A 126,284-nucleotide genomic window follows, 5' to 3' on the forward strand; every position below is an offset into this window, starting at 1 on the left:
TTTCACACACTGGGGTCCCCAGACTGGTCCAGTAAAAACAGGCCTGCACAACTTGTGACCCACCAGGCTAAATGTGATCTAGAACCAGGCACATATTGCGGCCTGTGATAGGGTGGCCAGGTGTCCTACTATACAGAGGACAGATCTCTATTTTACAGAGTTGTCAGAAGACAGCCCTCTATATGAAGGTGTCCTCTATTTGAAGAGATATCCAATCCAAGCCTGGTTTAAAGACCAAGAACCATAAGAAGGGAGCACAGGGGCCTTGAAGTTGTCCATCAACAGTTAGTACCTGGACAGCAGATTGATCAGGCACATAGGTTACCTTTGGCAATCCTCATTAGTGAGATAAATTCTATTTTCTCTCTAAATTATGGTTATTTTTAAATTTGTACCTATACATATACATTCACATATTCAAATGTTATGCTAATCGGTGTCCTGTTTTGCCCTTTTTTGTGATGCATTTCCTCTTTTTTGGTGGTATGTAAGTAGCCAATTCTGTCTTACCCACCCACCCCACCCTATTTTTGCAGACCCATGTAGGCAGCAAAGACCGGATGCTTAAAGAGTTCCCAGTGGGCTATCATACATGTCAATTGGGCAGCATTCTGCTTGGTAGACCAAATTGTGTACAAGCCTGAGTAAAAAAATTACTGGGAGTTTTCTAATATAAACTAGTCAGGTTGATGGTTTGTGCAAAGTTGTATCATCAACCCCAGTTTTTGTGGTGGTGTTTTTTGAGAGCCAGTGAATGGCTTTTGGTCATGCTCAGGAACTATCACCATATTTGGGGTACAGTGGCCACATATGAATCACCAAAGAAGCAGACAAATGGCATTGATTTGCATATGATATTATTATTATTATTATTATTATTATTATTATTATTATTAAAAATGAAACACAGTGCATCTCACCATAGTGTGGGAGACTGCAACCAGGGGGGAGTCTACACACCATTCCGAAGGCGCCCCGAAGCCACTTGAGGGCACCCCAAAAATGCTCGTGTAGTATGTATTTTATTTATTTATTTATTTATTTATTTATTTATTTATTACATTTTTATACCGCCCAATAGCCGAAGCTCTCTGGGCGGTTCACAAAAATTAAAACCACAGTAAAACACCCAACAGTTTAAAACACAATTACGAAATACAGTATAAAAAGCGCAACCAGGATAAAACCACACAGCAAAGTTGATATAGGATTAAAATACAGAGTTAAAACAGTAAAATTTAAATTTAAGTTAAAATTAAGTGTTAAAATACTGAGTGAATAAAAAGGTCTTCAGCTGGCGACGAAAGCAGTACAGTGTAGGCGCCAAGCGGACCTCTCTGGGGAGCTCGTTCCACAACCGGGGTGCCACAGCGGACGATTAATGTACCTTAATCGTCCCCAGAAGTGGCGGAGGAGGAGGCGTTTGTGTGTGTCGCCTGAGCAGCCCTGAGCGAGAGCAAGGAGGACAATGGATCGCGGAATTCAAAGGAAGACAGGAGAGAGAGAGAGAGAGAAGAATCCCTCCCCGTGGGAAAGGCTGGGACGCAGTGCGCGCCGCCGCCGCCTCTTCCTCCCCTTCGCCCTCCGCTGCCAGCAACAGTTTGCCTCGTGTGTCCGTGTGTGTGCGTGCGTGCGCGCGGGTGTTTCCAGCCTGCTTCCTCCGCCACCCCCTTCCACGAAGCCACTTGCTGTGGCTGGGGATCTCCCCCGCGCACGCTCCTTGGAGAGGCAGACTCCTTGGAGAGGCAAACTACGGAAGAAGCCGCCGCCGCCCCCCTTTCCTCGCCCTTCGGAACGCCGAAGCACGCCTCCTCCTCCGCCTTTTCTGAGGACGATTAAGGTACATAGTACACGAGTGTTTTCGGGGCGCCCTCAAGTGGCTTCGGGGCGCCTTCGGAAAGGTGTGTAGACTCCCCCCAGGTGACCTGAGTGCCTTGCTCAGTCTGTTCAGGTGCTGTTGATGGGCAACTTCAGGGCCTGACTCTTCCTTCTGGTGGTTCTTTATCTTTAAACCAGACTTGGACTGGACTACCCTTCAAACAGAGGATGTCTTCAAAGCAGAGGACTGTCCTCTATAAAAAGAAAAGACACAGGCCCACCAATTGGATAATCCCTTTACTGGGTGTTCTTGTTTTAAGTTTTTGTTCCTTTTGTTGTAGCTTGACTTTCCCTTTATTATGTTGTTTGTTTGCTTGTGTAAACCAACTGAAGCTCTCTGCACATTTCTACAGTACTGCCATTCTTTGCTGGATGGCAGCTCTTGGTTGGTGATGGATGGATGCTTTATGGGCAGGCTTTTTCTCCATGAGGTCTTTTTGGCTCTTATAACTCTGTGAACATACTCTACTGTCTTCCCGAAAGTGTTATATAAATATGTGTTCCGAAATTGAGAGTTTGAACCCAATCCCAAGTCTTCTTGTAAGTTCAACAACCCGTCAGCAGTTTGCACTGGGTAAACACTTTACTTCTAACAGCATAACAATCAGGTATTGTTGGCCACCATCACTACCCTGCTCAAGTCCATTTTCCATGTTAGCGAGACCACCCATAGACACACACACACACACACACAACAAAGAATGGGATGGTCCAATAGAATGCAAGGACAGCAATACATGGGAAGGAAGAGTGCATTTATTTTGCATGGAGGGGAGGAACAGACTTTCCCTGCTCCAAAAAGAAACAAAAAATGGAGAAGAGGCAAAATGAGTGCAGGACAGGGACAACATCATGTGAGTACTGGGCTGCAATTCTGCATACCAGGCATGGCGAGTGTGTAATAAATTGCTGTTGTAATGGAGCTCGATATCTCTGTCTGGTCACTGAAATCTTCCCCCATGGTGCTGTTTAATCTCAGCAAGGAAGTTCTGCCAGCTTCTACACAAAGAGTCAATGCATATGCAGATGCCGTACCTGCATTGCAATCCTCATCTGAGCTCCACTGAAATGGACTATGTCATACATATATTTTGGGTAGAATTCAAAGAAAATTAGGCGCTTTTAGGTACCATTAAAATCACTAGGATTTAAAGTGCTTAACCATATGCTTATGCCACATTGATTTCAATAGTCCCAAGATATGCCTAACTTTCTCTGGGTAATGCCTCTGAGCAAAAAACATACAACACAGCCATGGTTTCTCCAGATGTTGAATTGTACGAACAAAATGTATGGTGGATTCATGTTCAGACAAGCAACTGCAGCCTTTATAAATTATTTGCTGGCTGGGCATTGTTGAACTCTCAGAGCTCTGCTGCAGCACTAAGGAGCTGAAGTGGGGCAAATCCTGAAGTGAGTTCTGTATGTACATTGATGGTGCTATATAAATAAATAAATAAATAATAATAATAATAATAATAATAATAATAATAATAATAATAATAATAATAATAAGGAATCCAATGTCTCCTTTGGTTGTTCCAAAGCCCAGTCAACATTTTGGAAGGAATTTCCCCCAGGAGAGTGAGCATTGCCTATGCATACAGTGATAAAGCCAACCAAGGAAACAATGAAAACTATGTTGCCTAGTAGACATTATCTTATTTTCTCCAAATATTTTCAAACCCAGTTTCCAGTTCTCCTCAGTTTGTGCAGCAGCAAACTGCAACCGCTGCAGCAGCGTGCTTAGCCTGGTAAATAATGCATACAGTCCTTGCCGCGATGCAGACAGACAAAGGCAGGTACTGTATCAAAGAGTAATATGGAACTGCAAATTGCAGCATAATAGCCGTAATTTAGTGCCCCGTAGGTGATCAGGATTCAGAAGGTACCGTAGCCCTATGATCCGTGCTGACTGGCAAGGTGACCGGAGATATAGCATGGAGCTTGACCTTTGGATTGTCTCCAACCTAAGTGAAGCCATAAAAAATTCACAAGACCATGCTGTCTCCCAGCAAACGGGTGGTGGGATAGATAAATAGAATTTGAGTTAGCATACTTGTGTGGAGAGAGCAAGGAGGAGATAGGGAGAATCTACACAGTATACAATATTATCCATTATATCCATCATCTATCAGCCTATTGATCTATTTATATAGCCATGCAGCTTATTCTGGTAAGTGCACAGAGATAATAAAAGAACTGATCAAGAATCAAGTTAGCTAGATAATGTCTGGGCCCAGGGTGGTGAGTGGTTTGTCTAGGTTATTTCGTATTAGACGCATGCTCGACTGAGAAGGGAGTTTTCATTAGGTCTCTGGCAGGGTGCTAGCTGGGGGATTTTCTCAATTAATTTCACAAGCAGGCTTATGGATAATGATATGTCAGTGTGCATTGGGGGGTGGGAATTTCAGCCTGTTAAGCCTTCATGGACTGGAGGGCATTAACATTCCTTGTCAGGTTCCTATTTTTGAGCGCGCTTGTCGCTGTGTTGATCATTCTGGTTGCAGTCATCCTGAGCTGGAGAAATGATATCAGGAGAAATATGCTATTTTCAGGCTCCCTACTAACTTCTTGATCAGAGGCAGCTGGAAGCACTGGAGCCAGGCGTTCCCACAGAGCTCAGCAAAGACCTGGAAGGATGTAATCACTCGCCCCTATTTAGAAGATACACTACTACCTTGGACTGCAGAAAAATGTTGCTTTGCATTTGCTGAGGGGTTGATGTGCAGGAGCTATGCCCTTCTTTGTTTTCCATTTATCTGTACTCTCCTTATGACACCACACTAATGCTTAGTTCACTCAGCAGATGAGATGGTAAAATCATTCCTGGACTGTATCACTTCCAACTGCAGGTGCAGCACCACATGGTGTAATGTTTCCTGGTTGGAAAAAAATATCTACTATATCAGAGATAAGACTAGGCTATAACATTTCTCTCCGAGATGTTTTTCTATGAATAATATTAATAGGCATTCATTCATGCAATATGTTGCCTGCGGTCTAAAATGGTACAGTCCAGGAACAGTTTTAACATTTCATCTGCTGCTTATGTATAAGAGGAGCTGATATGAATAAATAATAATAATAATAATAATAATTAATAATAATAATAAATTTATTTCTTACCCGCCTCTCCATTTTGATCGAGGTGGGGAACAACAATAAACAATAAAATACATAAAACTGAATTAAAACATAATATACATTGTTAAAAACATCCTTAAAAACATTCTAAAAACATCTTAAAATTCCACTGGATAGGCCTGCCCACAGAGTTCAGTCTTTATAGCATTCTTGAATGCTAGTAGACTGTTAAGTTGACGAGTCTCCTCCGGCAGGCCATTCCACAGTCTGGGAGCAGCAGAAGAGAAGGTCCTCTGGGTAACAGTTGTTAATCTAGTTTTTGCTAGCTGAAGTAGATTTTTCCCAGAGGACCTGAGTGTGCGGGGCGGATTGTACGGGAAAAGAAGAAACCAGTCATACTGACACTTTACATAAGGTGAACAAAAGTTTGGTACAGTGGAGTGGGTGCACTGAACTGTTCTACACCAAGCAAGATATTGCACTATGAAAGCAGTATGAAAGTGGTATATAAAAGGCAGGAGCCACACCAAGCAGGATATAGTGGTATGAAAGTGGTATATGGTATGTGTCAATGGGCCCCAACAGTAGTCAGTGCACTTCAATACTGCTATAAAGCAGTAGTGTGGCTCCAGCCTTTTATATACCACTTTCATACAGCATTCATAGTGCAATATCCTGTTTGGTGTAGATTAGGCCTGAGACAGGCCTGTTTTTGTCTGGCCTTCAGGATAGTGAAACTCTGAGGACCTGTGCTTACCCTATCAGCATTCTATGTATTAATAGCGAACTCTGCAAGTGTAGCCAAAATAGTATCATACATGCATTAGAAGGAGTCATCAGGCTTGGGGGAAGCACGCTGTCTATTGACAAAAACACAAAACAACTTTAAAGGGGAAACACCTAAAAGGACAGGACGCGAAACAGTCCAACAAGGACTGAATAGGTTCAGGGGGCATGGAATGCTGATTGTTGTAAGGCAGCAAGGAGTGGGGGATGAAAACCCAGACAGGAGGAGGAATGGATTTCAAAACTTGGTTTGAATTGTGAAAATAATAAAAGCTCATTACAATTCCAGGGAATTATGACCTTAATAGATTTTACCTACGAACCGACAAATTTCAGGTTTCAGTGGCATTCCTACTTTCAAGAGGTGGTATAAATCGTAGGAGCAGAGGAAACTGCCTTATACCAAGTTCAGACCATCAGTCCATTTAGCTCAATATTGTCTCTAGTGACTGGCAGCCGCTCTCTAGCAATTCAAACCAGAGTCTTTCCCAGACTTGCCTGGAGATGCCAGATGTTGAATCCAGGACTTTTTTTCTAGCACTCTACAGTCCTTCCCCACGATTGGCCTGGAGTCTGGATAGAAATCTCACATTTGGTCTTTCAGCCATTGCCTTCCTCATTAGACATTTCTTTTTATCTGATTATATGTTTTATTGTGAATTGCTTAGAGAAGCTTAGAGTTTTTAGACCCGCTGCTGTACATGTCATAAATAAATTTAAAATTATTCCCACCGCCACCATTTTTAATTCTGAAGTGAGTCAAGCAGCCCAATCTAAGACGCATTTATCCCAAATAATTCTACCTAACATTGCTGCCTAAGAACTTTATTTAAATTTGCATCAAAAGGTCACATTGAACAGGATGTGATGTTCATATCATTTTAGCAATGGCATTCTTTCCATTTTTCCTCTCTCATTAAGAACATTTAGAGGTAACACACTGGAGATGAAGGTTCTTCCTGGACATGAAGTTGTTATTCCATTGTTGTGAAGGTTCCAGACGTCTTTTCCCTACGAAATGGATCTGAAATGAATATCCAATTTCCACAGACAGGCTTAAGTCTCAGAGACAGCATTATATTCATCATAGGCATTTCCTTCCTAATTTCTTAAATTGTCCCCTTCCTATTAACATGGTCTCCCCCCCACCCCCAATATATAGAAAAGTATCCCTGCTACACACCTTTTAGAAGATGTTGAATTTCAGACCTCACCATAGATTCCAAACATGCAACAGACAAAACCTCATCAAAATGAGAAGTGTGTGTTGACAAGCATGATGAGCATCAGCCCTGGCTGTGGAAACACGTCTTAAGAGAATTGCTCACTTTGTGGAACCAGGCAGCCTTGTGGTGGGTGTACTGATTAATTTAATTCTAATTAATTCTGTAATCTCAAGCTGTTCCTGAAATCTGTGCATAGCTGTCAAGGTGGAAGCATGGAAGGTGACACAGAGACAAACCAGAGGCGGAGTTCATGGATTTCTGTATATTTATCTCACCAGAGGTGTGGAAGCGGGATGAGGGGGGGACATCAACAGAAGGGGCCATCCAGCCTGCAGGTTTCAGATAGCATTTTCTGCCATTCCCAGACTTGTGGATACATTGAATGTGCATAGCCCTAGGCTAGCTATATTGGGGATGTGACTTGAGTTCATACCACTCATGGTTTAATAATCAGTGAACAGACTCTTTCTTGGATTTCAATGGGCAGGGCTAGCTGGCTGTAGGTGATTACAGGAGGTAAACAGAAGAGAAAAAGAGCACATGAACACAAAATAGCTATATGTTGACTATACCATTGAAAGATTATGTATTAGCACAATTGTATCCCACCTTTCCTTAGGGAGTTTCAAGGTGGTGTACATGACCCCTTCCCCTTTTTTAGCCTCACAACAATCCTGTAAGGTAGGTTGCTCTGAGGCAGGCCCAAGGTAATAAATAAGCTTCATGCCTGAAGAGATTTGAACATGGGTCTCCCCCATCATAGTCCAACACTCTAACCACTACACTGATTACAACATCCACCTCTAGTGATGGAAGTAATCTACTTCCCTGTCATCTAGGTGGCATAGATTCACACTCTCCTGCCAACAAATGGCAGAAGACTTCAGTATATTCTTAGTCTAGATACCGTAGTCCAGCCTTTCCCAAGTTGATCCCCTCCAAATGTGTTGGACTGCAATTCCGATCATCCAAACATCTGAAGGACCACCTGCTTGGGGGGAAGCTACGATAGACAGTACAAGCAGAACCTGCAATGCAATATTACAATGTATCCTCACCCTACAGCAGGAATGCTCTTGCCCTCCTGCAGGATATTAGAAGCTATAAGGGATTCAAGGGGAGCATTCTATTCCCTTTCCCATTTTCTGATTTTCTTTTTCAACATTCCATGTTTACTGAGCATGCTCAGTCCGGTTTTGATCCCTTAGTAGGTCTTTTTTTAAGACTGTTTATAATTCTGCTAGTCTCTGGGTTCCCTTGAGCATGCCTCCCTCTTGTTTCTTGATGCTCCCATTTTGGCTACAATCCTGCTGGTCGATTAGCACTCATTCCCTGATTTCATTAACAGCTGCTGCTGTTTCTGCCAAAACCAGTCTTAGTTTTAGGAGCCAATGTGCAGGATCAAGCTATTAGTTCTCCCATGACAGAGTCATAGCAATGGACCTTTAAAGGCAACTTGTCCCTGCCTCCTAAGAGGAACAAGTTAGACATCTTTAGCATCCCAGAGTTTTTTTTAAGAATCTTGTCTCATACCCAGATGATGTCCTAACGCTTGTGTATATTCTTTCATACATTATTGTTTTTAAAATAAAGACTAGGGTTAATCCAACACTAGAGGCCTTTAGCACTGTGGAGGTATAACATTTCCACAATCCGCTGGAATCAGCATTAAAGTGGTGCTGCCACAAAGCGTGTAATATAGTGCAATTTTATCCATAACTCATTCATTTCATGCTCATTCGTTTCTTTAAAATTTTATTACTGTAATTGCACTTTATTGAATCTTTTAAAAAGGAATCTTATATTGGGACTCCTGTATTTTATTGCAATAATGAGATTATTATCTATTTAAAAAGGGGAAGGTTCCACATAGGAGGACATCAAAAGCCGTGGAACCAAGAAACGCAGGGAAAGGAAAGGCAGGACGTTAGCAGCCGCATCACAAACTGTCTTACAGACCCATCCTTCCAAGAGGTGCATCTACAGTGGTTTGCCTGGACAGGTTGGCACTGTCCTTCTGCCTGATGTCAGAACATTTTTCACAAAACAGGCCTGAGTGCTGGTGCTGGTGGGGACAACACAGAAACCACAGCTTCTCCTGATTCTCCATAATAAGTGAGTTCACAGATTACTTCAATTCTGAAGAAAAAGGCTAGTGTGGAAGTAATCCTGGAATACCATGTTTGTTGTTTGTTACACCCATGGATCATCTGGATGGTTTTTGTTTCCTGTACCTTGGTTTCATAAGGCCAAAGATCAAGCAGAATATTTTCTTTCTCAAATAGGTACCAAGGATAATAAAAATGCCTCCTTCACTGCCTTCTTTCCTCATCTCTTCTTATACAGATCTATTTATACAGCTCCCATTACCTGTGTTAAAACTCCAGCCGTTGGGAACTTATTGCCAAGGCACAGAGGATATTTACCCATTTTTCATGTCGTATATCTATACATTTTTAAATACAGGATTTGAGGCCTTTGCCTGCCACAAAATTGCAAGCTATTATTCAAGAATCAAGACAGAAAGTGACAGGTATTCCCCAGCACCACCACTACCCCAATCTCAAAACTTCCAGCATCCTTATTTATTACTGGATGCACAGAAATTTGAATAAGACTGAAAAATACATTTCTAACACAGTAGCTACATTATCCCCAGGCAGAGAGCAAAAGTTTCACTTTAGGGCAGACCTGGGAAATATCAGACTAAGGGCTGATCTATACCAAGCAGGATATAGCACTTTGAAAGTGGTATGAAAGTGGTAAATAAAAGATAGGAGCCACGCTACTGCTTTATAGCGGTATTGAAGTGCATTGACAACTTTTGGTGCTCATTGAAACATACCATATACCTCTTTCATACCACTATATCCTGCTTGGTGTGGCTCCTGCCTTTTATACACCACTTTTATAGTGCAATATTCTGCTTGGCGTAAATTAAGCCTAGATGAACATGAAGTTTGATGACTCTTAAAGAGGCAATGACAGAAACAACAAAATTAAACCATTAATAATTTGTGCAGGTGTACTAAGCTGTTTCTTTTATAATTGTATAAACAACTGTATATAAAAAAGGAGTACAAGTAACTCCTGCTCTTCTCAGTCCCATCCCATCAGAGGACAGGACACTAAAAAGTCCCACATGTATTTTTACAGGAGACTGTACGAGAGTTCTCCATCACCCTTGAATCAATACGTGCTTTTCTAAGACAGAAATTTCTGCAGGATTGATGGATATTTCATCCTATTGAGGACCAAGACAGATGTGTTGCATTGAGACCTCTATGCATTTTAAAATTGCATTTACACTCACTAAGCAAACAAGCACAGTGTCTGAAACAAACCTGCCTCTCGTTTTATGGCTTCTCTTTCTTTGCATACTGTGCTTCAAAAACTCGGTTGGGAGCCGTAGTTTGGTTTTAGCTTTGAACCTGCTGAGTTCCCCTGATTATTTATTTTGTTTTAGCCTAGCTTTTGCTATGTTGAGAAAATGCTCCCGATTCCATTATTTATTAACTAGAAAGCAAGTTACAAATGGGAAGCCCTACATCTGTTCTAAACACAGTTCCCTACAGTCCAGTCTTATAATGTTCCCAGATGTCCTGTTCAGTGCAATGAGAGTTACTCCCAAAGATGCACGCGTAGGATCACAGGCTGCTTTCAGATGCAGTCATTTCAAAGTAGCATTTTCCTCATAGGTACATCATGTGGCAAGTGATGATCCTGGTTCAGATAGGTTTTTAATCCGGTGAATTAGCGTTGTAATGTTTGCTGGGGGGGGGGGGAGATTTTGCAAACGTTCATGGAAGAAAAAATATGATGCAAGGTATATAGTATGAATAAGGCAAGATGAATACTGTAATATCTAACATTTATATAGCTTATTTAAAGAACTTCACAAACCTGATTCTGGTAACCCTTACATTGTATAGGAATGTTGTGCCTGTGTGTGGACAAGCACATTAGCAGGGGATGCCAGCAGTGGGGGCACCCACTGTTGGCAGGCAACTGACCCTTGACATGCTTGCCCAGAGCCAGTGCAGAACTCCGCCCCCAAAACATCCCCACCGCTGCCTTACAACAACCTTTTAAGAAATGTTTTAAGTAAATAAATAAAATAATGTATGTAGTGCTTTGCATACTCATAACTAATGGCGGCTGGTGCCCACTGGGATGGCGGAATATAGGCCAGGATCAGCATAGGTGGAGCACGTTTGAATTCCCAGCAACCAGTAACCCATACCAATTTAAGTTCACGAGTGCAGTGTGTGGGTGTAATCCACAATCAGACAAAAGAACTCCTTTGGATCCACATTCTCCTGTTCCAACAGCAACCCCATTGTACAGAAAAGGTGAACTGGATCAAGTAACTTTAAGATCATGAGTGCAGGAGTGTAATCCACAGAGCCACACAAACAACAAGAAGAAGTTATGTCTTCAGAGCCACACAGAAAAAATAATCTCTGGGTCAGTGGTGATACAGCAGCGCAGTGCCTTTGATTTAATAAATATGTAAAAGGGCCTCAGAGTGATTTGCTCATCAATGTTTTAAGAGATAATAAGAGTCACATTTTGGTAGCCCTTCAAGTTAATTTTAAGGTTGTTATCAATTCACTTTGCCTAAACATCTTTTCCTTTTCTCTACTGTCCTAAGCAGTATTGTTGCCTTCATTTTCATTTCAGGTTGCTGCTGTTATAACAGATGATTATGTTCCACTCAAGAACTCAAGATGGTTGTATTTCAGTGGCAGCTTGTGTTGTTTTGGATGGATTTCACAGGCTTACCCAGAGGTGCTTACTTGTCTAGTTTAATTATAAGATTCATAATTTTAAGAGTTTCTAGGTGCCTGAAATGATAAGAAATCTGCTATAAGACATTGGGGAGTTTGGCTTTCCTTTAATAAATATTCTACTTAAAACTCTGTGTTGCACTAGGGGGAAAGGTGAGTGAAGTGTATACTAAAGGTTTAGAACAAAAAAACATGAAACACTCCTTTAAAAAAAAAACACCCAGAATTTTAATGCAATCTTGTAACTTCTAAGTACTGACTTGTGCTTTTAGATATTTAGGATTTGTACTCTTCAGCTTTCCCACCCCCTCCACTCCATTGACCTTGCTACAACTATTGTCATAGATCTTAATGGTACTGACAACACTGCAGCATGTCCAGTTAGGGGCCTTGATAAAAGTTGTATCCACGCTGCTCCTATTAATAATTGAATGCTACATGAAGTCATCCATGTCTTGCATGCCTCTGTTCTTCAACTGCATGATAAAAATAATAGCTCTAGTGCCTCATGGTGCTGCCATGACACAAAATCCTAGATCCCTGGGGCACTGATGCTCATGATTTGTAAACGCAAGACCCCCAAAACCAGTCTAAGCACAGCTCACACATCCCCTAACTGCATTGCAAACATCACAAATCCAGCACATCTAGAGACCACAAAAGCACCACCCCCAAATAAAATAAAAAACACTTTCGCAATGTGGATTTTCATGTTTTTATAGCCTCTAAAATATTTTGCATCTTCCCTTTCTGACAGAAGCACTTAAAAAATCCCAGACTCAGTGTCTCATGGTGGAAAACACCACATCTAGAGCATGATTAAACACAGACTCTAATCATTCAAATGCACCTCCTAAACACAAATCTCAATTACTGCCCTTCCCAATATTAATCACAATCTCTCCCCTAGGATTCCCTCCAAACAAAAAAAGTGCTATATTAAAACCGCATTCTGATGTTTTTTTATTCATATCCTTCCAATCATATCTCACAATCCTATGCATGTTTATACAGAAAAAAGGTCTACAACTCCCAGCATGCTGCCTGGGCCATACTGGGAACGTGGGCATTTTTTTCTGTCCAAACATGCATAGGACTGCACCCTTATAGACCATAGGCCTTATAGAATACGGAGATAAAATATGCATCTGAGGTATCCTGTATTTTAAAAGAGAGCCAATACCCATAATTCACATTACAGTTATTTGTAATAGGTATCTGGCAAAAATATTTTCAAAAGCTTCCTTGTTTTAAGAGAGATGTGGGCAATGATGACAGAGGAACTGAGATGTGGGCAATGGTGACAGAGGAAGAATCACCAGATGATGATGATAACAACAACAGCATCATCAACAACAACAACGATATGAATACACGCCCTCTACCCGACCCGTTTCGTTTGCAGTGAATTTATCATTCAGCCCATTTAAAGCCAGAAAGACCTGGCATATATCTAAGATTGCATAATGCCCCCCCAACCCGTCAATCCACACTCTTGACTCTGACGCTGCTGTACAGCCAGAAACCCGGAACAAGACGCGGCGCCCTAAGCCACGTTTCTCCCCGAGTCTGACCCGACTGATTTGCCCCTTTCCAACATGGCGGCCGGTGCGCGCGTGAGAGACGGGTGGGGCAAAGGGCCGGAGTACCCCTGACAAAGATGGCTGCGGCGGCTGCTCGAGTCGCGCGCCTCTGTCAGCCCAGCGGGTGCCTACGTGGCTGTCCCGCGCCTGAACAGGAGGAAGGCGAAAGAGGAAAACGGTGCGCAGGAGCTCAGCCCTGAGCAACGTGCAGGAAGGAGATGTCCGAGAAGCAGCCAGAGACGATGAGCGTGGCCCAGCAGGTGAGAAGAGCGGGGCAGGGCGGGGCGTCGCCTGGACAACCAGGAGGCGCTGGGCTCCGGGACGCGGGGGGGGGGGGGGCGCGGAGGGGATGAGCGTGGGTAGGACGGTGCTGCGGCATCGGAGCGAGTCCTACGATGGTTAGGCCTGGATGGGGGTAGATATGGGTGAAGGACCGGAGTGAAGCAGCTGTGGAAATCTCTACGAAATCACTGTGGGATACTGGTTAGCACTGAGAAGAGGGGTGGACAACTTGTGGCCCTCCAAATGTTGGACTGCTGACTCTCCTCAGCCCTAACCAGCATAGCCAAAGGGGAGGGTTGATGGGGGTTGCAGTCCAACAACATCTGGAGGGCCACAAGTTGCCCATCCCTGGTACTAAATGGATGACCACGCTCTTGTACATTGTGTGAGTTGCTGTAGCACACTGGTTAAGACAAATACACAATGAGACTGAAGCCCGAAGACCAATCTCTCCTCAGCCATAATTTATGAGGAGACGGTCTGTCATACCCTCGGGTCCTCTGCACATACACACACACACCCATTTGTATATGGTGATATAAGAGCCACAGTGATGTATTTCACGGGTGGAGAACCTCAGGCCCAGGGGCCAAATCTGGCCTTCCAGGAGCCCCAATCCAGCCCTATGGGTTTCCCAGAGGCCGTGTCCCCTTCTCCTAGCCCCGCTATTCACCCAACCAGGGAGTAAGAGCATTATGTGAAAATGTGATGACCCCGTTCCTTTTGCCTTTAGCTCCCTCTCCCCCCCACACACACACCTGTGCAAATGCAGCTCCCGAGTGTTTCTCTGAAATGAAATTTATCTCTCAGCCTGAAAGAGGTTTTGCACCTCTGGTGTCAGGGCTGGCCTTAGGAGTGGCAAGCTGAGGGGGATGCCAACATCACACCTGCACCAGGCCCCATAAACCTTCTCGGTAGCCTTCCAAAGCTGACCATGAGGGGTGGCTGGTACTAAAGGCAATCCTTGCTAAGGCTGCTATTTATCCTAAGGCCGGTCCTGTCTTCTGTAGTGGCTAGACAGAGTTACTTGGACTAAGGGTGCTTCTGAACAGACAGCTCTTAGTGCTACCAATCAAAAGACATGGTGCAGCTTTTCCGTCTTTTTCTCAACAGATTTTTGTGGAAAGATAAAAAGCTGGAAAAAGCAATGGGAAAACAAGAGGGTTTCAAGTTGAAGATGGCATAGTCTGCACCTCTTGTAAAATTCCGTGAAGGAGGCAGGACAATTGCACAATAAAAGCCTGGTCTGGAAGCCCTGTAATACTGGGAGGGTTCATGTCGCCTCTCAGTCATGAAGCACACTGGGTGACTTTGGGTCAATCAGTCTCTCTTAGCCTAACCTACCTTATTGTGAGAATAAAACTAGTGGGACGAAGGGAAGGAACCATGTGTGCTGCCTTGAACTCCTTGCAGGAGAAGTGGGATGTAAATTTAAAAATTATAATACTAGCCTACTTCAGTAGCCCTACTGGAAGAATTACAAAAATAATGAATGTGAAACACTTTGAACACTTAGGAAAAACATATTGGGTTGGACCGAGGCTTGGCATTCTATGAATAGATGGGCTCCGCTCTCAGGAGGTGCTTCTATCTAATTTTTGATAATCCACACACACATACCACCGCTCACCCCATTAAGTAAGCACCCTCAAGTCTCTGTGTAGCGTTTTTGGGGGGCTGGTGGGGCTGCCATGGGAAGGAAAGGCTACAGAAGCCCTCTTCTGCCAGCCAGGATGCATGCGCCTAAATCTTGATCCAACCCCATGTAAGCAATAAGTATTAAATTCTTGTACTGAAAATTAGAGGATTAAAATATATATATAAAGGTAGACTGGGAATGTGGAACCATGGGCAGTGCTGACCAGAGGTTTTACGGGGCTCAGAGTAGGTGTGATGATGGAGGCTTTGCCACTGCCTCCTGCAAGGACCCATGTGTGGGGCTCCAGTGTGCAATATGGCAGAGGCTGAGATAGGGAGGGTTGCTTTGTACCAGTTGTTCCCCCACACACAAGGCAATCCTGATCATAGGAAGTAATTATTCTCTATTAAAAGAGTGTGATTTTACTTACTTAGAGAAGGGTTGACTGAGCTCATTGGACTGAAAATAGTAAGTGACAATATGTGTGTCTTGCAGCTGCAGAGCAAAAAGGATGAGTGTATAGTCCTGTGATATGCAGTCTGTAGAGCAAGCATTCCCCAAACTGATGCCCTCTAATTGTGTTGTTCTACAACTCCCAGCCTGCCCCAGCCAGCATGGTTGGCTGGGACAGGCTGGGAACTGTAGTCCAACACATCTGGAGGGCACCAGGTTGGGGAAGCCTGTTCTGGAAAATAGCAGGGAGTGAGTAAATTAAATTTGTTGTGGATATAGTTGGACAGAAGTTGTTGATGCCATAGGGAAGCTCACTAGCAGAGCAAGAAGGGGAATGCGGTCTCCTGATGACTGTCATCAACATATAGTAATGGCAATATGGAGGGGTTTTTTTAGAAACGAAAAACCACTGTTCTTTAAAAAAAAAAAACACTTCAAAGCATTTGCAAATAATATCATAATACAAAAAAAAAAAAAACCCACCACCCCGATTGAAATTATTAAAATCTACAAGAGCAGAATAAAAAAAAACCAGCATGAAAACTGAGAGGGAGAAGTTAAGTTCCATTTTCCTATACCAGCTTGGAGCAATTAATTTCCTTCAGCTGGGGTGGGGGACTTGTGGCCCACCAGACGTTGTTGGACTCCTACTCCCAATACCCCCAGCCAGTATGACCAGTGGTCAGAGATGATGGGAGTTGAAGTCCAGCTGGAGGGCCTCATGTTTCCCACTTCAGCCATAAGTGAGTGCTGTATGAAGGACAGATTTTTGTCTGTTCTGAAACTATGGCCAGTAATACCAGGATTTCAATCCTGTGCACAGTTACTTGGCATAAACCCTATTGAACACAATGGGTCTTACTTCTGCATAAACAGATTGAGGATTTGGGCTAAAGAAGTTACACCATCTCTCCTGAGCATGCATTGGGTTTTCCTGCTCTACTACGTTGCTGTTAGTACTACTATGGGAGCATGAGAAACAGCTTTTGTAAAAGAAGGCACCCTATGGCAAAGGAGAACCCATGGCAAAATCACAGCACCATGTACATTGATGGTGCTATATAAATAAATAAATAAATAAATAAATAAATAAATAATAATAATAATAATAATAATAATAATAATAATAGGCAGGGCCTTATGAACGACCTACTTGCTTGCAAAATGCTTTCCCAGATTTGTGGTAGTGATGTATAGGGAACCAACATGGTCCAGATACGGATGCTTTTTAAGGGTTGGACACACTGAAAAAACACCCCCAGTCCAGAAATTTGGCAAATGAGCCATTGTAGGTTAGATAGGATCAGCATGAGGAAAGCCATAGCTTTGGCCTGAACTATTTATGCAGAACATTGAGGTGGTAGAATGAGCTACATAATTTCAGACTGCAGGTAGGAGATCACATTTTCTAATGCTCCCCATACACCCCATGCTGCCATGTTGGAAATTCCCTGAAAATCATAACCAGTAAAGCAGGCATAAGGTTGGCTAGAACCTTTCTTCCTGATCTGCTAGTTTTCTGTTTCCAGGAAATATTTTACATGGAGCATTCAAAAGATGTGTCCCCACCTGTTTTCTGAAATTGTCCAGTCCATTCTATCACAGAATACCTGCCTCATTCTGCGATGTAGACTTGCGCAGTCTCAGCGGTAGAGCATATGGTTTGGATATTGGAAGGATGGAAATTTCTCCGTTGTCATGGTCAGACCACTTCCTGGTGAAATTTGGTCTCACAGTGCCATTCTCTCCCTGCAGAGGTGGGGGAGCCATTAAGATGGTCTGTGCCCAGAGACTTACGGAATTTGAGCGATTCTTGAATGCTTGCGGGGGGGCGGGGGGGCTCAGTAGCCAGCGCCGGTGATTCTGTCGAGGCCCTTGTTGCACTATGGAATGGCGAGGTGCAAAGGGCCATCGATATAATCACTCCTGAGTGCCATCTAACATATTGTGAAGCTTGGAAGGCTCCCTGGTTGACTGGGTAGCTCTGGGCAATGAAACAGGTCAGAAGAAGGCAGGAGCGTAAGTGGCATAAGATTTGTCTTGAAGGTGACCAAACACGTGTAAGAGCGTATAATCATGCTTACTGCGTGGTGGTGAAGGCAGCAAAGAAGGCTTACTTTGCTGCCTCCATTGCACCCTCAAACTCGTCCAGCCAAGCTTTTACAGGTGGTTCAAGGATTACTTGCATCTAACCCACTCAATCCAATACTAGAACCCTTGAGGGCTCGCTGTGATCAGTTTGCAAGACACTTCAAGGATAAAATCACTTACCTTCATACTGACTTGAACGTTGCTATTGATTTAGTGTCTGTTGAGGTGTCCATTGCATCGTCTTATCCTGTTTTGTGGGATCAATTTCAGGTTTTGGAGCCTGAGGATATGGACAAGACACTAGCATCTGTTCAACCCACCACATACTCTCTCGACCCTTGCCTGTCATGGCTTATTCGAATGCATCATTGCATGATGGGGTGGTCCCTGCTGCCTTGAAGGAGGCAGTGGTACAACCACTCCTGAAAAAAAACCTCCCTTGACCCAGAGATTTATGCTAACTATTGTCCACTTGCAAATACCCCGTTCTTGAGCAAGGTGCAGGCAACTGCAGGCACTCTTGGATAAAACTGATTTACTTGGATCCATTGCAGTCTGGGTTCAGGTCTGGTTTCGGGATGGAATCTGCCTTGGTCGCCCGTCTTCAGGAGAGAGATAACCCTGTTACTTCTTCTCAATCTCTCAGCAGCTTTTGATACCATTGACCATGGTATCCTCCTGGACTGCCTTCTTGAGTTGGATGTTGGAGGCACTGTTCTACAGTAGTTCGACTCCTACTTGCGAGGTCAGATCCAGAGAATAGCATTGGATGACTGTATTTCAACTTCATGGCAGATGAACTGTGGCATGCCACAGGGCACCATCTAGTCTCCAATGTTATTCAATATCTATATGAAGCTGTTGGGAGCAGTCATCAGGAGATTTGGAGCAAAGTGTCACCAGTATGACATCCAGCGCTATTTCTCTCTAACATCTGAATTGGGAGAGGCCGTGCACGTTCTGAACCAGTGCCTGGATGCAGTTATAGCTTGGATAAGGGCCAATAAACTGAAGCTGAATCCCGAAAAGACAGAGGCTTTGTGGGTTGGTGGTCCGGGAATTGGGATGTTCGCCTGTTCTGGCTGGGGTTGCACTCCCTTTGAAACAGCCGGTCCATAGGTTGGGGGTGCTCCTGGACCCAACTTTGTAACTAGACACCCAGCTGGCCTCAGTGGCCTGGAGCACCCATTATCAACTTCAGTTGGTACACCAGCTATGCCCTTTCCTGGATAGGGATAGCCTAGCCACGGTCATCCATGAACTGGTAACCTCACGATTAGACTACTGTAACACGCTTTATGTGGGGCTACCCATTGCGTGGTTCGGAAGCTGCAGCTTGTGCAGAACGCAGCAGCTAGGGTGCTCACCAGGACACCTAGCTCTGCCCACATAAAACCTGTGCTAAAAGAACTGCACTGGCTGCCTGTTAGCTACTGAGCCATGTGCAAGGTTATGCTATTATCCTATAGCATATAGTTTTTATACAGTTGTTTTTATGTCCCTGATGGTTTTTAAATTTTGTATACTTCTAATGTTTACTGTTTTTAGCTTTTGTGAACCGCCCAGAGAGCTTCGGCTGTGGGGCAGTATATAAATGTAATCAATTAATTAATTAATTAAAGCCCTAAACAACTTGGGACCAGGATACCTAGCAGACCGCCTTCCCTTATACACGCCCAGACGACACCATCAGAGGAGGTCTTGCTCATCATTCCAAGATGAACAGACTGTTGTCACAAAGAACCTTGACAGCGGGCCTTCTCTTTAGCGGCAACCACCCTCTGGAAAACCCTCCCTCGTGCGGTTCAGGAGGCGGAAAATATAACATCTTTCAAATGTCTCCTGAAAACACATCTTTTTAGACAAGCTTTCCCTGGATTATAAGTTTTTCTGGTTTTATATGACATTTGAAATTTTTTATAGTTTTAAATTTTGACCTCTGTATATTATGGTTTTAATTGTGAACTGCCCAGAGAGCCTTGACTGTTGGGCAGTATAAATATGTAATAATAAATAAACAAACATGATTTGGATACATGGGTTAAATCTTTAGTATCTCCTGTTGAAGGTTGAGAAAAACTAGGATTTAGACTACTGTTACCAGTCACAGTCGACAACACTAGACAAAATGGACATATAATCTAATAGTATAAGGCAGGTTCGTTTGAGTGAATTTGATAATAGGAATGGTGAGAATGATGTAAGAGGAGAGGACTTTAGAGGAAAGGTAGGTAACCTGCAGGGAGCAGTTCCTTCTGGGAAGTGATTTCCCTCCCTTCTTATGCTCACTGGTTATCTGTTGAAGAAAAGTGGCGAAAGGAAGAAGCCTGTAACTTTCTTAGCAGCTATCTGTGTAGAAAAGTCTGGTTCTTGGGGAAAGGCAGTATAAATCGTTGGGAGAGGTAACTACACTAAAGATATCTAGGTATCTCTGGCCAGCTTTGTCCCATCATTGAGGATGCTCCCCCCTAAATAGGCTTCCCTTTATGCTATAGACAGTTGTTTCACCATTTTGCAAGCTGCTTCAGAGGTGTTATGTCTGAGCTTCTTACATTTTCTTCGTTTAGTTCCTTGGCTTGGATTTCAATGTGTTGTCCTCTGTGTAATGAGTTAAGTTTATGGAATAATATTGAAAGTGCTAGCTCTGTCTGAGCCAAGAATGAAAACAAAAATGGCAAATTCCTAGGAGCCAGTATTTGTCATGAGTTAATATCTCAATCAGTGGCTGGAAGACAAGGCACCTGGGACTTTCCCCTGGGTTTGTGTGCGCGAATATTGTTGTTTTTCACCCCTTGTCACTTGCCTCAATCACTAGTCCCTGCTCCCACTCCAGCCTGGAAAAACAGGATGAGAGATGGCTTTTGGAATCTGTTGGGTTCTGCTTTTGCCCCATTTCCAAGCCCTCCTCCTTTTCCCGCTCCCCTATGCTTACCCTCTCAGGGAGTCACTCACTGGTGTTCCTTCCCTGTCTTGCCAAGTCTTCAACTCTGGCTGCTGCTGTTATTTTGAGCTTATTAAAACTCCCCCTGCTCCGAGGCAATGATGTGTTGATTTAATCAAAAGTATCTGCTGATCTGAGCAGTGCAATAGAACGTTCATGAATGGGAAAACCTGGGATGTAGGACCTCAAGCTCCGCTAATCGTAAGTGGCTCAGCCTGCTCAGCAGTAGCTTTAGCCATCCATTGCAATAACAGACACTTTCCTCCTCCTCATGAAAACCTGCCTGGGGCCATGCTGTGAACGGAGTTATTTCCTTTCTTGACACACTTTTCCCCCTTCAATATCCTATGCAAACAATGGTGAAATTTTTAGGTTAATGCCAATGGCGGTTTGCGCAAACTGGCCCTGTTCAGAAGACACCTTAAACCACAGCTTTAACCATGGTGATTAACGCTTTTTGCCTTAATTCCATGGCATCTTCTGAACAGGGCCACTGACTGGTAAAATGGAATTTATTTTTACATGAAGAATCTCTAATATCAAGAGTGAAATCTGTTTGAATGAAGGGTTTTTAAGTAGTCCTCAATGTATTTATTTATTTATTTATTACATTTTTATACCGCCCAATAGCCAAAGCTCTCTGAGTGGTTCACAAAAATTAAAATGTAAAGGTTCTGATCATGAATAACGACATCCCAGTGAACAGTCAGAGAATGAAACATGAATATGGTTACAGCAACCCTATCATTATCGTCCTCATCCCATCTAACAGAGAAAGTGATAGATTGATGGCTTATTTGAGAGAGCCAGTGTAGTGTAATGGTTAGAGTGTTGGACCGGGACCTAGGAGATTCAGGTTCTAGTCCCCACTTAGCCATGAAGCTCACTGGGTGACTTTGGGCCAGTCTGTGACCCTGTTCAGACAACATGCTAAGCCATGGTGATCAAGCATTTTGAGCTAAACATGGCTTAGCATGTTGTGTGAACCATTCCTAACCATGGTGGCTATGACAGATCCAAATTATTTTGGTGACCACCAAAATATGAGGCACAAAATACGGCAATTTCTGTTGGACCAATTTCTGTTAGTGCAGATTGTAAAAAATGTCCTAGTTACACATGGCTTTTCATGTAGAATAATGGATTGGCATCTCATTTTACCTCTGTAAAGCGATCAAGGTGAAATACTCATGCAAATATTTTAATTGTTTCAGATAGATAGAGACTAAATGACAAAATGATTAGCAGTTCAAACACATGCAAAACAGTGACCAGCAGGACATAACAGATTAGTGCAATGCAGTTGAAAACTAGCTGCCATTCCAAATTGTGTATAGTTAAGAGATCTGTGTAACTCAAGTTCACCAACAGTGATTCGCCAGTGAATAATACTGCTTTGTCTATCAACATTTTATTAATAAATATTCAGAGAAAGTTAAGAGGGGATTTTGCAGCAATAATTTATTTGTCAAAGTATTATCTAATATCTAGGATAGTAGTTTTGTCTGCTGTTTGCATTGACTTAAACATCTACATTGGGGTAGGTAGCCCCTCCCATAATCCTTAATCATTGGTCATGCTGGCTGGGGCTGATGGGAGCTGTAGTCCAAAACGTTTGCCTGCCCCTTATCCAGATTGTCTTAATATTTAGCATTAACATTCATAACAATTTACCATTCAGTGGAGAAGCTCTGACTCATTCTTGCAGATTAAGGACATTTGGGAGAAAAGGGTTAAAAATTACTGTGTTCTTAAAAGGCAGTCAAACAAGAACAACTATAGAAAAATAGGAAGTGACAGCATCATGAGTGAGTGCTTAAAAATTAACGTGTAGAGCCAAGCAAGAGCTCCAGCAAGCAAGAGTTTGAGGCTGCCGCATGTGGGCCATGTAGGATTGTGACCAAAAAGACATTATTGTATTAAGATTCACTAACAGGAACAGCGTGTTTAGTAGTTTTCTGCTCTAGTTAGCCCTGGCTAGACCTCCATGGAAGATAGCATGCGTTTCTGGGCAGATTGTTTCAACAAGAACAGACAAATGGAAGGCAAAAAAAAAAATAGTATTCAAAGCAGGCTTTCCTGCCCTTTATTTCCTTGGGTTTAATTTTTGGTTGTAAACTCCTTGGGGCAGGGACCTGTCCCCTTTGTAAAAGACTAAGCATGTTGATGGGGCTATAAATAATGAATAATAGTAATAAAAACAGGCATGTCCATGCTAGGTCCTTCTGATTGTTGCCATATGGGCCACACATCCTACCTGCCATGTTTAAACTGTAATTTCATCTGCATAGTGTAATTCACACTGAAGTTGTATGAAAATTCAAATAGCTATGGAGGAACGTAGTACAGCAATACTGCAACTTGTGGTGGACTGAAATGAGCAAATATCTCAACTTTCTCCATTATGGAAGTGTTGTTTGGACAGAAATCCTCTAAATCCAACATAAGTGTGATTGCTCTTCCCACTCTCCTGTAAGTCAATATGGGAGGTATGCTTAATAATAATAATTCAATGTACAGTATGTATATATTTCATTTATATCCCACCTCTTTTCCATGATACCCTCCTAGCGGTGCTCAAGATTTTGGAGATCCAGTCCATGATGGCTTGGAATAGGGCTTTAGTATTGTAGCGCCCACTCTCTGAAACTCGCCACCGCTACAAATTTAACACTACAAATCATCCAACCTATCTGGCTTTTCAGCACCTACTGAAAACGTACCTTTTCCAACAAACATTCACAGGAAGATAATCGTGTCTTCTTTATAGAGTATTTAATTATGATCTTATACCGTATTGCTTTGTGTATCACATAGTTCCTAGGTGTTCTTCCCATCCAGGCATTGATCAAACCTAGATTGCTTAGCTTCAGCAAGGCTCCTGCATCATATGCCTCCAGTTCATCTTCCGGGTATAGTGCTTTAGGGTGGTCAATGCATGTCACCTACATTATCACAGGAATTGGTCCTGTAAGCTAGTTCGGTATTACTAGCATTGGCAAATTATACATTCTTACTCTAGCCTTTGACCCCTTTTGCCCTCAGTGCTGTCAGTCATCTCAAGAGGGTGATGATCAAGATAGATCCAGTGGCACTATTCTTTGTGAAACCTTTCTTAATATCTTTGACACAAATGTCTAATAAGGAAAATGTTACACATTCTCAAGACTGCTTGTTCCATTTTGCAGCTGTGTTTTCAGTAGAGCATTGAAGGGCCTGGACTAATTACAGGGAACACGGCAGTGTTCCCTGTGTTAAGGATGCTCAGTAAAAAGAGCATTCCACCATGTTAAAAGGAGTTATTGGGGGATGGGTCATTCTAGCATCCTAAAATGAAAAATATTTCACCAATCTTTCTGAAACGGAGTACTGCCAGAAAGAAATGCTAGTTTTACATACCCTGCGCGTTTCAAGAAGATTGATGAAATATTGAGGGCAGGATGTCACTTTAAATGACAAAAGGGGAGGAAGCATCTCTGTTCCAAACTGGCACAGAAATGCTTCTGGGTTGGCAACCATTTTTTTGCACACTAATAGCTGCAAATTGGGAGCCTCCCCATGCAATCCAGTTGTAGGATCGCATTGCCCTATCCTCCCCATTGATGGAATGGCCTTTCTTTTTTCAAAAGACCATTCCATCAATTTTTAATTTATATTTTAAAATTCCTATGTTTCCCTATGGGGAATCTGATAAGGGAACATGCACCTCAGATTCCCCAGAGGGAAGGGGGGAGAAGAAGGGAGAGTGCGGCCTGCGCTCACACCCAAGAGATCAGGTAAGTGGGGGGCTTGCCTGGAGCCGCCGCCACCACAGTTTGTGCGGCAGCGGGCCCAGGCGGGACGGGGAGGGAGGGCAACTTACCTGCTCCAGCGGCGGCAGGCCCGTGTTTAAATTGAGCCCCCGGTTCAACCAGGAAACAAGGCTGCAATTGCGGCCTTGCTTCTGGTGGGGCCAGGGGCTCAATTTAAACCTGGGCCTGCTGCCACCGGAGCAGGTAAGTGATGTTGGGGGTGGGTGGGCTTGCCTGGGGCCGCCGCCGCCACAGTTCGTGCGGCGGCGGGCCCAGGAGGGAAGGGAGCTCTACCTTCTGTGGCGGCAGCAGGCCCAAGCGGGACGGGGGGGGCGACTTACCTGCTCTGGCAGCAGCAGGCCCGGGTTTAAATGGAGCCCCCGGCTCCACCCGGAAGCAAGGCCAAAAATTGCAGCCTTGCTTCCGGTGGGGCCAGGGGCTCCATTTAAACCCGGGCCTGCTGCCGCCAGAGCAGGTAAGTGAAGTTGGGGGGAGGCTTGCCTGGGGCCGCCGCTGCAGTTTGGGCGGCGGCGGTCCCAGGAGGGACGGGGGAGCTACCTTCTGCGGCAGGCCCGGGTGCTCAGTTGAAGCCCGGGCCCGCAACCGCCAGAGAAGGTAAGTGAAGTGGGGTGGGTGGGCTTGCCTGGAGCCGCCGGCGCCGGAGAAGGTAAGTGAAGTGGGGTGGGTGGGCTTGCCTGGAGCCGCCGCCGCAGCTACAGTACATCTGCCGCTACAGTACATCCAAGTCATATGGGATATGTGCTTTGGGATAGCCAGGTGGAAAGAAGCTAACCTTTTGGATGGATTTCTCAATGTGAGCTAACAGTGTAAGGTTGCAGCATACAAGGCAAATGCAGTTTTTGGAAGCAGTATTTTAAGATTCATTTAAATCTCTGATGTGGCTATTACATGTGACTTCCAAGTCATATGTAATAGGTACGTCTGAGATTTAAAAGATATCTGGTCATCAGTTATACAAAGCCATGAAATTCAATAAACAAAAAACCTACGGTTTACAAAACAACGTTAAGGATGTACACTTTTCAACCAAGCACCAAAAAGTGGGGAAATTGGGAGTTAAGGATCACCAGCCTTAAAGCCACATCCTCCCTAAGGAGGCAGAAAGTACCAGTGAAATTCTCATTCTCCCAAAGCAGATAAACCATGCATTTAACCATGAATTTACATCTAGGTTGGTACAAAAAGAATCATAGAATCATAGAATAGCAGAGTTGGAAGGGGCCTACAAGGCCATCGAGTCCAACCCCCTGCTCAATGCAGGAATCCACCCTAAAGCATCCCCGACAGATGGTTGTCCAGCTGCCTCTTGAAGGCCTCTAGTGTGGGAGAGCCCACAACCTCCCTAGGTAACTGATTCCACCGTCGCACTGCTCTAACAGTTAGGAAGTTTTTCCTGATGTCCAGCCGGAATCTGGTTTCCTTTAACTTGAGCCCGTTATTCTGTGTCCTGCACTCTGGGAGGATCAAGAAGAGATCCTGGCCCTCCTCTGTGTGACAACCTTTTAAGTATTTGAAGACTGCTATCATGTCTCCCCTCAATCTTCTCTTCTCCAGGCTAAACATGCCCAGTTCTTTCAGTCTCTCTTCATAGGGCTTTGTTTCTAGACCTCTGATCATCCTGGTTGCCCTCTTCTGGACATGCTCCAGCTTGTCTGCGTCCTCCTTGAATTGTGGAGCCCAGAACTGGACACAATACTCTAGATGAGGCCTAACCAGGGCCGAATAGAGAGGAACCAGTACCTCACATGATTTGGAAGCTATACTTCTATTAATGCAGCCCAAAATAGCATTTGCCTTTCTTGCAGCCATATCGCACTGTTGCCTCATATTCAGCTTGTGATCTACAACAATTCCAAGATCTTTCTCGTTTGTAGTATTGCTGAGCCAAGTGTCCCCCATCTTGTAACTGTGCATTTGGTTTCTATTTCCTAAATGTAGAACTTGGCATTTATCCCTATTAAATTTCATTCTGTTGTTTTCAGCCCAGCACTCCAGCCTATCAAGATCACTTTGAAGTTTGTTTCTGTCTTCCAGGGTATTAGCTATCCCACCCAATTTTGTATCATTTGCAAATTTGATCAGTGTTCCCTGCACCTCCTCGTCCAAATCATTAATAAAAATGTTGAAGAGCACTGGGCCCAGGACTGAGCCCTGCGGCACCCCACTCGTTGCCTCTCCCCAGTTTGAGAAGGTTCCATTGATAAGTACTCTTTGAGTCCGATTCTGTAGCCAGCTGTGGATCCACCTAATAGTTGTTCCATCTAGCCCACCTTTAGCTAGTTTGTTAATCAGAATGTCATGTGGTACTTTGTCAAAAGCTTTGCTGAAGTCAAGATATATGACATCCACAGCATTCCCACAGTCCACAAGGGAGGTTATCCTATCAAAAAATGAGATCAAATTAGTCTGACAGGATTTGTTCCTGACTAATCCATGTTGGCTTCTAGTAATCACTGCATTGATTTCAAGGTGTTTACAGATTGACTTCTTTATAATCTGCTCCAGAATTTTCCCAGGGATGGATGTCAGACTGACTGGTCTGTAGTTCCCAGGTTCCTCCTTTTTGCCCTTTTTGAAGATAGGGACAACGTTAGCCCTCCTCCAGTCGTCCGGCACCTCACCCGTCTTCCATGATTTTGCAAAGATAATAGACAAAGGTTCTGAGAGTTCTTCTGCTAGCTCCTTCATTACTCTTGGATGCAGTTCATCGGGCCCTGGAGATTTAAACTCATTCAAGGAAATTAGGTGTTCTTTGACCATTTGTTTATCAATCTCAAACTGTAATCCTGCCCCCTCAACTTCTGCTTCACTTTTTCCAGGGGGGTCATAGACCCGCTTTTGGGAGAAGACCGAGGCAAAGTAGGAATTGAGCATTTCAGCCTTTTCTTTGTCGTCTGTTATCAATTTGCCATCCTCATTAAGCAGTTGAACCACCATTTCTTTCCTAACTTTTAAGTACTTTTAAGTACTTTTAAAAGCCTAACTTTTAAGTACTTCTTGGAACTTCACAGGTGGCCCTTTCGCTTTGCCACAGTTCTGGTCATAATGGCAAAAGCTATTTTTGTGAGACAGAAGGACAAGTATGCTAGAATAGGAAAGAATTGCTCCCTGGGGAGAAGAAAGAGCAGATGAACCTGCCTTCCCATATGGTGTGGGGCCTCTAGTATGGAGATGTAGGAGAAACATTGCAGAAGTCTCTCTTGTGGGTGGACTCTGACAGGGAGTACTGTATACAGGCAGTAGGCCTGCATGCACTAGTTGTTGGGGAACATGGGCGGGAGGGTGCTGTTGCGCCATGTCCTGCTTTTGGTTCCCTGGTCGACAGCTGCTTGGCCACTGTGAGAACAGAGTGCTGGACTAGATGGACCCTCGGTCTGATCCAGCAGGGCTCTTCTAATGCTCTTACGACTTTGAGCAATATCCAGAAAATTAAAGGACACATCCAAACTATCAGGGCCAGGGAACCTGGTACTCGCTTGATGCTTTGGACTACAATGCTCACAATCTCTGACTGTTGGTTATGCTGGCTAGGGCTTGTGGGAGTTGAAGTCTGAAGCATCAGGAGGGCACTAGTTTGCTTATCAGGCTAAAATCTTCATTATCTATAAAGAAGTAAGGTGCTTTAAACTGAGAAACAAGTGTAACTGTTGTGGATGTTCCTCCCTGACTTAATCTGAACCACCCAGTAAAATTGTTGAACTGCCCAAACAATGCACACATTTCGATGGATCTGGTAGTGTGACACAATGAGCCAGTTTGCACGATTGTCGCAACCCACTATGGCTGAAGCATGTGGTGTGTGCTGGCCACTTTTTGAATATTCAAACTGCATTTGGTGGGTGCCATGGCTTACCGGGTTGTGCAAACCCAGCAAGGGAGGCTAACCCTCACATAACCCATGGGCTATTTAACCCTCGCATAAAACGAGTTCACATGATACGATAAGCTGTGGCAACCCACCACCGCAGCTTGAATATTCAAATTGGCTGCTGGCACGTGCTGCAACCCACCTTGGCTTATAAGCCACAGTGAGCTGTGGTGATCATGTGAACTCGGTCAATGAGAAAGCCCTGCTGGTAGAGGACATGGGGCGAATCTGCTTAACAGGCAGTTTCATCTGTCTCCTCCTTACAAGCCCCCTCCCTTTTTGTTTGGCTCGAATCTGTTTTATGAGGGTCAGGAGGCGTAAAACCTCATTATCTAACTCCATTGGATGTCAGTGTATGTGTGATGTGGCTGAATGCCAGGATCTTAATTAGGGAATTTATAAAGACAGAGGCCGGATGCCATTTCTTGAAAACTGCTTGTAGTCTTCCTGCAAGGGAGAATGCTTTTTTATTAATTCATTACAAAAGTTGTTTATTTAAAGAAGAATAAAAGAACGAACAAATCCAGCCCACATCAAGTGGCATCCCTCTGTTTTCAAGTCTGCCTCTCAGGCTCTTCACCCAGAGACTGTATAAATAAATACCAGTAATAAGCTTATATCTCTCTTTGGACTGACTTCTGTTTCCCCCTCCATACACCCACCCAAGGCTCTGTGTTTTGGGGCGTCTCCAGAGTTTCCCCAAATGAATCCATATTTCAGAAGAAATGGACGTTGTGCCTTATGGCACCCTCCCTTCTAGGGAGATGCCTCTGGCTTTGGCACTTCACAGCTTGCTCGTCTTAGACGAAGGGGGCCATCCGTCCTCTCTTCAAGTATGTATTGTAGCACCAAATAGGTGGCTGCGGAAAGGCATTACCAGAGTCGATTATGGGAACAGCTCTTGTTGTTGTGAAGTGGTACTAGATATTAAATACCTTTTAAGTAGCTGTACTCCTTGCTCTGTGAAAGGATGAGAAATCTTTTGAATCAGCTTGCCTGCACAATGGATGTGGCAATTGCGCCTGCTGCAATTGTATTGGTGTTATACCAGTGTTCCTTGCAGCAAACACATCAAGTGTGAATGACAGACAGGCATCCTTTAACACTCAACGCCAGTGTATAGACATCAGGGGACTGTGGCACAGTCAGGGCTCCCTGGTGCATCTTCCATTTACATTGTACTCTTTTCCTGTGAGAAATGCTAGGGCAGGCATGAGCTGCATGTGGCCTACTAAGGTTGTTTGTGCGCTCCCCCAGTTGCAGCCACCACTATGCCACTGAAAATCATGGTTGTACCACTTTAACGATTCTGCAGAGGAACTGGGTGAGTGGGGATCGCACACCCTGTTCCTCTGCCATGTGGGGCTCCCCACAGCCCACGAAGCAAGCTGGAGGGAGCCTGATTTTGCTGGGATTCCACCACTGCCACCCCCTCTGGCAGAGGCACAGCCACTTCTACTGCTGGCAGGGTGAGGCCCCCTGTAAGTTTCCGGGAAGGGCGGCAGTGCAGCCCCGCAACCCTCCAAAATTGGCCATCCTGGCACTAGTAGTGTAACACTACTGTGTGCACCAGTTGCTGGGGAACATGGGTTGGAGGGTGCAGTTGCACCATGTCCTGCTTTGTGGGTCCTTGTCCGACGGCTGGTTGGCCACTGTATGAACAGAGTGCTGGACTAGATGGACCCTTGGTCTGATCCAGCAGGGCTCTTCTTTTGTTCTTAACACCAGTGTACCTGCAGAGACTGTGATTGCTGCATAAAGTGTGGAGCCAGTCTCTGCCCTTCAACACTTCCTGCCTCCGTGGTTGCCTTTCTGCGCCTTATGCATCTTCTCCCCATTTCTGCTCACCCACTGGCCAAATCATCTGGTCTCCATCTGGTTCCCTGGCCTGATGATCTGCCAGTGACTTTAGAAGTAAATTGGGTGGCAAAAAGGCTCTTTGCCCCCTTCCTGTGCAAAATTAGTGAAATTTTCAAAGAGCAGCCCAAAATCACTAGTGCATCTGTGGGGAGACTGCAAAGAGGGTGAAAGTAAAATGGCCGTAGTCCCTTAGCAGCAGGTTGGGGAACTTTTGGACTCTAGAACCTCAGCTTCCCCAACCTGGTGCCCTCCAGACATGTTATACTACAACACCCAGCATCCCCCAGCCAGCCATGGCTGGCTAAGGGATGCTGGGAGTTGTAAGCCAACAGGTCTGGAACGCACCGGGTTGGGGAAGGCAGTGCTCTAGATGCTGTTGGACTGCAACTCACATCAACCCTTCACCATTGGCTATGTTGGCTAGGGCATATGGAAGTTGGAAGTCCAAAAATCTGGTGGAGCAAGGCTGCCCTACACCAAAGCTGTGGCCATTTCTGACACCTTATAAGAAAGTGGGAGGTAAACCCAAAGCCAGCGCTTCCCATATCCATCACCATCGTGCCCCGTTTGGGGAATGAAGTTAATTAGTCTGTGTCTGCAAACCTGTGCTCACTTACTTGAGAGTAAGTGCTGTTGAACTCAGTGTGACTTACTTCTGAATACATACGCAGTATCCCATTGTTTGTGACCCATTCAGTCTTTGGCTGAGATTGCCAAGAAAATGACTGGCAGGAATGAATGGTGTACCAGGGCTATTTTACAGTAGCCTATGCTGGCTTGCCTCATCTAAGCGTTCTTTAGTGGGAACAAAAGCTTTCCATCTGCAGCAGGATTCAGGTGTACAGCAGTTTCAAAGAGCACTCTGTGGAGAGTTTCCTCTGAGGATTCTGTAGGAGCCTTTTGGTTTCTCAAAGGCTTGTGGTTTTTGTACAGGGAAGAGACTCTTGGGAACTCCCTCCCCCCAGTCCGGCCCAATCTCTCTCTATCTCTCTTTCCTACCCTGCCCACCCCTTTAACTAGGTGCAGGAGGTCTATTGGATTGAGAAAATATACTCTGGGGTGGCTGGCTTTTTAGCATTCAGGCTTGTCGTGCATGTTTTACAGTTGCATAGATGAGGGACATCAGCTTTAGGGCACAATCCTATACATGTTTAGACAAAACAGCCCTACAACTCCCACCATGCCCCACCCAGACGTACTAGGAGTTGTAGAGCTTTTCCCCCTGTCTAAACATGCATAGGATAGTGCCTTTCATGTTGAAAAGTTGTCTGACCCTGACCTAGCTCAAGCCTCAGGAATACGAAACTGAAAAATAGCGTTGAAATCCAGGATAACAACTACCGTGGTGGTTTCCAGTATTCCATGTGTGTGTGTGAGATGGTTCATACTAGTCAGATGTTCTATTTGCAGCCTTCCTGACACTAAAGCAAGATCTGGATATTTGAAATTGGTAACGGGGCTGGATGAGGGCCAAGAAACAGAATATTCCAAATGGATTCTGGAACGTACGGCAATCCACCATGACTTAAGCCACAGTAGGCTGCAGCGATCATGTGAACTGGACCAGTGGCTGTATACGTCTTCTGTAGTAAAACAGTGTCTTGTGGCACATTGAAAACCACTGCTACTAATTGTTAATTATTATTCAACATCATCATTTGTACAACACATTTCAAATGTTCAAAGTGTTTCATATACCTTATGTTAGTAATCTTTGGAACAGATGTGTAAGATAGGTCAATACTATTTTTCCCCATCTCAGCATGCTTTTATTGCTATAAATTGGGTCCTTATGTCTTGATTTTTCTTCCCTGTGCCTTGCCTGAGGCTGGCTTTGCTTGCTTTCCTTGAGCAGAGTGTGAGGATTGCTAATTAGCCTAGAATTGAGCCATAAAGTGGTTAATCAGGGGATCAGTAGAATTGATTTCCCAGTGTAATTGTTGGAAGGGATGTCCTTCCTTAAGACTTCTTTTCTTCCTGGGATGGGCTTCTATGCAGCAATCGGAAAAATCTCTCTTTTTTCTCTGGATTCAGTATATCTCATCAAGCTAATGGGATTGCTGACCCAGGTGGGCACTTGGCCTTTCTTAGCCCAGCTTCTGGCTGCTTGTGCACAACATTGCATGCAGTGCCAAAGAACTGGAAAAGGGAGCATGGGCTGAGTGGCCAGCTTTTTCATTCGCTTGTCAATCGGTACAAGCTCCCCATTCCAGTTCCCCTGCATGGGAAGGAGCCATCGCTCAATGGCAGCTGACTTGGTTTGCATGCAGAACGTCCCACGTTCAACCTCTGGCATCTCCAGTTTAAAAGGTTGTCCGGTAGTAGGGCTGAGAAAGACCTCTGCCTGCAACCCCCAAGAGCTACTGCCACTTTGAAGAGGTGTCATGGGGAGAGATGGACCATCGCTCTGACAGCATAAAGTTGCTTCCTCTGTTCAGCAACAAACGCACCATTTCTATCAGATCCCGACAGAGTCTCTTTCCTGATGCTTCACCCAGAAAGGATTGCAAACCAGAGATTCCCCCTGGGCTCAGTATGAGCCGAATTCCCTGGGGCACTTCTTTTCCCTGCAGAGCCACCCCAGCTCGGAGGCAGTCTCTCCATCCTTGAAATCCTTGATCACCTGCGTTTGTGAGCTTCAGTGGTTTGTCTCCCTCTCTTGTCTCTCTATTTTACTGGAAAATAAATTAGCAGGCTAATTAGATGACTATCTTAAGCAGCCAGCAGTTGCTTCCTGCCAGAATGCCAGCTGAATACAAGATGATCACAGGCATTAAAAGTATCCACTTGGGACTCTGAATTGCCCAAGTTAATTTGCCTGCTCCACCTGGGGCAAGTCCCTGGGCCCCTTTCGGGTTTTGGGGAAGAAGATTGTGGCTGCATGAAAATGTGTAACAGTAGCAAAGGTAGTTCCTGATGCTGTCTTGTTTCCGGTAGGAAAATACAGGCAGCTGTCCCACCTGCATCCAAAGGTTTGCTTCTGCTGCATTTTACCTAAGCAATGGATATGAGTGTTAATTTCCCCATATTTTCATAGGGAGTCATGGTAGTGTGTATGATGTTAAACATTAACACAGGAAGAGTTCTTCTAGATCAGCCTTCCTCAACCTGGGGCGCTCCAGATGTGTTGGACTGCATCTCCCAGAATGCCCCAGCCAGCTGGCTGGGGCATTCTGGGAGTTGTAGTCCAACACATCTGGAGCGCCCCAGGTTGAGGAAGTCTGTTCTAGATGATCTCCATGCAAAGAAAAAGCTGGGGAGAAGAGGATTCTATCTTTTCAAGCTGAACATTGGGAGATTGAAGACAGATAAAAAGGGAATGCTTCTTCATCCCATACATTTAAAATGGAATTTGTTACAAGGTGTAGTGATGGCTTTAAAGGGGGATGAGACAAATGCATGGAGGATAAGGCTGTCAGTGGCCACAAGTCACGATAGCTGAACACACACTCTTAATCTGCAGCATGAGTATGTATTTTGCTACAGATACATGGACTGAGAAGCAGCCATTTGCTTCCCAGTCTGTGTACAGGTGGCAAATGAACACTCTTGTCCTCATCTAGCTCTAGTTATGCACAACTAATAATGGTCCACAGATGGAGATATGTAATCTCCATCAACAAGTATATACATCCAATTCACGGGGGCCTGAATTATGATTACAAGGCAGATCCAGATGTACATCCAAATCAATTCTGTGTATGTGTAAACCTGCGTCTTTGCAACGGTCTCTTTTGCTGGATTGGGACTTCAGTCTTCAGAGGTTTTCAGTTTTTCCTATATGATTATCTGGGTAATGTAAAACTACTCTTAGTGGAATATTTTTTAATGCGACTGCTGATACTTTAATGCCAGCCTCGGGTTGATTTTATTGGGACTTGGATATCTAACTCACATTTCTGCGTTTTGAAAACCTGTCCCTTGATGCAACAACCCTTTGAAAGTTTTAGGAACGTAGGAAGCTGCCTTGGACTTGGTTTATTTACAGTATTTTTACTCTGCTCTTCTGCCAAAAAAGGCTTCCAGATTAATAAGACACTGAGTCAGACCCTTTGTCCCTCTAGCCTAGTGTTGTCAGCACTGACTAGCAGCAGTCCTCCACCGTTTCAGGCAGGATTTTTTTTCCTAATGCTACTTGGAGATGCCAGGGATTGAACCTGGGACCTTCTGCATGCAAAGCAGGTGTTCGATCATTAAGCTACAGGCCCTCCAAAAGGGGGACACTAATGGTAATTAATGTGAAACTCACCTCTTCCTTGATCTTTATGCTGTTTTGACCTCAACCTCTATTTCCAGTAGCAGTGGAGACGCACCACAAAGAAAACTTGCCCGATTGTTTAGGAATTCTCTGCCTTGGTGTGTTCTTGCCCCATTTTCCCCCTTTTAATCAAAGTTTTTTTCTGCCTCTCCAGAATGCTCCTATATATTGTGGCACTAAATACTACTTTAAGAGTAATGTCATGAGTAGGTTGAGCATCTAAAGCCCTGGTCAGCCACCAATTTTATTGGATGCCCCCTTTGAGGAAGAGATGCATAGTAATGGGCCAGGGCCTCCTTTCATCCCCCAAAGTGGATAGCTAGCAAGTTTAATTGCCATGGTAACCACTCCTTTCACACACCTCACTTGGCCCTGGATTGATAATAGGGTGGTGGCGGCGCAGGGCGGCTGAACTTATACTATAAAACCCTAAACGACTTGGGACCAGGATTCCTAGCAGACTGCCTTCCCTTCTGCCTTCCCCAGATGACACTTCAGAGCTTCAGAGGTGGTCTTGCTGATCTTTCCAGAATGAATAGCATGTTGCCATGAAGAACCTCGATGGCAGACTTTTTCTGGAGCGGCACTCACCCTCTGGAAAACCCTCCCTCGTGCAGCTTGGGAGGTGGAAAACATACCATCCTTTAAACGCCTCCTGAAAACACATCTTTTCAGACAGACTTTCTCTGGGCTGTAACTACTGCTGGGTTTATTTTGGTTTTACATGGTATTTTTACACTCTTAAAGCTTTATATTATGTCTTGATTTGCTGTGTTTTATGTTTTTAATTGTCAACTGCCCAGACAACCTCAGCTATTAGGCAGTATAAAAATGATAGATAGATAGATAGATAGATAGATAGATAGATAGATAGATAGATAGATATTGAGGCCTGTGGCCAAAATTTGGCCCTCTGGGGTTCGCCAGATGAGCACAGCCGCTTCCTCTTCCCATCCCCTTTCCCCAACTGCCAATTGTTAGCTGGTTTTTGCACATTTTTCCCCAGCTAAAAGGTTGAAATGTCCCTCCTAAGGCTTAGTTCCTGGCAGTCAGAGTTATCCATTAAAATATGATGGTAGTTTGGTCCTGCCCACCCTTGGAATGGAGCCCCCAAGAGTGTTTCTGAGTTGAATTCAGCCCTCGGGCTGGAAGAGGTTCAGCATCCCTGCAGTGGTGTATGGGGTGGTCTGGTATTCTTCAGGAATTGGATTATGGCCCTGAGATTTCCAGTCACTCATCTCCTATCTAAAGGGCTCCTTTTCTCCTTATTGTTAGGACTGCTAACAGGCTCTACCTGTTTTGTTTAAAGGGCTTGGAGGTAGTGAAAAATTAATCTGCAACTGTGTCTTCTGCCTTAATCCTGGTGGGATGGTGGGATAGCGGAAGCTGTCTTTGACAGAGAGTCTTATCATTCTGGGTGGGGTCTCTGTGTATTTCAGATAGATTGCCTGGAGGACAAGCTGTCCCACTGCAGGCAGGCCTTGGAAGAGTTGGATTTTAAGTTGCGGAGAGAAGAGCTGACTCCTGAGAGAAGGTACTTGTGGGGATCCTTTCCTGTTTCATGGAGCTGCAGCAGCTGTATGTTTCTCCTGCAAACCACTGGTGGGCGAGATGTGTCGATTGTAAACACCTCTGGACAGAGCAGAGATTTAATGAGCTCCCCCGGCTGCACTTTGCTTAAAAAGGAGACGGTTTGGCAGAGAGGAAGTGGAATGAGAGCCGAACTGAATTTGGCCCTCTGCCGCTTTCTTTGCCCCCACTGCCTGTGTGGACACACTCTGAGCCCTAATAGGCTTTTGATTTCTCCCTAGTCCCCGAGACAGTCCCTTTTTATACTGTCCTTCTATCCTTCGGTGTTTCCCTCCCATTAACATTTTGGAAACTTCTTAAAGTTCCCCCCCCCACACAAAAGTATTTTCCCTCTGCTTTCTGGCTTCTTCGTGGATTATCTCATATTTGCTGGCCTGCTGCAGCCTAGAAATGCCAGATTTTGCAGCACCTTACCAGTTTTATCTTCTCTAAATGAAATATTCTCATTCCCAACTTCTGTAGTTACAATAATATGTATACAGCATACTAAAGTAAAATATAGATCATAGCATGGAATAGGCTTTTAGGCCATCTAGTCAAACCCCTCACTTGATACGGAAGATTCAGAACTAAAGAATCCCCAAGAGATACCTGTCCACCCTCTGTCCAAAGAGCCCACCACTCTTCTAGATAATTGGTTTCTCAGTCAACTGCTCTTACCATCCAGACATTTCTCCTAATGTTCATCTGAAATTTACCCTCCTCTAACTTAAGCCCGTTAGATTTAATCCTGCCCTCTGGAGCAGCGAAGAACGTGTCTTTGCCCTCTTCTGTGTGACCTTTCAGGTATTCGAAGAGGGCTTCATGTCTTCTCTTTTCCAAGCTAAACATATATGGTTCCTTCAACCTTTTCATGCAGGGTTTGTTTTCCATCCCCTGACCTTCTTCCTTGCCCTCCTCTGAACCCGTTTCAATTTGTCTACACCCTTCTTGATATGCGGCACCCAGAATTCGACACAGTACTCCAGATGCGGTTGGACTAATGCAGAATAAAATGGAACGACTTCTTGTGACTTGGAAATATGGCACTGACCAAGTTCCCGAGTTCAGGTTGCACTGGAGGAGGAAATGAGCCGAGACGACGATCTTCAAGTTCTCCAGACAGTTCCCAGTCTGCAGGCACGGCTGTGTGTACTCTGTGCTTTAAAAAAGGGTGGGGGGAGCATTGCATGTGTTTGCTGTTTTTGCACATTTTTTCGTAGTTCTGTAGTCATGGGGAGTGGCAAGCTGCTGTGCAGAGCACAGCATGTCTCTCTTCTGGTCATTGGGCATCTTGAGCCAAACAGCTGCAGCCATGCAACACGTGGGAAGGAGAATGCTGAATCTTTCCCCTGCGTACTGCTTTTGTGCAATTCACACACACACTCCGCCCCACTGCTCCTCCCTCCCTGGAACAGCGAACACCTGTCTGGAGACCAAGCTAGGGGGAAGGGGCTAGAAAGGAGATGGCAAGAAAGGGGGGGGAATTTCTTGCGACTTCTTTGCTGAAAATTGTCCCCTCTGCTGCTTTGCAGCTATTTGATGAAGATGCACGTCTGCTGCCAAATGGGTGGTTCTGGCCTTATTCAGGTATTCCTTTGGCTTTGGAGACTTCAACAGCATTTCCCCAGGTGCGCTCCAGCCCATTTGCTGCCGTAAGGACTAGCAACGTGCTGTATAAAAAAATAAAAGCAGAGATTTGCAGGAAGCTGCTTCACAAAGATGATGTCTTTTTCTAGTTGTAACGCTTTTACCCAAGTTCCTCTTCTCTTCCCAATCTTCTTACTTAGAGATATGGCAAAACGGTGCCTCTTATTATCATTCCAATATACCAGATGCTGTTATGCTGCTTTTACTGTTCCAGAAGCATATGCATGACCAGTGAAGAAAAAAACCCACCTGTTTCTTGACCAGTGGTGGAATTTGGATCTAGGCTATTCAAAAGCTGTGCCTGGGGATTAATACTGGATCTGCAGCACATTCAGTGATTAAGATTTAGGCCATTCAGCCCTAGAGAGAAGCATGCATTTTGATGTGCCTTGTTCCATTTGTGGTTCCTTGCTGTCTTTCCATAGCGCCAACAGTGTCTTGGGAATCTAATCCACATGTGTCACCTGCGGGGCCACTTCCTCCCACCCTTTTCTTAAGGAAGAACAAGAAACTCAGGCTGCCACTACTGGGGTTTCTTTCCTGCATAAACATTAGTTAAATGCATATGATGTAGTGTTCTTGCCCTGTGCATGGCCCAGTTCCCAGCCTGCATCACTGGCTGTTAGCAACAGGGCAGAGTAAAGCAGTGTGATGCACAGGGCATTAAGCCAGACCTGATGAAGAAGTGGAAAAGAGACCCCTGAGTGGAAAGGGTGCCATCCCTCTTAACATCTCGTTCGGCCCTAGGAGAAAGCACATCGTCCACCTGGAAGAGGCTGGTTAGTTTGGTCACTTATTGAACACATTGCTAAGAATTTGGCTGCCTTTCTAATCCTCAAAGCGTCCGCTGCAGTTTTCCCAATCTCTTTTCGTGCAGTGGGCGTTTAGAAGCTGCTTTAGAATTGGGTGGCTGTGTTTGTTTTCTAGCAGACTGATGTCTCTTTCCTCTGATGTACTTCTAAGCATCCTCCTCTTTTTGCATTTCCCAGCGTTAACACATCCTGTGCTCTTTCCTTAACTCTGCTCTGCAGTCTGGTTTGGCTCCATTTCCACCCTGGCTGCTTGTTTACTCTCCAGGGAAGCAAACCCTATTACACTCACTGCCTTTCCCAACTAGACCACAAAGCAGCTTGCTCGGAACTGGCGGATAATTTGCTGGTGCATGTTTATTTCTAGCCACACGGAAGCTGCTGTAATGGAGCTGTTGCTGCAGGTGCTACTTTCTGGCCATTTGTTTCATCCGCATGCTTTAAACTATGGATTAGTTAATCATCTTGTGCACAGCTAACAGTACAAGCCTTGGACTGGCTCCAATCCTTGGAAAAGGTAACAGAGCTGTTAGAACAGCTTTTCCCAACCTGGCGTCCTCCAGATGTGCTGGACTACAGTTCCCATCATCCCTGGAATGAGGCTAGATTATCCAACCTGATGTGAAAGAGCTGGGCATGTAGAATCATAGAATAGCAGAGTTGGAAGGGGCCTACAAGGCCATCGAATCCAACCCCCTGCTCAATGCAGGAACGTTGTACGTGGAAGTAAACTTAAGATTTTGCACAATTGGCTACACAGAAGTGAATTCCAATCAAGACATTTCATTTTGGATGAAGCAGCGTTGAACCTCTGATGGAGGTTTGAGGAGAGGAAAGGAAAGGGCAAGAATATTTCCTCTGAGGAAAGAGTACCTCTGGGGAACTTCCTTGTATTCAAGGTGACCCCCCCTTCTTGTTTTAGAACCCTGTAGAAGGGGGCAGACTTAGTTGTTGCTCTCACAAACAGCAAATAAAGTAGTAAATTCATGCCTGGACTATACCACATCAGATTGTAAATGGAGAAATCACATAATGTTCCTGCATGGAGTTTAAAAAACAAAACTCTTCACAAGTCTGAGAGAAGACAAGACTAGGACCCTTCCCCGGGACATACCCATTTTTGTGTGGAGAAGCGTTCAGTCATACGAGCGCCCACCAAACATAAGATCATCAGAAGAGCCCTGCTGGATCAGACCAAGGGTCCATCTAGTCCAGCACTCTGTTCACACAGTGGCCAACCAGCCGTCGGCCAGGGACCAACAAAGCAGGACATGGTGCAACAGCACCCTCCCACCCATGTTCCCCAGCTGGTTGGAGTGGTACAGTCCAGACACAGGTTTGCCACCTAGTCTGCAGTTTGTGAGAACTAACTTGAGTTTTAGTCTATGTGCCAGAGGACCCTCTCGAGTAGGGATGGGAAGACTTTTGTTTTACTTGACTACTTCTTCCAGATTGTCTAACCATCTTCCTCACATCCTTGCAGAGAGTCACTGGAGAGAGAGAAAAACCTGCTAGCAACCAAAGCTGAAGCTTATGGTAAGAAATGCATTCTAGTAGATTTGCAGCTTTTAGGGATGCTGCTGGAGGATCGTGGGGGCTGCTGGTGCCAGGAGCACATTTCTCCAGCTCTGGCTGGTGTGCCAGCTGTGCCCTTTCCTAGGAAGGCCTCCCAGCCTGCTCATCTTGAGCGTTTTACAGATACTTCCCGTGTTGTTCAACTGTCCTTCCACTATCACTAGCTTAATTTTCAAGGGGCAGCAATGGTAGAGCATCATTAGAATTTATGTATATCTTGGCAAATCTGTATAGTAATAATACTTATGGAAAGTGCTGTATAAACACTAAGGAGTCAAAGCACTTTACATACATTTTCAATCATTCTTACGCTATCTAGAGCTGGCCGGTGTTATTATCCCCATGTTACCGATTTGGGAGAGGGTGGAGCAGCTGTGGATAAGTGATGCTCTCCTAAGGGCGCCTAATAAAGTACATGAGTTTTGAAGCAGATTCTTCTGCTGATTCTCTTAACCCCTCACTCTGCTGCACTGCTCCAGGGGAAACATAACTATGAACTTAAATACAGCTCCAGCCTTTTGCACTTGCACAGGAGAGGTGCGGTTCCTGTCACTTTTGCATCTAATATTTTTGAATGCTGTGGGATGCTTTTGGCCTGTTCTCCAAAAAAGTAATTTTAGTTCCCCTTATATTTGCCAGTAAAAACACACACACACCAAAAAACCTACACCCTTAACAGTGAAGAGAGAACGTTCTTTTAACGAAGCCTTACAAATTAAGGCCATTAACCTCCTTCATAAAACAGGCTACAGGCTGTACCTTCAGACGCAAGAGGCCAAACACTGTTCATTGCAAAGAAATCCTGCACTGTGTTTGCTTTGTACTAAAGGAGATGCAAGACTTCTGTCAAATCTTGCCCATCAAAGGGAGCTGAGAATTAGTGATCCCATCTGAGGACCTGGCTTCTGCAGGCTTGGATTTGTTTTGTATGTAAAGATTCTAAAAAAGGAAGTAGTTTTACAGTAACTAGGCTTTTAACTTCTAGTGCCCCCAGTGAGAAAATAAAAAGGTGCTTACATTAAATCTCTTCTGCATCAAACATTGAAAAGCATAGACAGAGTACCCTCCTGATAAGAAAATGGCCCTTGAGAAATTGAGTTAAGTGTTCTCTCTTGCGGGAACTGTTATGGGAATGAAAGCATATATGTGACAGAGAAAAAGGGGAAACGGTTTGGATAAAGCTTTTGGTAAAGGAGATTCTACATGTTTAGCAGGATGTTTATTTTGCACTTTGTGCGGGTGCAAAGTCCTGTCCTATGTAGGTGTATGGTAGCATCCTAGGTCCGAGAGGTAATTGGCAGACAGAGCTGCAATAAGCAATTGGCAGAGACAGCAGGCAGTGGTTCCAGGAGGAAGCCAATACAGCTTAATTAGGGCAAACAAAAACACAGGAAACCCAGCAGCACCTGGAAGCAATGACATCAAGGGATGCAAGTTGCTGGGGGAGAATGAAAATGTCTTTCCCTGTTTGTCATCATAGCAGGAGAACTCCATTTCCCCAACATCATCCTCAGTGTCGTGTGATGGGGAAATGCCATTCTTCCCTCAGTTAGGCACATCCATTACATTTGAAACAGAGGTGTATACCATATTGCACAAGGATTGGTTACTGCCCATGATACCACTATTTCTGAGTGACATTCTTTCTCTCTCTAGATTTTCTGGGTAAGTTTTATGCTTTCATGATTCCACACACCCACCCCCCCCCCCCGCTCTATAGGCTGAGTGATTCCCCACTGTATTAATAGAGCCTTTTGAAGTGCAAGAAAAGGAAGCCAGGGTGGCTACCCTCTTTGCCAAGGCTCTCTCTTGCCACGTTGCAGCCTTTAGTCCTAGTTCTAGACTATTTAATCCTGCTCTGCAATACATATATATAGTCTTAAAGAAAGAAAGGTTGCAGAGAGGCAGTCTCCTCTGCAACAAGTCTACAATACTACTAGCCTCGACTGGATGTGTGCTCCTTTAATCCTTGCTCTTTTGCCTGCTTTCTGGAAAGGCCCCAGTAATAATTCCTTGGTTAGCTCCCGATCTATCCTTGACTATTTGGGTTGTGCTGCCACCTGCTGGATTATTGTAAATCTCAATTGTACCGACCTTTCTTTTCTTCCCTTATCTGGATTTGAAAATAACCTCAGGGCCATGTCTCATAAAGCCATTGCAAACTTTTAAATACATAAAGGTCTACACCTAAAGATGTGAAAGCGGCACACTCGTGTTTGCAAACCCAAGTGCATAGCACAGAGGTCAACTCACCAGGGAGCTGTGATGGAGTGCGGCTGGGTCCCTGTTGAGTTTACATTCTGTGGAAAACCCTGATTTGGCAATGTGTAAAATGCCCCTTGGCATTAGAAAGGCCCCAGTAGGATCACAGCCTCTGGTTGCAGTAAAGGTCCTACTATTATTCATGATAAATGCCTGAAAGTCTTTAAAAAATATATCTTCAACGGAATGACATTTCATAGCCGCCTTGCCACAGCATATGTATCAAGAACAGTTCAGCACTGGAAGGTTCTTCCTAATGTTTTTCTCCAGCATTCAAGGGCAGGGCAGGGCAGGGAGCTGTGTGCCATGTTGTCGCAAGGAGAAGCATCCCATAATAACGTAGTTGCAATGGGAGCTCCCCTTCAGCCAAGGGGCTAGAGTCTGTTTGCCTGTGTTCTAATGCGCGGGGCTCATCTTGTAAAGCTGCCTCCATCGGGGAGCTGGCAAATACAAAGGGACGTCCGCCTGAGCTGTTGTATTAACACCCAAGCCTACCCATTAAAATCACACTCCTCTAGCAGTCGCCCGCTGCGCTGCGCTCTGACCTCTGCCGCCAAGGCAGTCAGCCACAATGATTCTATTGTCACATAAGCAGTCCCTGCAGTCTCACCTCTCTCAGGAATTACAAAAGCACCAAAATTGTCTCTGAATAAGCTTGACTGCTGCATAGGAGAAGAGAGTAGGTGTACAACAGCAGCTGCAGTGCAGCTGTTGAATAGCCTTTGACTTAATCTTGAGCTAGGTTTAATTTATCACATTTATATCCCATCCTCCCTCCTCCAAGGATCTCAGGATTATCCCACTTTATGCTCACATAGTCAGTTAGGCTGAGATGCCCAATACAGACTGGACCCTCAGCTCTGGGGACTGGCCAGGCTTGTCAGACCTGCAGGGAACTCACACAGCTGTTTCTTCTGAAGAATTAGCAGAAGTGCACACCTTCTTTGTAAAGTAACCAAGCTGCCAGGCAACATAGACACTCCACTTTTTATAGTCAGCAAGGACATGTTGGATCTAAAGATAAACAGCCTAGAAAATGCTATACGCAATTCAGAGTGGTCCTGCGGTTAAGTCAGTGAAGCTTACATCAACCAATAATTATTTTTGCAGCGACAGGTTTGCCTCTGCTTAAGGTAGTCTTATGACCCACACATCAATAAATAAAACGTTTATATTCATCTGTCAGGTTAGATAATTATACAACTAATTGCTTTTAGCCTAACCTTCCAAGTTGCACAGAGTTCTTTTACAGGTAGATCTAAGAGTCTTGGCTCTAAGGAGTCATAAGAATGTTGCGATTCCTGCTTAAAGATTCCTGGGCATCTCAAAAGTTTGTCTCTTCTCCTCATCCCACCCTTTGTCTTAAGTAACTGGACTAGCAAAACATTGTTTTGACCGTTTGAGATGCTATCTCAAGTATGCTTCCGTTGAGACAGATATTTTATTCTCACACACCAAAAGGAATCCTACCATCACAATCCTCTGTTATTTCATGGATTAAATTAAAGCCTCATATTTGGGTTGTGTGCAAGAGCCCTTTTCTTTTGTCCTCTGGTATCCCTGAAAGGATTAAGCAGAAGCTACAGGCTGATTGTGAAAGTCATGTCAGTGAACCAGGTCTAATTGTATAGGGAGTCTCTGTACATCTGAAGCCCCCCACCACCACCAAAATGGAGACCATTATTTTTATTCCATTTTTGTAAAGCAGTATGGAAATCTCAGGCAGGCACACATCAAGTGTGAAGTGAAACCTTAACACAGTGCTTAGAACAAGGCCTCTAGACTCTGACTTGACATTTATTCCAGTCTGTTATTATGTTTCAGGCCCTGTCGTATTATTATTATTATTATTATTATTATTATTATTATTATTATTATTATTATTATTATTATTATTTTATTGGTTTGAAGAAGTTATCCACCTGCAAGGTATGCAGCAGAAAAAAAGGAGCACATATTTGTAATAAGAAAAATGCAACCCCCATTCCAAAGGGCAGTTGAAAACCTTAAAGAACATTAAAAGGGTTATACGCTTCAAGTTCTACAGCAGTAGTTGGTAGAGGCAGCACTGAAAGAAATAGAAAATGCCTGTGGTAGTTGGCCACTGCATGGGACTGCTTGAGAGATGTTGAAAATCCTGATTCTGACAGATTCGTGGTAAGAAATTTGAGGCTTTGACTGTCCTATTTTGAAGTGAAAGTAGCACCTTGACTGTGTTTTGTTTTTTCTTCTTTCAGAGAAAGAATTAAAAGTGCTTCGCCGTGAGAATCGCAAGATCGTCGTGCTCTCAGCAGCCATTGTGCTGTTGGTTGTCGTAGTTTACACCTGCTGGACAATGTAACAGCTGGTTGCAGAGATCTGCTAATGATTTCACTAGGATACCTCTTTCCTCCCTCACCAGACTGTCTCATGGGTGTGATCAGCTTTCCAAGCCAATGAATTGTGACACCTCTAATTCACCATAGGAAATCCTCACCATCAACATCTGAGGAAAATTAAAACAGCACAAGGCAGTTTTGGAGAAGAGGCTGAAGTTTGGTTGGAGCCCTCCAATTGGCCACTAGGGAAGTGAGGGCCTTTACAGGAGTGGCACCCTAGAAATGGAACAGCTTTCCTAGAGAGATTCACCTGGTGCCATTTTATGGGGTTTTTTTCAGTGCCAAGAGAAGACAGTTCTATTCACACAGGCCTTTTAAATAACTTAATAATCTGGGTCTCTCAGTAACGTGTATTTTAATTATGTCTTCATTTTTAATAGTATTTATTGTATGATGGATTCTTTTACAGCAGGGGTGCAGAACCTCAGGTCTAGGGGATAAATCTGGCCCCCTCCAGTGTTCCTCAGATGGCCATGCCCCTCCCCACAGTGCCAAAGGCATTGTGCAGTCCCGTCCATCTGTACTCCCATTCCAAAAGCCTGAGATGGCTCCTCTAAGGCTTAGTTCCTGGCAGTAAGAGCTTTAAGCTACAATGTGTGCTGGTATCTTTGGCCCTGCCCACCACTGGAATACAGCCCCCAAGAGCTTCTCCAAAATGGATTTCGCCCCTCGGACTGAAAGAGATTCTGCACCACTATTTTATGGGGTATCCATATAAACACAGTTAATAAATGCACATTTATTCTAAGTGGAATACTCAAGGAATGGTTCCATTTGCCTTCATTTAAGAAACTACCCAAGTGTAAACAGCCCCTTGAACTGTTCCAGTGTCAGGCCTTTTGAAGATGAAAACTTCTTTATTTAAATAAGGCTTTTCTCCAAGTAAGCCTCCCCAGTCTCCCTCTCTTCCCTTTCCCACATCCTTCCACTTTCCTCTGCTGCTGCCCATGTAGAGGTGGAACTCCTGTAGGCAGCACAGGACATGAGGGCTTCCTGGGGGTAGCAGGGCAGGGAGCATGCTAACCAATCCCAAAACTTGAATAAATACTGCCCTTAAGCTCAGAAGGGGGTCATCTGCCTTCTACTTCCCTTCTGTTGCTGCCTAAACAAATAATAGTGCCAAGTAAAAAGGCTGAATTAGTTTATGTATTTGTATAACAGAGTTCAACAGAATGGTCCATCTTCTGCAGACCAAAGTGAGTTTGATATGATAATTATGATAATGGGTGAATGGTAGGAACGTGCTGATAGGTTTCAATAGCTGAAACGATCTGTATTCTTATACAAGCTAAAGCAGTCAGCATTCACAAACTACCAGGGTTTATCTAAACTCAGAGAAGGCGGCAAGATGAGCAGATCACAGCCTCTCTATTCACATTTCTTTAAGAAAATATTCAGGCCGGAGCAAGGTTTTCTTCCTCGGGCCAGTGTGCACAGCAGAGCTCTGGGAAATTCATCTCAGCCAAGAACAAAGGATATTTCTGAATTATAAGGATTGTATTGGCAATGCACAGACGAAAAAGGAAGAGAAATAACCACAAGTGATACACAGCTTCACAGAACACATTGTGTAAACATTCCTTTCAGCAAGACATTTTTGACCTTCTCCCCGCTGTGGGCTGGTAGGAGAACAGGCGAGGGCAGGTTGAATTACCCACAGGGACATTCCATTCTTTTTAATATCCCCTCCATGCTAAGGGTATTTCTGCTCTGAATTACCAAAAAGAAGTCATTCTCAAATACTGAAATTAAGCTGTTAGGGTCTTTGTCCTCTTCAGGCATGCAGCCTTTAAAGAGTTAGATTTTGAAATGCCTTAAAAAGCCAGAGACCCTAGTAGTATACTTCGGAATGGAAGAATCTTGACCCCAAGATGACATTGCAGCCTTTACTAACAGCAATTCCCAGCCCTACAGAAAAGGAACAACAGCTATATAGCAGTGGTGAATAAAGTGAGGGCAGACATTTCCGATATTATTGTGCCTCCCAATACATGACCTTCCTTTGCCTCTTACTCTCCAATAATATAGAGAACAAAACAGGGGCCCTGGTCTTGCGGCAGTATCTTCTTTCTGAAAGACTCTATGCCAGCATGCAAGGAGGTCCTGAGCTGGGAACATGCCCCTGAAAAATCAAGAACACTCACTGTCAGTTACAGTAACGAATCAAGAGCAAAATGGTTCATTTTGGCTTATCAGATATCACATGAGGCTCATAAAAGTAGGTGGCTCAAAATCTCATCCTGCTGCTCCTTAAAACAAATACTTTTTAAAACCAATACTATGAAGTTCACATTGGAGGCATTGCAGGTTAATGATTTACCATTGTCTCTTCCCACTTGAACTAAAGCATCTCTTAATGAGTTGAGGTTAAGCTTGCCCTGTATTCTGCCCAGGCTTCAGACAAAGACCCAGGAAGGCAATCGGATTTGAAACCTGGCCATTCCTGTCAAAATCAACTTGAAAGCAGAATATTAGCTTTGGGGCTACGTACTGCATACTGGACTCCAATGATGAACCTCCAATATAAAGCGGCCTCCCCTGCTGATGCCTGATCCACAGAAACTAAACCCTTTCTACAAGGAGGGCAGCTTTAAATTCCAAATTAGAATTGCTTCCATTACCATTTTCCAGTAAAGGAATCTAGAAACAAGGGGCAATCATAAAAAGCACTGATAATTAAAGTGAAGTCTGAACATCTGTTGACCTTGAATAGGCTCAGAAGGCTGGACCTATTCACTCTTGACTGGGATTCACTCAAATTCAACGAACAGCACAAGATCATAGGAACTACTTATAAGGAGGCTTATTTGGGATTGCGTGCAATTTAAAATGGGCTCTGTGTTGCCCAGTTTGGATAGAGCTGTACCTTGCCTAGAAACTTATATTTCCCCACATCTGAACTCTGTATCCCTTGTCCATTTCTTGTTCTGGCTGCTTAGATCTGAGAGGGGCTGAGACTTGGATGGTGCTTTCAGTTATAGGAGGTTTCACAAATTATTTAAGGCACAACCTAGCCAAACCCTGCCTCGAGTCAATGTTCCCTTCTTGCCAACATGGGCAAATATTTCAGTGACTTCACCAATTCTAGAGCCTTTTGCTGTATATTAATGGCTGGCTCACATTAGAAAACAGTACCCAGGTTTTCCGAAGATCCTTAATAAAATGACAACATGGGGAAAGCACAATCTTGCTCTTTCAGCTGGCCTCCTGGCCTCAGCACCTGGGAACCCAAGTGCTGAAATACAGCTTGCAAAGGCAGAGGTTACATTGTAAGGGTAATTAGAGAAAATATGAATGATTCCCTAGTCACAGTTCCGTGACTTCATTCCAGACAGAATTTTTGATCTAGACATACAGAAGTTTCCCTTCCCTAGTTTAAGATTTAAAAAGACCACGAGGAAGCGATCTCTCCCCAAGAGGGCTGGCTGTTACACTGGATCAATCCATACGCTTCTCAAAAGCACCAATCCTCTAAACCCCAAACTTCCCCAACTTTCTGAGCAAAGGAAAACCATTGGGTATGCCTCAAGCACAGACAAAGGCACAACATCTTCCTAGATCTAGTCAGAGCCTGTGGATTTCAAAAATGAAACTGCTTGGGGTTGCATACCTGCATGTGGGGAGTGGGAAAGAGCATAACAGATTTACTTTGCATAGAAGCATAACATCCAACTTTGAACAGAGTCACAAGACACTGTTGGCAATAAGTACACCTAAACTATTACAATCAAGACCTTAATTGCTCTGATTTCTTCTTGCTAAGACACCAGCACCCCCAGGCTGGAGCCACACGCAAAGGAGACAGGTATTGCAAGAGTCAGAACTTCTCAATGGGCTCACACTAAGCGCAACATGCAGAGAGGAACCAAGAGATGAAAGCGAGGCCATTAAAAACACCTACTCTTCCCTCTGTCCACATTTCCCCACTTGAGCAGACTTGTCGGCAGCCACGTAGTCCTCCACTCTTACAGATGCTACCGGGGAGCTGTGTGCATCCTCTTCTTTGCTGTGCTACCTGCTACATGGGAGTCCAAATGCCAGGTGTTCAAAGCACGGGTGGGAAAAGCCCTAGAAAGGTATGGTGAGGATCAATCCAGAAGAATGTCCACTGCTCCAGGAGTCTTGCCTCTATGGAACCAGCAGCATAAGCTGCCCGGAGCAGACGCTTATGTACAGTGCTATTTTGCAGTCTGAAGACTTGTTCCATTGGTTTTGCATTGAGTCCCCTACCACCCGATCTGGCCGTGACAACAGTTTTCCTTCATGGCTCACTAAGTGCTTAGAAGAAACTCGTTCTAATCGGCTGCTGAAGATTCCAACCGAGGCTCATTCCCTGGCCCCCAGGACCTGATGAGAGACTGGTCGTAGGGTGAATGTTGTCTGATGAAGGATAAAACTGCTTCTTTGGATAGCTTCTCCAGATCTTCCCTTTTTTGAGAGTCGTGCACTTTAACGCCATCCCCCCATTCCCAGAAGAGGCGACCAAAGTAACAAATGCTGTGGATAAAGAAGATAAGAAATCAGCACAGAAAACTGACCCGAGTGATGGAGGCAGACTGTATACATACAGATATATAGATATATCGCCTTCCAACCCCTGGTTGCAGGGCAAAGACCTCTGCTTGAGTCACTGATGAAGAAGGAATGCAAGTCAAAATGGACGGTATCAGGTTAAATGAGCCTGACGCAGAATAAGGCAGGTCTTTAGGGTCAACCTTCATAGGCCACACAGGTGCTCTTTTTGAAGACATTTGGTGGTGTGTGTGTGTGTACAAGAGGATCTCAGAGAAACCTAGGGGGAGTCCACACGTCGTACTGAGGCCATGCGGCCCCAGTGCACCCTGAAAACGATCGTGTAGCTTGCCTGTAAAAGAGACGAGGAAGAGGCGTCCTTGCCGCCGCCACCCACCTCCCTCCTCGCTGGCTGGCTCAGAGCTCGGCAGAAAAAGGAGGGGTGGAGAGCTTCTTCCGCTTTCCACCCCGCCTTCTTCCGGCGAGGAGGGAGGTGGGTGGCGGCGGCGGCAAGGCCGCCTCTTCCTCGTCTCTTTTACAGGCAAGCTACACGATCGTTTTCGGGATGCACTGGGGGCGGATGGAAGCGCCCTGAGTACAACGTGTGGATTCCCCCCCAGATTAGGTACTAAATCATCTCTAGTGATTTTTTAAAACCTGACTGAATGCCAAACAGGCTCAAATGCTGTGTACAATTTGATACAAATTAGTATGTTATTTCTTATTGTTACATTTGAATATTTTGTAATATTCTGACAAAGATGGTCCCCAAGCATCCCTTCTCCCTTTGCTACCATGATGGGTGAGTAAAGGAAAAAGCAAAGGAAAAGTGAAGGACATGGGGAGTACAAGAATATCCCCTCACTACTCAAAGCCTGGCTAGATGACTGACTCTTCAGCCAGACTTTGCTGCACATTTTCCCAAGTTGTTCATTGGCTTTTCTGCAGAAATATTATACTGTGACGTGACATAGCTGAGGCTCAGTCCTGGATGAGGGAATTTCAGACTTACAGGCTGCATCTCTATCTGCTGGGCCTTCTGTGTTATGCAGTTTTCTCGGCTGCCTCCAAAGTAAACATTCAAGCAGCCCACACAGGCTTACCTTCTGCTGCTTCTAGCAACTGGATGCAGCTGATAAGGTACTTCATTTATACTACGGCCATGTCTTTGTTTCACACTGCATTGATGCAGTAGGCATTATGGCAGACTTAGCAAGAGGGAGAAGGGATCTGCTGGTTAACTCTAAAGTGGGAATGTTCATCTTATGCAGGAGTACTGGAAGTCAGTCATATGGTAAAACAAAAGTTTTGCTACTTTTACACCTATGGCTTAAGAGAAGGCCTAACTCTGCCAAGACCATCGATCATTTCTGCATGATACAAAAACTAAAGGGCTGCTGCTGCAGACAGAGACACCCCAGTGAGGCCTATAAAAAGAAGTTGTTTTAAGAGAAACAGCCTTAGTATGGCCTCGAGTCAAAACACTGACTAGAAGGAGAGAATCAATGTCTTTTGAGTGGGAAGGAAGGGAAACCAAACACACACAGAGCTAAAATATATATATATATATATATATTTAGGCTTCTTCTAGAGTGAGGAAAAAGAGGTAATCTCGCAAGGATCCATAAAAGGCTTTACAGGAGACTTCAGAAGGTCCAGCAATCAGAACGGACACAGCAGGAGCCGTAGCAACACTGACTGCTCAGCAAACTTGACATTTTAGATAAAAAAAAGTTTAGTACATTCTAACATTTATTTATTTTTTAAACACCTTCTCTTGGATCTGTCACACTGTCACCTGCCTGGGCTCAGAATCTCTTCCTAGTTTGCTGTTTTCTCATGCTGGAGAAAAACTCAGTACCTAATTGTCACAGACACAGCAGCCTTCGAGTCCAACAATTACTGTCATTTAATATTCACAGCCTATTTAGCTACACTGTTCTAAGGGAGTGATATTAGCAATGTGACAAGAAAACACATCAGCATCCAATTACAGCAACATTAAAGCTCACAAATGATAATGCAATGCATCCGTTGTCAAAATCACACACAAGCTTTTCCTTCTCATTGTTTTTAGAGCCATGCTTAAGTTTTCTGCCGAAATGCTGTCATGGGATATATGTAATGTGGGGGTAGAGGGTGGAAAGAAGTTTGTGAAAGCAATTTATTTTATTTATTTATTTATTTATTTATTTATTATATAAATAAATGAGTTACTGCTCTCTGCCTGCTTAGCGAGCTGACAAAAGGAATTCAGAGGGCCCCCGCAGTTTCTCTCAAAACCCATCGGTGCAAGAAAGGTGGAAACTAGAAGTGAGTGAGCAGGACTTCCCAGGTCTCAGGCACTCTCAGATCGGAGAGCTAGGCTGGCTTTTTTTGGAGAAGTGAAGGGGGTTGGTTTCTCTCCTTTCCTGAGCTTTTGCAGAAGACACTTCTTGTACATTCTGCAGAAGCTCAGCACAAGGGTAAACATCCCTCCTCCAAGTTCCCTGCACAGGCCACAGGATGTGGGGAATGGAGGGTTTGCTAGCAACCACAAACATTGGCTTGGAGAGTGAGCCACCAAAATATGCAGGTCCTTGGGGAAAGGAATAACTGGGGTTGGAGATAGAGACAGAGAAAAACAGTAAGAAGGAGCCAGAATAAAGAACTTCAATGTAAGATGAGATTAAATTTTATACAAAATAAGTGAAATCTAATGAAGAAAAGTGGGTGAGAAACATGGTTGAAGCTGCAAGCAAAGCAGATGCAACAGGTGGCAGAATTTATAACTAATGGACAAAAATTAAAAGTTAGGAAAACCAAAGAGAAGAGAATCACTAAAGTAGATTCAAGGAATTACAAGTTACTTCATTCTTACTTCTGTCTCGCTACCTGCAAGGCCTCGAATTCAGAACCTAGAAGTCACTTCCTGTCACCACCAGGCTACAGGGCAGGTCACAGAATAAAAACCTTTGGTTTGGATTCATAGATAAACTGCACTCCTCTACTTTTACTCATGGGTGCTCAAGTGTGCTTTGAAGAGTTGTTGTCCAAAAGTGTTGCAGGTATCCAGAATTCACCTCCCCGCACTCCCCATCCCACAAGCCTTGATATAATGCTACCTTTTATTGGATTTTTAACCAATTTCTTCCAGCACCAAAAAGCCAATTGCATGCCTTTTAAATGAAGGTTTTTCTACACTACAAAGTTAAGGTACTTTCAACTGGAACCTAAGAACTGTAATTCTTTGAAGAGGCCAGAGGTCTAATCAAAAATATCTCGGCATCCTTATAAATATCATCCCCAGGGTTGTCTGAGTCAAATCATGACGTATAATCCAGTCTGAAACCAGTTTAGGTCTGTAGTATCCCTGAGATCTAAATTTCTCAGTGCTTTTGCAGAAGGATAGAAGCTGCAAGGAATCCAGACCGTCCTAGCACACCTACTGTGAAATGCAATCCAAGTCATGCTGGGGGACCTTACCACCATGGACAGCCAACTATAAGGAGTACAATGCCTTGTAAAGTATAGAGGTTCAGAACGTTTTCAGTTTCCTTGGATAATAAAGCTTCTGTGGACATTTATGAGTCATCACCACACAGTTTAAATAATACTGGAGAGAGATCCATGTGCTGATACAGAAGTAAGAAATGCTGATATGATGCCACTCCTCGCCTCTCGCCTCATGGATAACATGGCTATATTTGTTGGATGGTACTCACTGAAATGGTGCAACAGATTCTGCTGGCAGCTCGTATGTGGACAGATGCGTTGTCCTGTTGTAGAAAAATTTCCTGTTAGAATTTTTGCTGAATGCCATGGTCCAGGGATCTGTGAAGATCAAAAACAGAAACATCAAAACAGAAATGAAAAATGAAAGATTGAGTACACACACACACACACACGAGCAGTGGGAGGACGGGGATAGGAGCTCACACATGCAATGTGAACTCTAAGAGCTCACACTGCATGTGCAAACTACTACTATGGCCAATGTGCCACTACATTTTCCATGGAAGAATCCACAAAGAGGGAGTTTGCTGGAACTATCTGTGAACAGGACAGTTAAGGAATTTCCTTCCTGTTCACTAAACTATCCTGCAAAATCCATGTTGATTGAGCATTCTATTGTAAGATTTAACAAGTATTCTTGCATGAAGGAAAAATGTAAGATACATTTTCTGTGCCAGAGGGAACCGGTCTTCTAAAGCACATCTGGATAATTCCCTTTGGCATTGCCTCCCTTAAGAAACAGTTCTAGCAGTTGCAGGGTAGCTCCCGCTACCCCCATGATGCTTTACAAGGATTACCGCTGTAAAAACCAAATTCAATGTGTCCCCAAAGAGAATCCAGCTAAAAATCACTGGGATGGCTCAAAAGACAAACAAAATATGGTTTGGAGAAGTGAATACAGACAACAGTTTATTAATTCAAATACTTCAAGAATTAAAATGTGCCCAGCTAAATTCATAGAAAGCTAAAGAACAATCTCATTTTTGAATATGGTTCACTATCAGGAGTGATGGGTTTTTAAAAAATCAGTAGACAAGCTCATGAAACACAAATAGCAATGGCTATTAGCTAAAAGTAAGTGGGAAGTACATGTTTCAGTTTAGAATAAGAACATTAAGAATATAAAAGCCATGGTGGATCAGACCAAGGTCCATCTAGTCCAGCATTCTGTTCACCACGGGCTCACAAGCAGGACACGGTGCAACAGCACCCTCCCACCCAAGTTTCCCAGCAACTGGTGTACATAAGCATACTGCCTCTGATACCGGAGGTAGCATATAGCCATTAGGACTAGTAACCATTGATAGTTTTATCCTCCATGAATTTGTCCAATCCCATTTTAAAGCCATCCAAATTGGTGACCCTGACTACATCCTGTCGTAGTGAATTCCATAGTTTGACTATGCACTGTATGATGATGTACTTCTGTTTATCTATGCTGAATCTCCCACCAATCAGCTTCATCAGATCACCCCGTGTTCCACTATTATGAGAGAGAGAGAGAAATGCCTCCTTATCCACTTCCTACTTCGGACATATAGTGAGAAGAAATAACTCATCGGGGCGGGGGCGAGTAACGGAAAGTAGAAGGAAAAGAGGAAGACCAAACAAGAGATGGATTGACTCCATAAAGGAAGATGCGGACATGAAGTTACAAGATCTGAACAGGGTGGCTTACAACAGATACAACTGGGGATCGCTGATTCATAGGGTCGTCATAAGTCGAAGACAACCTCAAGGCACATAACTAACTAATCCACTTCCTCCACACTTCACATAAATTTGTACACTTCTACCATGTCTCCCCTTACTCTTTTTCCCAAGCTAAACAATCCCAGCTGTTGTAACCTTCTCTCATTGGGAAGTTGCTCCAGCCCTTTGATCATTTTAGTTCTACATTTTTTCCAACTCTACAATGTCCTTCTTTAGGTGTGGTGACCAAAACTGTACACAGTATTCCAAGTGTGGTGGCATCATAGATTTGTAGAAAGGGAATTTGATGTTTTACTTTATACGTCTGCTTAGTGTGCCAGCTACCTATGCCATGCCATACCTTCTTCATTCTATTATCCCCACCCTGGATTTCCATTCATGCCTCTCTGCAAGCCACTGAAAGTTCAATCAATAGACACTGAGCATGCTCAGTCCTCATTGGGATGTTTTGGGGTTATTTGCCCCATTTGGTTCTTGCCGCTTAAGCCTTTTTAGTACTTCTGCCATTCTGGGATTACCCCAACTGTGTGATACCACCCTCTTCTTTCTCAGTGACCCCATTTTGACTATAATCCTCTTGGCATTCATTCACGAGCTGAGCTCGCTATTAGAAGGAGTGAGAAGTAGGGAAGGCAACCTCATGTTCTAGGTGGCTGATGGAGGACACTGGAACTAGGCAGGCATTTGGCTTGCCTTTGTGGCTTTGCAGTGCCCTTGTTTCAATAGTGGCAGGGGAGGAAGAAACACTTAAAAATGATATTATAGAGCTGGAAAAAGTGCAGAAAAGGGCAACTAAAATGATCAAGGGGCTGGAGCATCTCCCCTATGAGGAAAGGTTACATCAACTGGGATTGTTTAGCTTGGAAAAAAGGAGGCTAAGGGGAGACATGATAGAGGTGTACAAAATTATGCATGGTATGGAGAATGTGGATAGGGAGACATTTTTCTCCCTCTCTCAAAATACTAGAACCCGGGGCCATCCCATGAAACTGATTGGTGGGAGATCCAGGACAAATAAGAGGAAGTATTTCTTCACACAGCGCATAGTTAAATTATGGAACTCACTGCCACAAGATGTGATGGCCACCAATTTGGATGGCTTTAAAAGGGGGTTGGATAAATTCCTGGAGGTGAAGTCTATCAATGGCTACTAGCCCTGATGGTTGTGTGCTGTCTCCAGTATTCAAGGCAGTAAGCCTGTGTGCACAAGTTGCTGGGGAACATGGGTGGGAGGGTGCTGTTGCACCATGTCCTGCCTTGTTGATTCCTGGCTGATGGCTGGTTGGCCACTGTGTGAACAAAGTGCTGGACTAGATGGACCCTTGGTCTGATCCAGCATGGCACTTTTTATGTTCTTAAGGAAAGCATAGGATGAGAAGCTGACTCTGGATGGATGACTTGGTGGCAGGAAGCACATGAGAGGAAGAGACTAACTACAGCAATCTTCTGCAAGAATTCTGCACACCTCATTTTATTAAAGCAAACAGGAGAATCCATCCTCCCTCACTTTCCAACATTTCATGTGTAGGTTACCTCAGCTAGGATAACAATTTCAGACAGAATGGGAGAGGCTACAAACCCAACAGTAGCATCCTATTGAGGCTATGCAGTCATGAGACCCACCGCTTGTGGAACGAGGCTTTTGCAGTTCTAAGAATAACCCCAAATAAGTAGAAATTCTCTTTTATGGGACAGGTCAGCGGAGCTTGCAGAAGGGAGTTCCACTGATCTGTCCTGATCTGGAAATGAGCATTTTTGCTTGAGTCTGGGGTTAACAAAAGTCCTGTTGGACAAGTGATGGGTCCCACAAACGCAATATAAGAAGCAGAGGCAGAGCAGCCCCAAAACATACTGCCCAAAGAGATAACAACACTCATTTTAATCTTTCTAAAAGCAAATGAAAAAAACTAAACATTTCCACATAATTTATTCAAGCCGAATGAACAATAACGATCCAAGCAGAGCACACACATCCCAGGCCTTGGGCTTGATTTTCACTGCAAGCAAACCCAAAATAGAGAAGGACCTACCGCTGACTGTCCGAACGATGTACAATCCTGTGGGTACAAAGTGCCTGTCGTCACGGCCAGTGTAGGACAGCCGTGGCATTCCACCTGAGCTCTTGATGATCTTCATCTCTAATCTGAGCCACCAAAAAATGGGAAGAGGGAGCATTCAAATACAAAATGCACAAACCACAAGTCTCAGCAGCTTGAACCAGGCAGCCCAGTTTAACCTGCTCAGTGTTGCGCAAGGACTTAAACTCAGTGTTGGCCAAATCACGAACGCAACTGTAGCTCTCCATCAAAAATAATAATGACTTGGTTCAAACAACATGATAATCTACACTGAAGTACTGGGTATGGTTTGAGTGTGGGTTGTCATTGAACCATGGGCTGTTGTTGAAACGTGAATTATCTTGTGGTCTGAATCCAGCTGCACTAACAATGTTCACCACAAAAAACCCATGAAGAGAACCCATGGTTTGTCGTTGGAGTGTGAACTCTGGGTTGTTTGGATTGTGAACTGTGGGTTGTTTGTGGTTAACAATCCATGGTTTGTTATCACAGTTGGATTCAGACAAAAAACAAATCCCAGGTTTCTTCCCAACATTGGGCTGCCAAGGGGAAAGGGAATTATCTATCCCTTACAGCTCCAGTGTTGGGTGGAAGCCTGAGGCTGGTGGCACTCACCATTGTGTGGAAAATGAAATTGTGGAGCCCTGAATGACAGCATTAAGGGACACTGAATAATATAAAGAGCTACAGAAATGGTTAAAAAATAATTTTAATGCAGCGTACCAGACCAGAAGACTCAGTGGGGAACTTTGTGAAGTGCTAAGACAAAGCAGGCAAAACTCTCTTATGTTATGCAAGCCAAAACCACAGAGAGATTTAAAAAAAAAATGGGGAAGGCATCACAATCTATGGATTCCATTATGCAAAACATGATTGTATTGATCTTTAAAATATTTCTCCCGGCAGGCAACCACCCATACAACTCTTTTTTATGCCATAAAAGTGAAGAGGAGAGAACTCTGCAGGCCTGAGAAAAATAATGCTGGAAGCTGTAGACGTGGCCACAGGAAGCCAACTAAGTTTCCTCCTGGCCAATATATGTATGCTCCTTTTGTGCAATCCAACCATTCCTACCAGAAATGCAGAATTTATCAATGTCGTCTGAACAGAGTGGAACCTTGTTTTCCAAAGAGTAACAGAACCCTCCTTTTATGGCCAGCAGAATAAATCCTGCAGGTCCAGATTTTCTGAAGACTTACCTTAGAAAAATCTTTTCCATGTCCTCTAGCCTGTACACTTCCTTCACTCTGTGGAGAGAAGTCAATTAGCTGGATAATATACTAGCTCCAACCTCTCACTATAACTAGAGTTACTACATCCTCTTCTGAACTGGAAGTTCCAGAATGACAAGGAAGCTATGAAAGTGTTGCTGAATTTACATTTAAAAATCTTACTCTCAGAACACTCTTGCTGGACTCCTAAATATTGCTGGACTCCATAAAATGGACTCCAAATTAAACTCATTATCCTAAAAAAGGAAAATAAGAAACCTGAAGAGGTTCAACCTGTCTTTTATGACACAGTCTGCTCCCAAGGTGATCTTTTGCTGCTGAACAGACTGCTCTCTCCTGTGCCCTGGCTGATCTACCATCCTTTTGCCTCTGTAGAATTTACAGCTTGCTGATCTTTAGGCAATATCTGTAGTGCTATGTCAAAAGTGTATGCTGGCGTGATGGGACTTGTGGGAAAACCAGCCCCAGCAGTATACACTATTGGTGCGGCACTAGAGGACGCATGTATTAGTGCTACATCAGTGGCTGAAGTAGAGCAGCACCATTGGATACTGTACACAGAAACAGAATCTTGTAGGCAGCCCTTGGTCTGATTCTTTTGTCCAGGAGCCAAGCCAGTTTATTTCAAGTCTGAGATCTTCACTTACCAAAATGAGCAGAAAAAGTGTTTCTCAGAAATTTTCTCATCCTTGCTGGCTTTCTAATGAACAGATCAACATGTAGGCCTATTGTGAACTCGACTCATCTATGAAATATTTTTAACCACTACAACTCCAGAAGCCAGCAAGAATTCAACTGGTCTCACTCACCTGATGGGGTTCATATCTGGCCGGCTAGGTTTAGAGACGGCTTTTACAAACTTCTCTGCTAGTTGAATTCTGGAACCAAAAAGAAAGATTTCTGCAGTTTAGGGTCCTGGAAATGAAGGATAACAATAGGGATGGGTTCTCCATCAACTTTGCTATACAGTTAATCCAGTAACAAATCTAAAGATTGGTGAGTTTAACAGTTCAGCCCATTTATCAAAACTTCAGGAAAGTGTAGATAAGGCTATTTGCTCTCTCACAGCAAAAGCATCCTTTTAGTTCTGGTCTATTCCCAAAATTTTAATATTTGCTTCCTCAGTGCTAACACTTGTCCTCTCTGCCATAGATTCACCTTCTTTGATTGAGTGGAGACCAAGAAAAAAGTGTACTATATTCAGACGCTTGATTTCCTCAAGATCTTTTAGTGTTTGTTTGGGGTACTGTGTTCAACAGTGCAGACTAACAAGTTAAATAGCACACATACACCCTCAAAATATATGTGCAAGTATTTCCCAAGCTCTACTTACCGCTGATTGAAATGCTGTTCTCGGACATCACTGCCATTTAGTATCAGGGCATCCAGAATGTGGATGGCATTAATTTTTCGCTGTGCTTTCCCCTAGGGAGAAGGAAACAGGGAACTCACACAGTGCTGCTGCATTTTGCAAATGTTGCAAAGAACACATGTGCCTGCATATACCTGTTTTCCATCTCACTGTTAGCGTCAGTAAGGGAAACTATAGAATTTTTAATCAAAGAGTGTCATGCTGTTTATCAGATAATCAGGAAACAAACGAGGAGGTAAAGAATATTTATTCAAAGTAAATTGACACGTGATCCTAAGTTCAATTTGAAGCGTGCCAAACCATTAAATGCTATAATTCTTACCAGACGCCCAGCCTGTCCTGTACATTAAATTGCTGACAGAAGAAATTAGCCCCTTCTAAAAGAAAACCAGTCTCTGACCTCTCCTTTCAGCTCATGAACTATCTCCACAGATAGAAGGGTGTCTCGTGGCAATTCTGTTTTCAAGTCCAGTTTGGTCCAACGATCTGATGGGCGACCAGCCCAAGTATATATCTGAGATTTCTGCATGTAAACAAACAGGAAAGTGGAAAGAGTAAGGACTGGAGGTCTTCACTGAGGAGCCACATGCTCTTGAATGCATTTGGTAGTGGGGCAGCAGAGAGATATTTCCACGGTAGGATATACTTTAAAATGAAGCATCTAAAAAGGATGTCAGCAGCAGAGGAATAAAAATATAAAACATTCAGCTTGTTTAGTAAGCTTCTCTTCCTATCTTCAGGAGTGACAGACTTCATTTCATAGAAGAGAAGTTAATTATTAGAACAACAGGATGGATCAGGTAGTTAATTTATGAAACAAGCTTTTACTTGGCTTGGAACATATCAGAGAGAGACTGGCAAAGGGATCCACTCCCAAAAAACAACCTCTGTAACATTAGCCAGAAAGTAGAACGTATCTATTCCAGAATATAAACAGCAGAAGCAAGGGACTAAATGAAATTCTAAATAAAGCTCTGTGTTGCTGTAAAATACACTTTTTTTCTTTCGCACTGAAACTCACTAATGCATTTAGTTATCACCACTCACCCCTAGTGCTAGAAGGAACTTTTGTTCACTTCCTGATACCATACATCTGTAATCCAACACAGGCCGGATCCTCTCCAAAGTTTTTGAGTTGAGAGGGGTTGGTTTGTAACTGAAGACCTCTATGTCAGCACCCTGAAGCAAAAAAAGTAAGAGAGGTAGTACTGTCCTATACAGGGATACCATAACAACCGGCATTAAAAAAAACCCCACCATAATCTTTTGCTTTCACTGGCCAGTTGCCACAACACCTGTACAAGAGCTGATCCTACCACAAAGATACCTTTGTGCAACGTATTCCTTAGTTTTTGGTGGTATATAGGCAGGACAAATGGATGCACCTCACCATAATATTCAAGTGCAAACCTACAACTGTGCACACCATAGGACAATCTATTGCTGTTAACTGAACAGCAGCCAAGATAAAGCCTTGTAAGGTTGTTTTTTTACCTTTGCTTTCTACGGTCCCATGATGAAGGGCATGTATTTCATCTGAGCAAACAAAACCAACAAAAGCTGAAAGTCTCACCTGAATTAGCTCAAAGAACTTGGACTTGGGATCAGAAGAGGATGGGGCGACTCGGGCCTGGTCTGGAATCTAGAACAATCAAAGAACCAATTAGTCCAGAAGGATTTGGCTCTCACATGATGTTTATTTCCCCCATCCCATCTCATCTTTTGCTATCAGTACATCATATACAAAGGGTACGTAAGGGGGAATGAAAAGAAAGGCAAGGCAAATACAGGTTAAAATATAACGTTTTATGATAAAGAAAAAAGTTAGGGAACTTGACTTTCTCCGATGCTATTGTGGGATCAAAGTCTCCTTGTACCACAAGTAGTTTTGTCCTCCCACTCTTTCTTCCCCATGAATGGGAGATTCTAACACAAGGAGTGGTGGGGGTTTGCAAGCGTTATTACAAGCCACCTGGGTGGCTTTTGTACACGCCTGCAAAATGCCCAGTAGACTTTGGCAGTTCGTTCAAATGTGAATAATGGGAACAACAGTTCCTTTTCAAAGAAATAAAATAGTTTTTCATGCAATACATAATTAGCCTATAAAATATATTGCCATAAAAATCCCCACAATTCAAGGCTCATGCAGAGAAATCAAGCTCAGCTGAACTGGCTGGGTTTTTTCAGCTCTTGAGTTGTAAAATGTACCTAATCCTACGGCACCATCTGCAGGGTGGTTTTAATGAATGGTTGTTACATTTGGGGGGGGGGAATTGCTCTGGCCTAAAGGGTGTAAATGTTGGATTATCCCAAGTAACTATTCATAGATTAGAGACAAAGTTATATCTCTAATCATTTTGATTTTAGGTTAACCTAACAAGAGCAGCACAGCACCATGATTCTCTACTCACAATCAATAATTTAATTAAGAACAGAGATAGGCAAGCTTTTTTGGGTTGAGAGCCACACTTGGTGTTGGGTAACCTGTCAGGGGCTGAATGCCAGTGGGGGAAGGGCCAGATCGAAAAAGGGCCAAGGGCCAGGCCAGATCCATCGAACCATTCTCAGAGTAAACTGCACTATTTTACCTTTGCTCCCCGTTTGAAAAGACAGGCACTGAGAAAAGAGTCGTGTTTAATGTTTGCATAATTCATGTTCCTACTTTTTTTTCTCGGCTCCCTACCCCCAACCCCACCCTCCAGGATGAAACACACACTTCAATCCTCTTCCCAACACCTCTGTGATCAGCCCTCTTGAGTCAAACTGCATGTTACTTTAAATACATAGCTAGCAGTTATGCCTCCCACCCCCTTAGTAAGTGCAAATGACCTGATCAGAACCTTAGAGTGGGGACAGGGAGGCATTAACCTTTGCCCCCTACTGTGGTCCCAATTCAGATCAGAGGCTGTGACTGCAATTTGGTTTGCTAAAAAAAAGTAACCCATTAATGGGTCAGCACATATTAAGATGTGATAGATCAATTCAACTCAATCATGTCAGTAATCATGTTCTGGGAAATGGAGGCTTACTGTCCAAGATACCGCCTTATTTTCTTATTCTGTCCTATGAGTCAGGGATAGACATTTAAAATATGGGTGCTACACATAGGAGACTGCTTACATAAAGCTTGAGTGACTAAAGTGAGCTCTGCTTTAATTGGAGGCATACTTTTACAATTAACTTAGTATTAGCAAATGTTTTCTATCCCTGAAAATCATTAACAATTTCAGTTCCACTGCAACCCTGTCTTTTGGGAAATGGACAAAGATTTATCTCTCTCCTCATATATAAACAGGAACCTGGGGTCACCCCAACAGTAGATTCAGGATAAACAATATAATGTACTTCTTCATACAATGCATGGTTAGTTTATGGAATTCATGACCATAAAATAAATATAGTGATGGCCGCTTGCTTAGAGACAAATTGAGGGACCTCTCCTCCATCATTGGTTATGAGCCTTGATACCTAAATGGAGCCTTCATGTTTGAAACTCCAGATTGACCTTGGCATCTGGTGTTGAGATCAATCTATGAGGGAGGGCTGCTGCTTAATCTCTGTTGGTGAGCTTCCTAGGGGCATGTGGGTGGCTGCCATGGGAAACAAAATCCCCCCCCCCCCCAGGCCTCACAGAAGCCATCAGTTCCATCTGCCCCACAAGGAACAGCAGCAGGGCCACTGGTTCTGGGAGAAGATTATCAACTGAGCCCCTAAGCCTTACCTGCAGTGGCAGGACTGAGAAGAAGCTGGTATATTCTAGCTGGGCCCCATCCTGTAAGAACCGCAATGTCCAGCTGCATCACAGTCATTTCAAGGAAGGTTGGATCACCAGGCTATTGTTTGGAGCCCTGCCAAGGCCTGTTTGTGAACTGTGAGCAGCCCATTTCCACTATAACTGGTATACATTAAGTATAACATTAAGAATGGAAGTTTCCTTGCTTTCGTTCCCCACTCCTCCCTTTTTCCTTTTGTGCTGTGTCTTTCAGACTTTAAGCCTAAAGGCAGGGCCTGTCTTGTTTTTATTGATCTGTAAGCCACTCTGGGATGCTGGACTAGATGAGGCATTGATCTGGTTTGGCAAGGCTCTTCTTGTGTTCTTTTAAAGACAGCATCTGACTATCAGAGCCTCCATATGCAGAGTCTCTAGCATGTCCCATGTTCTCTGAAGGAAAAATCATCCTCTCTGACAAAGGAATATATTTTGTCCCTATTTGGCATGCAAGAGCCCTCTCCTTGCATTAAAAAAAGGATAAGAACCACAAGGGATACATGACTATCGTTCTCTTTTTCATGGTGTTACTCACGCCCCAAAGTCGGATGCATTCTTTTCGGATATCAGCCTGCCGTGGTTCATTCAATGTCCTGGAAGGATATGTAAACATTTCTACATTTTCAGGCAAAAAGATAATTCAGGTCCCTGCTTCCCCTCCCACTTGCCTCCAATCAATTTTTTTTCCTGTCAACACGCATGTTTCATTGCCTATAACACTGTTAGAAGTGTTAGATGGCATTAAAGTCAGTGGCTCCATTCGTTGTGACTAACTTTTCCCATTGATTCCCATTGAACTTTTCCTCCTCTCTGGGATGGAACCAGCCCTTTAAGGGCTATATCCATGGAAATGTTGTAGCACAAGTTTCATACTATCGTATTATAGACTCTGAACATGAAACACACTGGTTCCATCCCAGTGAGGAGGAAAAGTTCAATGGGAATCAATGGGAAAAGTTAGTCACAACAAATGGAGCCACTGACTTTAATGCCATGTAACACTTCTAACTTTTACTAGGTTGGAGTTATTGTTATACAAGTCCCTCCCAGACTTAATTTTGTACCCCACCACTAAATGAAAGCTGTATTCAAATGAAACTGACTGTATACTGTTTCAAACAATACAAACATTAAATTCCAGCAAAATACATAAGTACAATCTTGCTCTCACATCTTTAAAAACAAATACACTCACGTCTCTTGAACAAATGCACGGATTTTAGCCAGTGATTTGATCTGAACAGCACAGAGTCTGAAAGACAAAACAAGTCCATTTTAGAACGTGTTATCTACTGTCTGGATGGACTTCTTATCTGAAGGTCTTCTGGATCAGAAGAACAAAAAATAAGGAAGATGTCTGGTATATAACAACCAACCGCACTACAATATCATTAAAGAACACTTTGTTTACATTCTTCCTTCAAAACAGCTGTTTCAGAAAACCTACTTTTCAGTAGGTATGTGGTTGTTATTTGTTCGGGGGGGAGGGGGAAGGTTTAATATCATTGACGTTCAGTTGAAAAAAACACAAAGAGAGACAACAGGGAATACATCACCAACACAGATTTTTGCCAGCAGTGATTATTCCCTGCAGGGAACCAGGGCACCCAGTATCTTCCCTTTAGTTTTTTAGTTTTACATTTGAACATGATATGTGATTGGATACAGTACTCCTTTAATTCCACCTCTTCATATTAATTCATATTTAATGATATAATGTTTTTACTTGTACAGTTCTGTTGGAATTTCCTAACTTATCGTTCATGGTTTTGACCTGTCTGGGATATGAACCTTATTGAGCAAGAATTTTTCTTATAATGTGTCCAATTTTCCTGGATCAAACTTCCTGCCAGTAATAGGTCAAAAACAAACTTTGGTTCAGACAACAATTTTAGTTATGCCTCTCTTGATAGGACTAAAATTACCATTGCTTTAAAACTGCCTACAAAGGGTACTACAATCAAAAGCCAGTAAGACCCCGTATTTGCCACACAAAGATTCTGGTATCTTTGCACTGCTTTTCACAACTCACCTTTCATTTGATCGGACCATGTAATCAGAGAAATCATGGTCACCTTTGATTACTTCCAGGGGAACAAGAAGATTAACATCCTGGTCTGAGTTGCGTAGTTGGTTGAGCTTGATGTTCACTGTGAAAAGATAGTCTCTCACATCATCAATTCCAGACTTTAATCCACGGCATACCACATACCTGCAGAGTGAGACAGACACTGTTTGTTCATATAATATAATGACCTTCTGATGCATTGTGCTAAACCGTAAGGTGAAATACATACAGCTCACGGAAAGAGGTATTTAATTATTTCATAGAATCATAGAATAGCAGAGTTGAAAGAGGCCTACAAGGCCATCTTGTCCAACCCCCTGCTCAATTCAGGAATCCATCCTAAAGCATCCCTGACAGATGGTTGTCCAGCTGTCTCTTGAATGCCTCTAGTGTGGGAGAGCCCACAACCTCCCTAGGTAACCGGTTCCATTGTCGTACTGCTCTAACAGTCAGGAAGTTTTGTTCAGCCGGAATCTGGTTTCCTGTAACTTGAGCCCGTTATTCCGTGTCCTGCACTCTGGGAGGATTGAGAAGAGATCCTGGCCTTTCTCTGTGTGGCAACCTTTTAAGTATTTGAAGAATGCTACCATGTCTCCCCTCAATCTTCTCTTCTCCAGGCTAAACATAGCCAGTTGTTTCAGTCTCTCTTCATACGGCTTTGTTTCCAGTCCCCTGATGATTTCCACCAGTGCAAAGGGCTTTGTCATTTCACACACACACACACACACACACACACACACACACACTCAACCCAGTAGACCAGCGGTTCCCAACCCTGATGTTGTCGGAGTACAGATTCCACCATCCCTGAACATTGGCCATGTTGTCTGGGGATGATGAGTTGTAGTCCAACATTTGCGGACCCAAGGTTAGGAACCGCTGTTTAGACATTTTAAAGACAAGAAAATGAGATACATCAATTTGTCCTAAATGAGTTGCAGTATCTCAGATCACAATCCTATGCACACTTACTTGGAAGTATGTAAACCGGCATAGGGCTGAGCTTTCAAAACTGATAATCCCTCTTTTTTTTGGTCAAATTCTCTCCCCACCCCACCACTAATGCAGTTTCTTCTCTTCCCTCCCTTCCAAGAGGGGTAAATTTCCGGCTGAAATCAGTTCACAGAGGTTGTACCAAAGCTGCAGTTGTATCAACCTTTTTGTCACAGCTGCAGTGTTCAAAGAGATCGCTGCTTCAGCCATCTCACCTCTCAGAATTAGCAGGACGGCTTGTCACAGGTTTGAAGATTGACACACGCTCAAAGCAGCAGTATAAGAGGTACACCAGGCCAACACTGAACGGTGTGAACAGGTCAAAGGTTTTGCAGACGAAGTGCCCTCCTGGAACAGAAAAAGCAAATTGAAACTAGCATCTTACAAAGCACAGAAGCACACACTCTTTTAATGTTTGCCACATTTGTATCCCACCCTTCTACCAAGGCACTGAGGATGGTTCACAAGGGATTATCACAATTTATTCTCACAGCAGAGGAGACTGAGACAGGGTGCCTAGCCTATAGCTACACAGTGAGCTTGGCAGCTGAGAAGAGATTTGAATATAAGTCTTCCCAGTTTGTCCTTTACTCTATTCATGTACAAGATTCATCAGCCCAGCCATCCACGTCTACTGACATTTTGAAGGAACATACTGTGGAGATCTCACAGGACACATTCTTGGATACTTAATCATATCTTCAAAAATCAGTCATTCAACCCAGGTAGAAAACCTCACTCACATTCACTACTTTTCCCTAATTCCCTGAAAACGTGAGATAGAAAAGAAGGGACTCAAGTAATCTCCATGCTGTCTTCATAATCATCCCCAAGGCACGCTAGGAATTCCCAGAGCCTACATAAAGATCTCCATTGCTTTGCTACAAGAACGGCGTATTTTGCAAGCCACCTCAATTGAGGAAATGCAGAGAGGAAAAATACTAGTTTCCAAATCCAAATCTTATTTTAAAAACAGCACTTCATAATTATAAAAGAGGGAGAGAGTCTTATCTCTTACAAAATACCGTAAAAGCATATGTTTCACAAGGAGGGAGGGGAGTTAGACTTTAGAATACTTAACACCAAAGCCCTAAGGGATGGAAGGAAAAGCTGGAGATAGTCAAAACAGAGTGGGGCAGCACCTGTCCGTATAACGGAGAGTCCTGTGAGGAATTGGCAAAGCGTCAGCTGTTTGCTTAGAATCTCTTGGATGTTTTCCTGCCCCTCTACAGAGAAACCCTGAAACACACAAACATTGAATCTTAGGCAAACATTTCCAGTAACATGGTCTATGTAACGGAGAACTAAATCTCACTTCACACGCTTTTGGCCAGCAGTCAACAAATCTACTCTTCACACACCATGGTGACAGATGCTTCCCACTTTGGAGAATGTGACAAATCACTACATATTGAACTATGTGCTGGCTCCTCTGCCCTCCCCAGCATGAACCAGTGAGACATATGCAAATTTCCTGCTCCCCCATTCCAAGAACCAATAAGAGAGAAGGAAGCTTGCTTCTGGCTTTAAGGGAAGGGCTGGCGGGGCGGAGGGGGGAGGGAGGAAGCAGCAGTGGGGTGGGGTGGGGGGCTCCCTGGTTCCAAGCTCAGGAGAAGGGGGTGTCACCTGCATCACACTATGCCTCATAAAAGAGCCCTTTCCCTCTGCCACCTCATTCCTCTGTAACGCCTAAGAATTGCTCATCACAAAAGGAGCCACTAGCATGGTCTGCTACACACACAGCAGCCCATGCGCTGACAGCTCCGATTAGAATAGACAAGGATGCACTGATGGAGGGCAGCAGCAGCCAATGCGCTGTGCGCTGCTTAGCACTGAGAGTCGATGAAAAAGCGGGGAAGGAATGAAGAGGCAGTTGTGAGCTTAGAACTGGGGAGGGAGATCATCCCTGATCTTGCCCTTGCCACCAGAGTTCAAAGTCATGTTAAATATAGAACCAACCATCTGGAGGGGAATCCTGACAGTCACAAATTATGGGCTGACAGCCAAGGCCAGAAAAATTATATATGTGGTCCTCATTTTAGACCCTTCACAAGATGTTTTTCTCCTGACCAGAAAACTGTTTTGAGCATAAGGATTCAGGTTTATGTTTTGTTAATTGCAAATGTTAAGTCCCATGCCTAAAATAAATAAGTACAAAAAGAACAGCAATGCAATAATCACAGAACAACATTATAACTGCAGTTTGTCAAGGTCGTATACAGCATATCTCTACTGTAACACTCTGTGAACCTCTATGCAATGTACTTGGAGGGGGTCCATTTCAGTGCCCACAAAATCACAAATAACCCAACCCAAAACAAGATAAAACAAACTGATCAATTATTAACTTCCAAAGGTAAACCAATGTTATAACCTTTTTCTGAATGAACTCCATTCATCGTCACACTTGCAGTAAGTTAAGTATCACAGCGCTATGACAAAGTTAAGTTGCTTTAATAGCTCAGGAAACAAAGGAGAAAGAGAAGGGTCATACCCCGTCAGCCATCAAGAAATGTACCCCCTTGCGATCTGTGTTGTCCTGCACAAAATTCTGGAAAGCAGTTATGTTCTCCGGACGGGTGATGTCTCCATCTCCCTCAATTCCTCCTTCACCTAAAGTAAAAGCAAGCAATTTGAACTTGGCCACAATATATTATTGACTCTGGCTATCACAGAATAATTCCATAGATTCCCTACCAGTTTTATTTTAAAGAGACAATCAATTACATTCCTACAAAACATTTTTTGTTGTTTGGTAAAAGAAAAGCCACCTCTTTCGTTCTAGTAATACCACTTTGGGTACACCCTAATAATTAATACTTTCGGTACTTGACTGCATCTATTAATTTGAGTTAAAGACATGCTTCCTGCTTGTCCTTCTCCAAAATCAAATGGCAGTCAACTGTCATGCCATCCACAATCTCTATGATACTTTCATGGGTGACCTCAAGAATGTTATAGATTTAATGCGTGTTCTTTCCAAACCCTTAAGCCTTTCACCTGACGCTCAAGATGAAATTGGGGGGGGGATATACTATCCACGCGAAATAGATGCTTGGTACACATACCATAGTAAGGCTCGAAGAGCTCACTGGAGGCAGCATAGAAATCTTCCAATTTGAAATCATTTGGTCCCTTTAAGGTCATTCCAAAACCTTTTGCGTGCCACTTCTTCTTCCAGAGGACATACTCTGAGAAACCACCAGGACCAGCACATACGTCAGCGAAGTATAGGAGCTCTGCATCCCGGTCTTTGATCAGGGGTTTCTGGAAAGAAGCAGGGAGGAAATTCAAGCACCTCAACAAAAGCAACCCACCAGCCACAGCAACTGTTGTACCACTTTATCATATACTTGGGCACTTCAAAAATCACCTATTTTAAAAAGATTCTTGAACATTTCCCCACCCACTTCTCCTAAGATGTACAGATATAGATAAACCCTCACCCCACGAGAATCCTTTGGGTTTGTAAACATGTAGTCGAAGACATAGTCTAGGTTTGCCATCTTCATCGCAGCTCTGTAAATGTAAGATGGACACTTGTTAAGAGCCTGCCCTTGACTGACCCAAGGGCTGCGAATCAGAGAATCTCCATTGACCTGTTTAGGAAGAAGACTCCACGGATCATCTCATAGGGGTTGGACCGTGTACGAGCCCGGCGCATCTCCTCTCCATCCAGTTCATCAAACACATTCTGGAAGAAGAAGAAGAAGAAACAAGCCTAATCTAACAAGGAGGGGATAGCTAGACAGGATATGTTTCACTTCTATGTACCTGATCATTGCTACAGTAGGTATCATCGAATTACAGGAACCTAGTTATGGGGAACAGTTAGTGATGGGCTGATCATCCTGTATGTAACCAGCAGTAACAAGATGCCATAGCTTAGGTAGCAGTCATACAACTGTTTTCTCATGCTACAATAATATCTAGAGTGCCACCATGAAGGAGGCCAAAGCAGAGAAGAACAAATTACTTTACTCGTAGCACTGTTAGCACTTCACAGCCAGCAAGAAACAAAAGCTTACTCCAGCGGGATCTAAACCACTGGTCTGGGAATTAATTTTTTGTCTGGAAATGAAAGCTTCATATCACATTAATTAAATGCCTGTGCCACTTTACCCTAACTGTCTCAAAACAGCCTACTCTCAGAGCCTTCGGATTTATGCTCATGCCTGCTTTCTCCTCCCACTGATAGACCCAATATGTCTCCAACGGACAAAATTCACCTTGCACTGGAGCACATTCTGTAGGAGTTCTTCTCCACAGAATTTTGTTTCATCATCAATGAGCAGTTTCCTCTAGAGAACAAAACGGGGGGAAATGAATCAATAAATAGAATATACATTCCAGACATTCAGCTCAGGTGAATAGCAGGTCAGCACTGTAGTGAAAGAAATACAAGACCTAATATCAGCTTCACCATACCTTGCTCACAGGCACATGGAAGAGCAGTGGCAAAGTAAGGAAGTCTAGCTGCCAACTCTCCTTCACAAAGGAATCACTATGACTTGAAAGGAAGTAGCGAAGAACAAAGATTGCCTCAAGTAATTAAAAAGAAAATCCATCAAGCACAGATGTCAAATTAACATTTAAGAAAATAGTCTGGGAAACCTCTTCTCAGATTGAAACTCTGGTGCTCTTCTTGCGTGTCGTTCATTATTGGCACAACTCACTTTTCCAATATAAGCCAGGTGGGCACAGAGTCAGCAATGCAAACATTCTCCACCTATAGCCCACAAAAGCTTTTCTCCACTTTAAGCAACTATTATTTATGTAATGTATTTACATTCTACCTTATCATGCATAATTTCATTTTAGATATACTATAACAAATGTGCATTAACATTCCCCCATTTATTCAGTGGGTGCCCTGTGTGCCGATGCACTAGGAGCCAAAATAAAGGAAGGAACAGGACTGGTGGTGGACGTTTTCCTGAGGTATACGTATATGTTAAAGGGCTGCGCATGCACACTGCTTCCATGCTGCCGGTGAATGTGCAGGTGCAAGTGAGCCCTCTCCTACTAGATCTGAGAGGAGTCAGACAGGCCACTTCGCTTCCTTTGGCTCGGTGCTTCAAGGGTGGTGGTGGGGAGTTATGCTCAGGGACCTTTAAACTATTAATGTATTTCCCTTTCACAATTTAAAGGATCGGAGGATTGGAACTGCAGACACATGCCTAGAGTTGCAGCTTCTCAAGCATATGATCCTTTGAACTTTGAGAAGAAATGCCCCCTCACAGTTTAAAAAATTGCAGGGTAAACTGAATGTGCAAATCTGATTTGACCCACAGATCCTGATCAAGCAACTGATACACACGCAGAAGCCTTCATCCAAATGTACAATCTTCACCCAAATGCATTTTCCCTGCCCTTCACTAACATTGACTTCTTCAGGTGTGGGATATAACAACAAAAAGAAAGGCACAAAATATATAAACCACGAAACATTTTTGCAGACCTATACTTGTCAGTAACCATTTTTACAGACCTTTAGTTCTTAATAATTCACTTATGCTAATAAAAACTTGGACTGAGCCAAAACACCAGAGGGTGGACATTTTGCAAACATCCCCATGCATGCAAAAAGTGGACCCACTTCAGCCACTGGATACAAAGGGGGGAAATATTCACCTGCTTAGCACAAGGGTAGGCAACATTGCCCCCACTCTGATTTGGCTTCATGGTCTTGTCAAACAGCCAAACCTGGTTAGCTATCTGGCATCATCATGCTGACTACATGATCCCTGATTGGCTGGATCATATAGGCAGAATCACCTGCCTGTTTAAAAACAAACACACACATTGTGCCAAAGTTGTCACTAAGAGAGAGAGAGAGAGACTGGAGCAGAAAAGGGTACGTTTCTGAATATCTCTTTAATATTTCAGGGGTTCCAAAAGCCCCCTTTGGAGACTGAAAATTCATTTCATTTCATTTATTACGTTTCTTTACTGCCTAATAGCTAAAGCGCTCTGCGATTTAGAAAGATTAAAACCATTAAAAATACATTATACATAGTATAAAAACCCATTTACATACAAACATATAAACAGTCAGAGCACGCATGCACACACAAAACCTTATCATATACTACCAAACACCTGAGAGAAGAGGAAGGTTTTAACCTGGCACCAGGTGGGCCTCATTGAGGAGTTCGTTCTGTAACCGGGGGGGGGGGGGGGGGGTACCACTGAGAAGGCCCTCTCCCTCGTTGCTGCCTTCTGAGCCTCACTTGGAAGAGGCACCTGAAGAAGGGCCTTAGATTATTAATGTAGTGTAAGGGTATGTTCATGCCAGGAGAGGCACTCTGCCAGGTTTTGCAGTCTCAAGCCGTGTCAAAACCAACACCTTGAATCCAGGTCAGAAACATACAGGCAGCTAGTAGAAGTGAGCCAGAATCAGTATTATATGTTCAGACCTTCTTGTCCTGTTATCAAACTGGCCGCTGCATTTTGCACGAACTGCAACTTCAGGACCATCTTCAAAAGCAACCCCATGTAGAGCGCATTGCAGTACTCTAACTTGGAGGTTACCCAATCGCAGACTGAAGCCAGGTTATCCCTGTCCAGATAGGGGTGTAGCTGGGCCATCAACTGAAACTGATAGAAGGCACTCTGTGCCGCTGAGTCCACCTGAGCATCAAGTGACAAAATGGGTTCCAGCAGAACCCCTAAGCTATGAACCTGCCTCTTCAAGGGGGTGCAAACCCATCCAGAACAGGTTGAGCACCTTCCAGAAGAACCACCCACTAACAGCATCTCGGTCTTGTCTGGATTGAGCATAGCCCTCATCCAGTCCACTGTCAAAGACAGGTATTGATCTAGCACATGCATAGCCTCACCTGAAGATGAAGAAGAGTATTAGAGCTGCATGTCATCAGCATAATAATGACAACACACTTCCAAACTGTGGATGACCTCACTCAATGCTTTCATATAGATTTTAAATAGTTTGGGGGACAAAGCTGACCCCTGCAGAACTCCATACTGACGAATCCATGGAGCTGAGCAATATTCCCAACCACCACCATCTGGAGCTGATCCTCCAAGTAGGACTAAAATCAAGTAAAACCTCCCATTTCCAACCCAAACAATCATCCCAGAAGGATACCATGGTTGACGGTATCGAAAGTCACCAAAAGAGCAAGGGGAATCAACAAGGTCACATTCAGATCAGTCTTGATTTTTAAAATCCTGGGTGGTATCCAATTAGTCCCTCCCATGAATGGAATGGCTTCTGTTAGCAAAATGGGAAGGGGGGAGACCCATCCCAACTGCAGCCCCCCATGCACTCTCAAAAAGCATTCTACTCCAGAGGGTTGTGGCCCCTCCAGAGCAGTTTGAGGAGGGGGAGGAGGAGGGGGGGTCCATGAAGTAGGAGAGGAGTGGGAAGTCCTATTGCATAAGCAAAGTCAACTTGCATGATGCTGGATTCCTCCCCCTGCAAGATAGACAACTTACTGAGACTCTGCATATAGGAAACTGAGGTGAAATGTTGCATGCTCAAAACTAGCAGTGTGTTCATATCTTCAGATCCAAGCCCAATGCTCTATTAAATTGGCCCCAACAGCTTTTGGTAGAAGGATTGCACTACTCAAATGGAAGGTAAATGGCAGAAGCAGCACTAATTAATAATCAAACTCTGAGGAAAAGGGCCTTCTCAGTGGCTGTTCCAGTGCTCTAGAACTCTCTTCTCAGAGAAGCTAGACTGGTTCCCTCCTTGATCTGCTTTAGGGGGCAGGCAAAGACTTTTTTGTTCCGGCAGGCCTTTGGCAAATAATGTGCCAAGGACTTTTAAAATTGTCATTTTAAATGTTTTAATACTGGAATATATTTAATATAGTTTAACTTTTGTATATTTCTATTTATAGGTTTTAAATGTGTATGTTTTAAATTTTGTAATGCCGCCTTAAGACCCAGCATAGGACAAAAGGCAGGATATAATAATGACAATAACAACAACAACTTGTATAAGAGGAAACATACCACAGAAAAATATGGAGAGATTTGTCTATCTTAACTCTAGCTTTCAAACTAAGAACAGCTGCAGAGCCACTCACTACAAGCATAGTCAAGCTAACTAGTAAACATGGCATATTTGCAGCCTGAGCAAAAGTGGGAAAACAAGCTTTGTATAAACATCCCAAAGAATCAGTGTAGTATATCAGCACTTGCCAGTATATCATTAAGAAAAACTGCCAGTATCCAAGAAAAATATCCTTTCACTGCTGTTATTTACACTTCTGGCGAGGCTGCTGTCGTTCAAAGTAGGTAAATGTTGAGGAGCAATATTCTATGCCAGACAGACACAGAGAACGATACAAAATGTGAGCATCATCGCAGAAAATGGGGCTTCCTGCTGTTGTGTTTGAACAGCTTGTCAAGTTACTCAAGCTTTCACAAATACAGTAATTACATGGATGAAGCCTATTCACACTGCAATTTGATACTGAAGATCAGGGATAGTAACCCACACACTTCACTGGGAAGGATGGACAGGTTGAGAAAGAAGAGCCCAACAAGGCAATGAATATAAACACATTTACTTAGCAGCCTGTATCAGCAAAACTTCCTCTGAGTATAGAAAAATAAAGGGCCGTTCTGTTTACAGGTACTTTTCATGAAACGGTTGTTAATCCATTCAGAGATTGATTGTGATTAGTCCAGGGCTTATGAGTTCACATCTCCATGGTCATGAAATTCACTTGGTGAACATAGGCCTCTCATTCTCGCTTAGTTTCCTACCTTACAGGGTTATTTTGAAAATGAAATGGAAGGGGAACAATATACACAACCCTTTGAGAAACAGGATAAAAATGTAACAATTATGTCATTTAATTGGGATTTCATTGCGGTCCATGTACTAAAATGCAATGTTTGGAGCTCATCAGTAATTCTAATCAAAATATTAAAATAATCAGGATTATCTAATTATATTTAAGTTTATTTAATGTAAAAATAGTATTTTAATATGTTTCCATAATTTTAACCGCATGTAATATTTACTCAATATTGTTTTTACTGATCTTTTTTTAATATAATTATTTTATAGTTCCACCTGAAGAAAGCATTACTCTAAAATGCAATACGTTTTCAGCATACAAAACAGCAACTCAGGATTTAACCAGACTCTTTGAAACCTTAATTGGTCCAGCCCTTAATTTTCTTCCCCTCATTATGCAATCTAGGTACCTTCCCTATGGTCATCCAGTCCTTCATTTCCTCAGCATCTGGAATTTCAGTGGTGCATTCTGGGAACCAGTCCACTTGTTCATAAGCACTAGCCTGTAAACATGAGAAGGGAGTTTCAAAAAAAGGCCAGTTACAGCAAAATCTAACTCTCTAACGCTTGGACACAGACTACAAGTCCAACCGCAAGAGTCTTTACGTTGGGAATTCAAATCATGACTTGAGAGAATCTTAGTGATTTCTTAACACAACACATAGGCAACAAAACATTTTAATGTGGCCAGAATTCCAAGAAAAAGCAAGCTAAAGTAGATTGCCAAAGGCTGACAATTGAGTTTTCAGGCTAGAAACTCTCAGCTAAGGGTTACTTTGCCACAAACCTAACTCGAGTCAGAAGCACAAGGCGAAATATACCAGACCAGTCCACAATGGGAAACCTTGAGAATAGAGATGAGTAGGAGATATAAAATATATGCATAATTTACCTCTGGCTCATCCTGCCAGTTGATGTTCACCTCTCCATCAAATCCTTTCAGAGTCAATCCCAAACCTCGTCTTCCTTTCTGTTGTGAAGCCTCAACAATCTCTTGCCTCCCTTGGCCATATTTTCCAAGACCTTCACCTTCTCGAAACCCCATCTTGGCCTGTAAGTCAATGCAGAAGAAGTTCATTGGTAACATCTAGACACAAGTTTATACATTTCTTCCTGTGGTTAGGATCAGGACCAAGAGAATAAATTAGGGTGCATTGGACTACTGTTATTGAATAGTATTGCGTATGCTTAATGAATCTTGTAAGAGACTTTCTGGACAATTCCTTCAAGCCCATTCAACTTAATTAGGAGAATGAAATTAGAGCTGCAGAATTAAACATGTACAAACAACTTTAAATAATGGTCTTTCCACGAATGAGCAACCTGTGGAGAACTCAGCCACCATTTCTCATTACATTTGCCAAGTGTCTTAAAGTGTAAGTACTTTGGACTGTTGGCATAGAAAGCTCTATAAACAAGAGAGTTTATATGGTCTCTCTCTCACGCACGCACAGCTGAAACACACATCACTTCAAGTGCAAGACAGTAAATTTCATTTGCCTTAACACTCCAGTTAAAGCACAGATTTCCAAACTGTGTTCCAGGAGACCCTAGGATTCCTTGGGGGTTTATCAGTATTATCTCAATTAACAGATCCATAATGGCAGACAAACTTCCTTGCAAGACTGTTTGCATACCACTATTGATTATCCCTTGCAACATGAAGCTGCAGAGGAGTTTGGGGTATTTTCTACAGTGGCCCTTTTCACACTTTAGACATCACATGTTTGAATGAAGCTACCCACCACCCCCTCGCAATCAACAGGGATTTGATTTTTAAAATAGCCTTATTTGGTGTTTTTGTATATTGCATTAACAACATGACAAAGACCGAAATGTGTTCTTGGATGGCACAATGAATGGAGCAGAGGGTTTGTGGGGTGGGTTTAAAGCATGACACGTTTTATGGCCACCAGTTTGGATGGCTTTAAAAGGGGGTTGGATAAATTCCTGGAGGAGAAGGCTATCAAGGGCTACTATGTGCTGTCTTCAGTATCTGAGGCAGTGGGCTTGTGTGCACCAGTTGCTGGGGAACATGGGTGGGAGGGTGCTGTTGCACCCTGTCCTGCTACCCAGCGCCTGTTTACCCTACCCTGTGCCTGTTTGCATTCTCTTCCCCTCCTTATTGTTTTACTATGATTTCATTAGATTGTAAGCCTATGCGGCAGGGTCTTGCTATTTACTGTTTTACTCTGTACAGCACCATGTACATTGATGGTGCTATATAAATAAATAAATAAATAATAATAATAATAATACCAAACAAAACAAACTGCCTTTCACTCAGAGCAAAGAAGAATCAAACTTACTTAAGAAATGTTAACAGTATTAACAAAAAGCTACTAAAAATAATTAGAGGGTTGTTCTATTTAGCTTCTAGTCCTAGCTAATTAACGCAAGGAGAAATACAAAACTCACCCAACTTCTTGTAACATAATTATCAGGGACTGACACAATCAGATAATCAATACTGAATCAGCTAAGAAATATAAATGTGCACAAATACAAATGAGCTTAAGGGGGCCACACCGCTCCTAGCAACTGTCCACATCACTTTATGAAAGCTCACCTTATCGATGAGGTCAGTACCCAATTCCATGGTACAACTAACGTCAATGATGCTGGGCTGGAGTGGATTATACTGGTTGTGTTCCCAGTGTGTTTTGATGTGAGACTTTATCAAGGAGAAAACTCTTAAAGTCTTTTCAGGAGGATTCTCTCTCCCTTTCTTCATTCAAAGAAACTGTTTGGAATACAACCAGTGCACCTGTTCCTTTTTTCATTTTGGTTCTCAGCTTTACAGCTGTTTTCTGATCCCTATTCATATCTGTTGCTAGAGTAAACTATCTCTAGCGCAATGACAATAGCACTTGTTGGTGTGATGGGTTCCCCCAGAAAGTTCATTGCACCGGCAAGTGCTATTGACATTGTGCTACAGATAGTTTACCCTGGCCCAACATCACTGATGTTAGCGGTAGTGCAGTACCAGATACCACCCTGAGAGCTGTGGTTTTAGTTCAACTTGTGCTGAACTCCATCATGAAAGTAATTACTGAATTATGTGATGGATTCAAATAGGTGTTCAATTGATAAGTGAGAGTTAAGCAGGCACCTGTGAACAATGCTTCAAAGAGACAATACTGAGAAGGGCTTTGTCATGAAGCCTGGCCACTTTATTCAGAAGAGTTGCTTCATGGATAACGAACTCTGAAACTTCCCCAAACACAATGCCTGTGTAATCTGAGAGCCAATGTTGCTACCTTTTTTCCCTGAGAGGCTCCAGTGCTTTTAATATCTGAGAGACATGCTGAAATACAACGAAAGATTTCCTATCACAGTCTACCTGTTAATGCCTGATATGCAGTTGTCAAAGGCCAGCAGCAAAAAAAGATGCCAGCCCTAGATTAGACAACGGAAGGCTCCGGTCACCTGTGATGCATAGGCATTACACCATGCCCTCAAAGTGCATAACTACCTCTGCACCCTGTATGCTGCCCCATGTTAAAGTTCTGCAATCTGCCCAACACAGCTAAAAAAAAAAGTTTGTTACAATACATGAAGCTTGGTACATGCTATTATGAAGGCAAGATTACTTTTTGTAATATTTGGAAGGTCAGATCAAGTTTCTGACAAAACAAAACCTGCATGACACTTTACTGAAGTTTTCAACATTTGCCTAGGAGGAAATATTCCATATTCCAAAAAGGGCATTTAATATATATAAATTTGAGAGAAAACACATGATGCCAAACAACAGGGTGACTCCAGTGCCCCAAACAAGCAATTCTATTTATATTTAATTCTGTTTCAAAGATTCATTCAGCAAGGAAACCACCTGAAATTCTGATAACCTAGAGCAAATAAGAATAAGGGGCTTATAGTGTGTGTGTGTGTGTGTGAGAGCGTACACACATATACACATTCATGTGCAAGCAGTACAAATGACTTGGCTGTAGTCTACGTGAACCGCCCAAAGAGCTTCAGCTATGGGGCAGTATACAAATGCAATCAATCAATCGATAACAACATAGCTGCACTGTTTCTAAGGAAAGATAATATTCACATGTTAGAAGATTGTGGTTCAGATTTGTTTTGCCCCAAATCACTTTACAATGCTAGCATAAAGCTGGGGAGGAGTAAATGAATTACCCTCTAAAATACCGAAGTTTAGTATTTTGGTAAACCCAGCATGCGTCTAATCCCTGTTGCTTCAGATATTGGACACTATAGAAATACAATAAATAAATTAAAAGAGGTAAGAAGATACTAATGTACAACATGTATGATGGGGCAATAAAGTACCAGGTGATGTGCTCAGTAAATGCTTTTCATCTATTGGCCAACGAAAATACAATCCAAAATAAATAACCACTCCTTGTTTCTGAACATAAGAAGAGCCATGCTGGATCAGACCAAAGGTCCATCTAGTCCAGCACTCTGTTCACACAGTGGCCAACCAGTCATTGGGCAGGGATGAACAAATAGGACATGGTGCAACAGCACCCTCCCACCCATGTTCCCCAGCAACTGGTCACACAGGCTTACTGCCTTGAATACTGGAGATAGCACACAGCCATTGATAGCCTTTGCCTCCAATAATTTATCCAAACCCCTTTTAAAGCCATCAAAATTGGTGGCCATGCTTTTGCTTTTTAAAAGCTCTTTTCCCACACATGCTGCAGCTTGAAACAGGCTGTTAAAAATAAAAGCTATAACTCCACAACTGAAGTCAAATCCTGCCATTTGCAACATGCCTTTGACCATGCAGGTTTTCAGCTTGCCTGCCTGAAAGATCATTTTGAACAGCTCTTCATTTAGAGAAGTTTCAACAGAGATGGAAAGGGAAATCTTGCAAAACAGAGAGACCTGATAGCACTCTTATTTTCCAAATTGGGTATGTTCAAGAGGGTGCTCTGACCTACCATGAGTTTCTGGGATACACTGTTATACATGGAGTAGCGGGAGGACGTGCCCTCCACAAGGGAGTCTGCACTGAACTTATTGCTGAAGGAACCAAGCACAGGGCGCCTCTCATTGCTCTCGCTGTCAGACTCGCTGCTGCTTGTCGTGGAAGACTCTGAAAACCAAACAGAGGGAAGAAACAGCATCTCTCAATAATCAATTTCACAACATCATGGGTTATTCATATAAAAGGAACATAGGATGCTATCATATACCAAGTCAGACCACTGGTCCATCTAGCTCAGCATTGTCTACAGCACTGACTGGCAGCCAGGGTTTCAAACAGGGGCCTTTCCCAACATTACCTGGAGATGCCAGTGATTGAACCTGAAACCCTTTGCATGCAAAGCAGGTGTTCTGCCACTCAGGTATGGCCCTTGGGCTTTACAGCTCAATGTACTGCTGGAAAACTACTTAAGTCACCCACAAGTACAGTGGAAGCAGTCAAGCTTCAATTACAATGCTTAGTTCTGCAGACTAGTCTGGCAACTCAAGAATGAATCAGATACTTCATTCCACTTCTATGGCTACAAAGGCCAAAACATGCAGATCCTAGAATCAGCCTTTGTCTTCTAGTTCCCAAACATGTGAACATTGAAAACAATCAAACAGGAAAGATACTTTCTGGAGAGAAAGTCATGTGCACATGAATAGTTGAATGAACAGTGGGTGTCAGTCACATTCAGCCACAAGCTGTGATCAATGTCTACGCTTATCTAATTTACCAAGTAAACAACCTTTAACGCAGGTAGTTCATTGTGATGAGGCGTTATTAAAATCTAGCTGACTGAAAATTGCAGACCAAGATTTTTCCAATTATTCCTAACCACCCTACAATACACAGTCTTTCTTGTTCCTCAGCCCCATATAAGATTTTTCGCCCACTTCAACTGAACTTCCACTTCTCTCACTACAGTTGCAGCCTTTTTCAACTTAATGGTTAGAACGTTTGCAAACTTTCTGCAACTTCACAACAGTTAAGCTGCTACTGGCTAAAGGGGCTCCTAATTGGCAGGCAGCCCATTCTTAGCCTCCGATGAGCTAATGTGAGGGATTTCCCTATTACAACCAAGATTATTGGCCTCTCTGAAACATATTTGACTTTACCATTTTAAAACATCTTTATTGATACCATTCTAAAGCAGAATATTTCACACTATTTACTGATGCATGAAACTTCACAAGTTAAAAATAATGGAATCAGAAGTACATCAATGATAACCAACAGCAACGACCTGGTATCTCTATTGTAACCTTCTCCTGACTGGCCTTCCTTCTCACGTCAGTTCGTTGGTTTCTATTCACCACTCTGCTGCTAAGATCATCTTCTTGGCTCATCGCTTTGATCATGTTACTCCACTCCTGAAATCCCTTCATTGGCTTCCTATTCACCTCAGAATCCAATATAAGCTTCTCATGTTGACTTTCAAAGCTTGTCAAAGTCTAGCTCCTTCCTATCTTTCTTCTCTCATTTCACATTATTGCCTCACCCATACTCTTCACTCATCGAATGCTATGTTCCTTACCCACCCAAATGTCTCTACTTCTCTTGCTCAGCTTCATCCATTTTCTCTCGCTGCCCCTTATGCCTGGAATTCTCTTCCAGAGCATTTGCGGACCACAAGTTCAATTACAGTTTTTAAAGCTCAGTTGAAAACTTTTCTTTTTCCTAAAGCTTTTAGGCCTTGACTTGATCTTACTTTTACACTGCTAGTTTTATTGTCCCCTGTGCCTGTTTGGTGCATTCCCTTCCCTTTCTTATTGTTTTATTATGAATTTATTAGAATGTAAGCCTATGTGGCAGGGTGTTGCCATTTTACTGTTTTACTATTACAGCACCATGTACACTGATGATGTTATATAAATACATAATAATAATCTGCCTTTATATCTTTACAATGCTCTTCACCCAACATGCCATGAACCCTCCTCTTTCATTTTTTCTTTTTAATTGTTATTGTATTCTGGAACAATGACTGTAAATGTTCTCAAAGAGAGTAACATCTGTTTTCTGCTTGGTACTGCATGATTTTACCAATAAATAATCATTTCCTTTTATTTATTTATTTATTTATTTAATGGATTTTTAAATCACCTTTCAGGATAAATTATCCTCCCAAGGTGGTTTAAATAGTCAGTAAAATAATATAATAAAATCTCACAAATAAATAAAATCACACATTAAAATGTTAAAACATTACATAAATCAGTATATCATATAAATATAGCAGCAAATAAAAAACATGGTTAAATTAAAATAGTGGCAGCAGATAGAACAGGTACAGCACCACAAATCATCCTAAAAAAGGAGTAGACCAGATATATTTCCATAGAGGGGGTATTCCGGAGATATGGAGCGATTTGCCAGCCTAACTGCTCTCACTGGTGGACCAGAGAGCAGGGCCTCAACTTCTGATCTTAAAGTTCAGGCAGGTAATATGGGTGCAGGTGGTACTTCAGATAGCCTGGTCCCAAACCATTTAGGGGTTTAAAGGTTAATATTAGTACCTAAAATTGCACTTGGAAACAAACAGGTAACCAATGTAACTGGTACAGAGTAAGGGTAATCTGATCCAAATGCCTAGCTCCTGCTAGCATTGTTGCTGATGCATTCTGTACCAATTGAAGCTTCTGAACTGTAGTTTAAGGGCAGCCCCACGTAGGCCCTGTTCAGACGATACCTTAAATCATGGTGGTTAAGGCTTTAACCATGGTGGTTAAGGCTTTTTTGTTAATAAAAAAGCCTTTACCACCATGGTTTAAGGTGTCTTCTGAACAGGGCCATAGAGTCTGCTACAATAATCCAGCCTGGATATAACCACTGAGGTGAGATCTGCCTTCTCTAGATAATGCCACAATTAGTGAACCAAAGCTGGGTAAAAAGCACTTCTGACCAGTGATGACACCTGTGCCTCCATAGAGACTGCTGAGTCCAGGAGCCTTAGCTGCCTTTTAGGGGTGGGGGTGCATTACATTTCAGCCAGTTTGTCTTCATCCATCCCAAAACCTCCCCAAGTTAATTGTTCAGGATTTCCACTGCTTCCTTGGGATTAGAAGATGGAAAAGAGAGTTAGAGCTGTGTGTCATTCACATACTAATAACACCTAAACCTCTAGATGACTTTAACCTGCAGTTTCATGTAGATGTTAAAATGCATGAGGAAAAAGGTGGAGCTTTGAGGCACTCCCAAAGGCCAATAACTGAAGGGCACCACCTTCTGGATTCTACCTCCACTCCCAAGTAGGACTGGAATCACTGCAACAAAGTGCCCCCTAAGCCCCAACCCAAAGAAACAATCCAGAAAGTTACTATGGTCAATGGTAATGAAAGCTGCTGAGAGGTTCAGAAAACCAAGTGTCACACATCCACCCTAATGTAAGTCATCCACCAGGGCTGGGGAAGCTTTTTCAGTCCCAGCGACAAATGCCAATCTGGGAAAGGTCTTGGGGCCAAAGGCAAAGTGGGTGGGCTCAAAATGTGATTCTTACCTATTTGAAGCCTATTCAGAAGTAAGAACAAGCCTCTGTATGTCTATTCAAAAGTAAGTAGGACTGAATCACCTGAAAGAGCTTTCAAATAGTGTCCCAAATACTAAGGCTCTGCATGTTTACAACCTCTGCCTGTCTACATAGAAGTAAACAGGATTGAATCATTCAGTAGTGCTTTCAAATAGCATCCCAAATACCAAGCCTTTGCATGTCTATTCACAGAAGTACCTGCTCCTTCAGAGGAAGTGCAACCCAATTGGCAGTGCAATGTCACCAATATGCTAATAATACCCAACTCTATCTTTCCTCTCCATCTAAAAGACAAATGTACACTCTGTCTAGGGTTTCCACCCTAAAAGTATTTTGCTTAACCTGATGCCCCTGCATCACAATAAGAATCAAGCGCAGGAGTGTGAAAAAAATGGGAACCTGAATACTAGAAGACTAGCACTGGGGCCAGCCCTGTGTCTGATATAACTGTGAGTTGAAGATGGAGACACTAAAACCTAGCCCTTTGTCATCAATGGCAGCAATTAATGAAGGAGTGATACCAATTAATAATCATTATATTATTTTATTAATTATTTAAAAGATGACCAAATATATCGAATACAATGAACAACAACACTGAGGAAACCAGCAAACTCAAGAAGAGTTCGTTCGTGGAATGTGCAGATTTAGACCTAGCTCTCAATGGAGTGGTAAACACGTGTCTGGGCTGAACCACTTCAGACTGCAGGTGGGGCCCCCACCTGAAGTCTGAAATGATACAATCCAAACATAGGCTTACCAACTCATTGAGAACTGCAATTCTAAATAACAAAAAACCCTCCCATTTTAAGGATAAAAACAGTGGTAGGTTCCCATCACAAGGAAGCTTCTCTAATACTTTCATTCCCATCTCTAATACTTTCATTCATTTATTTCATGTCCATACCATCCAATATCTAAAGCTATCTAGGTAGTTTAAGAAAATTAAAACCCAAAATACAACCAAAATTAAAATCTTTAATGTACAAAAACAACAAAGCAACTTATAACAGCTGGAAACAGTTAACAATACAATATAAGAACCTGAAAAAGCAGCTGATATAACCATCATATGCCATCAAATGTCTGGGAGAAGAGGAAAGTCTTAACATGACATGGAAAATGTGACAATGTTGATGCCAGGGAGGCCTCAGAGATGAGCATTCCATGATTGGAGCAGGGAAGGGGGCTACCATTGAGAAGGCTTGTTGCCATCCTCCCTCAGAGGAGGCATTCAGAGAAGGACCTACAGTCCCATGTAAACTACATTGCATTAATCTAACTTGGAGGTTAGCAGATCATAGATTACTGAAGCCAGATTATCCCAGTCCCATGTAATATCCCATGTAGATATTACATTCCCCCCTTTTTATTGTGAATATCAACAAACAGAAAATATATCATGAAAACCAGGGGGGGACCCATACATTGTGTATATAAAATTATCATCATTACCATCATATGAACCGTTCAAAAAAAAAAAAAGGAGCAGGATATGAATACTTTTTTTGCTCTGATCAAGCTCCCTTGCTTAGATTATTCACAATGGCAATATCTTATGGCTCCTACAAGACTGGAAGAGATAACAAAAGCAATTACAAGTATGAAAAATGGAAAATCTCCAGGTCTAGACAGGTTCCCAATTGATTGGTATAAAACCTTTTCTACTTTTCTAGCTCCAAAACTTTATCAACTTTACAAATATATATTTGATACAGGTTTGCTTTCATAAACCTGGCAAGGACAACACTAACTGTGGTACTTATCAACCAATTGCATTAATAAATGTTGATATTAAAATATTAACAGCAATTTTAGCTGATAGATGACAACATTGGATGGTCCAGATCAAGTGGGATTTATTAAAAACAGACAGTGGACTGATAATTTGAGATTAGTTATGGATCTGATAGCTTTAAATAGAGAAAGAACGGATCAGGCAGCCATTGTCTCTTTAGAGGCCGAGAAGGCCTTTGACAAAATATATTGGAAGTTTATGCTTGTTAGATTAAGTCATTTTGGCTTTCCAATAGAGTTTTTGAAGTGGGTTAGAATTCTATATTCGACGCCAAGAACAAGAGTTATGACCAATGGTTGGTTGTCGGCATTTTTCATGCTTGAGCGAGGTACTAGACAAGGATGTCTGCTTTCCCCATATTTGATTTATGTTTGGAACCCCTGGCTTGTGCAATTAGACAGAATAGTAGTATTCACGGGTTTGTGTATATGCTGATTTAGAATTTAAAATTATCCTTTATGCTGATGATCTTTTATTGTTTATTTCTAAACTCCAGGCATCTATTCCTGCTTTGATGAAATTGATTAACACCTTCGGTGATCTTTCCAGCCACTCAATTAATTGGTCAATGTCAGAGTTGATGCCAATTGGAGATAGTATATTTCCTAGTGTGTTGGGTAATGGACAATTTCAGTGATGCCTCAATTATATTACCTATCTGGGAATACTCATTCCAAGAGATATATCTCAATTGATCAAAATAAATTTAAATAAACTGATTAATGAGATATAGATGGGCACCATTAAAGTTGAGCTTGTGGGGTAAAATCAACACACTTAATATGAATCTTATACCTTGACTTCTTTATGTTATGCATGGGATTCCTTTACTTATACCTGGCAAATATTTTAACAATTTAATGCTTTGTTTCATAATTTTTTCTGGGATTCTTCTCCACCTCAAATATCCCTGAAACACATGTAGCTTCCAATTAAAGAAGGTGGGTTTGGTTTTCCAGACCTAACTTTGTACCATCAGGCTTACCAATTGTCTTGTACTAAGTTCTGGTCATCTTCTTCTCCCTCAGAAATGCCACCATGGTCAGTACTGGAAGCCTTATGGTTAGAACCTCTTCCCAAATTGACAGCACTCAGTTCTTGTTATATCAGAATAAGTAAAAAAAAAAACCCTACAATTTTTGCTGCTAGAGAGACATGGCGTATAATATCACATCAATTAGTTTGATCCATTCTCTCGTGCTAAATTGACTAAATGGGGAAACCCAGATTTAAACATTGGAAAGAAAACATTTCTGTAGAGGACATGGACAGATAAGATTATTTTTACTTTGGATCAATTAATAGGCTCAGATGATGAGTGTTTGTCCTTTTCAGATTTGTGTATTAAATATAATTTACTTGCTACGGCTCAATGGCGATACTTGCAATTGCAACACTTGCTGGAATCTAGGTTTGGCCCAGCTGCTTTTACAGCTTCAGAGCCTCCAGCATTGTTAGAAACACTTTGAACAGCTGAACTGACACGTAGATCCACAACCCATATATATAAGTATTTAATAACAGCAAGTAAATATGATACCCATAGTTTAAGACTAGATTGGAATAGAGAATTGGAGTGCCCTATCTTACCTAACCAATGGACAGTTGCCCTAGCATCTGTATCTGAAGCTTCTATGGATCTTAGGTTACGTCTTATTCAGCAAAAAAAAATTGTTTTGGGTCTATTGGACTCCACAACGCCTTTTCAATAAGCGTTTGTCTAACTTGCATAACTGTTGGATACATAATGCATCTAATGCTTAACTCATATGTTTTGGCAATGCCCAGTAGTTGCCCCCTTTTGGGAGGTTATAATAAGGATGAATTTTGTACTGAAACAATCTATAATATGGAATAATGTACATCTCCTCCTAAATTACCTACCGGCTTCTTGGAAGTTAACACATGGTCAGCACAAATGGATCTTCAGAGCCCTTATGATAGCCAAAAGACTTATATTATCACATCAGAAGGACAAATTCACACCTCCCATAATGCAATGGATCGACGACCTAATAACGTTATCAACTTTTGAACAAGTGTTAATAGAGATGCAACTTGCAAGTGGATAAATATACAGATATTTGGTCTGCTTTTCTTGAAACCTTTGTATAACTCTCTACCATTTTTTTCTTTTCCATGTAGATATTACATAGCATGAGGAACAAAACTGACCCCTATAGAAACCCATGCTGGAGCAATTTTCCCCACACACCACCTTCTAGAGACAGCCATCCAAGTAGGAGTGAAACCACTGCAATGTATTAACCCTGACTCCCCATTCAGACAGTAACTCCAGAAGGATATCATGGTCAATGGTACTGAAAGCTGCAAAGAGATCAAGGAGAATCAACAGGGGCATACTCCCGTCTCTCCCTCCTGCATAGATCATCATAGAGGACAATTAAAGCTGGACCCTGATTGAAATAGATCCAGATAATCAGTCTCATGGAAGAACATCTTGAGCTGGTTTGCAACCATTTGCTCAAGGACCTCGCACAGGAAAGGAACATTAGCCACAGGCCTAAACTTTTTAAGATCTTCCAGGTTCAAGGAGAATTTCTTCAAGAGTAGTTTCACCTCTGATTCTTTCAGGTTGTCCAGAACTACTCCCTCTCGCAAGAAAGCACTGATCGCTTCCTTGGCCCAGCCAGCCAATATAACACCAATATTGCCTTCTATATTATATTACATATATTATATTGCCAATATAGTGTTACTTCTACCATTACCTTGAGTTGCATGATTACTACTAAGTTGAGTTTCATCATCTGATGTGGAACTGAGGGTCAGACCCAACTCTTCTATCCTTTTCTTCTGCCTCTTCTGGGGACTGCTATACTCAGGTTCTGCTCTTCGCTTCATTTTTACTGCAAAACAGGAAACAAATTTCCAATAAGCCCAAATATACCACATAATTTTAAGACACTGGAATATCTACATTTTCTGCCATTTTATAGACACATTTCATTATAAAGACAGTTAAGTTTCCTCTGTGCATTTGCAAAACTATTGATTTAAAAGAAGAAGAAAATAAACCAGGAAAGCACACAATTTCCTCTCCATTATTTATTTAGAGCGAGCATACAGTTAAAGAAGCCCTAATTAAGATGGAAAAGCCCAAAGAGCTTTTTCATAGCATGTTTTCATTCTACCACAGTAGCCACAGATTGAACGACATGTCACAGATTTCAGTGAAACTTTCCTCATATGCTAATCACACTTCTTATAAGGGAGTAACTGTGCAACTCTATGCATGTTACTTAGAAGTTTCACTAAATTCAGTGAAACTGACTTCCAGGTAACTGGCATACAAGTGTAACATTAACACAGTGGGAAATATTGCTAAATAAACATACATAGGAGTGTGCTGCACATCTCACTGAACTGAGTGAGCTAATTATGAGTAAACATGGATAGGATTGGGCTGTATGTGTAGAGTATCACAGAATAGTAAAAAAAAAGTTAACCCTAAACATATGACCAATTTAGTAGAAACGTGTGCTGTAAAAGTTATAGCATTCATAAGCCTGAAATACTTTTTAAAATGCTAATTATTGGGATTCTTCTATATTTTCATACAATAGCTAATAAAGCTGTCCAAAACATTATTTTTGGCTTGAGACGTACCAGATGTTTAATGTGGATGGGTAACTATTGTTAAGCAAGGACTGTATAACATGCCCCTATATGTATCACTCCTGGAGATTATTAAAACTAGGAAAATACAATATTTACTATGCTACATAGATTTCCTTGGGGCATGTAAGAAGCAACAGGAACTGCACTGTGAGGTATTATTATTAATCCATGTGAAACCATTCATGTTTATTTGAACCAGGTATAAAACTAAAAACAAAAAAGAACTGAAAGCAAAAAAATATATAGGGAAATAGTAAGATTTTATTGGTTAAAGCCACCCCTTAATTCCCTGACATTAGCCAGAAAAATAGCAGCTAATAAAAAATATCAACTGGAAGACTCAGAAGTTCTGTTCTTCTGTGGTACTTTTACAGCACAATCCTATATATGTCTACTTAAGTCCCATTCAGTTCAATGGAGCTTACTCCCATATAAGCACATTTATGATTCCACCCCAAAGTAATGAAATAGATAAGCAACAGAAAAAATAAATGAGTCTGTCTAGCTTTGAAACATATTAGAAGCATACAGAGGTTCAGTGCAAATTGCTAGATCTTGCAATATATTGGGATAGTCTCAAACTTTATTCTGAAGTTGTACAGTCCTCAATGCCATGCTTAACCTCCTTACAGAACATAAATAAAAGTATAACCTGGTTTCTTCTTGATTTCCTTTTTTGGATTAATCTTAACACAACCCATTTCTTAAAAACAGGTACTTTGGGGGAACATAAGAAGAGCCATGCTGGATAAGACCAAGGGTCCTCCTAGTCCAGCATTCTGTTCACACTGTGGCCAACCAACTGTCCACAGAAAACTCACAAAACAAACATGAGTGCAATAACACCCTCCCGCTTGTATTCTCCAGCAACCGGTATACATAGGCATACCATTTCTGTCACTGGAAGTAACATAAACCTCCGAATGCTCAAAATTAGAAGAATGAGATTTTAATTCAGATGCCAGCTAGTGTAGGAAAGACTTATTTTTACCAAACATTATGGAAGAGGGGGAAGCAATAACCTTAGAAAAGACGGATCCAGAACAACAAAAAGCACTTTACTTGATACGCAGGGCAAGGAAAAACGGGTGGGGGGATGGGAGAGTCAGAAAGGAACTAGGGGGAAATACTAGGTGGCAGAAAATGAGTGCTGGAGGGGCAACCTTGTAAGCAGGCTTACCCAGAAATAAGTCCGACTGAGTTAAACAGAATTTATTTCTTGGGAAGTATGCTTAGCGTTCCAGCCATGGAGAAGTGGGAAGTTATAAGCAGAGTGACGACGGGCGCATCTAAAAAGTGGAGAGGGAGAAGGGGTGTCAGGGAGGACATCAGAGAGGGACAGACTGGCGACGGCCTGAGGGCCGGTACGATGGGAAAAGGCCACGAAGCCAGGCAAGGAGAGGTAACGGGGATGAAGGAAGCGGGGCGAAGGGAGGAGCGGGCGACCAGTGTGGGATACTCTTGTGAGGCACAAACGGGCGGAGAGAAGCCACAAGCAGCGGGAGAGGGGAAGAAGCGTGAAGGGAAGACGGGGACGGAGGGCCCCCAAGGCTGGCTGGCTCTCCCGCCCCTCCCGGGGGCCCTTGCCTACTACACTCACGAGGGACAGGGGGGAAGGGGGCTTTGCCTCAGGTCGCAAGAGGGAGGAGGAGAAGAAGGGAACAGCAGGGCCTCAAGCCGTCCAGAAACGTGCCTGGGCTCGAGAGAGGAAGGCAGACCGAATCCTCCCAACTCCACTCCGCCACAGTTCAGTTTCGTTTCCCGGCAGCTCCGCTCTGAGGCGGGCCCTTCCTCCGCGCGGCGCGCGGACTAATGACGCAAAGGGCTGTGAGGAGGAGGCCGGGGAAAGAGACAGTAAAGTCCTAGAGCGGAGCGGGCTCTACGAGTCGCTGCGCCCCTTTGTGGCGGGTGGTTAGAAGCTGTACTGAGCTGAACTAACTTGGGAAGAGGCTGATTCAATGAGGGCAGGGATGGGTAAGCGCGTGGCCGTGAGGCCGGACTGCAACTCCCAACAGTTCCAGCCAGCATAGCTAATGGTAAGGGATGATGGGGGTTGCAGTCCAACTACATCTGGAGGGCCACACATTTCCCATTCCTGAATTAGGGAACGCTAATACTCCTTTAAAACTCCCCAAAAGTTAACTCCTACCACCCTCTTGTAGATCAAGTTGGGAGAACTCCCAAAATACTCCACAGTGTCCGCCGGCATCAAGGGTTGCTTAGTCTTGCTGCTGCTCACTGTTGCATCCTGCTTATTCACCTATAATCCTTGACACATGCATACTTTCCTGAGAGTAAATCCCATTGAGCTCACTGGGGCTTACTTCTGAGTGGATTTGCACAGAATTGCCTTGTAAGTGCCTTCACAGACATTATTTCAGTACAGCTGCAATCCTAAACGTGCATACTTGGACGTAAGTTGCAATGAAATCAATGAGCCTTAACTTCCAAGAAAACTCTGGTAGGCTGTCAATTTTACAACAAGCTCTGGTAAACTACAGTACTAATATTCTCACATTGCAGATCAGTGGAACGAAGCAGAATGATGGAGACTAGCCTTAGGAAATGGGGAAAATACAGCTGTACCTTGAACGTTTAGGCAGATCTGGACACGTTATTTCATAAATATAGTCTTGCAATAGTAATCCATGCTCTGGTAACTTCTCAATTAGACTAGTGTAGTGGGTCGTACACAGGGCTGTCCTTGCAGATTGTTTGAGAGCTGTAACTGGTTAAAAAATCAGCATCTAGGAGGTTTTTTCATTTGGATGGCTTGCTGGAAACTTATCGTAGGAGTTCTGAGAGGTCTTCATTGGCTACCACTCTGCTTCTGGTTTTGACCTTTAAAGTCCTTCACAACTTGGGACCCAGACAGTTTAAGGGCTGCCTGCCCCTGTATCAACCTGCTTGAATGTTAAGATCTTTCATTTAACACACCCCTTACAGTGTCCCCCACCATTTGAAACAATGCAGGTAGCAACAAGGAGAGGGTTAGATCTTTTCATTTGTAGCATCCCAATTGTGAAACACTTTTGCCAATGTAGTTCACCTGTACTCATTTTACTGTCTTTTAAGCATGAAGTTAAAATGTTTTTATTCTCTCGGGCATTTTTAAGATGTCATATTTTTGTTTTAAAAATTCCTCTTAAGTATTTTATTGATTTTGAATTAAATTGTGCATTTTTATTGCGACTGTAATTGTTCATCGATTTTATATTGTACTATGAAGTGCCCTGAACAAGATTTTATGAAGGACAGTATATCTTAAATTCATAACTTGTAAAAAAAAGTTAAGGTATAGGGTAACAGAAGTTTGAAGAGTGGAACATCTTCTATGCACACAATATGTGGCTTGGAGGGGAAGGGAGGAGGAAGTAATAGGGAACAAACTACCCTTTCTGCAATATTAGGCACATCCTGAAATTGTTTTTGGAATAGAAGTTTGCCTAGGACCTCTGTCATCTCTTGGATAGTAACCTCATCCTTTTTTGTTCACACTGCTTCAGTAGCCCTACACCCTTAACCACATCCTGACTTTAGGTGAAACAACTCCACATACTGTCTTCAACTCATTATGTCCGTTTTTAAATGTACTGTTTTGTGAATGCAGAACAGCCACACATTTCTCATCTTCCACAGCTGAAGGATTGAGCACACCATTGAAGAAATCATGTTTTTGCATATGTTTGTCAGTATATCTTCCTCTTGGAATTTTCTTGCTCTATTATTTAAAAAACTTCTCACTTGCGCTTCAGGCAACATCCATTCAGAGCAGCTAATGTAAGATTAGGATCTAACAATAAAAACCACACCAAACCGCTATAAGACCTGAGCAGCGGAGAAATGAAAAAATCCAGGTTAAACCAATGCATAAAAGCACATATCTCCCTCCAGTGAGCCTCCCAGAACTAAGCATTGCAAAGTCAGGGCACTACAATTTAGAAGACCCTGTCATGTCACATCAGCCCAAATTCTGACATTGGGGGACCCAAAGAAAGGTCTCCAAGGATCTTAGTAGATAGGCAGACTAGTGTGGAAAGTGGCAGTCCTTAAGGCAGTCTAGTGCCAAGCCGTTTAAGGCTTTAGCCAGCACATTAAACTGGACTCTGAAAGACCAGGAGCTGGTGCAGTTATTTCAAGATGAGTGAAATGTGTCCCAATTGTCGAGTCCTAGTCACTAATCAAGCTGCCATGTTCTGCACTTACTAGTGTCTGAATAGCCTTCAAAGGCAGCCCAATGTACAGTGCATTATAGTAATTTGAAAGGGATACTACCAGGGATACTATTTCTGTGGCAGGCTTGTTCTGTACATACTATTACATTCACAGTTTTTGGTTTAGAATCCATTGCTCCATATTTTCCTCTTCTTCCCATCCTTCCCTTTCCTCCCTCTACATATCCTCTTGGTCAGTTTTAGATATTTTAAGCAACAAACAATTAATCTTTTCTATTGTTTCATTTATTGTTCAGTGCCCAACAAATGCTAAGTGTTTCACGAATAATGAATGCTATGTAGTCACTATGAAGGAGAGTAATGAATGCTATGTAGAATAATGAATGCTATGTAGTTTCTACATAAAGGTCACAAAATAACAGGGCTAGAAAGGACCACAAAGGTCATCTTGCCCAATCCCCAGTCAATGCAGGAAATCCATTCCTACAACAATCCTGATAGTTGACCATCTAGACTCCACTTAAAAAACTCTAATAGAGATTCCACCATGTTTCGTCAAAAAACTTTTTCATGTAATTTGAGCCCATGGGTTCCAAACCTACACTCTGAAGCATCAGAGAACAAATTTGCTCTATCCACTGACAGCCCTTCAAATATTTGAATTTCAAAATCTTATTTCCTCTTAATAGTCTCCTCCCCAGACTAAACATAGTCATCTCCTTCAATCTTCATCATAGGACTTGGTTTCCAGGTCCATCCCCTTCTTTGCACCCATTTAACCACATCCAGAGTTACTAGTAAGGGCATTCCTGTCCAAGGATGGAGGTGTGCCCCACCTCTAAGATGTCTATGTCTGGGTTGGAAATAGCACATGGGTTGGAAATGGAACCTGCTGCACATGGATTTCCTTCTTGCCAAAGGATTTGTTGCAGCACACGATGGGAGTCATAGTGTTGTCCCTTCCCTGGGCTAAGAGCTGAATTGGGTCAGGGAGTAGATTTGGTTGGCTGCTGAAGGTAACATGATGCTTTAGTCTGATCCAACCAGGCTCTTATGTTCTGAGTCTGCATTAAAAAGAGCTTCTTTTCCTGGCTGGTTAGGAACATAGCAGGCAGAAAATCTGAGAAAAACCAAAATAAAAAATATTGGCTTCACTCTCAAGGATGCTGAGGAATAGCAAATAATAGATACCCTGTTCTCTGGGGTCAGAGGTAGAGACATAAAACTCAGATTGTTTGTCTCCTCAAGTATGATGTCCTGCCTTCTGCCAGAGCAGTTAACTCTTTACTGGCTTCTCTCCTGCCAGCTGACCGAGAAAGGCAACTACCCTAAGTTCAACTCATTCTCTCTTCCCTTTAGCAAAAAGGGGGAAACTAGAAGAGCCACGAATTAGAAAAAGAAAGTATATATTTGACAAAATAGAAGACAAAAAATAGAGATGTACAACATTAACAAACATCTGATAGATGAAATGTCTCTAATCTTTGTACTCTGGAGAGGTGCATTCATCTTTTCCACAGAAATATCCAGTTTAGTTTGTGGATGGATGGATAACACCCGCAAGCACTCCAAAACAAAAACATGCTCTATAAGCAAACCTCATTGATATGGGAAATCCAGTCTTCTATACTCTCACTCCGTGAAAGCCCATAATTTTAAATAATTGATACACCAGGAAAGCACTTAAGGATAGACCTGACCATGTTAAGACCAAAGCAAGAGCCAATTGATAAGTGGAATTGTATTTTTTGATAGGACTAGGAGCTGCTTCTACCAAGAAACCACTAAATGGTTTGGCCACTGGTTCCCAAAGCAAATGTTTGACCCCTCTTTGATTGACAGGGCTGCTTCACCCACTACAATTTTCACCAGAAATATCAATTCGTTATACAAAACCAAAATGTACACTGCCACTTGTGACAAATATATGCCTGTCTATTTCACAATGTACATACTGTGAAAGAGACACCTCCATCTGTCACATAACAATATGCATATGGCTTTTCTTTGCAGAGGTGATATTAATCTAGGGAACATTAACAGGAATGACATATCTGAATATTACTTTTACAACTTCCAAATAGTTCTGATCAAGTAGAGCTTGGTACACCCTAATATCAAAGAAGTCCAACTAGCAAGTTAGTGTTCATGGGCTGGGTAGGTTCGGGTACTGGATGTTTGAGAAGCCACTCTTTATGAGCATGCATTTCTTGGTAGGAGGACACTTTGTCACTTTAGGATTTTTTTTAAAAAAACTATTATATTGTGTAATTTATAACAAAACTTAACACAGGAATACTGCTACAATCCAAGATCAAAGATGCTGTATCTGCCCCTGCATTTTATTTATCAGTTGCAGGCAACTATACTGCCAATACTTTCAGGGCTGAGTAGCCTGAACAAAATCCTGGAATTTATGAACCTGCTGCAATAATTTATTGACAATAGTAAACTACTGAGGTGGCTTACAACTATTTGCAAGAGAGCATATTAAGTGACATTAAAATGCCCAGTTTGAGTTTGAAAGTAATCTTTAGCAGCAAAGCCAAAAAATAAAAGGGAGCCAGACTCAACTGGCTGTACAGACAGAGCTGCAGGCTGTCTACACATTAATTTCCTTAGAAACATGAGAGATGGATATTAGCTTATAAAAAAGCATAAACAGACATAAAAGGTTTTTCTTCCTTTTGTATAACATGAACCTTTTAACTTCAGCCTTAAGTCATACCAACCAAATTGAAAAACGGCCTAGTCCATTGCTTGTTAATTTGAAGCTACAGCCCTCCCCCAAAACGGAATCTGGGTTGTTGCAAACTTTAGTGTTATATACCAGCAACGCTCTGTGAACACTGATAAATATGTAACGGTCACCTGTTTGGTCAGAGATGCAGCTTCTTCACTTTGCCACTCTAGTTGCTCAAAAACAGGCCAGACCTCTCTCACCTTGTGAAACACTGCTAGTTTTGACTATTTTTGTTCCATTTTAGCAACAATGCTTGAAGGAAACTGATTAAGGCAGCAGTTCTACGCATGTTTAGACAGAAAAAAGCCCTACAACTTCCAGTATTCTCCAGGACTTTTTTCTGTCTAAACATGCGTAGCATTGTGTCTTTAGATTCTTTTCTTGGAATCTAAGTACAGAACTCCTTGGGGTTTAGGGTAGGATAAATTTAATCTTAATAATTAAATGTTGTTGTTGTAATAGCTGTAGACTCAATATCCTTATTCTCCTTCAGAAACCACAAGTCATGCTTAAACTGCAAGCATTATGTTGTATCAGGATATACTTAAATAGTTATTTAGCTGATGAGCTGGCACTGTAATACCTATTAAGAAGGAAGTAGTTATTCAAGCTAAGTAGTGCATTCTCTTGCAGAATTTTTATAGGAAGAACAGAAACATGTTTAGCCAGCAAGGCTCTAGTGTGAAAAAATGCATTTGAGTCCTACAATTTTCAGTCATTTGCTTCAGAGGAGGATATCATACATCCATTTAAGAAAAGTACAGGACCCTGCCAAGCCCTTTTAATCCACAATTTTCATCTTCATTGTCCCAAGCGTATCATCCATTGTCCCAGAAAGCACCCTGAGCCAACTCCAAATGGCTGCAAAGGTGCAGTGCAGATGCTTCAGATGATGGGTCGGCTATCGGAGTCCCCCTCAAAGTCATCACTTTCATAGCTGCTTATCGACATGATGGAGTGCACAGACGTAAGGCTGCTGGTCTCGCTGTCTAATGCTGAGGTACTACTACTACTGCTCTCACTGTCCGAGGTAGAAGTGAGACTACTGCTCTCACTGTCTGATGCTGCCGTCGCCGGAACAACCTGCTTCCCTGAAATTAAAACACACACCAATAGTGATTAGCCACTGCATTATTTAGCCTGATTTTTTTTTACAAACAAACAAACCACCACACATCTTAACCTATAATAGTGATGTATCATTTTATGTCACACATCCTCAAAAAAAATCTTCAGTATTAGTCTGCTTTGGATTCAACCAAACCCCGAACCGAATCAAGCTGGTTTGGAGGATGTCCGAATCAAAGTAGGGCTACACCAAAGTGGACTGAATCCAAATCTGAACATTCCTGAAGATCCAGATTTGGAGGGACACAGACAGAGTCTCTCAAAAAATTAGTACGTTTCTCCCCAAGCTTTCTACATAAGAAAAACATCAGGATGGGGAGAAAAGTGGGGAACGGGGGGGGGGGGGTAGTTTTGTGTCTGCCAGCTTCAACATCTAATCAGTGAATGGCTTTACTGTGGCACTGCAACCCCAGTTTTGGAGGGAAGGAATGTTGAAGTAATATATTTCAAGTCTGATCGAGTGTTCAGAGTTAATTCTCGCTCCCAGGAACAAGAACGTTAAAAGAAGTTTGGTAGAATCTGTGGGACCAGGCAGGGTGTAGCACTGGGCATTTGATTGGAAAATGCTGGATGCCACTGGATGCTCCACATCCATCAACCCACTCACCTCTATCCTATGAGCAGAAAACAAAAGCTCTCTTCAAATGCAACTTGGGGAATGGTGATTCAGCTAACCACAGTGCATGGTGGTTACTACAAACCATGCCAAGTGCTCCTGCCACACATGCACGGAACCAAGGCCCTAACAACGGTTACCTGAACCACTGTCTCACCACCCTCCACCACAACCACCCTTCTTGAGTTCGTATAGCTTCTCTTTTCACTGCTATGGGGTGCAGGTCCAGCCACACTTCTACAACTGCTTGGGTGGGGTGGGGGTTTACACAAGATTACAGGCATGAATGGCCAAGCAGCTCACCTAGGAAGCTGAACAGAGGAAGGTAAGTGGCAGCTCAGCGAGCTCCATACAGCGCGGGCATGGATGAGTTCTTTGTTCTCAGTGTGCTTCTCCAAATGCATGGCGTGGGCAGGGAAGGCGAGAAAGGGGTCTGGCACTCAGCTGCAGCATCATATGCTAGGCAGATTTCAACTATGGAGATCTCGCATACTGGCAGTAGCGGCACCAGGGTTTGGGGGCACTCGCTGCTGAGCTCTATGTCAGCACTTTATTTTTTTATTTGTTATTGCATTTATATCCTACCTTTTTTCCTCCAAGGAACCCAAGGTGGTGTACATAATCCTCCTCCTCCTCTCCATTTTATCCTCACAACAACAACCCTATGAGGTGGGATGGGCTGATAGTTTGTGACAGGCCCAAAGTCACCCAGTGGGTTTCCATGGCTGAGTGGGAACTAGAACCCAGATCTCCTGACTCCCAGTCTGATACTTTAGCCACTACACCACACTGGCTCTCTTTAACCATTGGGGCCTGTTCAGACAACGTAAGTCATGGTTAGGGCCGCTAACCCTTTTGCCGCAAATGGTTAGTGAACATGGACATAGGGCTACCTTTGTGCCTAGTCTGGAAACTTCAACTAGTTCAATATATGGCAGCCAGGTTGGTCACCGGTACACCTAGGGGTGACCATATTACTCCAACTTTAAAATCACTACACTTGCTGCCAATTAGTTTCTGGGCAAAATATAAAGGCTTGGTTATTACCTTTAAAGACCTACATGGTTTGGGTCCAGGCTACCTGCGGGATTGCCTTCTCCCGTACAATCCGAATTTACTTCAGTCAGCCAAAACAAGGCTGACAACCATTACCCAGAGGACCGTCTCTTCTGCCGCTCCCAGACTGTGGAATGGCCTGCCGGGAGAGATCCGCCAACTTAATAGTCTGTCTGAATTTTAAAAAGCTGTAAGGATGGATCTCTTCTGGCAGGCCTACCGAGCTGAATTTTAAAATGTCTTAAAAGATTTTAGGATTTTAATAATGTATTGGTTTTATGTTTTTAATCAGTTTAATGTATTTTATATTTTTGTATTTGATGTTGTTCCCCGCCTCAATCCAGAGGGAGAGGCGGGTAAGAAATAAATAAATAAATTATTATTATTATTATTATTCGCTAAATTGTGATTATGTAGCCACCATGGTTAGGAAAAACGTCTTTTACATGACATGCTAAGCCATCATGGTTAGCTCAAAACGCTTAACCATTATGATTTAGCATGTTATTATTTATTATTATTATTTATTTATATAGCACCATCAATGTTGCCTGAACAGGGCCAAGAAGACTTAAACTGTTTTTCATTTATCTTAACTGGTTAGCCTCTGCCCAATCTACCTTGCACTTCTTTGTAAGATTTGTAGAAAAATTGTCTATCTTCATATAGACATTTTATAGTATAATGTTGTACAGGTGGCTTTGAAATTCTGAGCCCAAAGCAATCTCTGAAACTGAACTGGAAATGCTAAACACACACACACACACACACACAAATAGAAATAATCAAGTTACAGCACATTAATTTTACTTTGCTACCAATATATTTTTCAGTAGTCACTATGATAAACAGGTGACAAAGAATAATCAAAATAGTCATAATAAATAATAATAAATGTATTTCTTACCCGCCTCTCCATTTTGATCGAGGCAGGGAACAACAGTAAATATAAAATACATAAAACTGAATTAAAACATAATATACATTATTAAAACATCCTAAAAACATTCTAAAAAGCCCAAATCGCTAAGAACGAAGGACCCACCTCTCACCTTTTCGCTCTCGGATAAGGGACAGGCGCCGATGCCTTGTCTCAGCGTCTAGCTTTTCTACCATCCTATCGATACAGTTGTCCAGAACCAGTGACCGTGTCTTCGACAATATCGTCCCTCTACATATCGGGCACTCCACCTTGCGCTTCATCCATTCGTTGATGCAGTAGGAGCAGAAGCTGTGTGCGCAGTTTAGAGTGACAGCCTGTGAAGCAAGAACAAAGTGACAGCCTGTAAAGCTTTCTCATTTGCCACATTCGTGAGAAGTCTGTTTCTCTACTTGCAAGTAAGGAAGTTTATTTTTGAAAAGGGTTAATTTGGAAAAATAAGCTTCAAGACAGCTCCAAATAGGGGAAAAACCCATAAAAATAATTTTAAAAAAACAAGTGATTGCTTTGGTTGGTTGGTTCGTTGGTTTTTTAAAAAATGGCTCTTAGGAAGGCCAAGACATCAGAAGTTCAAGAAAACAGAGCAGAGTGTCTGGCACCTATAAGATAATAATACAGGTGCCAAGAAGGGAGGTGATTTTCACTGATTCCCACATATCCCTGTACCTCCTGCACCCCCTTCCATGCTGTTCCAGAGGGTCCTCCAAACCTCTGGAGCAGTTTTCAGGGGGGTTAGCAGGAGGAAATCATTAAGTATTACCTCTCCCCTTCTGTGAGCAGGACGTTCCATGCACAGAACTTCGCTCACGCGATCTCTAGATCCAACCTATTGAAATCCCATTAAAAAAAATGTTTAAAGCAAGCAAGTTTAAAACGGATTTGTATTAAGAAAAAGGGAAGCAAACATCTGTGCTATTAATACTACACATTGCAATTTCCCTTCTTTTAAACAAAACCATTTCCAGAGGATAGCTATGTTCTATTGCAGCAAAACCCACAAAGAGTCTCGTGGCACCTTAAAGATGAACAGATAGATTCTTAAATATGGCTTAAACAAAAGCATGCTGCGATTTTTACCTCAATAAAGTGTTCAGAGCAAATGGTACACTGCAGCTCATTCTCCAGTACATCATTCATCTGGTTCAAAGCCTCCTCCTTTTGTGCTCTTGCCTTCTCCTTTTCCTCCTGTAGCCAAAAAGAAAACACACATATGGTAAACAACTGTTGAGGAACATATTGGACATGGGAAACATAAGGTGAAAAATGTGGTTTTACTCCGTATTTGAAAACATATGCAAATCTGACACTACGTACTTCTAAAACTTTGCTCCACTCTCCACTTCACCCCAGATTAGAAGTAAAAGGGAAGTGTGGTGGCTCACCTTCTAGCTCTGAAAAGGACAGTGACTTTCTTAAGATGCTAAAAATAAACTACTTAAAAGTGGCTTTGTGGCAAAATCTGAACCATCAACGTCTTCCACTGTGGTGTATCTTACTTCTGTTCATACCTTGGTCTCTTTCAACTCTCTATCCTTGGCTTTAATTATTTCTTCAAAATCCTTTTTACTACGGCTCAGTTCTTCCATCAAAGCACGATGCTAAGAAATTAGAAGTCAAAAAGAAATTCTCATTAATAACCCAATTAGACATTCCATATTCTGCTTCACATTTCCCCAAAATTGTCACTTCATTGCATAAATACAACCTAATTAATTCCTCTAATAAATGTGTTCCGTTAAAGGTACAAAACCCTAAATATTTTTAGATTGCAAAAATGTATAGGCAGAATGTAAAAACTTTAGCCACTAACCATATTAGAATGAACATTAGAAGTAGAAGTCCGTAAGATACAGCAACTGATTAAATTTAATCAAAGGAGTTTAATTATAACGAAAAAAATATAACATTCCTTAGTTAGAAATAAATGACAGCTTTACTGAAAATTACTACACTTCTATGAAAATTTACTGCATCCTCCATGCACTTTTCTGAGGATAAGGGCTGTTTTCTTGATGTTCTCAGGTCAGTGATGCCTCCAGGTTTTTGAGGAGCTTTACAGAAGAACCCTCCCTCTCCGTAGGAGAGCACAACAATCTAAATGACCATCCTTCTAGTCATCTATAGTCCAAGACTACTTTTGTGACATGACCCATGGAGCAACAAAGGTCAATTGACCAAACTCCAGAGGAAGGATCAGAAGAGACAGGAGAAGAACCCCATGAATCTCAGGGAGAATTTGAAGAGGGGGCTGAGAGGTCTTCCATTTCAAGCCAGGCTGTGTCTGGTGTTGAGCAGATTTCATGGCGGACAGAAATGGAGGTGGAAGATGAAGATGCTGAGGCCAGACCATCAGGTAAAGCTCCAGCCGGCCAGAGGCAGCGCCTCGGCGACGCGCAGAGTGCGGCACCGAGTGCGCACTTGGCGCCGCACTTTGCGTCGCACAGAGGAGCCACCCTGTTTTGAAGAACCCTGTTTTGAAGAACACCAGCCGACCAGCAACCAACAGCAATTTTTTAAAAACTTTTAATCAATTTTTAAATAATTTTTAATATGTGCCTGGAGAGCTCTGGGGAATATGGGGGTGCCTGCATAACTGTGGTCACGGGTAGGGGGAGGTATGGTGCTGGGGGAGGAACAGGCCAGATGAGGAGAAGAGGGGACAGATTCCTTACAGCTATCCCCTCTTCTAGTCCTTCCCCCAACCAGATGGTTCCTGGCGGCCTTATCAGCTTGCTCTCGGGTCTGGTGGTGCTGCTGCTGAATGCCAGGTCAGTCCAAAACAAAATCTCTCTCATCCATGATCTGATTGTGGATGAGGGGGCTGACCTGGTATGCATCACTGAGACCTGGGTGGGGGAACTGGGAGGGGTTGCTCTCACCCAGCTCTGCCCTCCTGGGTACTCGGTGCAGCACCAGCACAGACTCGAGGGCCGGGGAGGGGGGGTTGCCGTGGTCTATAGGAATACAATCTCCCTCTCTAGGCTTCCTGTTCAGTCGAGTGCTGATCTTGAGTGTCTGTACTGTGTGTTGGGTACTCGAGACAGATTAGGGATTCTGCTGGTGTACCGTCCACCCCGCTGCCCCACAGTCTCCCTGCCTGAGCTGACGGAGGTTGTCTCGGACCTGGTGTTGAGAACCCCCAGGATGGTGGTTCTGGGGGATCTCAACTTCCATGCCGAGGCTGCTGTCTCTGGAGCGGCTCAGGACTTCATGGCTGCCATGACAACCATGGGGCTGTCTCAACATGTCATCGGCCCAACACACGCAAAGGGACACACGCTTGATCTGGTTTTCTCGACTGGGCAGGAGGATGGTGATCTGGAAGTGGGGGAACTAACATCTACCCCCTTGTCATGGTCAGATCACTTCCTACTGAGGCTTAGACTCTCGGCGGCCTTTCCCCTCTGCAAGGGTGGGGGGCCTATTAAAATGGTCCGCCCCCGGAGGCTAATGGACTCCGATGGATTCCAGAGGGCTCTGGGGGATTTTCCTGCTGATATGGCCGGTGCTCCTGTCGAAGCCCAGGTCGCTCTGTGGAATGCAGAGATGACTCGGGCGGTTGACACGATCGCGCCCAAGCGTCCTCTCCCTCTGAGCAGAGCCCGGTCAGCTCCTTGGTATACACCTGAGCTGAGGGCAATGAAGCAAGAGGGGAGACGGCTAGAACGCAGGTGGAGGAAGACTCGTGCTGGGTCTGATCGAACACGGGTTAGAGCTCACTATCGAGCCTACTCTGTGGCGGTGAGGGTGGCAAAGAGGCAGTTCTTTTCCACCAGCATTGCGTCTTCTCAGTGTCGTCCGGCGGAGCTTTTCCGGGTGGTTCGCGGCCTGTTACACTCTGGGCCAGGGCGAGAGATGGTGGAACCCTCGGTAGCACGCTGTGACAAATTTGCACGGCACTTTGAAGATAAAGTCGCTCAGATTCGTCATGAATTGGACACCACACTTAATGCAGCTCCACTAGTAGAGGTGTTCAGAGCGCCGTCCGGTTCAGTTTTATTGGATGAGTTTCAGTTAGTGAGGCCCGAGGATGTGGACAAGGTGCTTGGCCAAGTCCGGTCGACCACCTGTGTGCTTGACCCTTGCCCCTCGTGGCTCATTACATCAAATAAGGAGGGGATCGCCGGCTGGGTCCAGGAGGTTGTAAATGCCTCCTTGAGAGAGGGAGTGGTGCCGGCCTCTTTAAAAGAGGCGGTAATTAGACCACTCCTGAAGAAGCCTAATCTGGACCCGGAAGATGTTAACAACTACAGGCCGGTGGCTAATATCCCTTTCCTGGGCAAGGTGCTTGAGCGGGTGGTTGCAGGACAACTCCAGGCACTCTTGAATGAAACGGATTATCTAGATCCATTTCAATCGGGCTTCAGGCCTGGTTTTGGAACAGAAACTGCCTTGGTCGCCCTGTGGGATGACCTCTGTCGGGAGAGAGACAGGGGGAGTGCGACCCTGTTGGTTCTCCTGGACCTCTCAGCGGCCTTCGATACCATCGACCATGGTATCCTTCTGGATAGGTTGTCTGAGCTGGGAGTTGGAGGTACTGTGTTGCAGTGGTTCCACTCCTACTTGGATGGCCGATTCCAGAAGGTGGTGCTGGGGGATTATTGCTCTGTGCCGTGGCACCTAAGCCATGGGGTTCCACAGGGCTCTATCTTATCCCCTATGCTGTTTAACATATACATGAAGCCGCTGGGGGAGGTTATCCGGAGATGTGGACTGAGGTGTCATCAATATGCGGATGATACCCAGCTCTACCTTTCCTTTTCATCAAACCCAGGTGAGGCAGTGGCTGTTCTGAACCAGTGCCTGGGCACGGTAATGGACTGGATGAGGGCTAATAAACTGAAACTCAATCCAGACAAGACGGAGGTACTGTTAGCGGGTGGTTCTTCTGTCCGGCGAGGTGATGTTTGCCCTGTCCTGGACGGGGTTGCACTCCCCCTAAAGGATCGGGTCCGTAGTTTGGGGGTGCTCTTCGATCCAGAACTGTCACTTGAGGCACAGGTGAACTCAGTGGCAAAGAGCACCTTTTATCAGCTCAGGCTGATATACCAGCTGCGCCCTTATCTGGACAGAGATAGCTTAGCTACAGTTATCCATGCTCTGATAACCTCTCGTTTGGATTACTGCAATGCGTTATACGTGGGGCTGCCTTTGAAAACGGTCCGGAAACTTCAACTGGTGCAAAACAGGGCAGCAAGGTTATTAACAGGGACTGGCCGGCGAGATCACATTACACCAGTCCTTTTACAACTTCATTGGCTGCCAGTCCAGGTCCGGGCCCAATTCAAAGTGCTGGTATTGACATTTAAAGCCCTAAACGGTTTGGGGCCAGGTTATCTGAAGGAACGCCTCCTCCCATATGTACCTACCCGGACCTTAAGATCATCTACAGGGGCCCTTCTCCGTGAGCCCCTGCCAAAGGAAGTGAGGCAGGTGGCTTCTAGGAGGAGGGCTTTCTCCGCTGTGGCACCCCGGTTGTGGAACGAGCTCCCCAGAGAGGTCCGCTTGGCGCCTACACTGTACTGCTTTCGTCGCCAGCTGAAGACCTTTTTATTCACTCAGTATTTTAACACTTAATTTTAACTTAAATTTAAATTTTACTGTTTTAACTCTGTATTTTAATCCTATATCAACTTTGCTGTGTGGTTTTATCCTGGTTGCGCTTTTTATACTGTATTTCGTAATTGTGTTTTAAACTGTTGGGTGTTTTACTGTGGTTTTAATTTTTGTGAACCGCCCAGAGAGCTTCGGCTATTGGGCGGTATAAAAATGTAATAAATAAATAAATAAATAAATAAATAAATTTAGAAAATAAGAATGGTAAAGTTTAATGTAATTAACAAGAACCATAATTTAACATTAAAGATCAAAACATTTCCTAACTTCATTTGGCCAGAACCATAGCAAAAAGCAATGACTAGATCCAGTGTTGAGCTATTTGTTCTTAACCCAAGGAGTGACTTCTGATCTTCCTCTCATCTTTCTACAGAAAAGAAACGCAAATGGACAGCACAATACTAAGCATGTTTACTTAGGGCTCATCTACACCAATCACACATTGCCACTATAAAGCAGTAGTGTAGATCCTGCAGTGCACTTCAATATCACTATAAAGCAGTAGTGTGGCTCCTGCCTTTTATATACCACTTTCATAGTGGAATATCCTGCTTGGTGTAGATGAGCGCTTAGAAATACATGCTGGAGTGCAATCCTGAACAGCATTCCTAGGCAGCATTCTGGGAGACACAGGATTGTTCAGGAGAAAAACCTCCAAGGCCACAGACAGAGCTACAACCTCAGAGGAGCTCTTTTAAGAGTCAAAGACCGTGCTCCTGACCCCAATATCATCTAGATGCCCTCAAGAGTGCATCTAAGAATGCATCTAAATGTTTTTTGGGTCAGGGACTAGGAGGGCTGACCCAGCGCTTTACTGACCAGTCTGATGTGTGAGCCATCATACATACCAGGGCAAATCCAAGACATTTTGCTCTCTGAGGTGAAGGGCGACAGAATAGTGTTGTTGTTGTTGTTGTTGTTGTTGTTGTTGTTGTTTGGGGGTGGGGGACAGAGCAGGCTGCACAGCGCTGTTCTCCAACAGAAGGAAATGGCCAGTCTCCACCACATCATCTTCTGTCTCCGCCACATCATCATTTTGTCTCCGCCACATCATCATTCTGCACCTGGGACTAGTGCCTCACTCTGCCCAATGAAAGTGCCAGCCCTGATACATATGGAGCTGCCTTATATCGAGTTAGAACACTGGTCCATCCTGCCCAGTTAATTTCAGCTGGCAGTGGTCTCCACGTTCTTAGGCAGGGGGCTTTTTCCAGCCCTGCTGACTGAGATGTTCATATGGAGATGCCAGAGACTGAGCCTGGGGCCTTCTGCTTGCCAAGCATATGCTCTACTAATGAACTAAACATATGCTTTTAGCCCTTTAGTCTGTAAAGATAGTTCAGAAAAAATTGCAGAATTTAACTCTGCTGCAAAAAGGCTCTCTGGGACAGTTGGTTCTAATGTTACAACCTGCCTTACAAAGATGCAGGGCTAAGCATCCTTGCAGTTTACCAGCAACGGTAACATGTTAACATCTTTGAGTCACATTGGAAATAACCTAGAACTTTACTAAGTTACCTGCACCAGGACCTGCGCCAGCTGTTCCTTCAGTTTCTCTTCTCCTTGTTCTTCTTTTGCTCCCTGAACAAATAACAGGATGGTAGTCAAGAACAGAAAAGAAGCAAAGAATTAAGAACATGCAAGACAGTGGAAGTTAATGAAAGAATCTGCTAGAAGTCAAACAAATTTTCTTTTCTCTCATGCACAATCAGAAAATACAGCAAAGGATGACTGCTAGCTGTGTAAAACTAAAACCTAAAAAGATAATCTTCAACTAATCTTGAACTTTTGCCTTATCAGAAGAATATACCCCTATACATTACACTCCTAACATGAAAATGTTTGATCATTTAATGCTTGGGACAACCTCACTGTTCTCTCTGCTATAGGTTCTTTCACTTTCATCTTCCAACTACAGACAAGAGAGAACAAGAAAGGAAAACCACCAGGGCAGTGATTTCTTTGTTCCCTCCTGTCAAGAGAAAGTGATACCACAAGAGTGACTTTCTCCTTGCTGGAAGAAAAATATTATTTCAGCCAAAGACACCTGTAATAGCTTTCAGACCCAGTGGTTATAGCCACAAGAAGTCTTCTCTTCATTGTTGTATGGGCAGTTAAGTCTCACTTACTAGGTTCTTATATATAGTCTTTTCAGACATTAACAAGTTGAGTTAATCAGCAAAAGGCCTTGTTTGACTTTTAATTTAAAGAATGCACATTACAGTGACAGAATACACTTCAAAAGGGCTTCTCAAAATAATGGTTACAACAACTTGGCCTGTAGCCAAAGATTAAGCTGGTAAATTCTAATCAGTATGTGACAACCCACCTCTTTGAGCTACCTGACCCAGAGCCCCCAGGCCACCCATTTTCTCATGAGCACATTCACACAGCACAGAACTCCTGTCTCAGTGCAGGAGAGATTTTCCTTCAGCCTCACATTCGCATTGGCCTGCCATCTAATCGCCTATATCCCCTTTTTCTTTCAAAACTCTCTTTTGCACACACTCTCCTTAATCCCCTCCTTAATCTCAGAAAGCAAAGGAACTTTATATTGCTGGAGGGGAAGGGGTGGGGAGAAAGATCCTAAGAATGCTGCTGCCAACATAAGAGGGCACCTTATTGCAAAAGAGTTGAAGAGAACCCTGTGATGTGACGAAAGATTGCCTCTCTGCTGCAGTCCAAGAACACCTAAGGCTACAATTCTATGTACACATATTTGGAAGTAGGCTCCACTGAACACACCAGAGCGGTCTTTTAATAAAGTTGCAGAAGCCGGACTGCAAATGGTATGTGTGTATATACACACGTATTCAGAGCTTGTAGTCTTGCTTTGCTGTCTTCCCTTCTTTTACTGGCTACAGCAGTTCGTATGCCCATATATGAAAGGAGAGTAGAAGGAACAGAAGGAAACTAGCGGAGTGTGTGTAGGAGTCACAACCTAAGAAGCTGCCCAGTTCAATTCTGCCTCCTTAAGAACAAGCACCTTGGCCTCATACCGTTGACAAAGGTCCAGGGATGAGGCAGGAAATCAGGGCAGCCAAAAGACTCCGCCAGATATCAGGATAACGGTTTTGAAATGGCACATTCCTCAATTCAGATATCACATCAAACCATGATTACAGAAGGTTAACCCATAGTTACAAAAGGCTACTAGACTTTGAGACAGGAGTCCTCAAAATATGACACCCAGAGTTTTCTCAGAGAAGCAGACACACAGCTAGAAACAGTTTGGAGCCAGTTTGCCATTTAAGTTTGGGAGCAGAGCACACACATACACACGCTTTGAGCCAGTTGAAGATAAAACGTCCTGTGGTGAAGGGGCTCTCTGGGAATCTGATACAGGATCAATAGATATGATGTCTGCTATAGAAGTGAGTAATGTGCTTCCAATATGTTCTGATGGTATATTTATAAATAAGACAAATATTACAAAAAGGCACTGTAAGTCTCTAGTGCTCTCTACTCCAAAGACCATATACTGCCACCCTTGAATCTCAGCACTCAGGCAAGTAGGGAGTGCCCTGACAGTGGTGTCAGCAAAGAGATATTATTTCCTTTGAGAGAAACTGAGCTGTTGAGTGAGCCAAGACAGAGCAAGTAACTGTGCTCCTCGCAGAAACGGAATAATATACCAGGAAATGGAGAAACGGCAGCAGTGATTACTGAGGAACGCTTTTACTACTGTAAGGCGAGTAAATATTGGAGAATAGGGGCAAAGGTAATAAAGGTGAGTGAATATTGAAGGATGGTGGCAGAGGTAATTAAAGAGATTTTTCAGTTCAATATGATCTTAGATCCCATCATCGGTTCATTCGATTTTGTTCAAGACTGCATTCTCCTTTGAGGAACAGAATCAATTTTTATATATTTTATATAAATATATAAACACACATATAGCTAGAATTATTTGTGTGTGAAAACATGGAAAGTAATCAAAGTCCAAGTAAAATAGAATTTTAAAGAAAAATCTGGCAACAATTGGATTTGGTAAAGCTGACCACTCTTAATAAAATATGACGGTAATGAGTTGGAATCAAGTGTTACAATATATTAAAGTGAACCTAGGTATTACAAATGGAGGATGCATTTAGGATGCTGTGAAATATACCAAGATCTGGGATAACAGTATAACAGAAAATAATGTTGTTTTTCTTTTTATTGGGCCAGCTCGCACATAGAGGCAAATCATAGGTTAATCGTGCAAGTTGCCTCCCACATGCTCCTCACTTCTGCATTTAATCAACAACCTATGACCAACCAAGTCATAGGTTGTGAGGTGACACGTGCACCCAAAGCGCTGGGGGTTTTAGCCCCTAAACAAACCAGAACTCCATATTAGCACATCACACTAACAACCTACGACTCAGCTGATTGTAGGTTGTTGGTTAAAAGCGGAAATGAAAAGTGTGCAGGCTCATTCACTTCTGCACATGCCTGATTTGTCATTATGTGTGAACTAAGTCATTTAGTGGATTATATAATTCAAGAGTGGGCAACCCAGTGCCCTCCAGATGTTTTGCATGACAACTTTCACAATCCCTGGCCATCGGCTATGCTGGCTGGGGCTGATTGGAGTTGTAGTCCAAAGTACATGGAAGGCACCAGGCTGCCTACCCTGATGTAGTCAATATTATTGCATGTTCTAGGTTGGGTTTTTTTGCAATTAAATTTTTGCAATTGTTTTTATTAAGCTGTTTTACTTTTTTTCTTGAAAAATATTCTTTAAAACACTAATAAAAACATTTTAAAACACCACCACCTCCAATCTCCTAGTTTATCTAAAAGAAATTAGCAAAGAACATCTCTTAATTTGTTTTTAAATTCATTTTCTCATTTCTTACTGCTTTCTTCTTACACATTAAGAAGAATGTGTAAGAAGAATGTCTGCTAAATTCTTATTTATAGTCTATATAAAACACTTAACTGTTTCTGTCATGCTTTAGCATGCAACAGTGGTTTGGTGAGAAAAACCTTTGGCTTTCTTTCACAATCCTCCGTAGAAGGGGGAGTTCTGTTCTGCCATCCATTCTGTTCTTCCTGCTCCTTATTACAGAAACCAGGGCCATTAGAAATCAAATGGGGACAAAGATAATTACACAGTGCATTTCCACTGGTTCTTTACTGCCAGATACTCCCTTAGTACTACTACTACGTCATCAAGAGCTTGGTGTTGAATTATTGATGGAAGATCTAGAAGTAGTTTGGGGGCAAAAGCAAAGTAATCCCCACTGAAGCGGCTGTGCAACTAGTTAAGGAAGTGAAGTAATTTATTGTGAATGTTAAAGAGAGTGTAACTGCTAGTCACCAGATAACAATACTTCACATATTAAAACTGCTACCCTAGGAATGAAAGGCCTTGTACTTCAATACTAATCTCATGGTGCACACCAATCACACACTAAGATGAGACCCAGAAGCTACTAAATGCAGTCATGTTATAGTCACATCAAGTATCACACCTCCACTGTGGCTGCTTGTCCTACCTTGCCTAGTCTGCATAACAGATACATGTCCCTCACTAATCATTGTGCTTGGCACTGCCATAAAGGACTTCAAAAACATTAGAAAAGGGAGTAAATTGGCTACTGAGAGCAATGCTTCTCTTCTTGCCAACAATCATAATAGGATTCAACAGCAGCACTTGTTTTATTTAGTAATTTTCTTTTCAGTGGAAGAAAATGAGCATTGACTACTTCATTCATAATATTTCACCTGCACTGAGATACCTTCCATACAGGAAAAGGCATAGGTTCCCTTGTAAGTGAAGTATGGCATGAAAATTTATTTCATCCCAAGTACATGAGTACATGTATAAATACTGAAATACAGTTATTGCAATACATTTTGTACACAATGTTATACATGCTTTTTTTCTATATTCAGGTATTTCAGTATGAGAAAATTATCATGCATCACTCCAGCAACTAACAGAAACATGGTCTGCAGAAGCTCATCTCATGTGTCTCATTAATCAATGCGCATGACGGGCATCACTGACACTCAATGACTTCAAAACATTTAAACAGGGAGAAAATTGCTAGTAAGCTGAGACTTTTAAAAGGAAACTAAACTACAGTTTCAAACAAGTTGGCAATGTTGTTGAAAAAATAAAAATAACCATACTAGATGAAACACAAAGGCTCAATCCAATACTTACCTGGCAGTACACCCTCACTGAGTTCAATGGATATATCAATATTAAATAACCGCCCAGAGAGCTTCGGCTATTGGGCGGTATAAAAATGTAATAAATAAAATAAATATAAATAAATAAATGGGGCTTACTTATGAATAGACAGGCATTAGATTTCACAGTAAAAAAACAACACCAGTGCTGGAAATCAAGTTGTGATGGTTTGAGAGACTATGCCAATGCTATAAAAGATTTAGGCCCATCTTCAAAGCTTGCAATTTTTCAAATGGTACATGGCTGCTGCAGGTTTTAATACAACTGTACCTACCTCCATTTCTTCGTAGAAGGTCTTTTCCAGCTGTTCCACTCTCTGTTGCTGATGCTCCTGCTTAGTGCATAACTGGTCCTGTAAGTCTTGCAACTCTTGCTCCAAAACCTGGATCTCTTTTGGAGCACACTTGGGTTTTTGTCTCACATTCAAGACTGCTGCTTGTTTCTCCTGCATCATGGCTTTTAGCTTTGTCATATCTGCCAGAGTTTTCATTATTTGTTCCAAACCATTCCAAGATTGTGCCAAATTTGGGGCTTTTTGGTCCTTAGAGATGAGTAAGTCATGGTATTCAGGGTGAGCAGTGCCACAGTGATTTTTCTTCTTCTCCTTCTTGCTTGGTTTTGGAGGAAGTAGCACTATATCCAAGTTTTCTGTTGGTTGTTTAGACAGTTCTGTCTTGCCTCCCTCACATCTCCCCAAAGAGTCATTATCAGAAGATACTCTGTCTCTTTTGGATTTGGAATTGGAAGGCCCTTCTGCTCCAGATGCCTCCGATTCCTCAAAGCTTATTTTTCGTTTACCCTTCATGTCCTTAGTTTTCTCAGTCAGCTGGTCATTTTTCAGCGTTAAAAAAGGACTAATGTTCTTCCATTCTTCCTTTATTAGTGTATATTCATACTCAGCTGTTTCTCTGTGCTTTAAAGGCACTCCTAACTGGATAAAGTCACCTTCATGTAAGAGATTGGCCCTTGATGGATCAATGCGTTCACAATTCAGCCAGACACCATTTAGACTCTGGGGAAGATTTAAACAAAAAAAAAATTTTTTTTAAAGAAGAGCTATAAAAGGTGTTTGCTTTTCTGCAAAAATATCTCACACACACACCCAAAGAAACCAAAGGAAGAAAAACTGACACTCTTTAAATAATCATCCAGCCTAAAAGAGCAGTGATCCAGCACTTGAGCAGGTTCACTATGTCTGCTAAGACATGAGCATAACTGTTTATTCTCTGCTTTAAGAGAAGCATTGTTTACGCCAACAGGAAAAAAGCCTATGCAAATCACAAGAGCAGCATTTATATTTTATAAATCCACACGGTTCAAGTTATTTATCCAGAAAACAAATGACAACTGCTTAAAAATATAACAAAAGTTTCTTTTTTACAAAAATACCCTTGATATAATGTACCACTCAACAGCATCCTTATAGTCCAAAACATACTAGCGTAGCCCCATGATTTGCCAGTCGAATGGGTCTGATAACAGTCTGACAAACTACATAGCAACACTCTGGCAACTCCTTTACAAAACTCTTCACCTACCTCTCAGGCATTTCCTGTACCCTTAGTTCCATGCAACAGTACCCAAAAAGAAAGCTGTCTCAGATACTATTGTGAAACCTATATTTATTTGGTAATCATTACAAAATTGAAACTGGAAGATTAGCCCCCAATTGATTGATTGATTTTCTATCAAAGATTCTAGAGGGAAGTTTCAAAGCGATTCCGGTGCTTGAGAAAGCCTGTTGATAATGTCTGGTTTGCCGGACAAAGAGCCACTAGCCCAGCCACTCCAAATCCCTACTTAACGAAGGGTCAGCAACAACCTTACCCACCTGGGCTGAAGAAACAGTTGATGGAAAGAAGAGACACTGATGGAAAGAAATGGGAATAGGGAGCAGGCTGTGGCTGGTCAGTTGCTGCTGAAACCTTGTTAAATCACCACTTCTCCATAACTCACTTCAGCTGATTGGCTGTCAGTCAGATTATATCCATTATGGACTGTGCCATGAGCCAATAGAGAGTCACCAACAGTAACAGAGAGCAGGAAAGCAGTAAGTCTGGCTACTTACTGATGTAGCCTAATGGCTGGGAAACTATTATTCCTCTTTTTTAAAATTTGGCCACTGTACATGGTATAAACCTAAAGAAAGTATGGAGAACAAGTGTTCTAGATGCAGATGTATCACACTGTCTATGCAACCTATAACATGGTGCAAAGCCCACAGGTAAAAAACCCCCACTCCATATCACCCACTGGAACAAGTGATTTTAGAATAGAAAATTCCACTACACATCTTCAATATATATCCTTTCAAAACCATTTTTAATGTAGTGTTCTGTTCAATGTTTAAGGGATCATTTTTTAATTGGTGTCTTGAGATGTATGCCTTTTATATTTGTGAATAAGAAAAGATTTGGTATTAACACAATTTGCAGATAGCCTCCTAAACAAGCTGTTTAGCTATAAACAAATACAAAATTCTAAACAGCAAATATAAACAAAAATCTCTCGCAAGGGGGTAAAACCCTACTGCCTTTTATTTTTAGGATGAAATATCCATAGCTCCATCACAAATTTCAGGAATCAAGGGTTGACATTTTTAATAAAATCTAAATGAACCTGGAAAATAATGAGTTAATATTATTATTTATTTATTTATATAGCACCATCAATGTATATAGTGCTGTACATAGTAAAAAAATAAAACAGCAACACCTGCCACATAGGCTTACATTCTAATAAAATCATAATAAAACAACAAGAAAGGGAAGAGAATGTACCAAATAGGAGCAGGGGACAATAAAACTAACAGTGTGAAAATAAAAACAAAGTCAAGTTCTCATATTTTAAGCGTGGGTCTACAATATCAATTCAGAAAAGGATTTAGAGATGATCACCAGTTGAGACCTTAATTTAGCTCTATCTAGATTCAGAAAAGAGGCACTTTAAAAAAAAAAGTGTATCTAATGCTAGAGAAAGAAGCCTGCTTCATTAACAAGTGCACATGTTGCAAGTGTGACATGTCACCTCTCATCAGCTGAACTGATCAAGTGCTTTGGCATCTCCATGTTTTAAGTCAAACTCTTAAAAAGTCAACATTTTATTAATAAAAAGGCATACTTTATTTATGTGAAAGTTGAAAATGATTGCTCATACACCAATATAAAATAATGTCCAGATCAAAATGCGAGAATCAGTGCGGCAGAATGGATCAAGCATTGTATGGGGGAACCAGGGACTCTCAAGTTCAAATCCCTGGTCGGTCATAATTAATCCTAACCCATCCCATGCTTCTGTTATATATAGATAAAAGGGGTAATTCTCAAAAGCTCCTTGAACGAAAAGCAAGATACAAATGTTGAATGGCATTGAGAGCTGGTGAAGCATAACGGCAGGAAGCTAGAATCACACCGCTGCCATGAACTCAACATCTATTCTTTCTGAGTCCGAGTCCATCTCATCAATAGTATGGGGTATAACAATTCTGACTTACTTTACAAGATTGTTGTAAGGATTACAACTAGATAATTGAGATCTGAACACTTGAAAGTGCTTTACAAAAGTATTATTATCATCATCCAAAGACTGCATGAGCGGAAGGCTTCTTGTGCAACTGATGTTTTATCCTGGTTGTGCTTTTATATTGTATTTTATATCATGTTTTTATACTGTTTGTTTTATACTGAATAGTTTTAATTTTTGTGAACTGCCCAGGGAGCTTCGGCTATTGGGTGGTATAAAAATGCAATAAACAAATAAATAAATAAATGGTTTCCCTTTTCTCCTGCAGACCCGTCATGGCCCCCGAAAAGCCTTTCTGGAGGATCAGGGCCCCCTCACCCATTGAATGTTATTTGTGTAAATGGGAGGCTGAAAATGAAGGGAGAACAGAAAAAGGCATGTCCAAGCAGGGTGCAGGTTTTCCACTCATACATCCTTTGGATACCACCCATTATATCCCCCTCATAAGATTCTCTAGATTATAAATGCAAAATGCTCTATAAAAAAGAAATACCCTATATTCTGGAGGTAATTCTCATAAATAGGCAACGGTTGCTGAATCAGACTTGGTTTATATAAACTAAAAACAAAATGAGCATATGTTTCTATAGTTAACATGGTCCTCTAGCTTTCCAGATCATGTTTTGAAATTGGATGGCACATTCAACATTTTTCAAGTAAGTTGTTTGCTAATAATGTTCTGTACCTTGTTATCTGTCACTGTCCACTGGCCATCAGTATTTTGCTTGAAAACACAGTGGTTCCGAGAGATCATCAATGGACAAGATTTTGACATCAGCTGGTAAGTGACACCAGCTCCTCGACCTATCGTTACCTAAACAAACAAACAAACAGTTAATAGCCTCTTTTACCAACACATTATCTGGATTTAAATGCAGCAGAAAGGACACTCTACATTCATTCATTCGGTTCTTACTGTAATTCAAGGAAATGCCAAAGCACCATGCAAGCAACTTCACTATTTCAACTGAAGTGCCAAAATTATTTAATTTGATAATCAACATATCATTTTAAAAAATCCTCTAAATTAATGTTGGCTCTTTGCAAATGAGAAAAACACTTGCTTGCTTGAAAAGATTGTTCTGTTCTATAACAGGCAAATCCAAGCTAGCCTAATGAGCATAGAAACAAATGAAAGCTAACAGTACATGAGAAAAAGCCATTGCAACGATACATTCTTCAAAATCCAATTTCATTAAGCTACAGATTTGCATTAAGTAAATTGACATTCATTCTTCAGTAAAAATCAAATTACATCAGCATAAGAATTTAACAGTCTGAACTTTGATGCCCACATATTCCGTTTTAAACCCCTTCAGGTCCCATTAAATGTTCCCAATTCTCTCTCACCCAACTTTCCCAAACATGCAGTTGACACATAGCTTCCAAGGGCTTCATAAAACCTAAATAGAGGGCACGACTGTCAAGGCTTTTGAAGCTGCGTAGTCTGTATATACATGTGCACAGATTCTTAGGAGAAATTCTTCCTGCCTCCTGGTACTTCTCATACCTCAACCTTACTAAATGGCTTTGAAGAGCATCTTGTTCATAGATGCACAGAAAACACAGTTTCCATATCACAAACTTTCCCCAGCCACCCTGTGACTTCAAAGGTCCTCATACTCTTCTACCAAAATAACTGAATATGTAGAAACATTATTTGGGGGGGGGGGGGGGGAAATGCTTCCATATCTTGTATTATGGTATTCTATCATATTGTTTCTTATGTATTTTTCTGCATTTTGAACAGAGATGTGAAGGCCCAGGGGGGGAATGGAAAAGTTGGGGGGGGGGACTGTTTTTTTCCAAAGCCTTTTGGGGGGGGTTTCCCAAAAAAATGGAAAAAATGAAGAAAAAATAGATTACGGGATGTTCATAGATTATGCGATGAATAAAATGTTTAAGACAAGGTGTTAAGATATTTATTTCTCCAAATGTTTCCTAAAAACTATGTACAGTATTAGATTATTACAATTTCTGTTCACCGAGGACAAGCAAGTCCTAGGTTGCAAACAGACTACAACTCTCAAATGTAAGCGCAAGATGCATTTCTGCCTCTAGGGGGCACTGCCATTGACGCAGAGACTGAAACTGATAGCGATAGCGATAGCTCAGAAAATGAATCTGATTAAATTTCATGCATATTCATTGAATCTTGGTCCCCCCTTTTTCTCTGTTCTTTTTATGGGAATGGGTGCTTTATGTCTGTTTGACCCTGTGGAGGACTAGGGGATACATAAATAATTTTCTTTGTTACTAATGTTGATGGTTTCCTCTGTTATTATTTTAAGTTATTTTTTGCCTGCTCCTCATAAACTGGCAAAACCAAACAGGTTCCTAACAGTTCAGGAGCTTGAAAGTATTTATTTATTTATTACATTTTTATACCGCCCAATAGCCGAAGCTCTCTGGGCGGTTCACAAAAATTAAGTAAATTCAATTTGTAATAATTGTTTGAATACACTGTACTTTTAATATACCAAATGTAATAATTTTATGCCAAACCAACTTGTACTTAATTACATTTTATGTTCTTAAAGTAACAAAGTGACTTTCAATCTGTAAAAAGTGCGAATACTGCATTATTTAAATTTTTCCCAAAATTTCCATTTTTTTCCTGAAACCTCCCAGGGGAAAATGTTTTTTTTTCCATAGCTTCAAAATTTCCGGAAATTTTACATCTCTAATTTTGAACCACTTTAACCTCAAATCCTTATGGAAAAGCAAGAAATAACTAATAACATCTTAAAACACTCTATCGTATTTGTTCCCAGAAATATGAATCAGGCCTTCACAACTTGTGAGTCACTCCCTCAAATACAGCCACGTCCTTCATAACACATTTGCTTTTGTATTCCCAAGCCAGCAACAAAAGCAGGAGGCTTACTGGGCCACTGGAGCTGCATTTGACTTGGGGGGTCAAGAGTTGTCAGACTGGCTTTAGATCAGCCTTCCTCAACCCAGTATCCTCCAGAGATGTTGGACTGCAACTCCCATCATTCCCAGCCAGTGTGGCCATTCATGTTGGCTGGGAGTGACGGGAGTTGCAATACAAAACATCTTGAAGACACCAACTTGAGGAAGGCCGCTTTTTTGCCATAATCAGCAAAGCTGTTCACTAGAATTCAACGGAAGGCCAAATTTAAGTCACACAGAAGAAACATTCTTGTGTTAAGCTGCATTACAGAAGTTGATAATTAAAAGTCAAATCTTTAATTATGAAGATGAGCTAGCATAGAAACCTCTGAGGCTACATTCTTAAGCACATTCTGAAGATTAAATCCCACATAACTCAGACTTACTTCACAGTAAAAATGCTTAGGATGTTCTTGTTGGTTTGCCTTTAACTCCTAAATCAAGTTTTAATCTAGATGGGAATGAAACAATACTTGGGCACATATAAAGAAGCATTCTTCACTTGTGTAAAGTATACCCTGAAAGATCATATATGTCTATATTAGCTGTAAAGGCACACAAAGTGACTGAAGGCGCAATCCTATGCATGTTTAGACAGGGGTGGGGGAAGTGTTACAACTCTCTGAGTTCCTCATCAAGCCATAGTGCCTGGGGACTGTTAGGAATTGTAGGATTTTTCCTGTCTAAATATACATAGGACTGCACCCTTATACAACTATGCGGGCAAAGCCCCCATCCAAATTTTCAAGGAACCCTGCCCCCATCCTCACCAAAAAATATACTACCTAACAGCCCTCACAGAGTTATGTCAGCCCAGTTCTGAGCCACAACAGCTTAACCTTTTCAGGGCTTGGATACCTACATAAAATACAGGAAATACTCAAATTAAGAATTAGTCCTTTCTAATGATGATACAAAGCCACTATTGTTTATGTGTACACACCCATATGAGAGGCCCACGATCAGTACATTATTCTATCCGTTCTTTATATCATAGCTTTTGTTTTATTTGCAGTTTTTGCTGCTTTATTTTTGTGGTTTACTATTTTTTTAATTGAACATACACTTTTTATTATTGTATTGTAGCTCATCCTGAGAGTTTTAACTGAAGAGTGGCATTGATTTTATTTTAAATAAAACTCAGCATTAAATTGGGGCCAGTTAGGAAGGTTTCACACATGCAGTGTTATTGATTTATGTGATTGTCTCCTGGTCTTTGTGGGGGCGGATTCATTCATTTGGGGTTGATAAAATTACCAAGAGTGATAATTTCCCATTAAATACTATGATCAATGGCCCTGATGATGGACGTTTAACTAACTACCAACCATCACTGGTCACCCCCCATTAACAACTAATAAAAAAGTATGATGGAACAATCAATCCGAGGATAAAATTAACAATTTTATCTTCTCTGATATTGGGAAAGCCTACTATCTGAATATTACATTTTCCAGGAATATAGATGAGGTGATTGTCAACTATGGAAAGCTGATAGATACCCTACATTCAACATTAGAAAAGTCCAATCCACAAGTCCAAAAACACAGGCACAGCTATGGTTGGTTTGATCATGAATGCATGTCCCTTAAGAAACAATCACAAAATATCTATAATAACTACAGAAGTAGCACAACTGACATGCTCCCTGCAAGTTACTTTCAACTTTAAAAGCTTTATAAAACAACTATCCAGGTTAAAAAACAAGCTGATACAAGAGTGAGGTGAAGTCTACTGTATCAAGCTACTTTGAATAAGGACACAAGGTGCTTTTGGAATATAGTATCTAAAGCTTTATCAGATAAGAAGGCTCCTGACTGTTGTAGACTGTTGACTACGGTGTGGGATAACCGCTTTGCTGAAATCTTCCTTGGCCCTAATTGTGTAAATGTAGTCCCAATTGAAATGACAGACCATCTACCAGAGTGACCTGATGTCCATCAAAAAGAGGTTATGGATCTAATTAGCTAGCTCAAAAACAATGTTCTCTCCAGAATTGATTCTGCTGCATATTTCTCAAATTTGTATGTAATTTCACCTTACTCTTTTGTATGTGTAAAGACTGGTCGGTGACCGTAATAAAGTTGATGATGATGATTTAAATAAAACTCAGCATTACATTGGGGCCAGTTAGAAAGGTTTCACACAGTCTTGCTCTGCTCAGGGCTGGAGTTCTGATGAACCTCACTCAAGAGAGCAGAAGACAACGTGCTTTGCCTACTTGGCTCTGGGAAAGCGCAGATGGGTGGAGAGAAATACAGGTCTACAGGAAAAAATGAAAAAGTGTAGACATCTCCCCCTCCTCTCTGTCTGTTCTGTATCCACCCCTCACTAGTCTGGACCACTCGGTTGCAAAAAGCTTGCAGTTTCCCAGCAGAAGAGAGTACTCAGCGGGTGCAGTTCCAAAAACTGGGATCAGGGGGCGCATGCTTCCCTTTCACCACACTCTCTCCCCGCTCTCACTCACCGCCCCTTCCTCTGTCCCTCAAGCCCTCGGCTCGGGGAAGGCCCTCGACGCCCTCTCACCTCACTCCCGTCCTCCAGCAGCAACCACTCTTCACTCGTACCCACTCGCTTGAGGCACCAAGTTTGCCCCGACCCCGCTGAGGGGTGAGAATCCTTGCCGTCGCCGCCAAAACACTCCGCCATCTTCCCCGGCCCGTGCGAGCTACAGGCAGAAGCAATCGCTCAATTTGGATTGAGCCAAACTCGCTCCACCTAACTTCGGGAAAGTCAACCGGCGAGCTGCCTTCAGTCGCCCCTCATAAAGATGGCAATTTAACGGGCAGTCGTTACAGGCAAAAATAATCGATGCCAGAGACACCGCCGTTGTTGCGTTAGCTTATCCGTGAGCTGTATCACAAACCCGGCATCCCGCTTCAGTTGTAATTGGGCACCACGTTTGATGGCGGAAGTAGGGTATCTATTGCCACAACTGCCGGATATTTAAAGTAAATAAAGAAATAATTCAATGAGTTTGTTGTGAATCCGGGTACATTCATTAACTTTTGGATTTATTTGAGGGGGAGGGGAATATTTCCTTCTCTTCTGAAGTTAGCAGCTTTGCTAGGGAAATTTAGAAGTAGGCAATACGTTAGAAGCGACCACACGATCTCATAATGATTGAGGGGGAAACCTTGTAATACCAAGATGTCATTCAGGAATCATTAGCGTCATTCTGATTATTATTATTTTCTAAAGAAATATTATTTTATCTCGAAATGAAGTTAACAAAATAAAGACATCAAAAAGAATATGCATAATACTAAAGAAACTAAAAGAAACTAAAGAAACAAATTCACTAATTATAATTCTCAGTCTATAACCAATATGTTTGTGGAACATCTACTGTAAAAAGGCCCAAGTAGGAGCTTAATATCTAATAATGGAATAAAAATCCAATTTGTACAGCATATTATGAATGCATGTTATTTTGTGTACATTAGTCAGAAAAAAAATATAGGCAACTACGTGATTGGAATTTGATCAAAAGTTTGAAGGCCTTCAACATAGGAAATAAATGAAAACCTAGGGCATGTCTACACCAGCCCTATATCCGGGATCTTTCCTGTGCAGCCAAATGCCACACAGTGGATACCCGGAGCAGGCAGGGACGATCCCTCCATTTTCCTGGGACAACCCTTAGGGTCCTAGTGCCATAATATCTTAACGTTAGGATTTCTTGCTTGCTGCATTTGCTGAATAAGTTTATAGACTCAAATTATTTCAGCCCACTGCTCTTTACTTGGTTGCTTTGGAGATTTCCAGTTACTCTGTATACATGACTTTAAAGCTGTATACAATGCTTATGAAGGTCTTTATGCAGGAATCCAGTCTCATTATGTTCAAAATGATGAAAAAGCATAGCTTCAGCAGTCTAAAGTAAAGACATTCTTGATAGCAAATACATTGCCAATAATCATCTTTCAAAGATTCAGCTAGGTAAGTATCCCATGCCTGCCCATAGGATGGCTTGTCATCCAATAGCGGCATTTAGAGGATTTTATAAACAGATGAAACTTTTAAAAATAACTAGATTACTGTAGAAGTGTGGATAAGGAAGCATAAAATGTAAACTATAGAAGTATTCCTACAAATTGAGGGGAACAAAAGGCCAAACAGCGCCCGCGGGACTCAAACTACTAACAGTAGGTTATTTGCTTGTTTCAACTGTGTGAAGTAACCGCTAGGCTAAGCTAGCCCGAGAAATTAAAGCCGCTTCGACGTTATAAGAGGCTGGGAAGCAACACACGGACGAAAGCCCCTCCCCTTCCATCAAAAACCCGGACAGATTTATTGATTGCTTCTCTTCCATGCCCACGTCGTTCTTAGCATACAAAAAAAGTACACTCGCATATTGCCCCGCTTTCCATATCGCTATTGCCAAGCGATGGGGGAAATCTTCGCGGCTTCCCCCTCTTTGCAAAAACAAACCAACAAACATGTGGAAGCTGGTTGCCGATTTGTTAGTGAGAGCGGAGCCTTCCTACGTTTCTTGCTTAGCAGCCTCTTCTAGCTTCTAAGCGACTGTGCTTCCTCGGGCCAGCTTAGCCCAGCGGTTCCTTCGAACAACATTCGCATTGCAATGATATCGGTTTGACTCCCGCGGGCGCTGTCTGGCCTTTTGGGTGCTCAGCTTTTAGGAACATTTCTACTTTCTTCTTTATATTTTAGGCTTCCATATACAAATGTAATCTTTTGAAGAGCCCCCTCAAAAGCCTTCCCGTCCCGCCCCACAAAAACATCTCAAGTATGAATATAAAAGTATTCCTTCAAATTGAGGGGAACAAAAGGCCAAACAGCGCCCGCGGGACTCAAACTACCAACGATGGGCAGTTCCAAAGGCGAAGTAACCGCTGGGCTAACCTGACCCCGGAAATTTGTTTCGCTTTAAAGATATAAGAGGCTGGGAAGCGATACACGCACGAAAGCTCCTCCCCCTCCAAGAAAAATCCGGACAGGTTCATTGCCTCTCTTCCATGCCCACGTCGTTCTTAACGTACAAAAAGTACACTCGCACATTGCCCCGCTTTCCATATCGCTACTGCCATCGCTCTGGCCAAGCGATGGGGGAAATCTTCGCGGCTTCCTTTATCACCCTCTCTTTGCCAACAACAACAACAACAAAGACACTTGCTTCAGCCAACACAAAGACAGCTTCAAGGGCAATCACTTGCTGATCCCCATTCTCCAGCTTTCATTCAATACCAAACATTATAGAAAGTTTTCATGTGGAAGCATCAAATGTGAAGCAGAAACGTTTTGAAAGCGATGTGTACTTTCAGCCTTTGGGGGCGAACGCTCTTCCAGAACACTTGAGAACTACAAACTCAATCACAGCTTTTAAAACTCAGCTAAAAACTTTTCTTTTCCCTATAGCTTTAAATGTTGAGTTTGTTCTGACCCTATACTGTTAGCTTCACCCTACCCGGTGCCTGTTTACACTTCCCTGTGCCTGTTTGCATTCTCTTTCCCTCCTTATTGTTTACTACAACTTTATTAGATTGTAAGCCTATGCGGCAGGGTCTTGCTATTTACTGTGTAATCTGTACAGAGCCATGTACATTGATGGTGCTATATAAATAAATAATAATAATAACAATTCCACTAACAAGCTTTTGTACTCCTAAGAACGGCCCCCTCAAACATCTTTCTCCCGCCCCAGCAAACCCCCCACCCCACCATCCGGCGGCGCTCCATTGCATACGGAGGCCCTGCGCTGCTGCAAGTGCCCCGCGAGCCCTCGAGCGTGTCCGTCTACTTCTTCTGCATCTATGCCAGAATCTATGTCAGCCTTGGGAGAGACGAAAGGAAGCTGGCTGCCGATTTGTTAGTGGGGGCGGAGCCTTCCTACGTTTCTTGCTTAGCAGCCTCTTCTAGCTTCTAAGCGACTGTACTTCCTCGGGCCAGCTTAGCCTAGCGGTTCCTTCAACTACCACGAACTTTGCAGAGTAAACCGGTTTGACTCCCGCGGGCGCTGTCTGGCCTTTTGGGTGCCCTTACCTTTTAGGAACATTTCTACTTTCTTCTTTACATTTTAGGCTTCCATATGCAAATCTAATCCTATTAAGAGTCCTCTTAAAAGCCTTCCCGCTCAGCCCTCCAGAAAAAGCTCAATCCAGCGCTCAATTGCAAACAGGCTTCGTACTGACTTGCCCGCCAACTTACAGGTGAGCCCTCGAGTCACGCCAAGCCCACTTTTCCTGCCTCTATCATGCCATGGTCCCCCTCAGCATTGGGAGAAAAGCAACGAAGTGGATTGGGGATTTGCTGGCGGGCGACCACCCTTCCTACATCCCTTGCTTGGCAGCCTCTGGTATCTTCTAAGCAATTCTGTTTTCTCGGGTAAGTTTAGTTCAGCGGTTCCTTCGCCTGTGGCAACGTAAATAGCCTGAAGTTAGTGGTTTGATTCCCGGGGGCGCTGTTTGGCCTTTGCTTCCCTCAACTTGTAGGAGTATTTTTATACTTAACGTTTTATGCATTCAATGAAGGGAAAAGGAAGTCAGTGTATTTATATACTTGTTTCTATGAGTTTTTAATATTCTGTTATGTATATGATATATATTTCATGTTGTTGGTTAATATATCCAATGGGGGGAAAGCTGCAAAAAAGCTAGAAAATCATGAAAAGATGGATGGTTGGGGCAACCTCTGATGGACCAGAATGGGACCCCAGGCAGACCAACATTTATTTGTTATAATGTTTATTTGGCAGCAGATCCCACTGTGTTCAGTGTGGGTCTGAAGCACATTAAATACAATTGAATCTGTTAAACACTTAAGTTTACATATAGGTGGGGAAAATATTTCTGACAGAAAAAACTATTTTCTTGATGATACACAATGTGTTCTAGCACAACATTCTGAGATAGTGCTTGCTATCTGCAGTTTTTAAAAATAAGTATTTCTAGTTAAATATTTTTTTTAAATCAGCTGCCTGATTAATTTGGGGGCACTTTTTAATGGCTGAATGGTGCAATCCTATGCATGTTTAGACAGAAAAAAGTCTTAACTCCTAGCATTCTGGCTGGGGAATGCTGGGAATTGTAGGAGTTCTTTCTGTCTAAACATGTATAGGATTGTGTCTTAAAAGTGTTTTGCAGAAGTATATATATTTGTCAACTGAAAAGAGGAGAAAATAAAACCAAATTGCCTAACTTGGCCTTGTGAATGTTCAGGTTGTACAGAATGTTGAGGTGTCAGTGGAGCAGGGCCAGCCCTCCCATGAGGCAGGGTGAACAACCCACCTCAGGTGGCAGAGCTGGAGGAATGGTGAATTGCACCACTCCCCCCTGCCCCCACAGGAGGGCCAGCTACCTCTGCCTCCAAAGGATGCTCCAGAGAACCCTGCCAGCGACTCTTCCACAAATACTCTAGAAGTTTGGATCTGAAAGCATAAACTGCAAGTATAGAAGTATTCCTACAAGTTGAAGGAAGGAAAAGGCCAAATAGCACCCACAGGCCTCACACTACCAACACATTAGGCTGTTTACTTTTGTCAAATGCAAAGGAACCACTAAGCTATGTGTCCCAAGGAAATATTGTTTCTTGGGAGATATGAGTCTGTTAAGCAAGGGATGTACAAAGGCTCTGCTCACTCCAAATTGCTAACCAGCTTCATTGCCATCATTTATTTATTTTCCCCATTGCTGACATTGTTTTCATCATAGATGCAGAAAAAATAGATTGACACATTGACCCCATTCAGAAGACGCCTTAAACCAGTTTTAACCATGCCTTTTGCCTTATTCATCATGATTAAAGCTGTGGTTTAAGATGTCTTCTGAACAGGACCATTGCCTTGCCTTCAGTGTGGCTACCTGCACTGCTCTTGATGATGGATGGGCAAAATGTTTGTGGGAGGTGAGGGACCACACCTACCTTGCTCAGCCCCACCTTTTTAAATACTCTGTTGCTTCAGCCAAGCTGCCCCCTATACTTGAGTTTTCATTAGATGACAAACATGATTGATGTCTCAATATGGAAGCATTAAACATAAGTAGAAATGTTCCTCAAAGTTGTTGAGACCCAAAAGGCCAGACAATGCTCTCTGGAGTCAAACTTCCAAAGAAGGTTGGCAATGCCCACTACGGGATATAATGTGAAGGAACCACTTGGCTAAGTTAGCTCTACCAAAAATGGGGTTCTTTGGAAAATGCAAGAGGCTGATAAGTAAGGAATGTAAAGAGCCCCCCAACCAATCCCAAAACAGCTTTGTTTCCTTTCTCCCAAAACTGACAATAATCCTGGCATAGAAGTAGAAAAAGTGGACTTTGTATTTGGCATTACTCAAGTGCTCATCTGTAACTTGGTAGGCAAGACAGTAGAACAGCACAAAGCCTCTGTTTGCAATTGAGCGCTGGATTTAGAGGTTTTTAGTGGGGTGGGAAGGCTTTTGAGGGGACTCTTAACAGGATTATATTTGCATATGGAAGCCTAAAATGTAAATATGAAGGTAGGAATGTTCCTAAAAGCTAAGGGCACCCAAAAGACCAGACAGCGCCCGCGGGAGTCAAACCGCTATCGCTGCAATGCAAAGGTTTCGAAGGAACCGCTGGGCTAAGCTGGCCCGAGAAAATAAAGTTGCTTGGAAGATACAAGAGGCTACAAAGCAAGTGACGTAGGAAGACTCCACCCCCACCAACAAATCG

At 42.7% G+C, this 126,284-nt stretch overlaps 3 protein-coding genes across 9 annotated transcripts; 1 reads left to right on the forward strand and 2 right to left on the reverse strand.

The window, feature by feature from the left end:
• The first annotated feature begins 13,417 nt into the window (after window positions 1-13,417).
• Window positions 13,418-45,234, forward strand: CCDC167 (coiled-coil domain containing 167). Of its 2 annotated transcripts, XR_010025369.1 has the most exons (5): window positions 13,418-13,610; window positions 35,994-36,088; window positions 40,066-40,118; window positions 44,657-45,145; window positions 45,178-45,234. XR_010025369.1 is itself a non-coding variant. In XM_063124193.1 (4 exons), exons 1-4 carry the CDS (start codon window positions 13,569-13,571, stop codon window positions 44,758-44,760), a joined length of 294 nt encoding a protein of 97 aa, XP_062980263.1. In that variant the 5' UTR covers window positions 13,418-13,568; the 3' UTR covers window positions 44,761-45,164. The 2 variants fall into 2 exon arrangements, 1 of the variants encoding a protein (XP_062980263.1); XM_063124193.1 differs by lacking the exon at window positions 45,178-45,234 and having other exon boundaries at window positions 44,657-45,164.
• A 687-nt stretch (window positions 45,235-45,921) lies between these two features.
• CMTR1 (cap methyltransferase 1) lies at window positions 45,922-90,523 on the reverse strand. Of its 4 annotated transcripts, none has more exons than XM_063124195.1 (24): window positions 90,425-90,523; window positions 87,822-87,959; window positions 79,734-79,888; window positions 75,704-75,862; window positions 75,222-75,314; window positions 70,259-70,330; window positions 69,629-69,723; window positions 69,476-69,548; window positions 69,098-69,296; window positions 68,524-68,642; window positions 67,172-67,268; window positions 66,245-66,377; window positions 65,001-65,180; window positions 64,164-64,220; window positions 63,504-63,561; window positions 60,773-60,841; window positions 60,247-60,378; window positions 59,600-59,722; window positions 59,161-59,252; window positions 58,637-58,705; window positions 57,795-57,842; window positions 56,548-56,660; window positions 53,014-53,122; window positions 45,922-49,294 (listed from the first exon to the last, which is right to left on the reverse strand). In XM_063124195.1, exons 2-24 carry the CDS (start codon window positions 87,952-87,954, stop codon window positions 49,093-49,095), a joined length of 2,580 nt encoding a protein of 859 aa, XP_062980265.1. In that variant the 5' UTR covers window positions 87,955-87,959; window positions 90,425-90,523; the 3' UTR covers window positions 45,922-49,092. The 4 variants fall into 4 exon arrangements, with proteins under 4 accessions (XP_062980265.1, XP_062980266.1, XP_062980264.1 ...); XM_063124196.1 differs by having other exon boundaries at window positions 90,332-90,523; XM_063124194.1 differs by having other exon boundaries at window positions 89,754-90,523.
• A 3,793-nt stretch (window positions 90,524-94,316) lies between these two features.
• On the reverse strand, window positions 94,317-120,289 carry RNF8 (ring finger protein 8). 3 transcript variants are annotated; one of them, XM_063124200.1, is made up of 9 exons: window positions 120,160-120,234; window positions 118,020-118,084; window positions 115,403-115,531; window positions 111,470-112,207; window positions 106,524-106,586; window positions 100,898-100,987; window positions 100,467-100,574; window positions 99,502-99,706; window positions 94,317-96,740 (listed from the first exon to the last, which is right to left on the reverse strand). In XM_063124200.1, the coding sequence occupies exons 3-9, from the start codon at window positions 115,490-115,492 to the stop codon at window positions 96,535-96,537; spliced, it is 1,500 nt and encodes a 499-aa protein (XP_062980270.1). In that variant the 5' UTR covers window positions 115,493-115,531; window positions 118,020-118,084; window positions 120,160-120,234; the 3' UTR covers window positions 94,317-96,534. The 3 variants fall into 3 exon arrangements, with proteins under 3 accessions (XP_062980270.1, XP_062980268.1, XP_062980269.1); XM_063124198.1 differs by lacking the exon at window positions 118,020-118,084 and having other exon boundaries at window positions 120,160-120,289; XM_063124199.1 differs by lacking the exon at window positions 118,020-118,084 and having other exon boundaries at window positions 96,595-96,740; window positions 99,495-99,706; window positions 120,160-120,289.
• Window positions 120,290-126,284: the final 5,995 nt, after the last annotated feature.

The sequence above is a fragment of the Elgaria multicarinata genome, chromosome 4 (genome assembly GCF_023053635.1).
Source record: "Elgaria multicarinata webbii isolate HBS135686 ecotype San Diego chromosome 4, rElgMul1.1.pri, whole genome shotgun sequence".
Taxonomy (NCBI): Eukaryota; Metazoa; Chordata; class Lepidosauria; order Squamata; family Anguidae; genus Elgaria; species Elgaria multicarinata.

What these genes read in the sequence shown, in the direction of transcription:
- CCDC167 (XM_063124193.1), top strand. Translation starts at nt 13,569, where the DNA reads ATGTCCGAGAAGCAGCCAGAGACGATGAGCGTGGCCCAGCAG. An exon ending in GAGCTGACTCCTGAGAGAAG is followed by an intron (nt 36,089 to 40,065) that starts GTACTTGTGGGG and finishes ACATCCTTGCAG; the next exon opens with AGAGTCACTGGAGAGAGAGA. An exon ending in AACCAAAGCTGAAGCTTATG is followed by an intron (nt 40,119 to 44,656) that starts GTAAGAAATGCA and finishes TTCTTCTTTCAG; the next exon opens with AGAAAGAATTAAAAGTGCTT.
- CMTR1 (XM_063124195.1), bottom strand. Translation starts at nt 87,954, where the DNA reads ATGAAGCGAAGAGCAGAACCTGAGTATAGCAGTCCCCAGAAGAGGCAG. An exon ending in ACTGGATGACCATAGGGAAG is followed by an intron (nt 70,331 to 75,221) that starts GTACCTAGATTG and finishes TTTGTTCTCTAG; the next exon opens with AGGAAACTGCTCATTGATGA. An exon ending in AGTTCTTTGAGCTAATTCAG is followed by an intron (nt 60,379 to 60,772) that starts GTGAGACTTTCA and finishes TTTTTGCTTCAG; the next exon opens with GGTGCTGACATAGAGGTCTT.
- RNF8 (XM_063124198.1), bottom strand. Translation starts at nt 120,282, where the DNA reads ATGGCGGAGTGTTTTGGCGGCGACGGCAAGGATTCTCACCCCTCAGCG. An exon ending in TGCTGGAGGACGGGAGTGAG is followed by an intron (nt 115,532 to 120,159) that starts GTGAGAGGGCGT and finishes TTGTTTGTTTAG; the next exon opens with GTAACGATAGGTCGAGGAGC. An exon ending in GCTCTGAACACTTTATTGAG is followed by an intron (nt 99,707 to 100,466) that starts GTAAAAATCGCA and finishes CTTGCTTCACAG; the next exon opens with GCTGTCACTCTAAACTGCGC.